Here is a 140,129-nt window from a genome sequence, read left to right on the forward strand (position 1 = left end):
GTAAAAGGACTTACTTGACCAGGGTAATAGAGCTAATAAGTATCTACGACCAGACATACTGGAGTGGTCTGCCATTTCCTTCTCCAGCTTATTTGACTGATGAGGAAACTGAGGCAAACAGGGTAAAAGGACTTGCCCAGGTAATACAGCTAATAAGTATCTATGAGACCAGAGATACTGGAGTGGTCTTCTATTTTCTTCTCCAGCTCATTTGACAGATGAGACAATTGAGGCAAACAGGGTGAAGGAACTTGCCCAGGGTAATAGAGCTAATAAGTATCTAAGACCAAAGATACTAGTGTGGTCTGCCATTTTCTTCTCCAGCTCATTTGACAGATGAGGCAATTGAGGCAAACAGGGTGAAGGGACTTACTTGACCAGGGTAATAGAGCTAATAAGTATCTAAGACCAGACATACTGGAGTGGTCTGCCATTTCCTTCTCCAGCTCATTTGACAGATGAGACAATTGAGGCAAACAGGGTGAAGGAACTTGCCCAGGGTAATAGAGCTAATAAGTATCTAAGACCAAAGATACTAGTGTGGTCTGCCATTTTCTTCTCCAGCTCATTTGACAGATGAGGCAATTGAGGCAAACAGGGTGAAGGAACTTGCCCAGGGTAATAGAGCTGATAAGTATCTAAGACCAGAGATACTAGTGTGGTCTGCCATTTTCTTCTCCAGCTCATTTGACAGATGAGGCAATTGAGGCAAACAGGGTGAAGGAACTTGCCCAGGGTAATAGAGCTGATAAGTATCTAAGACCAGAGATACTAGTGTGGTCTGCCATTTTCTTCTCCAGCTCATTTGACTGATGAGGAAACTGAGGCAAACAGGGTGAAGGGACCAGAGTCACCCAGCTAGTGTCTGAGGCCAGAACTGAGCTGAAGAAGAGGACTCTTCCTGACTGCAGACCCAGCACTCTAACCACTGTACTATGTGGCTGCCCCTTGGAGTCAAGAAGCCCTGGGCTTCCACCTTTGTAATCCTGGGCAAGTTTCTTAAGCTGTCATATGGAAAATTGGAGTAATCATACTTGCCTGGTATGGGTTTTAATGTCTATTAAGGACATGGTAGCTGGGAAGGACCCTCTGTCATTATGCATTATTGCTATAATTAATTCAGAAAAGAAAGAATTGGGTCTTGGACCTGAATCATTCGGTGCCCTCGGGTTCAGTCACTGCCCATCTAGGGATGGCCTCAGTTTCCTTAGCTGGACCTGATAAGGAAGACTCTCGCAAGTCTGAGGAACCATGGCCCAATACTTCCTCCCAGCTCCACATTCTACGCTCTATTCCAGGGGTTCTTAACCTCGGTGTGTGTGTGTGTGTATGTGTGTGATGCACTCCTTGGGCAGTCTGGTGAAGGCTATGGGCCCCTTGCCAAAGTCCTGTTCTTTGATGCAAAAAATAAGGTACCCAGGATTACAATGGAACTCAAATCTACTGAAATACAATTTCCAAAATATATTTTTTTAAAGTTCATTGACCCTCCAGTGCCATGAAGGGGCTGGAGAGGAACCGAGAGGCCATTTAATGTGACCCTTTCATTTTACAGAAAAGGAAACTAAGGTCCAGGGAGATGCACTAATTTTGTCCAAGTCATTCAGGTAGTAACAAGATGTGGGGCTCAAACTCTTGTCCAGCAGCTCCAGATGTAGGAATAACCCCCCAACTCCTTTTAGCCTCCAAAAATATACATCCTTTGGGCTGGGAGCTCCTCAAGGCTAGGGGCTGTTTTTGTCTCTTTTTATCCTTGGTGCTTAGCACTGTGCCGTATTCAGCCATTTTTCAGTCGTGTCTGAGTCTATGCCCCCATTTGGGGTTTTCTTGGTAAACATACTGGATGAATTTGCCTTTCTTCTCTAGCTCATTTTACAGATGAGGAAACTGAGGTGAATAGAGTGAAGTGACTTACCCAGGGTCACACAGCTATGAAGTATCTGAGACTGGATTTGGGAAGGTGAATTGACTTGTAAGTTCTAAGATTTCATCTAGTTCTGATGTTCTAGAAACCTACAAATACATTGGGAACGGTGGGTTTTCTGGTCACAGAAAGGGCTGAGGAACATGGAGAGAGACAATCTCCCAAGGAGACAGAGCTGCTTCCTCCCCGGCCCTCCCCCCAGCCCCAGTTAGCTATGGCCTGATTAACTGGGTTCTCCCCGTTTCAGTGAAAACAAGATTGGCTTCCTTCCTCTCCTGGGACCCATTCCAGAAAGAAGAAGGATTCAATTGTTGGCCTCTTTCCCCTTCTCTACTCTGTTCCCTTCTTGGCTGCTCTTAGAAACATTTCTGGCTATGGGTGACCCCTGGGCCATGTCCTCAGGGGTGGGAGTGGAGAGATGGGGCCATTTTATCTACCCAAAGTTCCTCATCTTGGCATTCGAGGCTTTCCACAGTCTTCCGTCTTTAATCAACTGTCTTCACCACCAGTCTGATCTGTGTCCTCATCTCCACCTTATACAGGCTCATACCAGAGGTTCTACCTGCTTTGCATGGATAATTCTGCCTCATCATTCAAGGCCTAGCTCAGCTTTTAAGCCCTCAGTTCTCAGGACCATCTCCTCTAGAAAGCCCTCCTAGATTGCTCCAGGACATCCTAACCTATCCTCCTGAACTCTCTGATTAGCTCTTAGGAGTAGCAGAATCTCAGCATGAAAAGGGACCTCAGATAGAACCCAGGCCAACTCTTAGCAAGTCAGGAGAGCCAGATCCAAGCTCTGCTTGGTTTAGTGTCTGGGTGTCCAGGGGCCAGAGACAGCAAAGAATAGTAAACTGGATTTGGACCAATGGACTTGGTTTCCAATCCTTCTCTCTTACTAACTAGGGTTGCCAGTAGAAGCCAGGTTGAAGTAATAAGTATTATCATTCTTGCTCAGTGGATAGTGTTGGGCTGGAGTCACAAAGATTTATTTTCTGAGTTCAAATCTAGCCTCAGATACTTCCTAGCTGTGTGACTCTGAGCAAGTCACTTAACCCTCTTAACCTCAATTTACTCATCTGTCAAATGAGCTAGAGAAGGAAATGGCTAATACTCCAGCATCTCTGCCAAGAAAGCCCCAAATGGAATCGTAGAGTCGGACAGGACTGAAAAGTGACTGAACAAGCACAGCAAAAAATGTACCAGTTACTGTGCTAAGCCTTCAGCAAAAAACAATCTTTGGTCTCTTTTGAATGGGGGAGACTGACATGCAAACCTTCTGTGACAATCAAGGTATAGATAGGAGAGACTGGAAATAATGGACAGAGGGAAGGTTCTGGCATTACATAGGACTGGGAAAGACTTCTGGCAGAAGGAGAGATTTTAGCTGAGCCTGGAAGAAGGTGCCATACTCCTCTTCTGTAAAATGGTTGACCTCCAAGATCATTCTCAACCCTAAATCCTGGGCTCCTTGGACCCTCAGTTTTCTTCTGGGCAAAATGAGGGTCAGCCTTGATCTCTCAGGTCCTCTTGTTCTCTGATATTCAAAAAGACAATTAATAGCTTGGGTGGATGTGAGGGATGTCAAGGAAGCCATGTGATTCGGGTGGTCTCCATCATCCCCCATGGATCACACATTCTACGGCTGGAGGATTTCCATCTCTGGCATTGTGTGTTCATAGAATCAGGGAAGCTCAGAACAGGGAAGGACCTAAATTGCTTTCATTCAATCCATCAAAGCCTGACTAAGAACTGACTCGATAAAGTGCCCAATCAATGAGCCTACTTCCCGTAGGACTCCCTCTGCCTCCTGACAAAACCCACTCCACTTCTGGTTAACTCTAGTTGTTAGGAAGTTTGTCCCATGTATCAAGGGAAGTTAGGTGGTACAGAGGATAGAGCACTGGGTCTTAGAGTCAGGAACACTCATCTTGAGTTCATATCCAGCCTCAGACACTTAATAGCTGTGTGACCCTGGGCAAGTCACTTCACCGTATTTGCCTCAGTTTCCTTATCTGGCAAATGAGCTGGAGAAGGAAAGAGCAAACCACTCCAGTTACTTTGCCAAGAAAACCCCAAATGGGGTCATGAAGAGTCAGACAGGACTGAACAACACTATATCAAGCTGAAATTGGCTTCTTGGCAACTTTCTTCCACTGTGGCTAGTTCCACATTGGGGGGACCAAGCATCCAGGACTAATCCTTCTTCTATTTGACAGACCTTCAGAGACTTTCAAACAGTTATTACAGAGGAGTGGCTTGCTGTAGTGGACAGAAAGCTGGACTTAAAGCCAGGAAGCCCAGAGTTCAAATTCTGCCTCTGTCACATACTGCTTTTGAGATTTGGGATAATTTCTCAGGACTCTAAGAAACTCTAAGACTCCAAGTTTCAGAGAAGGTGGCAATCTGCATTGGCAGAGGGAGTTTCCTCACCAGGGAGTTCCCTAGACTAAATTGGAGTGCTATCTTCTCCAGGCTAAACATCCCTAATTTCTTCAATTAATACTCATATGGAATGAATTTGAATCCATTTACTATCCTGGCTAGCTTCCAGTTAATCCATGCCCATATTTTAAAATGGGGTGCCCAGACCTGAATGGGGCATGTCAGATTGTGGTTTGGCTAGGGTGAAGTACAAGAGGGCTGCCACCTGCAAAGTCCTGGACATTATACCCCCTTCAAGCTTTCATTACCTTCTTGATTGTTCTATCATTCTGTTGTGTCATTGAGACTGTGGTCCACTTAGACCCCTAGATTTTTTCTTTTTCTTTTTTTAATTAAAAAAAAAGAAAACAACCCTTACTTTCTGTATTAGACAAATTTTTAAAAACCGAGTTTTGTCATTTAAATTTTTGTTCCCAAGCCCTAGGAATAGTCGGGTTTAGACACATTTTTTTTTCTTAGTTAGACAAACTTGCTCATTATATTACCTTAATTTCTGGTAAAAGGAAATGTGTCCTTTCAAAGCTAAAAGGCACAGCAAATGAGGTAAATGTGTGGGGAAAGAGCGAGGACAAGGGCAGGGAGTTGAGTGACTTGCCCAGGGTCACACAACTTTTCCAGTCAAATTGTTGGTTAGCAATACCTCTCATCTTGCCCTTGGCAATTAAAAAAAAATTTACATCTAAGATTTGATATTTAGTCCCATTCAGTTACATTAAGAAAATCTCTTGGCCAAGAGTAGTCAGTCTGCCATTTCCTTCTCCAGATCATTTTATAGTTGAGGAAACTGAGGCAAAGAAGGTTAAGTGACTTGCCCAGGATCATACAGCTAATACAAGTCTGAGGCCCCTTTTGAGCTCAGAAATATGAGTCTTCCTGACTCCAGACCCAGCACTCTATGCACTATGGTGCCATCTAGCTGCCCTAATTTCATCTCATCAGATTTGGTCCAACACGCTAGCCTGCCAAGGTCTTTTGGGATCCTGACTCTATAATCTATCTCTTCTGACTTTATGAAATTTTCACATCTGATAAAGATGCCTTCTAAGCCTTTATTCAAATCAGGGCTAAAGCAGTTAAGCCAAGAAGAATCATGGCATAGGAGATAGAGAGCCGACTTCAGTGTCAGAAAGACCTGAGTTCAAGTCCTGCTTATGACACATACTGACTGTAGGAGCCTAGGCAAATCCCACCATCATTCAGTGATCTATTTAACTTGCTAAAACTAAATAGCCGAGTAGGTGCCAACCTTCATGGGGATCAAGAGCTTCTTGCTCATTTTGTTGTTGTTGTCTGTGTGTGTTTTTAGTCATGTCTGACTCTTCCTGCCCTATTTGGGATTTTCTTGCCAGAGATATTAGCATGGTTTGCCATTTCCTTCTTCAGATCATTTGACAGATGAGGAAACTGAGCCAAACAGGATTAAATGAAACGACTTGCCCAGAGTTATGTAGCTAGGAAGTATCTGAGGTTGGATTTCCACTCAGGTCTTCCTGACTTCAGGCTTGGTACTTTATCTACTGTTTCACCTAGAGTTCAAATCTAACCTCAGACACTTATCAGCCTGGTGACCCTGGGTCAGGTGGCATAATTAGAATAATATTCGTGAAATGATAATTATAAAGTATTTAGCACATAGTGATATGTTAGCTGTTATTATTTTTACCTAATCTCTATCTGCCTCAGTTTACTCAACTATAAAATGGGAATGATAATAGCACCTGCCTCCCAAGGTTGTTGTAAGAGTCAAATGAGATAATTATTGTTCAGTGCTTAGTATAGTGCTTGGCACATTGTAGGTGCTTTATAAATGCTTAAGTTAAAAACAAAACAACCTTAAATTTTTTTTAACATGGTTCCTTATATCTGCACGTTATGACCAGTCTAGTAACCCTGGCACAGACAGGAAAGAGGTTAGTCTGGTTTGACTTGTTTCTCCTGAAAGCTACGAGGACTATTCATTATCATGGCTTCCTTTTCCAGGTGTTCTCACTGTCACTATGACTATATTGCAATCCCAAAGGGTTTGCCTTTGGAAATCACCTGTTTCCCTCTTCATTTTCCAATAGTCACTTAGGAAAGGCAGAGGCAGGGGACTGTGGTCTCAGCCACCCTCTCCCATCTTGAACTTGCAAAGCTGGTTTTTGAACACAAATCCAAGACTATCTATCCCCATTAATTTTCATCTTATCAGATTTGGCCCAGCCTTCTAGGCTGCCAGGACCTTTCAGGATCCTGTCTCTGGAGTCCAACTCTCTCTTTCCTCACTTTGTGCCATTTGCAAATTTGATAATCCTGTCCCTTAAACCTTTATCCAAATCTCAGATAACAGTTTTAAGCCCAGAGGCAGTGTGGTGTGTAGGGAGAGAGAAGTTGAGAAACAACAGTTCCAGTCCCACTTTGGATTCATGCTGTCTGTATGACCCTGGGAAAGTCACTTAACCTTGGACTCTTGGACACCTGACAGCATGCAGGATGTTCCAGTGGCTTTTGGAAGGCTACCTGGCAGAGATGCTGGAGGCCTGGTAGAGGAACTGCAAAATGATACCCAATCCCATTCCCTGGGGAAGATTTGGTTGACATGTCCATGGTTGACTTGCCAAGCTGGTGGCATGGAGGGGCATGGTAGCAGGGCAGTTTCTTTCTTCTTTTAGGATATTTTGAAAATAAAGTACTGGAGAGCGGTTCCCTCAAAAGGCAATTGGGAGGCCCCGGGTTCAAACATGGCCTCAGACACTTATTGGCTGTGTGACCCTGGGCAAGTCACTTAACCCTTATTGCTCTTCTGCCTGGGAACCAATACACACTATTGATTCTAAGGCAGAAAATAAGGGTTATTAAAAAAAAAGGCATTTGGGTGCCTCCCCAAAACCCCTGGCCTGAAGAATAAGTGCTGGGGAGACTGAGATTTCATATTTTACCAGGGCTGGCTGGGATGTTGCCCCCTGGAAGTATTAAAGGCAAGATTATTAGTTAGTTTCATTTTCTTCTGCAGGAAAATGGTCCCTTCAATTCACAGCAATCCTGTTGGATCCAGAGATGTTGGGGAGAGAATTTGGAATCTCGATGAGATAGAAGTGAACAGAAGTCAAATGCACTCTGGGAAAGTATTTATGCCCAAGAGACTAGGACAGAACTTGGACTGAAGCACTGAGAGTGGAAAAGGCAGGTCCTATGCAAAGAAAAGGGATCTGGGGACTGCCTGTGAAGTGCTACTCTGCTCACGGGGCGCTATCTGGTGGATTTTGTGGAGACTGCACCCAGAAGGACAGTAGGTCCATGAAGCATTCCTCGGGGATGTAGATGCTTTTCTCTTTGAAAAGAAAAGAAAGAATGAGATTTTCTTTCCTTCCTTCCTTCCTTCCTTCCTTCCTTCCTTCCTTCCTTCCTTCCTTCCTTCCTTCCTTCCTTCCTTCCTTCCTTCCTTCCTTCCTTCCTTTCTTTCTTTCTTTCTTTCTTTCTTTCTTTCTTTCTTTCTTTCTTTCTTTCTTTCTTTCTTTCTTTCTTTCTTTCTTTCTTTCTTTCTTTCTTTCTTTCTTTCTTTCTTTCTTTCTTTCTTTCTTTCTTTCTTTCTTTCTTTCTTTCCCCATACCTTCTTTTCCTTTCCCCTTACCTTCTTTCTTAGAATCAATACTAAGCATCCATTCTAAGACAGAATGGGGGCAAGGGCTAGACAATGGGGGTTAGGTCACAGGGTCACACAGCTGGGAAATGTCTGAGGTCAAATTTGAACCCAGAACCCCTCATTTCCAGACCTGGCTCCCTATGCACTGAGCCACCTAAATGCCCCACTTTTTTTTTTAGTGCCAATGTAAAGAGGTGCTTCTGTGGTTTGGTGTACCCTTCCACCATTACCATACCTTTCTTCACTTTACAAATCTAGTCTTTCCTTTCTGCACATCTCACCCATTGCTCTATCTCCTGACTGCACATTTTCTCTGGCTGTCTCTCATGTCTGGATTTCCCTCCCTCATCTCCCCCTCTTAGCTTTCCTGTCTTCCTTCAAGTCCCAGCTAAAATTCTACCTTCTACAGGAAGTCTTTATTGATCCTCCTTAATACTAGTGCCTTCCCTTTGTCCCCTGGTCAATTATTTCCAGTTTATCCTGTGAATAGCTTGTTTGTCCATAGTTGTCTACACATTGTCTCTCCCTGAATTTTTTTTTTTAACTTTTACCTTCTGTCTTAGAGTCAATACTGGGTACTGGTTCCAAGGCAGAAGAGTGGTCAGGGCTAAGCAATGGGGGTCAAGTGACTTGCCCAGGGTCACACAGCTAGGAAGGGTCTGAGGTCAAATTTGAACCCAGGACCTCCAATCTCTAGGCCTGGCTCTCCATTCACTGAGCTACCCAACTGCCCCATAGCGGGCTCTTTTTTTTAACCCATACCTTCTATTTTAGAATCAATACTGGGTATTGGTTCCAAGGCAGAAGAGTGGTAAAGGCTAGGCAATGGGGGTCAAATGACCTGCCCAGGGTCACACAGCTGGGAAGTGTCCGAGGCTAGATTTGAACCCAGGACCTCCCATCTTTGGGCTTGGTTCTCCATCCACTGAGCTACCCAGCTGTCCTCTCTCCCGGAGATTCTTAAGAGAAGGGGATGTCTTTTTCGTTGAGTCTTTAGCCCATAGTAGATGCTCAGCAAATACTTGTTGGTTGATTGCATTCCCGAATTTTTCCAGGAATAGAAATCCTGCTCCCCGGTGTGTCCTGGCAACCCCCTTCTCTTTTCTTCTCTTCTTCGGAAATCCAATGCGTTGGCTTTCCCTCAGGCCTTGGGAGTTTCCCCTTCGCCCCCGGGGTTTCAAAGGTCACCCTGCTGGGATGCACTTAATCTAAGCCGGGCGACATGACTTAGCCCAGGGCAGGCAGGTGCTCTCTTGCTGTGGCCCCATTTATCCCTGAGTCTCAGCTTCCCAGCAACGCTTTGGGTTCCCCCCTTCCCAGTCCAAAGACCATCCGTCGCCTTGGCAGAAAAAACAGAAGCGAAATAAAAGCGGGGTCCCTCCGCTTTCTTCCCGTCCTTCCTCCTCCTCCGCGGCCCTTCGGTCGCTCCCGGGGCGGGGGTGGGGGTGGGGGTGGGCTTCTTTTCCTCAGATAGGACAAGCACCTGTAGCCAGCCGCGGGGGTCTGGAAGACTACACTGACAAGCCTTCGAAGTGGGCACCAGGGCTGCAGCGCCACCTGGTGGCCAAGTGCTGTACTGGGCTTCCTGGCTGCTTGGGGAGGCAAATCAGGGGGAGATGAATGCGCCCCCCGGCCGCGCAGCTCCCGGGCCGGGGCAGTGCCGGTCCGGTCCTCGTCTTGACCTAGGAGGGCTCTGAGTCTTCCCTCCCAGTAAGACTGCGAGGCTGAATGGGAAGAATCACCGGGCTGGAAGTCTTTCCCAAGGAGGAACCCAAAGGGAGGCTTATTGTATTCCTGTCTGGATGCAAAATCTCGCCCCTCCCCCTCTTCTTCTTGTTTTTTCTTTTTCCTTTCTTTAACCCTCACCTTATGTCTTTTTTTTTTTTAATATATTTTATTTGATCATTTCCAAGCATTATTCGTTAAAGACATAGATCATTTTCTTTTCCTCCCCCCCCCCACCCCCCATAGCCGACGCGTAAGTCCACTGGGCATTAGATGTTTTCTTGATTTGAACCCATTGCTTTGTTGATAGTATTTGCATTAGAGTGTTCCTTTAGAGTCTCTCCTCTGTCATGTCCCCTCAACCTCTGTATTCAGGCAGTTGCTTTTCCTCGGTGTTTCCACTCCCATAGTTTATCCTTTGCTTATGAATGGTGTTTTTTTCTCCTGCATCCCTGCAAGTTGTTCAGGGACATTACACCGCCCCTAATGGAGAAGTCCATTACGTTCGATTATACCACAGTGTATTAGTCTCTGTGTACAATGTTCTCCTGGTTCTGCTCCTCTCGCTCTGCATCACTTCCTGGAGGTTGTTCCAGTCTCCATTCACCTTATGTCTTAGAATCAATACTGTGAATGGGCTCCAAAGCAGAAGGGAGCAGTAAGGGCTACGCAATGGGGGTTGAGTGACTTGCCCAAGGTCACACAGCTGGGAAGTGTCTGAGGCTAAATTTGAACCCAGGACCTCCTCTCTCTAGCCCTGGCTCTCAATCCACTGAGCCACCCAGCTGTCCCCTAACTATTAAAAAAAAAACCACCTTCTTTTCCATCTTAGAATCAGTACTGTATTGGTTCTAAGGCAGAAGAGTGGTAAGGGCTAGGCAATGGGGGTTAAGTGACTTATCCAGGGTCACACAGCTGGGAAGTATCTGAGGCTAAATCTGAACCCAGGACCTCCAATCTCTCTGCCTGACTCTCAATCCAGTGAGCCACCTCACTATCCTCAAAATAGACCGTTTTTGAAAAAAAAAACAAAACAAAAAAACTCTTACCTTCCATCTTTGAATCCATATTAAGTGTCAGTTAAGTATCAGTTATTGTTATGTATCAGATATTAATTTCCTAGACAGAAGAGCGGTGAGGTCTAGGCAATGGGGGTCAAGTGACTTGTCCAGGGTCACACAACTGGGAAGTGTCTGAGGCCAGATCTAAACCCAGGACTTCTTATCTCTAGCCCTGGCTCTCTATCCCCTGCATCACTCTGCTATGCCTCCCTCATCCCCTCAAAATCTTCTGATCTCCTCAACTACAAACTCTTGTCTTTGCCCTGTCTCCCCTCTTCCTTCTGCGATTCTCCTTTTCCCCTGATGTCTTCCTGTCTCACCTCCGCTTGTCTTGAACCTCAGTTCTCCTGGTTCTACTCTATGCATTCCTATTGGTCCTCCATCACCTGCCTGTGCAGATAAAAAATTTGCCACACCTGAGCTACCTTCCCAGCATCCTTTTAAGTTATGTCCTCGGGGGCAGCTGGGTAGCTTAGTGGATTGAGAACCAGGCCTAGAGATGGGAGGTCCTAGGTTCAAATCTGGCCTCAGACCCTTCCCAGCTGTGTGACCCTGGGCAAGTCACTTGACCCCCATTGCCTAGCCCTTACCACTTTTCTGCCTTGGAGCCAATACACAGTATTGACTCTAAGATGGAAAGGTAAGGGTTTAAAAAAAAAAGTTATGTCCTCATTTTACGTAAGGATGCTTAGGAGATAAATATATATTTTTTTCCCAGCTGGGTGACCCTGGGCAAGTCACTTAACCCCCATTGCCTAGCCTTTACCACTCTCCTGCCTTGGAACTGATAAACTGTATTGATTCTAAGATGGAAGGTTTAAGGATTAAAAATAAGTCGAAGCTGGTCAATGGTGCCCCCAAAGTCAGCTCTTGGGCAGCTAACTGCCCCTTTCTTCCTCTTCAGCTACTTTCCCTTCAGCGTTTCACTCTTCCCAGCGTCCCCTCTGACAGTGTCGAGTTCTCCTGTGGGGGGCTGAGGCCACGGGCTCCTGCGGGGACTTTCTACTCTTTGGGGCCCTTCCAGCCTTGACGTTCTGGCTGGGGGAGCCTCTGCCAGTGCTGGGAGCTTGCTTGACTTCCCGGGGCCTGGGATACTTGAGCTGCCTGACTTTGGAGGCGCCGAATCTGGCGTGACCCAGAAAACTGATCTGCTCCCCTCCCCCTTGGCTCTTTGCCCTCTATTCCTGGCCACACCTTCTGTCCTAATACCTGGAACAAGGGAAAATGGAAGGAGATCTGCCAACAGCCATGCCAAAGGCCTTTGGAAATGGCCCCGGGTCCCGTGGGTGAAGTTTCAGGGTATGGATCAGGCGATGTTTCCCAGAGAGGATCTTTGGACAGGAAAGTCGCCTGTCTTGTCAGTGGGATGGAGATAAAAGGGATCCTAGAAGTGGAGGCAGGGACCTGGGTTCTAGGGCCACTTCTGTGCCCCACCCTCTTCCTGTGTGACCTTGGACAAGTCCCTGCCCCTCTCTGAGGCCATCTAGAGCCTTGGGTTCCACATCTGAAAGATGAGAGATTTGGACCAACTGATATGTCAAATCTTTTCCAGCTTGGATAATTTGGGACCCTGGGAAATGGAGCATTGCATTGGAGAGCTCTTTGTAATACACTTGGTGGAGTGATTTTGTTTTTAAATTGTTTGCTTCTGTCTGAGAATCAATCCTGTGTATCAGCTCCAAGGCAGAAGACCAGTAAGGACTAGGCAATTGGGTCAAGTGACTTGCCCAGGGTCACACAGCTAGAAAGTATCTGAGGCCAGATTTGAATCCAAGACATCCATTCTCTGGGTCTAGTTCTCAGTCCTCTGTGGGTGGGGGGAATGAGTTTATTTTTTTAACCTTTACCATCTGTCTTGGAATCAATACTGTGTATTGGTTCCAAGGTAGAAGAATGGGAAAAGGCTACACAATGGAGCTAAGGGACTTGCCCAGGGTCACACAGCTGGGAAGTGTCTGAGGTCAAATTTGAACCCAGGACCTCCCATCTCTGGGTCTGGCTCTCCATCCACGGAGCCACCCAGATGCCCTGTTGGAGTGGTTTTTAAGGAATGGAAATCTTTACAAAGTTCTCCAGGGCTTCCCAAAGCTTTAAAACACTCTTCTGCCTCCTGAAACATGGGAAGTTGGGTGGCCCGATTGGTATCTTCTCTGAGCACCCTAAGGGAACTCATTAGGACCGCTAAGTGGCAGGTGCTGGTCCAGCTCAGTGGAGAAAAATTCACACTGGAGGCTCATTCCACACAGATGAAATCATAGAATCAGCCCCCCCCCCCCAAGCTCTGGGAGCCGTAGAATGTTTATGTGAAAGTCCAGCCTTGTAAAGTGCGCGAAAAGCCTCGATCCGCTTCTGGTCCTTGGCCTGGTGTAGGAGGGCATTCCCTCCTGTGGTGCCTCCTGCAGCCCTCGGAAAATTAGTGAAAATTGTAACAGGCAAAAGAACTCCTTGTCTCTCCAGGGCCGGGTGGGCTCTTCCGGCCTTGACTGGCTGGGGCCGTGGAAACCAGGCATGCAGGCCATCCCTGAACCCATCCTTGGAAACTTGCCACTCTTGGTAAGCCAGGCTCACCTGCCCTTCCCACAACGAGGCAGAAGAAGAGGACTCTAGTGCTGGGAAGTGTCAAAGCTCTGTGATTGTGTGAAAGTTTTGCAAACTGTAAAGTCCTTTCAGAAGCTTTGTGAATGGTTAGAAAGAGCTTGGCCAAACTGGTGAGTGCCCTATGAATGTGAAGGATCACTCATCCCTAATCAGACTGATATAAAAGCTCAGAGGGAGCCTTTTTCCCTCTCTGGGTTATTATTTCTGACCCACTCCCACTTTCCTTTGGGCTAAGGTTTGGGGGAAATGAAGTGCTTTGGATTGAAAGGCTGAGGGACAGAATGGGAGGGAGGAACAAGCATATGATGCTGGGTGACCAACCACCCATTCCATTTTGTGACTGTCACTTTGACGCAGAAGCAAAACCACGGATAATCCACTGTGCAGATAACTGAGATCAACTATATTTAAAAAATCCTAATTGGCCTGGCCAGAGTTAGCTCTAAAACTAGGGTGGAAGCACCAGGAGAGCAGGGGGATTCCAAAGGCCCGAAGCCCCACTGAGGGAGGCCCTGGCCCACCCTGCCCCTTTCCTGGACTGAGGGCCAGAGGGAGGCTGGGGATGCTGCTGCCGAGGATGGAGGAGCTGACTGAAGCCGTCTCTTTTTCTGCCTCCTCCGTCTCCACTGGGCGACTTATTCTTGGGTGGAATGAGGTGGGAGTGGGTGGGAGTGTAGGGGGAGGAAAAAGGGTGATCAGAGACACAGAGAGAGGGCCGCTTATCCAGCCTTGAGCTTCAGGCCTCCTCCCAAGCCCTCCCCACCCCACCCCCCAGCATTCCTTCCCACTTAAGTTTCATGTCTGAGTATTAGGGTCTGGGTGACTTAGAGGCAATGTGGTGTGCTGGAAGGGCTCTGGACGTGGAATCAGAGATCCTGGGTTCAAATCCTGACAGTTTTTTCCTAGCTGTGTGACCTCAGACTTTCCTCTTGCTGAGCCTCTGTCTCTCCACCTGTAAAATGAGGAGTCTGGACTGGACAAGTCACTTTCATTTCCAAGGGAACTCTCAGCTATATGCAAGAGGGTGACTCACAGATCTCCCTCCTTTGGTAACCCTAGTGAGATGGAGAGACATGGAACACATCTTTAAGGAACTCCTGGGTGGTTGGAGCTGATAGGAATCTCCCTCAGGGGAGAATCTGAGATCTGAGTTCAATTTGTCTTTGCTGCCTCCTAGCTTTGCAACCCTGGTCTAATACCTTCTCTCTGAGCCCTAGTTTCATGAAATCATAGATTTAGAGATGGAAAGGATGTTGGAGCCCCTTCAGTCCAGTCCTCATCACATTCTAGTTAGGTAGTTAGGTAGATTTTTCCAGTCACAGCTGGTTGTGTCTGAGGCAGGATTTGAACCCTGAACTTCCTGACTCCAAGTCCAGAGCTCTTACCCATTGTGCCACCTCACTGTGAAAATGCACATCTACCTACCTAGGGAGATGGGAAGAAAGTGTTTATAAACCTATAGCCCTAGAAAATTACGAGCAATTAGCAGCATTTATAATATAATTAAGGGTTATTATTCATATGAACTCAACAACATTAGTAATGTGATACCTCGATATTTCAGTGGATGCATGATTTGACTGGCTCATCTGATGGATTCCTTCCTTCCTTCCTTCCTTCTCCATCTATCATTTCTGTCTCCCTCTCTCTCTTCCCTTCTCTCTTTGTCTCTCCTTCTCTCCCTCTCTCTCTGTCTGTCTCTTCTCTGTCTCTCTCCCCTTCTCTGTCTCTCTCTCTCTCTCTCTCTCTCTCTCTCTCTCTCTCTCTCTCTCTCTCTCTGTCTATTCTCTCTCTCTCCCTCTCTCTCTCTCATTCTCTCCCTCTCTCCTCTCTCTCTCCCTCCCTCTCTCTCTCTCTCTCTCTCTCTCTCTCTGTCTCTTTTCTCTCTCTCTCTCTGTCTCTTTTCTCTCTCTCCCTCTCTCTCCCATTCTCTCCCTCTCTCCTTCTCTCCTTCTCTCTCTCTCTGCCTCTCCTTCTCTCCCTCCCTCTCCCTCCCTCTCTCTCCCTCTCTCTCCCTCTCTCTCCCTCTCTCTCCCTCTCTCTCCCTCTCTCTCTCTCTCTCTCTGTCTCTCTCTCTCTCTCTCTCTCCCTCTCTCTCTCTCTCTCTCTGTCTCTTTTCTCTCTCTCTCTCTCTCTCTCCCTCTTTCTCTCTCTCTCTCTGTCTCTTTTCTCTCTCTCCCTCTCTCTCCCATTCTATCCCTCTCTCTCTCTCTGCCTCTCCTTCTCTCCCTCCCTCCCTCCCCCCCCTCTCTCTCCCTCTCTCTCTCCCTCTCTCCTTCTCTCCTTCTCTCTCTCTGCCTCTCCTTCTGCCTCTCTCTATCTGTTTCTGTCTCTGTCTGTCTGTCTCTCTCATTTTTCCTCCCTCCCCCTCTTCTCTCCCCAACCTTGACTAGACCCGTCATTTAACTCCTTCTCCATGCCAGTTGGCTCACTATCTTTCCCTCTTAGAGAATTTTCTGGGGGCACCGAGAGGTTGACTTGCCCAGGGTCAGGTGGCAAGTGGATGTCAGAGAGAGACCGTGAACCTGTGTCTTCCTGATGCTGAGACTGGCTCTGACTCTGTCTGCTGTTTAGGACATTCCCTAAAGCCAGTGTCTTCCATTCTTCTCCTCTTTTCAGGTTATGATCCTCATTGTGTTTGTTGGCATGACCATTATCATGAAGGTGGACCGTGTGAGGGTGATAAGAGCTCTGGGCTTGGAGATCAGAACTTAACGTTTGCTCTATGACTGTGCAAGTCATCCAGCCTCAGTTTCCTCATCTCTAAGATGGGGCTAATCATACTTGCTCTAGCTGTGTTGAGGGGTAGTGTTGGCAGGGAAGTGCTTTGGGAATGCAAACGTTCTAGAGAAATGAGGGTAACAAAGGCAGCATGCTGAAGTGGACACACCAGTGATGATGATGATGATGAAGATGATGATGGTGATAGTAATGAGATATGGTACTAGAACAGAAGAAGGGAGACGGACCCCAAGAAAAGAGATGGAGGTCCAAGAATGTGTCCCAAAGCCTTGGGGGCATAACTGGTTTTGTCTCCCTAGTCCCCTCCAGTGGCAAGGGCAGTCAGATGTTTTTGGTCAGGCTGCTGGGTTCTAGGTTAGTCTTCTGGAGAGATGATTTATAAGCAGGGGATTCTACTGGCTCTGATTTATCCCTTTCTTCCTCCCCTCTCCCCCATCCCATGAGGGAAGCTATGGCTGCCAGTCTTGGGGATCCCTTAGTCTAAATAGGGGAGACCCAGTTCCCAACTTCAGGGAGCTCCTGCTCTAATGGAGGAGACACGGTTCCCATTTTTTTAGGGAGCTCCCTGGAGGATGGGGGTCTCTGACATCAGGGAGTGCCCAGTTATTCCTTGGTGAGTCTGATGAGGGGAGACACAGCCCTGATCTTCAGGGGGCTCTCAAATGGAGAAAGAAGGCATGATCCTCAGCCTCAGGGAGCTTCCTGTAGGATGGGGAGGACCCCCCAGTGTAGCAGGGGAGACACGGCCCCCTATCTTCAGGGTACTCCCGGACTGTTGGAGGAAACATGGTCTTCATCCCTTGGAGAGCCCCCAGTCTGATAGGGACGACACAGCCCTCATCTCTAGGGAGACCCAGTTCTTAGTCAGATGGGGGAGATGGTACAAATCTTCTGGGTACTCCTGTTGGGTTGGAACTGATTTGATTCTCCCCCACTGGAGCCTCCACTCTGAGGAGGGGAGACACGGTCCCCTTGGCCAGTGAGCTCCGTTCTGACAGGAGAAGACATGGTTCCCAGCCCTCCAGGAGTTCCCAGTTTGAGAGAGCAATGCTGTTCCTGCCCACTGGGAGCCTTCAGTCTGTCGGGGGAGAAATGGCACCCAACTCTGGGCATGTCGGAAACTGACGGAAACTCAGGATTATGAGTTTAATCAATAATGACTGAGTGATATGCCTCCCTTGGGCCAGGTCCAAGTCTGAAGGGGGAGACACGGTCCCACCCTCAGGAAATTTCAAATATGGAGAGAAATGAATTGTACCCTCAGGAAGCCCCTACTGTGAAGAAGGAGACAAGGGCCACCCTTGGGGAGCTCCTGATCTGAGGGGTGCTGACAGTCCCATTCCTCAGCACGAGGTCCCCATTGTGGAAGACAGGACAGACAGACAGACAGATACATGGAAGAACACCCACAGTGCACTTGGGAAGAACGAGGTGAGCAACTTACTTGAGACCTGCAATTGGACATCCAGTGTCTCCGTCTTGCCCTGCAGGGTGACGGTCTTCAGAGTGTAGCGGCCAGTGTCTGTGAGGTTTAACTTCTGGATGAGCAAGGAGCAATTGGCAAAACCCATCTCCCTCCCGGTGTGGGCTGGCCCTGCGATCCAGTTTCCCGAGGGCAGCTGGCTGAGGAGGCGGTTGGGCTCGGAGGCGGTCCCTCGGTACCAGGCGTAGACCAGAAGATCCTTGGGATAGCCTTGGACAGACAGGATGACGTCCTTCCCCTCGGTGGGCTTGGAAGGAACGGGCACTATCGTCATGGCCGAAGTGGCGACTGAAAAGAGAGAGGCATCGTCAGCATCATGAGGAGCAGAGATGTGGCTTCTCTGGTCTGTGTCGGCTGCGATGGAGCCCAGTGTGGGGCTGGGCGATGGGAGAAGCTTCGCAAAATTTTATGCAAGGGAGGAAAGAGACAAGAGGGAGAAAGGGGAAGAAGAAAAGGAAAGAAGAAAGGAAGAGATGCAGGAAGAATAGAAGGAATGAAAGAAAGAAAGGAGAGAAGAACGGGAGGAAGGAAGGAAAGAAGGAAGGAGAGAAGAGCTGAGAAAGGAAGATCTAACAGAAAAAAAGAACGATTGATTGACTGACTGACTGACTGTCAACCATGCTATTGCCACCTGGTCACTCTATCCATTTGCTGATGCCCTGGTCTGAGTGCCTGCCCCATGGATGGAGCCCTGCACTGGGCATGAGGAGGAGAAATGGAGGAAAGAGGAAACAGGTTGAGGAGGGGATGGTGGATCCCAAAGATGAGGACTGTGTCTTCCCGAAAGACTAGGGGCTTGCTGAGGATGGGGGCCGTGTCTCCCCCAGGTGTCCAGAGACAGAAGTCGAACCTGTCCCTTCAGTGTGGGAGCTTCTTGAAGACAGTGGGGGCATGTCTGTCTTCCAGTGGGAGCTCCCTGAGGATGGGGGCCGTGTCCCCCCTTCAATCTGGGAGCTCCTTGTGGGTGGGGGCTGTGTCTGTCCTGTCCTGTCACTCTGGGAGCTCCCTGAGGATGGGGGCCGTGTCCCCCCTTCAATCTGGGAGCTCCTTGTGGGTGGGGGCTGTGTCTGTCCTGTCCTGTCACTCTGGGAGCTCCCCGAGGATGGGGGCCGTGTCCCCCCTTCGGTCTGGAAGCTCCCTGTGCATGTGGGGCTATGTTTCTCTCATTGGTCTGAGGGCTTCTTGAGGATAGGGGCTGTGTCTCCCCCATCAGTCTGGGGGCTCCCTGAGGATGGGGGCCGTGCCTCCCCCATCGGTCTGGGAGCCCTCTGAGGATAGGGTCTGTGTCTCCCCTATGAGATTGGAGTCTTTTTGGAACGAGGAGACTGGGTCTCCCTCAATAGACTGAGGTCCCTCCGAGCCGGGGACCATTTCCTCTTTCCTCCATCTTTCCCCCTTGAACCCAGCACAAGGGGGTACTGAGGATTTAGGGGTAGGTGGGCAGCAGTAAATCTCACTAACTGGATGGCTTTCCATTTACCTTGAATTCAACCAGATGAGCTTTCCCCCATCTTTACCAAGTTCTGCCTTAGTCAGGAGGGGACCTTCTGAGGACATAGGATCACAGGATTTCAAGCTGGAAGGGACCTTAGAGATCATCTTGTCCAAGCCCCTCATTTGACTGAGGAGGAAACTGAGGCTGAGAGAGCTGAAGTGACTTGTCCAAGGTCACCCAAATAGTAGGAGTCAGGACTCAAACCCAAGCCGTCTGACTCCAAATCCAGTGCTTTTCTCAATCGTCACCATGTCCATGCCATTGCTTCCAGGCAAGTTGGCTACCAAGGGTGCATCTTTGGCTCTTTTCAGGACCACTTACCTCTGGGGACCCAGAACCCATGTCTGGGGAAACAGCATCCACCCTTTGGACAAGACCCACCAAATGCAATGGGATGATCCTGCCAGTTTTCTGCCCACGGTATTCTCCAACACTTCACCAGAGATGTTCTCTTGGGAAGGAACTGATGGTGAATGAATGAGGCCTGAAGGTACAAAACCACAGTCCCTGAGGGCCGACCCCCCTCCCAAAGGAGCCTGGGAGTCTCTGAACCATGGCCACTCAGTCTGCTCAGGTGCCCAAAGCCCCAGGAGCATCACAGCCAAAAGGATGCAGGCCAATAGCGAGAATCACTGCTTGACCGGCTTTTTCCCAAAGTCGCTGTCAGAGGTCTGGGAAACCTTCAATCTCATTCATTAACAGGGAATTACTGAGCTCAATCAGCCTCAGAACACAGAGCACGGGATGCCCAAGCTGGATGGGATCTCAGAACCATTGATCATGGGTACTGGAGGTAGAATGGGCCTTAGAACATAGGCTATTAAAGATGGAAGAAATCTTAGAACACTGGATGCCAGGGCTGAAAGAGACATTAAATGCCAGAACTAAAGGGAAGCTTAGAACCAAGAATTCTAGAGGAGGATGGGACCTTAGAACACTGAATGGAACGGGAACACAAAATGTTTGGAACTAGAGGTCATAGAATGTAAGAACCCAAAGGGATCTTCAGGGCCACTTGCTCACCTTTGGTCTTAGAATCAGTACTGTGGATTGGTTCCAGGACAGAAGGACGGTAAGGAGGAGGCAACACCCCCTTTATTTAGAGGAGAAAAGATGGGGTCCGGGGGTGGGGTCTTCTATCACCTCACTTACAGAGCCCCTTAATGGCAGGAATCTGTTTTCTGAGCTCCCATCTAATACTCTTCTGATGGCCCCAGACTCCCTGGCGACTCTTTGACTCAACTATTGACTGATAGAATTTATCCCGGCTCCTGTGGTCTGGACCAGACTGGAAAGGGCCAGGCAACTGGTTCTCGGGATCACAGGAAGGCTTCTTTGAGGCCATCAGGACTAAAGCCCTTGCTTTATGAGTCTGGTCCAAGTCTGAGTCGTCCAGACAACGGCAGCATCTTGTCCAACGCCATCTAGTCTAATCGCCTCATTTGAAAGGGAGGGAAACTGAGGTCTGCTTAGACTGGCCAGCTGGTTGACTGGCTTTCTCACTTTGTCAAGGCTCCTAGGTGGGAGCTATCCCTGCTGAGATCTCGAGTTCCCTCCGATTCTATGGTTTTGCCACCCTTTCGAGGGGCTGGGATCTCCCTGCTGTCAGCTACCCCAGTGGCCCAGTCAACGCCACCCCACCCCGTATTCTCTTACTTACCCATGGGGCAAACCTGTGCCTGAGAGATGAAGGGGGCACTGGGGCCAGGGTGACTCACCCAACATCTTGACCAAGACTGATGCCGAGCCTGTGAGCTCGGTTATGGGGTTTTTGGCAATGCAGGTATAGGTCCCTTCCTTGTCCTTTGTCATCCCCGTGATGTTGACAAAGCTGGTGGTGCTCTCGTGGGTCCGCCCATTGAAAGACCATATGTACTCTGGGTCTGGGCAGGACCTGGTCACGCACCAAAGTGTGAGAGACGCGTCCAATTCCACTTTCACCGTGCAGCCCGTCTGGGAGGCCGATTCCTGGATAATTGTTACCCGATCGGGGCCATCTTGGGAGAAAGCATAGAGAGAGGCCCGAAGGAAAGTAGTGGGGCTGGGGAGGGAGGGGAATCTAGGGCTGGCAGCTGGGCACAAGGGCTTAGCCGGGAAGTCTGGCCCCCATTTGGGATCAGCCACTGACTCCCTGTTGCTCCCTTGGGCACGAGACTTCTTCTCCTATCTATAAAATATATCTGACATGCTCTGTTCTAAGGACCCTTCTAGCTCTGCTGCCTTATGTGTTGACATCCCCTCTAACTCTGACATTCCCTGTTCTAAGCCCCCTCCAGCTCTGACATTCCCTGTTCTAAGCTCCCTCCAGCGCTGACATTTCCTGTTCTAAGCCTCCTCCAGCTCTGACATTCTGTGTTCTAAGCTCCCTCTAGCTCTGACATTCCCTGTTCTAAGGATCCCTCTGGCTCTGCTGACCTACTTTCTCAGGTCCTCTCTAACTCTGATATTCCCTGTTCTAAGTCTCTTCCTAGCTCTGACATTCCCTGTTCTAAGGACCCTTCTATCTCTTCTACCCTATGTGTTGAGATCCCCTCTAGCTCTGACATTCCCTGTTCTAAACCCCCTCCAGCTCTGACATTCCCTGTTATAAGCCACCTCCAGCTCTCACATTCCCTGTTCTAAGCCCCCTCTAGCTCTGACATTCCCTGTTCTAAGCTCCCTCCAGCTCTGACATTCCCTGTTCTAAGTCCCCTCCAGCTCTGGCATTGCCTGTCCTTAGTACTCTCCCAGCTCTGACATTCCCTGTTCTAAGCCCCCTCCAGCGCTGACATTCCCTGTTCTAAGCCCCCTCCAGCGCTGACATTCCCTGTTCTAAGCCCCCTCCAGCTCTCTGACATTCCCTGTTCTAAGTCCCCTCCAGCTCTGGCATTGCCTGTCCTTAGTACCCTCCCAACTCTGACATTCCCTGTTCTAAGCCCCCTCCAGCTCTGACATTCCCTGTTCTAAGCCCCCTCCAGCTCTGACATTCCCTGTTCTAAGTCCCCTCCAGCTCTGGCATTGCCTGTCCTTAGTACCCTCCCAGCTCTGACATTCCCTGTTCTAAGCCCCCTCCAGCTCTGACATTCCCTGTTCTAAGTCCCCTCCAGCTCTGGCATTGCCTGTCCTTAGTACCCTCCCAGCTCTGACATTCCCTGTTCTAAGCCCCCTCCAGCGCTGACATTCCCTGTTCTAAGCCCCCTCCAGCGCTGACATTCCCTGTTCTAAGCCCCCTCCAGCTCTCTGACATTCCCTGTTCTAAGCCCCCTCCAGCTCTCTGACATTCCCTGTTCTAAGTCCCCTCCAGCTCTGGCATTGCCTGTCCTTAGTACCCTCCCAGCTCTGACATTCCCTGTTCTAAGCCCCCTCCAGCGCTGACATTCCCTGTTCTAAGCCCCCTCCAGCGCTGACATTCCCTGTTCTAAGTCCCCTCCAGCTCTGGCATTGCCTGTCCTTAGTACCCTCCCAGCTCTGACATTCCCTGAGCCCATCATGATGGCTTTCTACATCCTTCTTTGGCAGCCTGGGTCTGGCAGGGGCAGAAGGCAGGCGGAGGGTCTCAGGGAGGGAGGACTCACAGTACACTGTTAGGTTGACGGGGTCACTGCGGCTGACACTGACAGGGTTCGAGATCTCACACTGGTAGGCCCCGGCCTCTTCTCTGCGGACATTGTGCCGAACCAGGATCCGGTTGTCCGGGGTCAGCCCCAGACGACTGCCGATGGGGAGCGCCTCCCCATTGAAGAACCAGCGGACGTCTCCCGTGCTGGGGGTGCTGCAGAGCAGGTGGATGGTGTCTCGGCGTTCTACCAGCTCGGTGCCATTGGCCAAAAGGAGAGGTGGGGACAGGATCTCTGTGGGGAGAGGCAGAGGGGGAGGGGACTGGACACCACCTAGCTGGTGCCCTGTCCCCTAGCCCCCGGCTGCATGACATGGTTAGAAATGGCAGGAGAGGAGGCTGGGAGAAATTCACATATGGCAAATCCAAACAAAACCTGGCTTCACGGAGAGAGCACTGGACCCGGAGTCAGAGAACCTGGGCTCAAATCCCAACTTAGCCACTTAGGACCTGTGTGGCCTTGGGCAAGTCACAACCTTTCTGGACCTCAGTTTTCTCACCTGTAACATGAAGGGGTTGGACTGGACAATCTCTAAGGCCCTGTCCAGCTCTAAAACACAGGATGCTAGTATCCCGAGGCAAGGGGTGCTGATGAAGAAAGAGAGGAGGAGGAGGAAGAAGAGAAGGAGGAGGAGGAGGAGGAAGAGGAGGAGGAGGAGGAGGAGGAGGAAGAAGAGAAGGAGGAGGAGGAGGAGGAAGAAGAGAAGCAGGAGGAGGAAGAGGAGGAGGAGGAGGAGGAAGAGGAGGAGGAGGAGGAGGAAGATGCCAGCAGAAGGCCTGGCCAGGGGGACACTCTCACCATGGACTAGGAGGTGGCCATAGGCAATGTCGGTCTGGAACTGCTTGTTCAGGGTCTGCAGGATGTAGCTGCCGGAGTCCTCAGGGACCACATCCCGGAGGTTCAGACTCCCGTCCGGGCGGACAGCTTCGCGGCCCGTGTAGGCTGGCCCAGGGGTCTCGTCAGCTGTACTGATGATATAGCTCAGGATGAGGTGGGCCTGGTTGAGGTTCGTCCCTCGGTACCAGTTGTAAGCCAGAAGCTCCCCTGGGAGGCCTCGCACCAACAGGGTGACGTTGTCGCCCTGGGCTGGTGGCTCCGGGATGACTAAGATGTTCAGCAGGGCTGGGGCTGGTGGGATCCAGGCCATTAGAAAGACAGCTGGGAGAAAGGGGAAGATGAGGGTGAGTGCCAAGAAATGACAAACTCCTGGTGGGCCTTGGGTAGGTCAAATCCTGTTTGAGCCTCAGTTTCCTTATCTGTCAAATGTCTTCAGTGCACTTTATGGCCTTTCCCAGCTCTGGTGATTCCCTGTTCTAAGACTCCTCCCAGAGCCACCATTTCATAAGGCTCTTTCCAGCAATGACACCCTCCGTTCTAATGTTCCTTCTGGATTGGGCATTCTGAATCAAATCCTAAGGTCCCTTTCCAATGCTGACAGCCCATGTTCTAAGGTCCCTCCTTGCTCTAAGGTTTCTCCCAGCTCTGACATTCTACGTCCTATCCACCCTCTCCTTCTCCATTCAGGGACAACAGTTCAAGATCCCTTCTAGTTCTGGTGTTCTGTGTTCTCATCTCTGATATTCCATGTTCTAAGGCTCCTTCATTCTCTGACAGAAATATGGAGATATCTGAGGTCACATAGTCAGTCCTCTCCTTTTGAATGAAGAAACTGAAACCCTTAATAGAGATCATTTCCCCCCAAAGTCACACTGGGAGTAAGTACTCTTCTATGTTCTAAGTTTTTTCCCAGTTCTCAATTCTGTGTTCTAAGATTCCTCCCAGTTCTGACATTATATGTTCTAAGATTTCTCCCAGTTCTGACATTCTGTGTTCCAAGATTCCCTCCCAGCTCTGACACTGTTCTAAAGTTCCTCTGACCTCTGAAATTCTGTGTTTTAAGGTTTCTCCCAGCTCTGACATTCTTGTTTTAAAGTCCCCTTTCAGTTATTACATTTAATGTTCTAAGATTCCCTTCCAAATTTGACATTCTGTGTTCTAAGATCCTTCCCAGATCCCAGTTCTATGTTCTACGGGATCTCCAAGCTTAGAATTCCTTTATTCTAGGATATCTCTTGGCTTACACATTCCATGTTCTAATTCTGATATTTTATCTCCTAAAGTCCCTCTCAGCTTTCATTTTCTAGGTTTGTTCTGTATCCTACTTTCCTTTTCAGCTCCAATACTCAATATTCTAAGGCTCCTCCTAGCTCTAACATTCCATCCTCTAAGATCTATCCTTAGTCTTATGTTCTAAGGCATCCCCCAGCTCTGACATTCTGTCTTCTAAGGCTCTTTTCAGCTCTAACACTGTATTCTAAGATGCTTCCCAGTTTTAGCATTCTATGTTCTAAGGTCCTTTCCAGCCCTGACATTCTGTGTTCTAAGACTCCTTCCAGCTCTAACATTCTATGTTCTTAGGTCCATTTTAGCTCTGAAATAGAGATGTTCCCTGTTTTAGAGTTCCTCCCAGATCTGACTTTCTATGTTCTAAGACCCCTTCCGGCAATGGCATTCTATGTTCTAAGATCCTTTCTAGATCTAAAATTCTCTGTTCTAAGGTCTCTCTCAGCTCTGATATTCTTGGTTCTAGAGATCCTTTCAGTTTTCACATTCTAGGTCCTAAGGCTCTTCCCAGGTTGGAAATTCCCAGTTCTAAGGGCCCTTCTAGCTGTGCCATTCTAGTCAGACATTCTAAGGGTTCTTTTGTGCTCAGCAATCTCTTCCAGCTCTGCCATTCTGACCACATTAGGGTCTCTGTTTGGAGGTTTGAGTGGTAGCTCTGGTCAGAAGAGTGAAGGAGAAGGATCAGTGGACAGAAAGATATGCTGGTGGCCTAGAATCAGAGAATGTAAGAGCTGAAAGAGCCCTTAGAGGCCACTGAGCCCCCACCTCAGGTTGGACAGGAAGGGATTTCCCTACTTTCCAAACAAGGGGATGTGACTCACCCAGGGTCACACAGCAAGTGAGCAGCAAAGGTAGGCCTGGGAGCTAGGCTTCTTGGTGCCCCCATTCTAATAAACTTTCCCTTCCTCTTCATTGTCTGCATTCCCCTTGCTATGAAAAGGGAAGGGGCAGTGGCTCCAGTCTGGACCTGGCTTGAGATGCCCTCTGCCTGGGTACCAAAGGCCCCTTTAAGACACAGCTGTGCCTTTCCTCCACTCCCCACCCTAAAACTTGCTATAGTCTTTGACTCATGCCTTTGCTGAGGATGTGGGAGCCCCCACCCCCTCTCAGCATCAGTGCCCCTCTCTTGGAGTGGGGAAGGACATGGAGGGGAAACTGAGGTCTCCTCTCTGGCCCTTTGGGGGCGTGTGTAGGCAGGTGCATGTGTGTGTGCTGGGGGGGTCAGCAGCGGGCTGCTGTGGTCTCTCACCTGTCAGAAGAAGCCCCTTCCAGGGCCCGGAGCCCTGTCGGTGGGGGTCCCAGCTGCCCCAGGGCAGTGCCATTTGTCACTCCCAAACGGAGACCTGGAAGCCTGGTGCTGGTGCCCGGGATCTTGTGGAGCCCCTGAGGTGAGCGCTGCTGGTCCTGACTCCTCTTGGGTCTGGGGCGGGATCTGGGAGGGAGTGGCCACTTGGAACGTGGGGGAGATCACCTGAATTTGGAGGGATCGAGTCACCAGAAATCTGGGTCTCGGCTAGGGCACCTGGCCTGTGCGTGCCAAGGGCGGCGAAGGGGCCCTGCCCTGCCCTGGTCCCTCGGGGGAGGGTGCCTGTGCCTTTCTCATTGTTTCTCAGGCACCAGAAGGACAAGCAGGCCAGAGGCCAGAGTGGATGGGGCAGGAGCAGGGGGCACAGAGGGGAGGATTTCAGGACAGCTCTTACTGAATTACCTGGCCTCTTCAACCAACCCCTTTATGTGCTTAGAGATCATTGGGGGACAAGAAACCAAAGACTGTTGTCCTAACTGGAAGAGGGAGGGAGGGAGGTATGGAGTGATGGAATGAACTTTGGACTGGGAGCCAGAAACTCTGGAGTCAGGAGACCCGGCTGCCAGCCCTGTTTCTGCCTCTGCCTCACCGAGTGACCTCAAGCCCTCTCTTTGCCTCAGTTTCCCTCCATGTAAAACGACGGGGCTGGGCTAGACGATCTCTCACGCCCATTGTAGCTCTCCTGTTCTGCCATTCTGTGACTCTGAGAGGCAGTTCGGGGGCCTGCTTTCTGCCCACCCACCCGAAAGTCTCTGTAGCTCTGGCTGCCATAGGATGGGACCAGACACATTTGGATCCAAGAAGGCTGTCCCCCACCTCTGTGTTGGCACCGTTTGTAAAGCAAAGGCTCATCTCCTCCATTCCCACCTCCCGCCCCATTTCCAGGCTTCTTATGCCCCCTCCCAATCCCTCTTACTCCATTTACTCCTCCAATCAGGGTCCCTGAAGACCCTCCATTCCCAGACTCCGGGCACTTCCCCTGCCTGGCAGGGCCTCCCTCCTCATGTCTGCCTCCCATCTTCCCTGGCTTCCTTCAAGTCCCAGATAAAATCCCACCTTCTCCAAGAGGCCTTTCCTAATGGCCCTTAATGCCCACACCTTCCCTCGTGGGTCTTCTCCAATTTATGTCTCCCCTGTTAGGCTTGATGCTCCTTGACTGCCCTTTGGACCCTGACTCTTAGCCCGATGCCTAGAACAAAGGGGGCAATTAAGGGATACCTATGGACTGACTGACAGATGTTCCCCAACATACATCCCAGGTCTGAAACTGTGGGATGTCAGGGCTGAGAGGGGTCTTAGAACAGGGAACATCAGGGCTGAGAGGAGTCTTAGAACAGAGAACATCAGGGCCAGGAGGAATCTTAGAACAAGGAATGTCAGGGCTGGGAGGGGTCTTAGAACAGGGAACATCAGGGCTGAGAGGAGTCTTAGAACAGAGAACATCAGGGCCAGGAGGAATCTTAGAACAAGGAATGTCAGGGCTGGGAGGGGTCTTAGAACAGGGAACATCAGGGCCAGGAGGGTCTTAGAACAGAGAACATCAGGGCCAGGAGGAATCTTAGAACAAGGAATGTCAGGGCTGGGAGGGGTCTTAGAACAGGGAACATCAGGGCCAGGAGGGTCTTAGAACAGAGAACATCAGGGCCAGGAGGAATCTTAGAACAAGGAATGTCAGGGCTGGGAGGGGTCTTAGAACAGGGAACATCAGGGCTGAGAGGAGTCTTAGAACAGAGAACATCAGGGCCAGGAGGAATCTTAGAACAAGGAATGTCAGGGCTGGGAGGGGTCTTAGAACAGGGAACATCAGGGCCAGGAGGGGTCTTAGAACAGAGAACATCAGGGCCAGGAGGGTCTTAGAACAGAGAACATCAGGGCCAGGAGGGGTCTTAGAACAGAGAACATCAGGGCCAGGAGGGGTCTTAGAACAGAGAACATCAGGGCCAGGAGGGGTCTTAGAACAGGGAACATCAGGGCCAGGAGGGGTCTTAGAACAGAGAACATCAGGGCCAGGAGGGGTCTTAGAACAGGGAACATCAGGGCCAGGAGGGTCTTAGAATGGAGAATATCAGGGCTGGGAGGGGTCTTAGAACAGGGAACATCAGGGCCAGGAGGGTCTTAGAACAGAGAACATCAAGACTGAGAGGGGTCTTAGAACAGAGAACATCAGGGCCAGGAGGGGTCTTAGAACAGGGAATTATAAAATCCCCAAATTTGAGAGCTCCGAGGGGCCTCCACATCTAAACTAACCCAAAGGAGTCTTGGCCAGCACATACCCTCGGACCGTGGGGGCAGCCCACAGCCTTTGAGGCCTCCCCTTCCACCCTGGGACAGCCTTGCTGACCTCGGCCCCAGTGTCCCTCTCCTTCTCTTCCCCTCCTCTGGCTCCTCCTCGCTCTGGCCCCTGGGGCCAACAAAACAAGCCTGATCCATCCTGCACATGACAGGCTGTCAAGTCCTTGAAGGCAGCTATCATGTTCCTCTTGAGTTTTCTCTTCTCCGACTCCTTCCCTCAGACCTCATATGACACGGACTCAGTGGGGATCCTTCCCCATTCTGGTTCTCTTCCCCTGGCCAATCTCCAGCTTTTGGCTTATCGACATCCTTCTTCTACTGGTGCCCAGAAGTGAACACAATCCTCCAGGCGAGGTCTGGTGAGGGCAGAGGACAGGGGGGCCGTCACCTCCCTCTTCCTGCAGCCCAAGATCCCATTGGCTGCTTCTTCCCACAGCTAACTTCTGTTGGGCTTGGAGTCCACTGAGACCCCCAGATCTTTTTCAGAATAACCACTGTCTAATCATGACAATCCTTATATTTGTTTGATTGATTTTCTTTTGTGCCCAAATGTAAGGCTTTGTATTTGTGCCCACTGCATAATTTCATCTTTTAAGACTCAATCTAAGGCTCTAGTTGATGGAGATCTTTTTTGGATCTTGATTCTATCATTCAGTGTGGGTGTTCCCTACCATCCTTGTGCCATCTGCAAAAGTGATCTAGGCCTTTATCCAAGATGTTGAAAAAAGGTAAAATGATCTGGAGCCCAGCGCAGACCCCAGGGGCACTTCTCTGCATACTGTCAGCTAGGCTGATCTTGAAATCTTGGACCCTAGCACATCCAAACACTTTTGGGTGCTCCTGATTGCATTATTGCCCAATCTGCATGGCTCCATCTTTTCCACAAGAATGGCAGGAGGTGAGTTTTGCTGAGAACCAGGGAGCTTAGAGCCACAACGTCCCCCTAATCTACCAGTTTAGCAGGGGAGGATGGGGAGAGCCACTGGACCCCTGGCCAAGTGACCTCCCCAAAAAGGAAACGCCTGCTGCCAGCCAGGGTGGCACCTTCTCTGAAGCTTAGTCTGGGACACTTGTTTGGAGCCCTGACCAGGGAGGGGATTTTCCCAGCATTCTATAGCCAGGATTTGAGGCTCAAGTCTTGGGGTGAGTTCCGTATGCATGGGTACTTTTTGGGTACTAGAGGTACGAGTTTAGTAAGCTCATCCACAAAGCAAGGGAGGCTGACTTGTCACCACTGCTGTCCTGTCTAGACTTTTACCAGTCATCTCTTTAATGATCCATTCTAGAATCTTCTCAGGAATAAATCCACTAGAACATCAGAGCTTAGAGGAAAAGTAGAACAGAGAATGCCAGAGCTGGGAGGACTCTTAGAACAGGGAATGCCAGAGCTGGAAGGACCCTTAGAACAGGGAATGCCAGAGCTGGGAAGGCTCTTAGAACAGAGAATACCAGAGCTGGAAGGACCCTTAGAATAGGGAATGCCAGAGCTGGGAAGGTTCTTAGAACAGGGAATGCCAGAGCTGGGAAGGTTCTTAGAACAGGGAATGCCAGAGCTGGGAAGGCTCTTAGAACAGGGAATGCCAGAGCTGGGAAGGTTCTTAGAACAGGGAATACCAGAGCTGGAAGGACCCTTAGAATAGGGAATGCCAGAGCTGGGAAGGTTCTTAGAACAGGGAATGCCAGAGCTGGGAAGGCTCTTAGAACAGGGAATGCCAGAGCTGGGAAGGTTCTTAGAATAGGGAATACCAGAGCTGGAAGGACCCTTAGAACAGGGAATGCCAGAGCTGGGAAGGTTCTTAGAACAGGGAATGCCAGAGCTGGGAAGGCTCTTAGAACAGGGAATGCCAGAACTGGGAGGACCCTTAGAATAGGGAATGCCAGAGCTGGGAAGGTTCTTAGAACAGGGAATGCCAGAGCTGGGAAGGCTCTTAGAACAGGGAATATCAGAGCTGGAAGGACCCTTAGAATAGGGAATGCCAGAGCTGGGAAGGTTCTTAGAACAGGGAATACCAGAGCTGGAAGGACCCTTAGAACAGGGAATGCCAGAGCTGGGAAGGTTCTTAGAACAGGGAATGCCAGAGCTGGGAAGGCTCTTAGAACAGGGAATGCCAGAACTGGGAGGACCCTTAGAATAGGGAATGCCAGAGCTGGGAAGGTTCTTAGAACAGGGAGTGCCAGAGTTGGGAAGGCTTTTAGAACAGAGAATTTCAGGGCTGGAAGGACCCTTAGAACAAGGAATGCCAGAGCTGGAAGGACCTTTAGAACAAGGAATGCCAGAGCTGGAAGGACCCTGAGAACAGGGAATTCCAGAGCTGGGAGGGGCCTTAGAGTGTCTAGTACAACCCCTGATTTTCCGGTACTGAGACTCCTCCGGATTACCCATTAATCAATGGCAGAGGTGGGGGGGGGTCTCTAGGTTCCTGGCTCCCTGGGCAAAGCTGCAAGAATGCCATTGGTGGGTTATTTTGACCACGACCATGCTAGAAGGCTAGAAAAGCCTTCATTTCCAATGTCTCCGGTTCTCCTCTTTCCCAGGGGTCTGTGACACAAAATTTCAAGATGGCTAAAAGAAAACTGAAGCAGTTAAAAAAAATCAAACCTTCAATGGAGGCTGACTGTGTATGCTATAGTGCACACCCATTGGCCCCTGCTACTGCAAAGAGGGCAGAGGGGCAGCTGGTGAAGGAGTGGATAGAATGCTAGGACAGGAGTCAGGAAGATCCGAGTTCAAGTCCTGCCTCACACACTTCCCAGGTCTGTGATCACAAGCAAGGTATTTCAACTGTCTCTGTCTCAGTTTGTTCACCTGTAAAATGGGGCTCCATCTCCTCTGAGGGTGGTTGTGAGGGTCAAATGAGATGATCTCTGTAAAGCACTTGGCATAGTGCTCAGCACCCAGGAAGTGATAGATTAGTTTTGTCTTGTCTTGGATGACACCCATGTAGTCATTATGATCACACTGGGGTCTTTTTTTCCTATTTACATTGTAACTATGTCAGAGCCACTGGATGGGGCAGCTAGGTGGTACAGTGGATAGAACATGGGCCTGGAGTCAGGAAGACCTGAGTTCAAATCTGACCTGGCTGAGTGATCCTGGGCAAGTCATTTTATCCTGTGTGCCTCGGTTTCCCCATCTGTCAAATGAGCTGGAAAAGGGAATGACAAACCACTCTAGGATCTTTGCCAAGAAAACCCCCAAAGGGGTCGCTATGAGTTTTTGGACACGACTGAAAAACAACGGGATGACAAGAACCATCCATGGGCATCGACGACTTTATTTCCGCCTCTTTGCTCCCAGGAGGAGGGCTGCTCTGGATAATGTGGTGTCTAGGAGGCCTCTCTCCCTCAATAACTTCCTTGTAGCCTGCTGGATGTCTGGTCTAAGGGGACGGGCGCTCTGGCCATTGCCAGCTGCTTTCACACAATGGACAGAAGGCAGAGGCCGCAGCTCTACTCACAGGGCATTCGTGTGCCCGTCAGACATGCCAAGGGAGCTTTGAATTGGAAACTGGAGGAAAAACTCGAACCCAAAGCCCAGCTAGCCCGAGGCAGCGGCCCGTGTAATGGTGCTGCTCCCCGGCGGACACTTGGCTCCCCAGGCCACGTTCAGCTCCCACAATGGCCCATTGTCCCAGCTGGGGACCTCAGCTGCCCCAGCGCTTGGGCCCTGCCTCGTGGTACACGTGAAGACAATGGGCCACCCCAGGACAGATCCCGGGCTTTCAGCAGGAGAGGAGACCAGTCAAACAGGATCCATAACCGCCTCTCCCTTGGGACGCCCCAGATCTGGTGACCGAAGGAGCCGGGTGGAACTTTTCTGCCCTGGGGCAGAGGACTGGACGATCTGACCCCCAGCCGAGGGCCAGAGCTGTTCCTGGGAATCTGGGGGCTTTTTGCAGTTGCTGAGGGGGTGGTGGGACACACAGCCTTACCTAGAGAGCAGTTGTGAGGGGAGGGACCCCTTAGAACCCTTAGAGAGCCCTTTCGTGGCTTCATAGGTCAGAGATTTCACACTGGAATTGAACTCGGGGACCATCTGGACTGAGTTGTATCATTTTACAGAGGAGAAAACTGAGGCCTTGGGAGGCCAATTGCCTAAAATCACACAAGTAGTTGGCATCAGAGGTAGGATTTGAATTCAGGACCTCTGATAGTTTTTCCACTGTTGCCTATTCTCTTTCCAGCAGGAAGGGATGACATTACCAGAGAGATGCCCCTCCTTTGGGACAACTAATAGGTGGTTAGTGGTTGGAGCTGGATCTGAAGTTAGGAAGACCCTGAGTTCAAATCCAGCCTCAGACACTTAGTAGCTGGGCAAGTCACTTAAAATCCCAATTTGAACTTCAGTGTGCCTCAGTTTCCTTGACTGTAAAATGAGGCTTCCAGGATCATTGTGGGGGTCAGGGGAGATAATATCTGCCAGTGTGCTAACACGGTGGCTGGCACACGTAGGCGTTTGATAAATGCTCATCTCCTTCCCCCAGAGGAGGAAGCGGAAGTCTTAAGGAATGTGGGACGTCAGGTGGAAAGCAGGAGGGTCGCAGCTTGCCATCCCAAGTCCCAAAGGTCAGGGCAGGGAAGGTCTGTTTGCCCCCTTGGCAGATGTCTGGCTTCCCTCTCCCAGCTTCCCTCTGGATTTCTCGTCCTCTGAGTCCGGACAGTCGGCCCCCAGGCCCCCGCCCTCTCAGCATCATCTCCGGGGACAAGCCAGAGGGTAGAGAAAGTCTTGTTTAATGAGGACTGAGACACAGGCAGGGGAGGAGTGGGTTGGTCCTTGGTCATGTCCTCCCTGCCTCCTCCCTGCCCAAGCTCCATTCTCTGCAGTAGAGCCAGACCTGGAGCTGTTTCTGGAAAGGCTCTTTCCCAGCAGTAGTCCTGGCTTTGGCCACTTCCTGGAGGTGGGGTTCTCAGGTCAGGCAGTGGGAGCAAGTTGGCAGTACGGAGCAGGGTCTGGGTCCTGGAGCTCCTGGGTAGAGAGCTAAAAAAGTGAGCTCGGCTAACATCTGGGGAGCGTGGGACACCCTGATTGAGGCAGGGAGGAGGTCAGGGAGAGACCGGCAGAGGGAGAGCAAGGAGGGGCAGAGGGAAGAGTCAGAAATGCAGGATGAAAGAGAGTCGGCTCTATGGCAGTTTGTCTGAAAAAAGATCTGGGGGTCTTAGTGGACTGGACTTATTAAGAGTCAGTAGTAGGTGCTATGAAAGCTCAGGTGGCATTAGGAGAGGGTTAAATGGGAGGAATGAGAAAGTTCTAGAGCCAGTGTCCTCTGCCTGCTCAGCCATTGTCTAGAGCTTTGTGGTCAGTTCTGGTTTCCAGTTTAAGAAGGATGTTGATGACCTGGGCAACCAAGAGGGTGAAGAGTCTTTGGTCCATATGCCATCTGAGGACCCACTGAAGGAAATCAGGATACTAAGCCTGGAGGACCGAAGAGTTGGCAGGGGACACAAGGGCTGCTTCAAGAGTTAGAAGGGTCGTCCCCTTGGAGACGGATTTGACTGTCTGACCCCCAAAGTAGAACCAGGAGGGGAGGAAGTCACAAGGAAGCCAATATGGACTTGTGGTCAGGAAAAGCTCCCTAATGATGAGGCTGTTCTAAAGTGAAGTGGGCTACCTGGGAAGGTAGTGATCTCCCCCTCCTTGGAAGTCTCCAAGAGAAGACCAGAGGACAAATTGACTGGCATGCTGGAGAGGGGATCCTTGTTCATGCAAAGGATGAACTAGATAGCCATGAAGACTCTTGCCTAGTTCTGAGATTTTAGGATTCTGATACCCTCAATTTGAGCCTCAGTTTCTTCCTCTGTAATATAACAGAATTGGACTGGATCATCAGAAAGATCCCTGATATTCCTTGTTTTAAGGTTCCTCTCAGCTCTGACATTGCCTGTTCTAAGATTTCTCCCAGCTCTGACATTCTTTGTTCTAAGGTTCCTCTCAGCTCTGACATTCACTGTTCTAAGGTTCCCCTGAGCTCTGACATTCTCTTTTCTAAGGCTGCTCTCATAACATTCTTTGTTCTAAGGGTTCTCTCAGCTGTGACATTGCCTGTTCTAAGATTCCCCCCAGCTCTCACATTCTCTGTTCTAAGGTTCCCCCCAGCTCTGACATTCTCTGTTCTAAGGTTCCCCCCAGCTCTGACATTCTCTGTTCTAAAGTTCCCCCCAGCTCTGACATTCTCTGTTCTAAGGTTCCCCTCAGCTCTGACATTCTCTGTTTCTAAGGTTCCTCTCAGCTCTCACATTCTCTGTTCTAAGGTTCCTCTCAGCTCTGACATTCTCTGTTCCATGGTTCCTCTCAGCTCTCTGACATTCTCTGTTCTAAGGTTCCTTCCTCTCAGCTCTCACATTCTCTGTTCTAAGGTTCCCCCAGCTGTTCCTCTCAGCTCTCACATTCTCTGTTGTAAGGTTCCTCTCAGCTCTGACATTCTCTGTTCTAAGATTCCCCCCAGCTCTGACATTCTCTGTTCTAAAGTTCTCCCCAGGTCTGACATTGCCTGTTCTAAGGTTCTCCCCAGCTCTGACATTCTCTGTTCTAAAGTTCCCCCCAGCTCTGACATTCTCTGTTCTAAGGTCCCCCCCAGCTCTGACATTCTCTGTTCTAAGGTTCCTCTCAGCTCTCACATTCTCTGTTGTAAGGTTCCTCTCAGCTCTCACATTCTCTGTTCTAAGGTTCCCCCAGATCTGACATTCTCTGTACTAAAGTTCCCCCCCAGCTCTGACATTGCCTGTTCTAAGGTTCCCCCCAGCTCTGACATTCTCTGTTCTAAGGTTCCTCTCAGCTCTCACATTCTCTGTTCTAAGGTTGCCCTCAGCTCTGACATTCTCTGTTCTAAGGTTCCCCTCAGATCTGACATTCTCTGTTCTAAGGTTCCCCTCAGCTCTCACATTCTCTGTTCTAAGGTTACTCTCAGCTCTGAATTCTCTGTTCTAAGGTTCCTCTCAGCTCTGACATTCTCTGTTCTAAGGTTCCTCTCATCTATGACATTGCCTGTTCTAAGGTTCCCCCAGCTCTGACATTCTCTGTTCTAAAGTTCCCCCCAGCTCTGACATTCTCTGTTCTAAGGATCCTCTCAGCTCTGACATTCTCTGTTCTAAAGTTCCACCCCCAGCTCTGACATTCTCTGTTCTAAGGTTCCTCCTAGTTCTGACATTCTCTCTTCCAAGGTTCCTCTCAGCTCTGAGACATTCTGTGTTCTAAGGTTCCCTCCAGCTCTGACATTCTCTGTTCTAAGGTTCCCCCCAGCTCTGACATTCTCTGTTCTAAGGTTCCTCTCAGCTCTGACATTCTCTGTTCTAAGGTTCCTCTCAGCTCTGACATTCTCTGTTCTAAAGTTCCCCCCAGCTCTGACATTCTCTCTTCCAAGGTTCCTCTCAGCTCTGAGACATTCTCTGTTCTAAGGTTCCCCCCAGCTCTGACATTCTCTGTTCTAAGGTTCCTCTCAGCTCTGACATTCTCTGTTCTAAGGTTCCTCTCAGCTCTGACATTCTCTGTTCTAAGGTTCCTCTCAGCTCTGACATTCTCTGTTCTAAGGTTCCTCTCAGCTCTGACATTCTCTGTTCTAAGGTTCCCCCCAGCTCTAACATTCTCTGTTCTAAAGTTCCCCCCAGCTCTGACATTCTCTGTTCTAAGGTTCCTCTCAGCTCTGACATTCTCTGTTCTAAGGTTCCCCCCAGCTCTAACATTCTCTGTTCTAAAGTTCCCCCCAGCTCTGACATTCTCTGTTCTAAGGATCCTCTCAGCTCTGAGACATTCTGTGTTCTAAGGTTCCCCCCAGCTCTGACATTCTCTGTTCTAAGGTTCCTCTCAGCTCTGACATTCTCTGTTCTAAGGTTCCTCTCAGCTCTGACATTCTCTGTTCTAAGGTTCCCCCCAGCTCTAACATTCTCTGTTCTAAAGTTCCCCCCAGCTCTGACATTCTCTGTTCTAAGGATCCTCTCAGCTCTGACATTCTCTGTTCTAAAGTCCCCCCCCCCAGCTCTGACATTCTCTGTTCTAAGGTTCCTCCTAGCTCTGACATTCTCTCTTCCAAGGTTCCTCTCAGCTCTGAGACATTCTGTGTTCTAAGGTTCCCCCCAGCTCTGACATTCTCTGTTCTAAGGTTCCTCTCAGCTCTGACATTCTCTGTTCTAAGGTTCCTCTCAGCTCTGACATTCTCTGTTCCAAGGTTCCTCTCATCTCTGACATTCTCTGTTCTAAGGTTCCATGTTCTGTATTAAAAAGCAAAACAAAGCTTTAGCTTCTGTCTTACTATAAGTTCTAAGACACAGGAGTGGCAAGGACCAGATAATGGGGGTTAAGTGACTTGTCTGGAGTCACACAGTTAGGATGTATCTGAGACCAGATGTGAACCCAGATCCTCCCAACTCCAGGCATGGGGCTCTAGCCACTGGACTACCGAGCTGCCCCTTCGTATTCTGTATTTTAAAACCCCTTAACTTCGCTCTGACGTGTTATGCTGTCTGGGCCCCTTCCACTGTTCACACTCTGTGAGGCTGAGAGATCTGGACAGGAGGAGATGGAGGGAGATTCAGAGCTAGAACGTAGAGGAACAGACCCAGAACCCCCTGCACTCCCAGAGTTCCTGTCCTCCTCCACGCGTCCCTCTCTCTTCCCTGCACTCTCCCTCCTGCCCAGCAGATCTTCCCGTCACCCCACCCTCCTCCGCCTCCGTCCCAATACCTGGTAGCGGTGACCTTCGGCCTCCTGGTTCCTGGTTTGGGGCTGGGCACGGATAGAGCACAGGTAACTATGGGGCATTCCACCCGCCCCCTAAACACACGGGCCCAAGCATTGATCTTTGGCCCCATCTCCCTGGTTACTACAATCCCAGCACTCGTGGGCAAACTCCCTGGGATGGTTTGTCTCTCCCCAGCTAAAACCTTTGACCCGTGGCCTCGCCCTCCTCTTTGATCTGTGACCTCCCATCCCTCCCCAATTTCCCCCGGAAGGACCTCAATGGCTTGATGAGAAGAGACCTGGCCTTGGCTGCGGCTTCCTAATCTTGCCTTTCACTGACTCCCTGACTCCAGCCTTGATTTTCCTCATCTGTAAAATGGGGATTATCAGTCATGCCCTGCCTCCCTGGCTGGATGCTAAGGTCTCATCCAGGAATGTGCTTGGGGAGTTACAAAGCTTTTATACTTTTTAAAACTCTTACTTATCATCTTAGAACTGATACTAAGTCTGTTCCAAGGCAGGAGAGTGGTAAGAGCTAGGCAACGGGGGTCAAGTGACTTGCCTAAGGTCACACAGCCAGGATGTGTCTGAGGCCTGATTTGAACCCAGGACCTCCTATACAAAGCTCTCTTCAGAGTGGGGTGAGTGTAGGGGAAGGTGCCTAGGAGACGAGGGGAGAGAGATACTCACTGAGTCTGGGGTCAGGTTTGGATTGATGATCCCTGTAACACTTGTCGGGGCTATCAGGATTCCTGGAGAATGAATCACCTCGTAGATGTTACTGCCATCTGGGGTGGGGGGAGACGTAGGGGGACTCGTTCACTCACTGCCTGTCCAATGGGGAGCTCAGAACCTCCGGGGACAAAGCTGCAAGGCGCCCCACCCCACCCCCACCCCCACTGGTCCCTGGCCTTACCAGCCCTGTGTTTCTGGCACCCGTCTCTTCCCGGTTCTGGTTTCACTGTTATGTTCCTGGAAGAAGATCAGAGGATTCCGGTTGTCTTGGGCTGGTCAGATCCTCTTCTAGGGTAACCAGTGAGGAATCTGGGGCCCAGTGAGGATAACAGACCCACCCAGGATTTCTCGGTGGCCCATGGAAGCCTGGGGCATGGGTGTGCCACCTGCCTCCCTGCCACCCTATGGGGAGGGTGAATTAGTGTCCTCAGCCCGAGCCAGAGAGGAAGGGGTCCGGGTGCGATAGAGGGGCCGGAGACCAGGGTGGCCGGGGAACAGCTGGAGGAAGAGGGCTGCAGACCGGAAGGGGGGACACGTGGGTGTGGGTGAGCCTCATGGTGGACTCTGAACCGGAGCAAGAACTGTGGAGGGCCGAAGCCTGGGTCTTAGGAGGAGGGACTAGCACCAGGGGACAGAGGAAGGGAAAGCTCCAGCTTCCCGGAGGGAGGTTTCCTCTCGATATGAGGAACAACTTTCTGGTGCCCCGCAATGGAACGGGCTGCCCCAGGACGTCGTGAGCTTCCTGTTAGTGACTGTTCAGGCGAAGCTTCCAAGCTCGCCTCTCCTGCATGGGGCAGAGGTTTCTGCTCTTGCGGGAGGTGAGCTCTAAGGACAATGTAAGATCCGTAGCCTCATCTAGAGCCGAGCAGACTCGGACGGGACTCTACCCGGGGCTCCGGATCCTCCAGCCTCTGGACACCATGAGATAGGCCAGGCCGCCGCCTACGATGAGGGCCCCAAGCCCCACGCAGCCGAGGACAATGGCGACCAGGGTCCCCGAGTTCACGGCGGAGGAGCTGTGCTTCCCCGACTGGTGTTTGTGAACAGGGCTGGCCTGGGCCCTGTCGTTCTCTGAAAAAGAGCGAGAAGATCTTGCTAGGCTTGGCAAGGGTGTCTGGTCAGCCCTCCCCAGGGCTGGACCGGACGCCTCTCTCCTCTGCTGATGGAAGTGGAAGTCTTTCCCCTTCCTTCAGCCTCAGTTTCCTCAACTGTAAAATGAGGGGGTTGGACTAGATGAGTCCTAAGTCCCTTCCACCCCAGCTATATTATTAATGACTTTTGGGAAGCTTATTATACATTTTCATATTGCTTTCAGAAGTAGAGGCGGCTAGGCGGAGAGAGTGCTGGGCCTGGGCTTAAATCCAGCCTTAGACGGATTATGAGTCACTTCATCTCTGCCTGACTCAGTTTTTTCAACTGTAAAATGGGATCGTATTAGAGCCTCTCTCCCAAACAAGATGTGATCTATCAAGTCCTTCGTCCAATGCCCAGCACACAGTAGGAGCTACATGAATCTGAGCTCTTCTCTTCACTACCAAGACTGTCTGTCTTGGCCAGGTTTCCTTCTGAACCTTCTTCTTGTTCTTTCCTAAGGCAACACAACCCCTGGCCCTTCTCCTCCCCCATGGCCCCCCATCTCCAGAGAAGAAAAGGGAAGGAAAAGCTCGGTGATCTTTGTAATGAATAAGCTGAGGCCAGGCTAAGTAAGTCAAATAAATCCAGATACTGTCCAGGTTGAAGAATTTGGCTCTCATTCTCTATCTCAGAGCCAGTAACTTTCTGTCAGGAGGTGACTGTAGCAGCTTCAGCAACCCTGACTTACAAAGTTCTAAGGCCCCTACAGCTCTGATATTCCCTGTTCTAGACCCCTCCTAGCCGGGACATTCCATGTTCTAGACTCTTCCAGGCTCTGACATTCCTATTCTAGGCCCCTCTTAGCTCTGATATTCCCTTTTCTAGACCCATCCTTGCCCTGACATTCCACATTCTAGGTTCTTCCAGGCTCTGATATTCCCTATTCTGAAGGCTCTTCAGGCTCTGATACTCCCTGTTCTAAGATTACTCCCATCCCTGACATTCCCTGTTCTAGACCCCTCCTAACCCTGACATTCCATGTTATAGGCTCCTCCAGGCTCTGATATTCCTATTCTAAAGGCCCTCTAGCCTCTGACATCCCCTGTTCTAGGCCCCTCCAGACTCTGACATTTTCTATTCTAAGGTCCCTTCCCAACCCTGACATTCTATGGTATCAGTTCTAAGGTTCTTCTCAGCTTTGAGATTCTATATTCTGCATTCTAAGATTTGGCTCAGAAGTGACATTTCCTTTCAGCATCCTGACCTGTGAGTCAGGGGCCTTGGCTGTAGGGGAATCACATCCTTCCTGTGCCTCAGTTTCCCCTGATATCAGATGGAGAAGGCAAGCTGAGAGTTTCTGGCATTCTAATTTAAAGTTGGACTTTCAGTTGCTGATTGGAGACCTTTACTTCTAGCTCTCTTCCTGAGGCTGTGCTTGGGGTCCAAGGGCAGGGCCATGTTTCTTTCCTTAGACCAGGGGCTCCTTGAGGTCTGATCTGTGTGCCCCCTCGACTCAATGGAAGGCTTGTGTCTTGCCCCTTGTCCCAAGCTGACCCACTCACCTATGACTTTGAGCTCAGTCTTGGCCCTCATGATCCAGGATGGGTTGAAGGTGATGCCCACTTGGTAGATGCCACTGTCTGTGAGCTGGACATGGCGGAGGAGGAAGGAACCATTAGGAAACCCAATGATGTTCCTTCCCTGTAGGGCATTCCCATTCCTCTGGGGCCTCGGGAGGCCTGGGAAGTAGGAGAAGATCATGGTGCTGCCATCAACCTCCTCTCCTTGGTACCAGTTGAAATCCTTGATGGCCGCTGGGACACCATGAACTGTTAGAAGGACATCTTGACCCTCCTGGGGTGTCTCGGGAATCTTCTCAATCAGGAGACCAGCCCAGGCCTGCTGGACAGTCCACCAGGCCAAGAGGGAAGCTGTAAGAGGGGCAGAGAAAAAGTTATGGAGGCCAAAGTCCCACCCTCCTGAAGTGGAGTGGAATGGATGCTGAGGACAGTCAGGGAGGTCTGGTCTCTGGGATGTGGGCCGATGGGTGGGAAATGGAGTAACAGCATCCTAAGCCTTGTGTTCCTGGGACCCTGGACCTATCTAGTTGGGCTGATCTTCTTCTTGTCCCTTAAAATTAGAGATTAATTAAAAGGCAGAGTAGGAAGAGCTCACAGGAGATGGGATGCCAGAGCCTGGAAGACTCTTAGAATAGGGGATGTCAGAGCTGAAAGGGTTTAGAACATAGAATGTTAGGAACAGAAAGGAACTTGCAATTTCCTGGAAGTCAACAAGTATTGATCTAGAGCTTGCTGAATAAGCCATTGTAGACACAAAGCTGAACAAGAAACCATCCCTGCCCTCATGGGGATTAGAATCTCCCAGGGGATGCCGCAGAGTGGTAGAGTGGGACAGAGTGAAAATGGCAAAAGAATTATTAAGAGAAGAGCTCAGCTGCCTCCCTGGGTTAAGAGGAGGAAACTGAGGCTCTGAGGGTTTGAGTTTGAGTGAGAGGAAGAGAGGGTAGCTGTCTGCCCGTCTCTTCCCTCTTTCTCTCTACTCTCAGGGTGTCTTGGCTCCACTGGGGGCTTTTCGGCCTCTCTCTGGGGTCCTATTTATATGACATGAGGATGAGTGTCCCAACCCTTGTTACTTCTAGTGTCCCACCCAACCAGCATAGATAGCCAAATTCATCACACGCGCACACACACACACACACACACACACACACACACACACACGTTGTCTCCTTCTCTCTGGGTCCTTGGATAATATGTCCCTTCCCCTCTCTGGGTCTCAGTTTATCCCTGTGCAAAATGAGGGAGTTGGGCTAGCTCCTTCTAGCCCAAAGTCTTTGGATCTGCCCTTCTCCCATCAGCCCTGGGGGACTCCCCTCTCACCTGTGAACATGAACTCCTTCCAGACCCAGCCTCCTCCGTGGAGCAGGACCATGGCTCTTCCTGACCCTCCAAGAGGCTGCTACTGCCCTGGGTGGCCAGTCTCTTCTAGAACGAGGGGAGGAAGACTTCCGCTGAGGTTCTGTTTCTCAGCTACCTCTCAGCCAGTCTAGGGCCAAAGGGAGATAATGGCCTCAGGGGAGGCACCACAGAGGGTCAAGGCCAGTAGGCTGTTGGGCCTCGTCCTGCCGCTGGTCCCTCTCAGTCCTCTCCTGTGGTCTTCCCACAAACAAGAAGGGGAGGGGACCAGGGAACCAGAGCCTCCACTCCCTAGGGCTGGTCTGGCTCCTCAGCTACCAGACTAACCTGTTCCCCGAGTCTGGTGGTGACTGGAGTGCCTAGGGAACTTTCTGGGGCTTCCCCAGGCCCTTCTAACCCAGATCTAGGTTCTGGGACTCCAAGCCTTCCCCCTTGAGGGATAGCCATCCTTATCTGGGGATTAAATTGAGAGCTGGGAAGGACCTTCCAGGATATCTAGTCCAACCCCTTCATTTTATAGAGGAGGAAACTGAGGCCCACCTAGCAGTTCAGTGACTTGCCCAAGGTCCCACAGCAAATACATACCAGAGTTGGAATATGAACCTGTGCCTTCTGGTTCCAAATGAGCCCTTTTCATGATTATTTCACTCTGTCAGCTGACATCTCCCTCCTGGCTTCAAATCCCTCCTCTGGATTCTAACCAGGCAAAAGTGAGGAGGAGGTGGCCTCCCAGATCTCTGGGTGGTGATTAGTCTGTGCTAATTCATGGATCATGGAATTGAGGCAACTCTGAGGAGCCCAACCCCAAAGATGCCTCCTCCCCAGGCTCTGAACTACTCTGGAACACTACAGCTTTTGTTCCTTCTATCAGAGGTGAGATAGATTCAAGTGCTGCTCTGCCTTCAGTGACTAACCATGGAGTGCCATGGAGCACAGTCATTTGTGTCATGGGAAGGGATCCTTCTTCCTTTCTCTAGGGCTTAGCACAGAGCCTCAGCACACAGTAGGTACTTAATATGGGCAGACTGCCTGGTGTCATTTCTTTTATAAACTGTGTCAGAGCCAGAGAGCAAGCTTTTAAACACATATGGCATTTAATAAGAACAGAGAAATCAGTAGGTGATTGAATGAATGGAAGGATGAATTAATGAATGATTAGATGAATGAATGGATGAATAAATAAATAAATAAATAAATAAATAATCAGATGAAGGAATGAATGATTAAATGAATGGATGAATAAATAATTAGATGAATGAATGAATGAATGAATGATTAAATGAATGGATGAATAAATAATCAGATGAAGGAATGAATGATTAAATGAATGGATGAATAAATAAGTAGATGAATGAATGAACGATTAAATGAATGGATGAATAAATAATTAGATGAATGAATGAATGATTAAATGAATGGATGAATAATTAGATTAATGGATGAATGATTAAATGAATGGATGAATAAATGAATCATTAAATAAATGAAAGGATTTCTCGATTGAAGCCACATATCTAGTAATCGAGGGAGATGACAATATTTAGAATCAACCTGATCTTGGTCAAGTAGGGGAGAGAAAAACTTAGTGAATCACTAAGGCTGGGAGGTGTAGGGGTGGCTCCCCTATGCTTCTTGGTAGAGCGAGCCCAAGACTTGGTGTTGAGGAGCATCTGAGGGTCAGGGGTGCTTGGGAGAGAATCCCAGGGATTGGCTCCATGGACTCTGGTAGGATGTTGGGAGACAGAAGAGAGGGAGAGTAGAATGGACCCTCCCCCTGAGGAGGGTAACTTGTGAGTGAGTCACATTCATGAGTTGGGAGGCATGTGCAGAAACATGTTATGTTTTGTGTGTGACAGGTGTATACTACTGTGGAATGCACACGTGTGTGTGCATGTGTGTATGTTGCTGGAGGATGAATCCTTGTGGGTAGATGCATCCCTGTGGCTTTGGGAGTTGAGAGGTAGTGAGCTCCTCCTCCTTGACCTAGGCACCAGGAGCTCGAGAAGAGGCCCAGTTAGCCCTGGAGAGGTGATGGTGTCTTCAGGTGAGAGATCTAGTCTTCGGAGTCCCAGGAGATGGAGGGAATCTGAGAAGAAATCTGAGATCATATCTCTCAGATGTGGAGGGGACCTGAAAGATAATAAATCATTCAACATAACTTCAAATATCATTTTACCAGTGGGGAAACTGAGGCACAGAGTGCTTAAACAACTTGTCCAAAGACCATACATATAGTAACCTAGGTAAAGCTAGAATTCAGATGTAGATCTTCTGTCTCTAAACCCAGGGGTTTTTATTCACCCAAGGGGTGGAAGTGGGGAGTTTACTTTAGGAAGGGTCGTGGTGGGAGAGGGATGGCAGTGAATGGTATAGCCACTGTCTTCCTCTGTTAATATGAATAACTCGATTTAACCCAATCATTTATTAAGCTCCTACTGGGTGCCAGGCATTGTTCTTGGTGCTGGAGATCCAAAGACAAGAGTGAATTGTCATCGCCTTCAGGGAATTTATATTCTATCCTGGGTAAACAATATGTGGGCTACTAAGGAAACACAGGATCTTTTAAGGAGAGAACACCACCACTTGGGGTATCAGGGAAGGCTTTTTTTTAAATTGAAAAATTTTATTTAGTTAATTAATTTAGTATAATTTTCCATGGTTACATGATTCATGCTCTTTCCCTCCAGTAGCCAACATGCCATTCCACTGGGTTTTACATGTGTCATTGATCAAGACCTATTTCCATATTATTAATATTTGCACGAAAGTGATCATTTGGAGTCTACATCACCAATCATGTCCCCATCGAACCATGTGATCAAGCAGTTGTTTTTCTTCTGTGTTTCCGCTCCCACGGTTCTATCTCTGGATGTGGATAGCTTCTTTCTCATAAGATCCTCTGGATTGTCCTGGGTCATTGCAATGCTGTTAGCAGAGAAGTCCATTACATTCTATTGTGCCACAGTGTTTCCATCTCTGTGTATAATGTTCACCTGGTTCTTCTCCTCTCACTGCATCACTTCCTGGAGGTCTCTCCAGTTCACATGGAATTCCTCCACTTTATTATTCCTTTGAGCACAATAGTATTACATCACCAACATATACCACAATTTGCTTAGTCAGTCCCCAATTGAAGGGCATCCCCTCATTTTCCAATATTTTGCCACCACAAAGAGCGCAGCTATGAATATTCTTGTACACGTCTTTTCCCCATTATCTCTTTGGGGTATAAACCCAGCAGTGGTATGGATGGATCAAAGTGCAGACAGTCTTTTAAAGCAGGGAAGACTTTCCGTAGAAAGTGGCACATGAGTTTGTGGCATTCTTTTAGCAGATATGGAGCAACCCATATTCAGGGATGTCATAGTGGGAATTCCCTTCATATAAGGACTGGACTAAGTGGCTGCCGAGGCCCCTAGAATCTCTCAGATTCTATGATTCTTTGAACTTTTGAAGGAAGCCAGGAATTCTAAAAAGAAGGCAGGACAAGGAAGGGGACAAAGGCAAGGAGGTGAGAGATATATTATACATCCTGTTTGGGGTACAGTAAATAGAGGGGTTTGCCAGTGTAGTATATATGAAGGGGAGCTATGAGAAATTAGCTTGGAAAGGTAGATGGGAGTCACAGGGTTGTTAGGAAGAGAGCATTTTGTAAATTTGAAAGCTCTGGAGAATAAGGATGTTATCAATAATGGGGATCACATGACTGCCCAGGCCCCAACACTCCATTCTTTCTCCATGAATAAGAAGAGAATATTAGTGCTGGAAGGAGGCTGAAAAGATTAGTCATTTGAAAAGAGAATGGGGGGCAGCTGGGTGGCTCAGTGGATGAAGAGCCAGTCCTAGAGAAGGGAGGTCCTGGGTTCAAATATGACCTCAGACACTTCCCATCTGTGTGATCCTGGGCAAGTCCCCTAACCCCCATTTGCCTAGCCCTCACCACTCTTCTGCCTTAGAACCAAGATGGAAGGTAAGAGTTTAAAAAAAGAGAGAGAAAAAAAGAAGAGAATGGGCCAACTCTAATCAACTTCCTCAGAAAGGAGGAAGGAAATAAACATGTGCTGAGTGCCTACTATGTGCCAGGTACAGCACTAAGTGCTTTATTACCTCGAAACCTCACAACAAGCCACTGAGGGCTTCATTTTTCAATTGAGGAAACTGAGGTAGACGGAGGTGAAGAGAGCTGCCCAGAGTTACACTAACAGTAAGTGCCAGAGGCTGAATTTGGGGTTTGGGCTACCTGACTGCCAGCCTAGCGCTCTGTGCACTTTGGCTCCATCTAGTGGCCTCCCTCTAGGGGTTTGGTCTGGTTCTGAGCTCTGACATCTCCAGTTCTTCCTTATCTAGCTCAAATTCTTAGTGTGTTAATGAAGAAAGTGAAACCTCAGAAGTGAAATCCCTCCCCTCGGGCCAGGGCCACAGACTGGCGGTGGGGACTCCTCGGCTCCTCTCCTCTCTGTCTCTTAAACAAACAAACACCCAAAAATAGCCCCAAGAAACCGGAGCACGTCTGAATTTCTGTGGATAAAAATGAGAGTGTTTGGGAGAGAGGTTCCAGGGCTGCCTTGGAGGCAGGAATCCCACCTCTGGCTTGTCCTTAACGTCTTGGTGCCCCCAGACACTTCTGTGAGACGGATAATAAATCAGGGCTGCCACTGGGCATTGGTGGAGGGAGTTTCCATATTGGAAGTCCCTTTTCTCCCCCCAACAAAATCTCAGAGTTAGATACTAAAGACCCGACCCCTCCCTCTGGGAATCCCAAAACACAACCGGAAATGAAAAGGAAGCAAGATTTGATCCTTGTAGAAATGAACAAGATTAAGCTGGTTTACTAAACAAGAGGAATAACAAAAGGACTTTTCAGCAATTTTTTTCTGGGATCCTCTTTGTATTTCAGCACCTACACCTTCATCCCATAATCAAGTTTCTTTTGAGAAAACAACAAGCAAACAAACAAAGAGGGACAGACAGAGAGGCACATTTCCTACCCAGTGAAATTTGTATTGCCTTAGGAAATGGATCTCATTACTCTAAAAAGTAACTGAGGGGGCAGCTGGGTGGCTCAGTGGATGGAGAGCCAGCCCTAGAGACGAGAGGTCCTAGGTTCAAATTTGACCTCAGCCACTTCCTAGCTGTGTGACCCTGGGCAAGTCACTTGACCCTCATTGCCTAGCCCTTACCACTCTTCTGCATTGGAACCAATACAGAGTATTGATTCCAAGATGGAACGTAAAGACACCCCCTACCCCATTCTGCAGTTGTAGCCCCACATTTCTTTATGGGGAGGAAGGAACTTATTTTTTTCAGCCGTCTATTCTCCAGGATCAAGGCTGCTCTAAAGGAATAAGTCTAATTTCAGCTGCCTCTTGGTACCATTTTTGCTGCCACTTTTTTTTAGTGATGGTGGATTGTTTTTTTTGGCCCAGCTGGTTTTGCTTTGCATCTATTTCTAAGCTGTTCCTAATTCCCCATATTCATTGTTTCTTATGGCCACAATCTGTGTAGCTATCCTGGAGTTCATGGGCACCTGCTTTGTTTATAGTTCTTGAATGAATACATGGAAAAACATTTATTAAGTGTTTATGATGTGGGGGCAGCTGGGTGCCTCAATGGCTAGAGAGCCAGGATCGGAGATGGGATTCTGGGTTCAAATCTGCCCTCAGACATTTCCTAGCTCTGTGACCCTGGGCAGGTCACCCCCATTGCCGAGCCCTTTCCGCTCTTCTGCCTTGGAATTGATACTAAGTATAAGTTTGTTTTGTTTTTGTTTTTAATACATAGTATAAGTTAAAAAAAAAGAAAGTGATGGAGAAAATGTTAAGAATGCAGATTAAATTTACAATGTGTCCTGGGCTCTGTTCCACCCCCACCTCGACTCCCAGAACTTTTTATTGCTAAACCATGGTCTGTTTCCCTGTCACAGAAGGCCTGGTTGACCCCAGCCAGCTCTTTCCTAAATTAGTGCCGCTGGTGAGATCGATGGAGGAGGGTTCCACAAGGCTGGTCAAGGACTGGGGCCTCCTCCTCGGGTGGATGGTCTGATGCACTGGCTCAGGCCCAGGATCACTTGGGAAAATATTTTCTGAATGGTTTCATTTCCCTCTATCAGTGCCCCCTCTATGCAAGGCTCTGGGCTCTGGGTTAGGGACGAAGCTCGGAAAAAGAAATAGTTCCTGCCCTCAAGCTGCTGCTGGAGAATGGGAAGGGCATCCTGCATGATGCAAAGTCTAATATTAATACGGGCAGGTAGGTGGTACAGCAGACAGAGCCCAGTCTGGAGTCATCCTGAGGTCAAATCCAGCCTCATACACTTCCTACCTGGGTGATCCTGGGCAAGTCATTTAACCTCACATTTCCTGAGTTTCCTCATCTGTAAAATGAGTGGAAGAAGGAAAGGGCAAACAACTCCAATGTCTCTGCCAAGAAAACCCCCAGTGGAGTCACAGATAGTCACACCACTGAAACAACCCAATAACAACAAATATAATAATGTAGCAGGGTGAGGGCAAAGGAGAGCCCCAGGGAAAGTGCCTTAGGAAATTCTGAGAATATTTCCAGCTGGGGGGATTACAGGGAGGGTCTGTGACCCAAGAGAGAGGCCCTGGAGAAGGAGGATTATGAAAACTGCAGGTCTGGACATCCACATGGAGGTGGGCTATGACAGAAAGGGTTTGGCAGATGGTAACTATCCCAGGTGGCTGGAATTTTGAGTGTGTGAATGGGAGGATGTGAAATGAGGCTGGGAAGGCAGGATGAAGTCAGATTGGGGAGGTTTGGAATGCCAGGCTGAGGGGTTGGGATGTCATCCTAGCAGTCTTCTCTCCTCTCCTCTCCTCTCCTCTCCTCTCCTCTCCTCTCCTCTCCTCTCCTCTCCTCTCCTCTCCTCTCCTCTCCTCTCCTTTCTTTTCCCTTCTTCTTCTTCCTTCCTCCCTCCCTCCCTCCCTCCCTCCCTCCCTTCCTTCCTTCCTTCCTTCCTTCCTTCCTTCCTTCCTTCCTTCCTTCCTTCCTTCTTCCTTCCTTCCTTCCTTCCTTCCTTCCTTCCTTCCTTCCTTCCTTCCTTCCTTCCTTCCTCTCCTCCCTCCCTCTCTCTTTCTTCTTTCTTCTTCTCTTTCTTTCTTCTTCTTCTTCTTTCTTTCTTTCTTTCTTCTCTTCTTTCTTTCTTCTTTCTTTCTTTCTTTCTTTCTTCTTTCTTTCTTTCTTTCTTTCTTTCTTTCTTTCTTTCTTTCTTTCTTTCTTTCTTTCTTTCTTTCTTTCTTTCTTTCTTTCTTTCTTTCTTTCTTCTTTCTTTCTTTCTTTCTTTCTTTCTTTCTTTCTTTCTTTCTTTCTTTCTTTCTTTCTTTCTTTTTCTTTCTTGTTAACTCTTACTTTCCATCTTAGATTCAATACTATGTGTTGGTTCCAAGGCAGAAGAGTGGTAAGGGCTAGGCAATGTGGGTAAGTGATTTTCCCAGGGTCACCCAGATAGGAAGTGTCTGAGGTCAGAGTTGAACCCAAGATCTCCTGTCTCTAGGCCTGGCTCTCAATCCACTGAGTTACCCAGCTGCACCCTCTTTTTTTTTAACCCTTACCTTCCATCTTAGAATCAAGTCTGAGTATTGGTTCCAAGACCAGGGATAGACAATGGGGGTAAGCACTTGCCCAGTCATTGTTCTTTTATACTTCATATTTTATGGATGATTTGTAGAATGGTATATGAACAGAAGTGCCTTTTGGAGTCGAATCAAGGGTTGAGGAGGGAGCTTAGTAGTGATCTCCTGGGCACAGCTTGGGCATCACTTCAGTAGGAGGCAGGCTTGGCTCTCTAGTCCCTGAGCCACCGAGCTGCCCCTCCCTGATGATGCTTTTAGCCTCTGTGCTCCTGGGAAGTTCCTGTGGTTATAATGATGCTCATGATGGCAATGATGATGACAGCAGCATTTGCAGAGCACCTCAAGGTTTGGAAAGCTTGTTACAAATATTTTACTTGATTCCAACAGCAGTCCTGGGAGGTAGATACTGTTATTATCTCTGTTATTCAGGTGAAGAAACTGAGGCTGACAAAGCAGTGTGATTTCCCCAGGACTCATGCCCAGTTCTCTATCCACTGCACCATCTAGCTGTTACCTATTTACCTTGCTCTCTTGTCACTTCCAAGGTGCCTCTCCAATGCCTTCTAGGTGATGTAGTAATTTCTTGGATGGACCTTGGAGTCGGAAAGATCTGGGTTCAACTCCTGCCTCCTAGGCATGCTAGTAGGGTGACTATTACCCTGGACAGTTCTCGAAGCCTTTACAGCGCAGACTTGTTTTTCAGTTGTGTCTGCTTTTTTGTGAGCCCATTTGTAGTTTTCTTGGCAGAGATACTGGACTGGTTTGCTATTTCCATCTCCAGCTCATTTTATAGATGAAAAAATGGAAGTAAACAGGGTGAAGTGACTTGCCCAAGGTCACACAGCTAGTAAGTGTCTGAGGCCAGATTTGAACTGATTCTTGATTCCAGGCTCTATCCACTGAGCCATTTAGCAGGCAGATGGCTGATTTGCTCGAAAAAGGAAGATTGGTAAAGGCTAAGCAATGGGGATTGTGACTTGCCCAGGGTCATCCAGCTAGGAAGTGTCTGAGGTCATATTTGAATCCAGGACCTCCCCCATCTTTAGGCCTGGCTCTCAATCTACTGAGTCCCTCAGCTGCCCCCAGGAACATTATTAAGAAAGCATCCTCAAACCCTTCTTAGCAGTCATGCTATAGAATGCTTTGTACTAATTGGCCAGAGGATTTTGTAATGATTAAGAACTGATTTTGGGGTAAGCATTTAAGTTTACTGGCTGTACCAGGTTTACTGGCTAGGGCAGCATCAGAACCAGTAAAGTGATAGACATCTCCAGGGTTGTCTCTCAGACACCAGGGACCATCTGTGCTGGATCAGGCAGACTGGGAGGATCATGACTGTCCCAAGACTCCTTTCATTGGTGAGAGCTAATTAGGAGGTGGTCCAGCAACCTATCCAGCCCTCCCCGGCCACCTACATCTTGGGGAACCCGGGAAAAGGAGCCTTGTCCCCTCAGATTACTAACCAAATTCTGTTAGAAGGAAGACTTTCCTTGGCATTCTCGAGGACAAGTAGCAGCCTCGATGGCATCTCTGAGCCAGATTCGAGCCAGGGGAATGCACAGTAACTCTCTCTAACATATAGGAGTTAATAGGGCTTATGAAAAATAGATTCCCACAGTTTAGGGCCGAGGGATGGGGTGGGGGAGGCATAGAGACTCTAGTGCCAGCCCCTCGTCTGAAAGATGAGGGAGACTGAAGGCTAGAGATGTTGTTTGGTTTTCCCACAATCACCCAGGGAGAAGGCACTCTCAGTGGACAGAGCGCTGAGCCTGATGTTAGGAGGATGGCTCAAATCCAGCCTTAGACACTTACTGGACAAGTCACTTAACCTCTGCCTGCCTCAGTTTCCTCATCTGTAAAATGAAATTATAATGGCAGGCTTATCTACCTCTCAGGGTTATTGTGGGCATCAAATGAGATGGTAATTGTAGAGTGGTTTACCAACTCGAAAATGCTATATAAATGTTGTTGTTGTTACTATCATCATCATCATCATCATCATCATCTTCCAGTGTACCCTGAGGGGATCAGGGAGGATAAACTGCATGATGGTGTGAGCCTCAGTGGGGTGAGGCTGGAAAAGCATCCTAGGGTCACCTGTAGAGGACATTGAATGCCAGGCTAGGGAACCTGGACTTTGGAGGCAGGCAAAGGGAAGGCACAGAAGGTATTTGAGCAGAGGAGGGGCATGAGAAGAGCTAGCCACTGAGAGAGAAACTTGGGGAGAGAGTAGGATAGATTAAAGCAGAGGAGAGCAGCCAGGAACTTGGGGGCTCATTCCTTTCCTCTGTCAAGGCTCCCAGCATCCTTTGTGGCCAGATTGGACATGCCACTTGACTTTTTTGCCCAATCTCTGGCTCTCTTGGCCCCTGAAGCACTGGGGACCAATTTCTTCCAGCCCTTCCAGTAGGAGAGAACCTGGCAATCCTCTCCCTGCAGGGCCTGACTTTCCCTCCTGCCTCAGAGAGCCAAGGTTTGTTCCAGCTATTGTATGGCAGTCAGCATGAAAGAACCTGTAGGGAGTGGCAGAAGTCCTCTTGTGATTCCCATGATTCCCTCTGAGAAAGGTAGCAGGGGAAGAAAGGGATGGACTGGTCATGAGTCTAGAAGAAGGGCTAAAAGACAGATGGCCTGGGAACTCAATGGTAGCCACACAAAGGCAGGAAACCCAAAGCCTCTGGGAGAAGGAGAAGATGTAGGTATGGGTTTCCGTCTAAACTCCTGGAGGAAACACCAGTTCAAGGAGGTATTTGCCAGGAGTGGAGACAGAGCTCAGGAAGGGAAGTTGGGGCTTGGACACTGGGAGGCATCAAGGCAGTAGGGTGGAGGCTCCAGTTAAATGGGGGCTTAGAAGTTGTGGCCCTGTAACCCTAGAATCACTGACCTACTCATCTGCCTCTGGAGAGGTCTCAGCATCCCTCATTTAACAATTTGGCATTACGCCTACAGAATCAAGGCTGGAAGGGACCTTGGAGGCCACCCAGGCCAACCCCTTCATTTTTAAAAAACCCTTGCCTTCCTCTTGGAGTCAATACTATGTATTGGTTCCAAGGCAGAAGAATGGTAAGGGCTAGGCAATGAGGGGTTAAGTGACTTGCCCAGGGTCACACAGCTGGGGAAGTGTCTGAGGCAATATTTGAACCCAGGACCTCCCCATCTCTAGGACTGGCTCTCCATCTGATGAGCCACCCAGCTGCCCTCACCCCTTCAATTTTTCAGGTATGGTGTCCATTGATGTACAGTGACCCTGCCCAAGGTCACAAAAGTAATAAGTGTGTGAGCTGGTGAGATCTGAAACCCAGATGCTCTGACTCCTCACTCAGGTCTCACTCCAACATCATGCTTCAAGGAGCATGGAGCAGAGTCTGGGTGGTTTCTCCCCCCCACTCTTTGCCTTTTCCCCTCCAGGGTGAAGGCTGCCTCCCTCCTCCCCTCTGCCTCCAGTCCTCCATACCAGAGACCCTGATGGATTGTAGGAAGATTTTAATAATAAATTAAATCACAAATTATTATTTATAATTACAAAAATAAAAATACTCAAAGGTCTAGAGCAGTGGTTCTCAGCCTTTCGAATGCCGTGACCCCAAAATACAGTTCCTCATGTTGGGGTGACCCCAAACCAAAAAATGATTTTGGTGGCTACTTCCAAACTGTCGTTTTTGCTACAGTCATGATTCGGAATGTATGCATTCTGTATTCTCATTGCTACAAATTGAGAGGTTGAGAACCGCTGGGCTAGATGTAAGAAGAGTCAGGATGTGGGGGAACCCCAAATCTTCCTCCTCCGGGGCAAGCACCCTTTTAACCATATCATGTTGCCTATCCATTTTGGAGAAAAGGGCAAAGAATGCTTTTTTTTTTTTTTTAGGGTTGGGAAGGATCTTATAGAGGCAGCAGCACCTAGTGCATACAACAGGAGCTAAATAAAATGCATGTGGACTGGTAGTTGAGGCCCTTCTTTCTTTTGGATGGGGAAGTTGAGGCCAAGAGAGGAAGGGCCTTGAGCACGATCATGTAGTCCCTCAGAGGGTGTGTGGGGACAGGGTCTTGATGCTGATGTCCCAACAAGTTGTCCTTCCCCATGGCATCAGTTAGGGGGCCCCGAAGCACAAAGATCCTTGTCTGGTCTGGGTAATTCCAGGATCCTGGGAGGGATCCATCCCTCTAGAAGTAGTACCTGCTGGCCATTTTGACTGAGGTCATCTGCCATTCTCTATTGGGTTAGTCTGGGGTGAACTGGTAGTGCAGGCCACTGAGGTATAGGAGATTTCCTGCAAAGACCAATATGGTGTCACTGATGGGGCTCCTGGCCCTGTCCCCCTTGCTTCCCACCAATGGAGATTTTGGGGGTTCCATAGACCAGGGAGTAGCAAGGGAACCCCCAGAGATCACATCCCTTCCTTCTCAACATTCCCTGTCCCCAACATTCACACCCATGCCCACACCCACACCCCACACACTCACATAAGCCTTTGGCTGGGCAGTGAAGGTGAGTTATGAGAGAATGTCTTTTTCTTTCTTTCTTTCTTTCTTTCATTTCTTTCTTTTCTTTCTTTCTTTCTTTCTTTCTTCTTCTTTCTTTCTTTCTTTCTTTCTTTCTTTCTTTCTTCTTTCTTCTTTCCTTTCTTTCTTTCTTTCTTTCTTTCTTTCTTTTCTTTCTTTCTTTCTTTCTTTCTTTCTTTCTTTCTTTCTTTCTTTCTTTTTCTTTTCTCTTTCTTTCTTTCTTTCTTTTCTTCTTTCCTTCTTCCTTCCTTCCTTCCTTCCTTCTTCCTTCCTTCCTTCCTTCCTTCCTTCCTTCCTTCCTTCTTTCTTTCTTCTTCTTTCTTTTTCCTTCTTTTTCTTTTCTTTCTTTCTTTCTCTTTCCTTTCTTTCTTCTTTGCTTTCTTTCTTTTCTTTCTTTCTTTCTTTCTTTCTTTCTTTTCTTTCTTTCTTTCCTTTCCTTCCTCCTTCCTTCCTTCCTTCCTCCTTCCTTCCTTCCTTCCTTCCTTCCTTCCTTCCTTCCTTCCTTCTCCTTCCTTTCTTCTTTCTTTCTTCTTTCTTTCTTTCTTTCTTTTCTTTCTTTCTTTCTTTCTTTCTTTCTTTCTTTCTTTCTTTCTTTCTTCTTTCTTTCTTTCTTTCTTTCTTTCTTCTTTCTTTCTTTCTTTCTTTCTTTCTTTCTTTCTTTCTTTCTTTCTTTCTTTCTTTCTTCTTCCTTCCTTCCTTCCTTCCCTTCCTTCCTTCCTTCCTTCCTTCTTCCTTCCTTCCTTCCTTCCTTCCTTCCTTCTTTCCTCTTTTGTCTTAGACTCAATACTGTGAATGGGTTCCAAGGCAAAAAAGTGGTAAGGGCTGGGTAATGGGGGCCCAGGGTCACACAGCCAGGAAGTGTCTAAGGCATATAGCTTCCCTCCATAATTGCTTTCTATATTTTATATATGAACACCCCTTGGCTTGGTCTTCTCTTTCCCTGAACCTCTCAACTGCTATCTTCCCTGCACTGGACCTAGGGCTGCAGCCAGAGCCTCTACAGAGTCCCTCAGCCCACTTCCTGCACCAAAGGAGAAGAGGCAGCCCCTTCTTACCTGGGTAGCTGAACGGTCCTGGTGGCCTGGACCTGGAGAAGCAGAGGCAGTCATGAGTATATGGCAGTTTAGCCTAGAGAGCAGAACATTGGCTTGGGAGGCTGGACACCTGCCTCACCTCTCCCGCTGGCTCTGCTCCTGGCAAATGCCATCCTGGAGGGGGGGGTTGAGTTGGTGACCTTTGAGGCTTCTCTCTCTGCCATCCTCTGTTCTAAGACCCTTCCCAGCCCTGATATTCCCTGTTCTAGGTATCCTTTTATCTCTGTCACTCCATGAGTGTCCTCAGAACTTAGGCAGTCTGAACTTCTGTTGGGTGTAATGGGATGAGTGAACACAGCCCTCAGGAGATCCCAGATCAAATCCCAGTCCTGTCACTTCCTAACTGAGTGACTTAAGGTGTCACTCAAACTCTCCTGCACCTCAGTTTCTTCATCTGTAAAATGAGGAACTTGGTGTCTAAGAGTCCTTGTGACTTTCAGTCCTACCAACATCTCATGTCCCAGGATTAGGACTGTGAGTCCAATCTGGCACCTCTCTGGACCTCAGTTTCCACCTCTGTAAAATGGGGGAGAAAAATCCCAATCTCAGAGGGTTCTGAAAGGAGAAGGTGTCTTCTCCCTTTCAGCTCTAGGGAAGGTGAGTTCCGGCCTGGGGTGTTTGTTTACTGTGACTTCACCTGGCATTTTAGGGCGTGATGCCTCTATCCCAGGACTGCTGACTTCCTCCTTAGGTCACCTTCCCACATCCCAAACATCTGATCTCATCCAAGTTTATCTGATAATCTAGGCCCCCCTCTTGTACCTGCAGCCAGCCCCTCCCCTCCAGTTGCATCCGGCTTGATTTCCTGGCTGTTTCTGACCTCCTGTCACTCCCTTCCTCAGTGTCTAGAGGATCTCCAGGCCTGCCCCAGCCAATCTCTTGACTTCTGTTCTTGGGCGCCAGCTGTCCTTGTCCCATCCTCCTTGGGGCTTTGGTTTCAGGAACCATGAGTAATCAGGCTGACCCCTGGGAAGGGCTCTTATGGGGAAGAGCTGAGTGACTCACACAGGGACTTTCTTTTCCACAGGAAAACCCCCAGGATGGAGAGGACCGAGATCACTCCTACCACAATGGCCACCACTTGTCCTGTGGACAATGAAGCTGCTGAGGATTCCTTGGCGGATGACGTCTCTGTAAGAAAAGGAAGGGGTGGGAGAGTGTCAGTCCCTCAGCTTTCCTCCTCTATAAAATGAAGGGGCCAGATGGGATGACTTCTGAGGACTCTTCCAGCTTGGGGCTAGGCACTGGGGGCCAGCCTCTGAAGTCCCTCTGAGACTCAAGATTACTTCTGTAAAATGGGAGAGTCACCTGTTGGGAAGGGAACGTGCTAGGCAGGTCTGGGTCCACAGCTTCCCCAGAATGCCAGATGTGGGGCCCAGCAATGCCCTCTGGTCTCTGAGAGTCATCCAGGTCTCCTCCCTCCTCCCACACACTTCCCTGGACCTTCACCTTTGACATGGATGGTTCGATTGGCCCATCCTGTGCCCAGAGCGTTAGTGACTTGGCAGATGAACGTGGTATTGACTGACCAGTCCACAGGGTGGAAGATGAGCATGGCGCCTTGGGATACAGCTGTTGAAGGGAGAGAGCCAGAGATCCTGGGGGAGAGAAAGGCAGGTGAAGCATCTCCCCTCTCCTCTTCCTTCAGAACCATGATGTAGACCTTCCATCACTCCCTGTAGACCGCAGACACCCAGGAATGGAGCCCCTAGCTTCTATTTCCTTTGGAGAGCCAACTGTTATGCTACCCCAGCCCAGCAGGGTGAGAAGAGTCTTGTGTCTGGGCTTGGAGAGTTGACTGATATCTCCTCTATGGCTACTTGCTATTTTTCTGACCTTGGGCAAGTCATTATATTGTCCAGGCCTCGGTTTCCTCATCCATCAAGTGGGTGAGTAGGGTCACAGATATGTAGCTGGATGTAATCATAGGGGTCACTGAGGCCAACTCCATCCTCTCCCAGATGAGAAAAATGTCAAGCCCAGAGAGGTTGAGGGACTTCCATGAGCCATGAAGAAAAGTAAAAACACTGAACTAGGATTTGAACTCAGTGTCTCAGATTCCCAATCCATTGCCCACCTTGGGTCTCCCTAAGATCTTTCCTTTTCAGGTCTAAATTCCATAACCTTTGTTCTTCTCCTTAGGGACCCAAGTGTCCCCTGAGGGGCTCAGACAGTTGAGCCCCCCCAACTCATGCCATGATATATCTGTGATAACGAGAAACAGTGGCGCAAAAGGGCAGAGCTTCATCTGGTTATTGCCAATGGTTCCTCAGTAACCAAAGACCCCAACCTCAGTCAGGGCAGCATTTTTATTAAGTTGTAATACTGATTGTTATTAAGTGCTTGCTGAAGGTCCAGAGACACCCCTTAATGAAGATTGTGATTGGTTCTTTATTATGCCTCCGACTATCCATCATGGCAGCCCCAAACCTAGTCTGGCCAACATCCTCTTGGAAGACCTCATGACAGCTAATCCTGCAGGACTCTTCCAGACTAGGATCTCCCAGAGTGCATGCTGTTATGGGGGGGGCAACAATTTCTGGAAGGTTCCTTGTGCACCCCAGCCTGTAACAATGGAGTTCAGCCCCAGGAAAGCAGCTTGAGATCAGATGAAATCATATTTCATCCATCTTTCTTCTCTACCTCAACTGGCATCTCGTTGTGCTCCATAATGGGGAGCTGGACAGTACCCCACACTAAAGGGAATACCTTTAGGTCTTAAAGCCTTACAACCTGGTCAGGACGGCTACTAGGATGATGAAGGCAACTCTTTGCTATGACTCAATAAGCAGTCACCAGCCTCAAACCCACTCTGGGGTTCAGCTATACCCCACCCCCCGGACTCACGTGCTCCAGTTATAGGATGTGGGCTCAGGGTTGCTTTGGGCATCGCAGTTCAAGGACGCTTCTGTTCGTCCAACATACCAGTCATCATCGTGGCTTGAGATGGAGACCTCGGGGCAGTCTAAGGGAGAGGAGAAGGGAAGTCAGGGAGATGGGAGGGGCAGGAAGTTGTGGTTCTATAACCTTAGAGACATAAGAACACAGATCTGGACTCCAAAAGGGATCTCAGAGTTCAGACTGCCCAATTTCTTCATTTTGCAGATGGGGAAACTGAGGCTAACATGATCACTATTAAGTGACTTGCTCATGACTTGAATCCAGGTCCCTAGACTCCAAATGCAGAGAACCTCTCTGGTTCCCCTATAAAAACATATAACAATTTTGGGGTCATTCAATCATTTTGGTTGTGTTTGATCCTTCATGACCCCATTTGGCAAAGATCTTGGAGTGGTTTGCCATTTTCTTCTCCAAGTTACTTGACAGGTGAGGAAACTGAGGCTTGCTTGACCACTGTTAGGGGACTTGCTCATGACTTGAATCCAGGTCCCTTGACTCCAAATGCAGAGAACCTCTCTGGTTCCCCTATAAAAACATATAACAATTTTGGGGTCATTCAATCATTTTGGTTGTGTTTGATCCTTCATGACCCCATTTGGCAAAGATCTCGGAATGGTTTGCCATTTCCTTCTCCAAGTTACTTGACAGATGAAGAAACCAAGGCAAACAGGGTCCAATGACTTGCCCAGGGTCACACAATTAGTATGTGTCTGAGACTGGATTTGAACTCAGTTCTTCCTGACTCCAAGGTCCAGTGCTCTATCCACTTTGTCACCTTGCTGCCTTCTGTTACCATATAAGGATTGCTGACATTTACTTGCATTTCAAGGGTTTGTTGGGCCCTTGACATCCCTTTTACCATTTGATTTTCTCAGCAACCCTGGAACGCCAGGTCCATGGGTCCCCCTGTCATGCTCTAACTGCCCTGTGACCTCATCCTTTCAGATGAATAATTATAACAACAAAAGTAGTAGTAATAGCTAATGTTTGTATAGGGCTTTAAAAATAGTAGGATACTAACAGATAGGATGTCCAAAACAACCCTATGAGATGGTTATTGTGATTATCTCTATTTTACAGATGGGAAAACCGAGGATGGGAGATGGTAAAGTATAGAGAGTCACAGGAAGTGTTCGAGGCAGGATTCGATCACAGATCTGGCATGACTCCATGTCTAAAATGATTTTAGCCCATTCAGAATCCCCATCCTGTGACTTTCTCATCAGTGTCTTCCATTGAATTCTGCTGCAGGGGAGTCACCTAAGATGTCTGGGGTCCTTGCTTTCCTTCTCTGACATGGTACATTATGGCTGGGTGGTCCACCATTTAGCCCTTCACCTTATTACATGACCAGATACCTGGTATTCTTGGCCCCGTATTACCTTCTGTCTTAGAAATGATCTTAAGTATTGGTTCCAAAGAAGAAAGTGGCAAGGGATAGGCAATGGGAGTTAAGTGACTTGTCCAGGGTCACACAGCTAGGAAGTATCTGAAATCACATCTGAAACCAGGACTTCTCATCTCTAGGCCAGGCACTCTATCCACCGAGCCAGCTGGCTACCCTCCTAAGCCCCATTTTATAGACAAAGAAGCAGAAATGACTTTTGTTCAAGAGAGTCCCAGAACTGATAATTGAGTTCAATATACTTCCCACCAGCCCCTCAGTTTACCAATAAAGCACAGTAAGGGGGGGGAAGGGTTTTTCTAGTTTCAGGGCTGGACTTTTCTTTGCTTATCATTCTGAGGCACGCAGTCTGCCAGGGAGGGCACTTACCTCATTCTGGCTTTTTTCTTTCTGGCCCAGGTTCAAGGTCTGCCAGGAAGTTCCCAGGGGAATGTGGGAAACCATAGAAATGATGCTTCTGAAAACCCATGCCTGACCCTTTAGAGAACCTGAGGATACTTAGAGGTTTTGAGTCACTTCTTACAAATTTCCCAATCTCTTTCTGAGATGAAGTTGTTTCAAAATTCGATTTCCTTTTCTGTTAATCTGGACAATTTATGGATTTTTACTTATTTGTTTATTATCACTTATGTATTTAATTTTATTTTTCAAACCCTCACTTTTTATCTTGGACTCACTGCTAAGTATTGGTTCCAAGGCAGAAGAACAATAAGGACTAAGCAATGGGAGTTCAGTGACTTGCCCAGAGTCACACAGCTAGGAAGTGTCTGAGGTCACATTTGAACCCAGTACTTCCTGCTTCCAGGTCTGACTCTCAATCCACTGAGCCACCTAACTGTCTCCCAATTTACATATTTAAAAATATTCATCTATTTTTTCACTTAGACTGTTAGGCTTATTGGCATATAATTAGGTAAAATAACTGATAATAATTGCCTTAATTTCTTCTTCCTTTGTTGTGTTCTCTCCCTTTTTATTTTTGATACTGGTAATTTGGTTTTCTTTCTTTTTTTAAAACTAGATTCACCTATGGTTTATTTATTTTGTTGTCCCCCCCCCAAAAAAAAAACCCCGAAACAACTAGCTCCTTGTCTTATTTATTTGTTCAATGGTTTTCCCATTTTAAATTTTATCAGTCTCTCCTTTGACTTTCAGGATTTCCAATTTGTTTTTTAATTGGGGATTTTAAATGTGCTCTCTTTCTAGTTTGTCTTTTTTTGGCTTGTATATTCAATCTACCCTTTCTCTAAATGTACACATTTAGAAATCTAAAATTTCCCCTAAGTACTCCTTTGTCTATATCCCCCAAATTTTGGTATGTTGTATCTTTGTTATTCTCTTTAATGAAATTGCTGATGGTTTCTGTAATTCGTTCTTTGACCTATTTGTCATTTAAGATAAGATTATTTAGTTTCCAATCAATTTTTAGTCTTTCTGCATCTCTTTGTTGAGTTTAATTTTTATAGTATTATCATCTGAAAAGGATGTATTTTTCTGCTTTTCTGCATTTGATTGTGAGGCTTTTACACTGTTATACAGTCAATTGTTTTGAAGGCACTACCCCAGTTTCATTCAGGTATGGATTGGGCTAGACCAGTGGTTCTCAATATTCTGAGATATGAATAAGGCACCTATTTCATCTAGTCCTTTAAGGAAAGGCAGCTTCCATAATGGATAGGGTGCTGACCCTGGAGTCAAGAAGACCTGAGTTCAAAATCTGGCTTCAGAGACTTACCAGTTGTGTGACCCTTTGCAAATCTCTTAACCTCCTTTGCCTCAGTTTTATCATCTATACAATAAGGTGGAGAAGGAAATGGAGAATCACTCCAGTATGCCAAGAAAACCCTGAATGGGGTTATGAAGAGTCAGACAACTAAAAAACAACCATAGCAACAGCAACCTCTACAGAAAACCTTTAGTGACTCACACTACCCACTAAGGCAGCCCATTTCTCCTCTAGTCATTGTAGTGGGAAACCTGTCTGTCTTTTGGTAACACAGAATGTCAGGGTGGCCTCGGGGATTAGCTGGTCTAACTCATACATAAAAGGAATCTTCACGTGTCCATCCTTGGCTGGAGGACCCTTTATTCAGCCTCTTCCTCTTAGGAACAGTCATTTTTGACCAGTTTAGAAGCTGTTTCCTGACATCTAGCCTAAAGGAGAGAGTGATGTTCTGCCCTTTGGGGCCAAGCAGAAAAAGCTAACCCCTTCTCCATAGCACAACTCTTAAAATGCTTAACGATGGGCAGCTAGGTGGTGTGGTAGAGACTTGAAGAGAGAGAGGTTTTGCAGGACAAGCCGAGATGCAAGAACCAAGGCTGGGGACCTGCCTGGCAATCCAGGAGAAGGTTCCAAACAGAATGTTCCCAGGAGAGGCAGTAGAAGAGGGGAGAAGAAACAGGATCTTAAAAACCTTCTGACTGTCTCTGGCCCTGGCAGTTGAGCCTGACTGAAGGGGGAGGAAGCTGAGATCTGATCCCTCTTAGCTTCTGACCTTATAGGGCTGCCTTGGCTTTGGGCTCTCTGACCAAGGGAGAAACCTCTGCTCTGTCTCTCTCTCTGAGATTTGACTGACCAAGAGATGGAGGAAAGCCAGGCTGAAGGAGAGACTTTTCTTCATGGAGAAGAAAGAAGATTTTAATCATTGTCCTCCATCTCTCTAACTGTCTTAGAGTCACAGTTGTGACTGGACTACTTTCCAAAGCCCTCCTAAATTCTCCTTATAGTTTAGGGACACCCTCATCCCTTTTACCTCAGTTTCCCATCCCGTTATCCCAATAAACCCCCTGATTTGAAAAGGAAAAGAAAAGAGTATCTTTATAGTTCACTCAGGGGGGGAGGGAAGAAGCCGAAGACTTCAAGAAGAACTGGGAGGTGAGGGGGGCAGGGAAGAGAGGGTGAAGGAGGGAGGGAGTGAAAGGGAGGAGGAGATTAGGAGAAATATTGATCCACTAGTCATCAGTAGAAATCAGTAGGCAGACCCCAGAGCATTCCCCTGTACCAGCAGTGCCTCTCATCTCTCCACCATTGCAACATAGGCAGGTGTGTCCCCATATTTAGTAGCAGCTCTCTAGTAAGCCAGAGCATTTAGTCATTGCAACAAATAGAAATAGTTTCCACAGATTACCATTTCTATTTCAGTGGTTTAGTGGACAGAGAGCCAAGATTGAAAACAGGAAGTCCTAGGTACAAATCTGGCCTCAGATACTTCCTAGCTGTGTGCCCTGGGCAAGTCACTTACCCCCATTGCCTAGCCCTTACTACTCTTCTTAGAGACAATACAGAGTATTGATTCCAAGGTTTTGTTTCTTTGTTTTTTTAAAGAACCTCTGGGAGACTAGATTGTTCTTTCCCCAGCTGTGAGAAGGAAGAAAAGAAACGAGAATCTACAATGTGCCAATTACTGTGTTAAGCACTTCACCATTATTATCTCATTTGATCCTTACAACAATCCCGGGAGGTAGGGGCTATTATAATCTCAATTTGATCTATTGGGAAACTGAGGCAGATAGTGGTAAAGTGACACTCCCAGGGTTTATACAGCTAGGAAAGGTCTGATTCTGGATCTGAACTCAGATCTTTCTAATTCTAGGTCCAACTCTCTAACTACCCAGCTGAACCTAATTGTCCAGAGGTGATGGGAAATTTGCTTCCATGCTCTGGGTTCTGCCCTCTGGAGCCAAATGGAGCATGGCCAATCCTTCTTCCTGTGATGTCCCTTCATATACTTGCTGACAGTTTTCATGGTCCCCTGGACATTCTCTTGTCCAGGTGAATCATCACAGCTTCCTCTTGGTGATCCTCCTGTGTCATAATCTCTGGTCCTATTGTTAACCATCGTCCTCTTCTGGGCATTGTCCCTACAATCTGCCCTGAACATGGTACTTTGGATGGACTCCACAGTGTGTGCCCATTGTTCCTATATGAGTGGATAAGGAGCTGGACTTGGATTTGAGTCCAAATTCAACCCCAGCTGTATTATCCTGGACAAGTCACTTAACCCATTTGCCTCAGTTTCCTCATCTACAAAATTGGGATAATAATAGTACCTCACTTTCTGGTTGTTGGGAGCATCAAGTGAAATTAAAACAAAATCTACCACCTTTGCAGCATTTCCAGAAACCTCTGCTGGGGGAAGTAGGGTATGTAGGTAGAAAGAGACTATGCAGAAGAGGGGGATGTGCAGGAATTTTGGGAACAGCTGTATTCATTTGCTCAAAGGGTTGGGTCTAGGGTTTGGTATGGATAGTTCTTGGGGTCAAAAGGGAATCAGTATAGATGACTTACTAGAGAAATATGTTTCATTTGGTGTAGAAATGTTTAGGAGCATTGGGCTGGTCTTGAAGTTAGGAAGACTTGGGTTCAAATCCTGCCCCCTCCCTCTTTCCTTTTCTCTCTCTCCCTTCCTCCTCTCTCTCTCTCTCTCCCCCCTCCCTTGTTGTTGTTGTTATTGTTGTTGTTGTTGTTGTTCTCTCTCTCTCTCTCTCTCACCTTTACCTTCTGTCTTAGAATTGACACTAAGCATTGAAGGTTCCAAGGAAGAAGAGCAGTAAGGGCTAAGCAACAGGGGTTAAATGACTTGCCCAGGGACACACAGTTAGGAATTATCTGAAGTCAAATTTGAACCCAGAACCTTCTGATTCCAGGCCTGCCTTCCTATCCACTGAACCACCTAGTTGCCCCCTAATTTTGTCTCTAATGCTGATAGACCATGTGACAACGAATAAGTCATTTCATTTGTTTCCTCATTTGGTGCTTTGTAAACCTTAAAGAGGGGTAGCTAGGTGGATAAAGTGGATAGAACACTGGACTTGAAGTCAAGAAGACTCATGTTTCCAAGTTTAAATCTGGCCTCAGACACTTAACTAGCTATGTGACCCTGGGCAAGTCACTTCACTATATTTGCCTCAGTTTCCTCATCTGTAAAATGGACTGGAGAAGGAATTGGCCAACTGCTCCAGTATGACTTCAGCAATGCGACAACTACCAATCTCCAAGGATTATATGTTTATCAGTTATCATGAGGAGGAGCATTATGGGGGAGAGTATCCAGGCAGATCATTGTAGACGGTGTCTACATTTTAACTTGGGGTCCCTGAGCTTAGAACAATTTGAGAATTAGGTCTCACTAGAATTGGTTTCCTTTGGAATCCTTCATTAAGCACTGAAGCGTTATTCTGAGGAGAGTCCACCCACTTCACTGGCCTGACAAGACAGCCAAAGGACAGAGAAGCTCTGGTCTAGGGGGAGCTGAGGTAGATGGGGAGCTGGTGGGGGCGTGTCACTGATTGCAATAAGATTTTTAGGGGAGGATCAGGTCCTGGGGGGAGTTGATATAGACAGACACTGACCTGGAGATGGTCATTGAAAATCTAGGCATAGATGGGAGGTCCTGGGTTCAAATATGACTTTAGACACTTCCCAGTTGTGTGGCCCTGGACAAGTCACTTAACTCCCATTGCCTAGCCCTTACCACTCTTCTCCCTTGGAACTGATACACAGTGTTGATTCCAAGATGGAAGGTTAGGGTTAAAAATAAAAAAGAAAGTCTAGGGAGCTGAAGCATATGGTATTTAGCATGTGAGCCAGTGTAGATGGTGCCCAGAGGCAGTGAGGATAGATTGTGTTCAAGGGGAGGAAGTCAGTATAGACAATGGTCATGAGGGAGCTGGTACAGAATGTGTGTGGATCAGTGTAGATGCTGCCTGGGAGATGTCTAGGGGAAGCTCAGTGTGGACCACCGAGGGAGGACCGGATAGACAGCACCCTTGGAGGTGCCCGTTGGAGGAGTCAGGGCAGGCACATATATGCCATCCCCAGGGGTGCTGGCACAGATAGTCTTGGGGCTCACAATTCACACAGTGTCTGTGGGAGGAGGGGGTCACTCACATCTCACGGCCAAGGTGACGGAGAGCAGGGCAGGCTCCCTGAGGGTCTCGTGCTCCACCTTACAGATGGCCTTCTCCCCATTGGCTCGGGCCATCGGAACCTGGGTTAGGTGACTGGTGACGGTGAAGGTGTCAGACCCTGGCTCTGCGGTCCTGGTCTCATGGCTCTGTCCAGCCAGCGGAAAAGACCAGGAGATGCGAGCGGGTGGGCGGCCCCCACTGGAGACACAGCTGGCCATGGTCACGGGATCGGGGCCTGAGGCCACCTCATAGGACTCTGCGTGGCTCTTAGGTTCAGCTGGGGCAGAGATGAGAAGTCAAATCAACCAAGTGATATTGGGGGGGTTGGGAGGGCTTAGTTTCCTCCCCCCAAAATGTGAAGGTGGGACTAGTGCTTTTCTAACCCTGATTCAGTATTCCTAACCTACATTTGAAGGTTCTAGTTAATCTTTACAGCCTGTGTTCTATGTTCTAACATTCTAAGCTCTAAGGGCCCTTGTCTGTCCCAGTTATGCTGTCCCAATGTTCTATGTTCTAAGATTCCCCCCCAGCTTAGAAGATTCCGTGTTTTAAGGTTCCTCCCAGTACTGACATTTTGCATTCTACCCTATCAAGTACCTTCTAACTCTGACAGTCTGTGTTCTATGTTCTAAGTTCCCATCTAGTTCTGACAAAAGTAAAAGGAGGAGGTTGGATTCGATGACTTCTAAGTTCCCTGGCAGTTCTCAGGTTGTGACCGTAGGGTATCCTTAGAGCATACAAACTGTCCTGAGAGGTCAATGGGAAAGATCTCTGGGGTGGGAGGGGGTCAGGGAATTCCTTCAACCTCTCCTCTCCTCCCAGGCATCCTGGTGACTGCTTTTTGGGTGCTCTTGGGCCCTCCTCTTCTCTCCTCCCTCCTTTCCTAGTGTTCTTACTTACCTAGCACTCTAAGCAATGTGGTGCCCTTGCCATTCCCTCCAGGGAAGGTGGCAAATTCGCAGGTATAATTGGCTTCATCTTCACCCCTCAGGTCCCGAATGAGTAGGGTGGCATTGTGGAACTCTGAGCCTGGATCCTGGCTTTGGGAGACAAATGCCAGGCGCTCCACACCAGGCCCTGTGCTGGGGAAACCAACACCATGGGTTGGGTGGTAGACAGCTATGCTCATGGTGCCACTTGTCTGGTTTTGGCGTAGCCATGTCACCTGGGACACCTGGACTTCCACTCCCTTAGGCACCAGGTGACAAGGGAGTTGTACATCTTTCCCCAGGAGGCCATGGACCACTGCAGGCATCTTCACATGTATACTTTGAGGAGCTGAGCATGAAGTGGGAGGGGTAGGGGAGAAGAGAGAGGAGAAGTAGGTTAGAGGCTCAGACTGGCACTTGTCAGGGCAGAGGGCTGGGGGTGGAGGGTAGAGGGGCCAGGAACCAAAGTGGTAGAGAGAAGAGGCAACTCTGAAATTCAAAGCTGGCCCATATATTCCATGTTTTAAGCATCTTCCCAACACAGCCAGTCTATGTTCTAAGGACTCTCAGCTCCAATGTTCCATATTCTAATGTCCTTCCTTCTTGACCTTCCATGTTCTAAGTTTTCTCCCAACACAGCCACTCTATGTTCTAAGGATCCTCTCAGCTCCAATGTTCCATATTCTAATGTCCTTCCTACTTCACCTTCCACGTTCTAAGCTTTCTCCCAACACAGCCACTCTATGTTCTAAGGATCCTCTCAGCTCCAATGTTCCATATTCTAATGTCCTTCCTACTTCACCTTCCACGTTCTAAGCTTTCTCCCAACACAGCCACTCTATGTTCTAAGGATCCTCTCAGCTCCAATGTTCCATATTCTAATGTCCTTCCTACTTCACCTTCCATGTTCTAAGCTTTCTCCCAACACAGCCACTCTATGTTCTAAGGACTCTCAGCTCCAATGTTCCATATTCTAATGTCCTTCCTTCTTGACCTTCCATATTCTAAATTTTCTCCCAACACAGCCACTCTATGTTCTAAGGATCCTCTCAGCTCTAATGTTCCATATTCTAATGTCCTTCCTTCTTGACCTTCCATGTTCTAAGTTTTCTCCAAACACAGCCACTCTATGTTCTAAGGACTCTCAGCTCCAATGTTCCATATTCTAATGTCCTTCCTTCTTGACCTTCCATGTTCTAAGTTTTCTCCCAATACACCCACTCTATGTTCTAAGGACTCTCAGCTCTAATGTTCCATATTCTAATGTCCTTCCTTCTTGACCTCTCATGTTCTAAGTTTTCTCCCAACACACCCACTCTATGTTCTAAGGACTCTCAGCTCCAATGTTCCATATTCTAATGTCCTTCCTTCTTGACCTCCCATGTTCTAAGTTTTCTCCCAACACACCCACTCTATGTTCTAAGGATCCTCTCAGCTCCAATGTTCCATATTCTAATGTCCTTCCTTCTTGACCTTCCATGTTCTAAGTTTTCTCCAAACACAGCCACTCTATGTTCTAAGGATCCTCTTAGTTCTAAGGTCCATCCTGATGGTTTACATTCTAAGGTTCCTCCCAATACTAACCACCTCATTCTGACATTCTATGTTTTAAGCTTTAAGGTTCCTCTTAGTTCTGATGTCTGGAGTTCCAGAGTCTCTTCCAGTTTTGTCATTCTCTCTTCTATGTTCTGATGACCCTGATTCTAAGGTAATTAAGGGCAGGGACTGACAGAGACAGATCAAGTTTGGGGCCCAAGAAATTAGGCAAAGGGCCAGACTTTGGCAATAATATTCCAGGTCTAAGGTCAAAGATCGGAATGTGAACATCTCCCCTAATCCAGTAGACTAAAATATCTTAGGAAGTGGCACAGATGGTGGAAAAACAATCTTGAGAAAGAATATGTTCTTGTACCCATTTAACCATGAACTTGCTGAACCCACATAGGCTTGTGCTCCCCCTCACCCCTTCACTCCTGTGGTTTTTTCTGCCCTGCCCCTACTCAAGAAACTTGGCTGGCATTAGCTATCAGCTGGGCAGCCCTTCTGACCCCAAAGATTCCAATCTCTTTGGCCCTTATTTCACTCTCCTGCCTAAGGGCCCCTGGGCCCCTCCTCTGAGCCTTTGGTAAGGGCTAGGCAATGGGGTTTAAATGACTTGCCCAGGGTCTCAAAGCTGGGAAGTGGCTGAGGACAGGTTTGAACCGAGGACCTATTGTCTCTAGGTCTGGCTCTCAATCCACTGAACTACCCAGCTGCCCCCTCCTCCTGCCCTTTAAGTGTATGGCCAGGTGGGGAGAGCAGACTTTCAGCCCCTGGTGGGATAGGGGCAGGGGGAGGGGAGGGCAGGGGAAGGGAGGTGAGGCTCTCGGAGTGTCAGGGGTGGGGCTAGATGACCTGAGAGGCTCCCAGGATTTTTGGACTTACTGGCTCCTAAGCATGGAGACAGCGGCAGCAGTAGCAGGAGCAGGGAGAAGGGCAGGGAGCTGGCTAGGTCCATCCGGGGTCTCTTCCGACCCCCTGATTGGTCAATCACTGTCCCAGGCTGGAGTTCTGACTTGGATTCAAGTCCCAGTTCTTCTTCCTTGGGTGCTGCTCACTTTCCCTGGACTTTGGGCTCCACCGAAGCTCCTTCCTTTCCTCAAGTCTCAAGTTCAGGTTGTTCCGGTAAATCTGCCTTCAGCACGGCTTCAGGGTCTGTCTCTCTGCCTCCCTCCCTTGCTCCCTCCCTTTCTCCTCTCTCTCCTTCCCTCTCTCCCCCCCTCTCCTCTCTCCTTTTCTCTCTCTCCCTTTCTTCCTCCTTCCCTGTCTCCCCCTCGATCTCTCTGTCTCTCTCTGTGTCTCTGTCTGTCTGTCTGTCTGTCTCCCTCCCTCCCTTCTCTCTGTCTGTCTCTGCCTCTCTGTCTCCGGATCAGCCAGGTTCCTGCGGAATGTAGCGGGTGGCGGGGAGCTCACGGCCTCCCAAGGTTCCCTGTTTCACTTTTGAACAGCTCTGTTAGAAAATGTCCCTTCTATTGAGCGAGGAAACTCCGGGCCGGTTTCTAAGCTCTTTGGTCCGAGTTATTCCCCACTGGGTCCCCGGTGTCAGCGTTCGGGACCCCAGTGAACCGCGGAGCTGGGGTTTCCCCTCTGGGATCCCACGCGTGGGTGGGGCCACGAAGAGGAAAAGTTTTCGCCTTTATTCATTGAGATCTCAGCCAGCGGAACCAGGAACAATGAGGGGACGTTGCCAGGAGGCAAATTTAATATTTGTATGAAGAAAGACTCCACCAACACGATACTATTCATATAAAATAATCACTTCACCCTCTGTGAAGCCACAGTCACTCCGGAAATCCTAGGAGCCTCACAGGTCATCTAGCCCCACCCCCAGCCCCATTTTGATAACACTTGAAGCTTTGCAAAATGCCTGTGAGGCAGGTATTATTTTACTCCCATTTTACAGATAAGGAAACTGAGGTTGAGAGAGGTTAAGTGATTTACTCAAGGTGATACAGCCAAGAACAAGTCATATTTCCATAGCGCTCTAAGGTCTGAGAAATATTTTCTTTCCAACCCTTTTGTAAATCCCCTAGAGCAAGCGTTGCCACCCCCACTTTAAAGGTGAGGAAAAGGAGGTTTGAAGGCTAAGTGACTTGACCAGGGTCACACAGCTAATAAGGGCTTTGTGGAGGTGAATTTGAACTGAAGGCTCCTGGCTCCACAAGTCTAATACCATCTCTTCTGTGTTTAAGCCCTATGGTGAGGGGGGAAAAAGACCTGGTCCTGAAGTCAGGGGATGTGGGTTTGAATTGTACCTCCATTGCCTGTGTATTAGAGAAAAAAAATCACTCAATGCCCTTAGGCTCAGATTCCTTAGCTTTTTAAACGAGAGAGTTAGATTTTATGGCTTTTGAGGAAGATAGAGAGCTGGACACAGAATCAAGAAGACCCAAGTTCAAATCCAGCTTCAGAATTTTCTAGCTGTGTGACCTTGAATAAGTCATTTCACCTCTGTTTGCCTCAGTTTCTTCAACTATAAAATGGGGGCAATAAGAGCACTTTTCTCCCAGGAGATTATTGTGAGGATCAAATGAGGTAACCTTTTTAATACACTTAGCACAGTGTACTTAATAAAAAGCTTATTGCTCTTTTTCTTCCTTTTCCCTTCCAGCTCTCAATCTATGCTGCTGTTGACTGTTCATTCCTAGCAATGTGAGTTGCTCCAAAGTAGAAAATCCTGCCTCCAGAGGTAGAGAGCTCCCCATCACTGGAGGTCTTCAAAGGGAGAGTCTGGATAATTGCCAGAAGGAGACATCTTAGAGGGGACTAATAATAATAGTAATAATAATAATAAGAATCATGATAGCTGATGCACACGATGCTCCAAAATTTGCCAAGTACTTTACACACATTAATTCACTTGGGCATCATAAGAGCCCCATGGCTTCCCAGGTTTGATTGTCCCTCTTTATTTTGCCAGATGAGGAAACTGAGGCCCAGAGGTGGAGTGACTTGCCCAAGGTTATACAGACAGTAAGTGTCAGAGGCAGGATCTGAATCCATATCTCACTGACTCCAAGGATATCCTCGGATAGGTGGGACCAGCAGACCACTAAGATCCTTTCCAGTTCAGAGATTTTAGGATTCTGTGAGTCCCTCTCAGGTGCCTCACTGTGCTATGGGAGGGTTTCTGGGCTCTCAGAAGACTGAGTCTAAGCTCTAGCAGGTGCTACCAACATATAAAGGCTTTTGGGACAATCCAGGCAGCTAGATGGTACGGTGGGTAGAGCTCTGGGTTTGGAATCAGGAAGACTTGAGTTCAAATGCTGCCTCAGACATTTACTAGTTGACTATGATCCTGGGCAAGTCACTTAACTTCTGTTCCTTCTTTTGAATTCTGGGTTCAATTCATTTTTTTTTTAACCTTTACGTTCCAATTTAGGATTAATACTGTGTATTGGTTCTAAGGCAGAAGAGTGGTAAGGGCTAGGCAATGGGGGTTAAGTGATTCACCTAGGGTCACACAGCTAGCAAGTGTCTGAGGTCATATTTGAACCCAGAACCTCTCATCTCTAAGCTTGGTTCTCAGTCCACTGAACTACCTAGCTACTATCCCTGCAGTTCATTGTTTATTGGTAATGTCTGTCTCAGGTATAGATACTCATAGACAAGTGTGTTCTGATGACATATGATGGAATTCTAACCTGAACAACAGACATTTTTGATCTACTTTTTTGTTTTAATTTAATTTTTAATTTTTTAATTATGTAAAATAGTTTTTAACATTTGTTTTTAAACATTTTGTGTTCCTGTGCTCAATCAGGCTGTGTCCCAAAGAGATCAATGAAAAGTGTGAAGATTGGATTTAGCTGCTATCCCCTGATTGTAACAATGAAGGTACTTAGCTCTTCCTTTATTGTGAATATTAAATTGTAATTCCTGGTCTGTTTTTAGATCTTAATACCCAAAGTGTTAACTTAGTATTTAAAGTAGATCTACCCATTTTAACTACAAAAGGTGTTAACTAATCAAAAAGGTGTTAACTAACCACAAAAGGTGTGAACACCTATTTCATACATTGAGTGGACAGTCCTGGAGAGGAGCATCTGCTGTGATTGGTAGACGTAAAATTTAGGGGAGGTGACACAAGAGAAAAAGGTCTTTAAATAGAGGAAACAAAGGCACACAAGGATGAATCAATCAATCAAGATTCAGTCACTTGGAGTTGGACTGGAATCAAGATCAGTCACTTGGGCTTGGAGTGAAGAAGAGTCACTCAGAGGAGAGCCTGGAAGACAGATACTTGAGGAGAGACTGGAAGACAAACACTCAGACTTGGAGTGAAGACACTTGGCTGTGGAACTGGACCCATGGAGGAGGTCGTGCAGGAGACCTTAGACTGCTTTCCTTTTAGACGGTCACTGTGGTGAGTGAAAGGCTGACTTAGTTTCCTTGCCTTTCTGAAGGTGTGAACCTCCAGAATTTCTACCTGGCTTAGAGGAAGCCAGAGCTTTCTCTCTCCCCCTTTCTCTCTTTCTTAATATCTTCCCTCTATTGTAAATAACTACCAGTAATTTCATTTACTTTAGTAATTCATTTTGGGATTTAGAAATTAAATCCCTGGTGACCACCTATTAAATATTTCAGTCCAACAATAAAATCTAACAAAAAGGAAGAAGGCTTGTTTGTACAAAAATATTTATTCCAGCAATTTTTTTGTGGCAGCAAAGAATGGGAAATTGAGGAGCTGTCCACCAAGTGGGGAATGGCTAAACAAACTGTGGTATGTGAGAGTGACAGAACACTATTGTTCTCCAAGAAATGACAGGCAGGAGGACTTCAGAAAAATCTGGGAAGACTTACATGAACTGATACCGTGGAAAGGAAAACTAAAATAAGTTCTTGGCCTTACAGATCTAACTGTTTCCCTTAAGTCCTTTTGTTGATGACATGATCACAGGAATCCAGGGAGAGTACACAGTTGGGAAAATCCACAATACAAAGGGAAGAGAGCAGAACCAGGAGAACATTGTACCCAGGAGTAGCAATATTTCTTGTTGAACAACTGTGAGTGTCCTGGCTATTCTCAGCAAGGTAGTGATCCAAGACGATCCTGGAGACTCATGATGAAAAATACCATCTGCCCTCCAAGAAAGAACTGAAGGAGTCTGAATGCAGATTGAAACATATTACCTTTCATTTCCCTTCTTCTTCCTCTTCCACAAAATGAACAATATGGAAAGATGCTTTACCCAATTACACATTTCCTTCCATTATTAAAAAAATATTTTGAAAAAGGGTCTAAGGCAATTTAGAGGATTACATGACATAAAAAAAGGTGAAGAAGCCTATATCTGAGGTAGTTACTAAATTGAGTTATTTTAGTTATTTAAAAATTTTATTTTTGAGTTTAGCAAATGCTTGGATTTTAAAACATCAACAAATAATAAATACAGTAGGATCTTACTTTCATCAGATATTTCAGTCAGTCGTATTATTATAAAAACATGGTCCACTGTGGAAGTTGTTTATGAAAGCTGGGCTGTTCTCTACTAATGACCTCAATGAGTATGCTTTCAGTGCGTGGGTAGTTGATTGCCATAAAAATTTTATATGGATGGCAAGGTAGGCATTAGGTTCATAGTTCCCGATATTTTCCCAGTTGACTTTCTTGTGGAGTCTGAAATATTTCTTCTCATGCCTTTGGCATGTTTCCCCCTCTGCCTTCAAACACTTTGTGGATCTTTTAAAGCCTGTACAGTCATCATCTACTGAATAGAACTTTTTCATGCACAGTTGGCCCAATCCAACTGCTTTCTCCATCCTTTCTCTCTTTAATATAATTTCTACCCTTCTCTGTAGGCCTAGCCATCAATGAGATCCAAGTGTGGACGCTGCACTGCCCTTGATGGTTAACCAAGGTTTGTTGTAACAAGGTTTGTAGATTTTTTTTCAGTTTTTCTTCTGTTTGTCCCCCACCCCCCTTTCATCTATAAATGTTCTCAGTTTGACTGCTTAATTTGTTTAGTTTTCTATCAAGCTTTCTTTAAGCTGTTCTTGTCACCTCTACTGCTTTTTTCTTTTTAAAGAAGTGATAGTGGTCATATATTTGAAATGAGTATTGCCTTTGAATATTGTCTCTCTCCAAGACAAGTTAGTCAAATGCTTAAGATGCTTTTTAGACTTTTCTGGACTCTTTTTTATGGAAATTTATTCATATAAATTAAACCTCCATATGAAATTGTTATGGCCTGTGTTTATGTCCTTTCTTTTGTCCAAATCCCATTCTTCAGCATTACAAACTGTTTGAATATGTCAGAATTGAGATATTTTGATTGTATACCGTGTTCCATGTTATGAGATCACTGTATGTTGAGTGTTTGAGTTTTGTGAATGTGAGAAGTCATGACCATAGATTAGAGAGCCTATGGAGTTCTAGAGCTATATGTTTTGTAATATGAACATTCCATTTCATCCTTTTGATTAAATTCTGAGCCCAGATGGTACTCTGGATTGAAATGGAAGCCCTGATATCCATGAAGGAATGAGCAGCAGGGACAGTCTTGGCATCTTCAGGTTAAGCATCCTCTGATATAGATTAAGAATTCTTTTTTTTTTTTAAATTTAAAAATTATATTATATTTATTTAATTTATTTTTTGTTACATTTTGAGTTCTGAGTTGTTTTCTTCCCTCCATCCCAACCCTACATTAAAGAAGTTCAACATTTGATATAGACATGTATGTGGAATCATACAACACATCCTTCCATATATCAATTCTTTCTCTAGAAGTTGATAGCATCTTCCTTCTGATTCTTATCAGTTTAACTTAATTCTCTAAATATTGGAGATATGAAGCCTTTATCTCAAAAAATATCTATAAAAACCCTTGTCCCCACTTTCTGTTTTCCTTCTAATCTTGGCTACACTGATTTTATTTGTATATCCCCTTTCTAATTTAATGAAAACAAAATTATCTATTTTACATCCCACAATGCTCTCTATCTCTGTTTACTCATAAATTCTTCTCCTATCCATTAATCTGATAGGTAATATGTTTCATGCTCTCCTAATTTACTGATATTTCTTTTTATGCGTAGGTCATGTATCCATATTGACTTTATCTTGATAAATAATATAAGATATTAGCCTATATCTTGTCTCTGCCAGGCTGCTTTTCAGTTTTCCCAGCATTTTGTTTCATCATATTATGAGCTCTTATTCCAAAGCTTAGATCTTTATGTTTATCAAACATGAGATTATCATCATAATTTACTATTGTGTATTGTATATCTACTTTATTCTACCAATCCACCATTCTATTTCTTATCATATACCAAGTAGTTCCTTACTTTCTGTTCTAGTAACAACTCTTAAGACATAAGGGTAAGGGCTAAGTAGATGGGGTTATAGAACTTGCCCAGGACACATAGCTAGGAAATGTCTGAGGCCAAATTTGAACCTAGACCTTCCTGATTCCAGGCTTGGTGCTCTATCCACCCTCACCTAATTGCCCCTCCAGATAGTTTTGATAATTATCACATTATAATGTAGTTTAAGACCTAGCACTAATAGACTTCCTTACATTATTTTCATTAATTCTTTTTATATTCTTGACCTTTTGTTCTTCCAAATGAATGTTGTTATTATTTTTTCCAGCTTAATAAAATATTTTTTGGTACTTTATTTGGATGAAAGCAAATAAGTTGATTAGTTAAATAAAATTGTCATTTTTATTATATTGACTTGACCCAACCATGAACAACTAATACTTTCCCAATTATTTAAATTTGACTTTATTCATATAAGAAGTGTTTTTATAATTATGACCATATAGTTCCTGAATTTTCCTTGGCAGGTAGACTCTAAGGTATTCTATATTGTCTACAGTTATTTCAAATGAAATTATCTCTTACTCTTTTTTCTTGCAAGGCAGGTTTTCTTAATCTGAGCTCTGTAAACTTGGAGAGGACCATGGGTAGATTTCAGGGGTGATCCATGAATTTAGATGGGAAAGATAATGTCTTTGTTTTCACTAACCTTCAACTAGAAATTTTACATTTCTTTCTATCATTAAAAAAAATTCCAAAAAAGGGTCTAGATGATTTAGAGGAGTACATGACACTGTGGCATTTAAAAGAGTGGATGCCATAAACTGTAAGAGTTAAAATGGTTGAGGGTCATAAATTGTAGTAGTTAAAAGAGTTAAGGGTATAAACTGTAGTGAGTTAGAATGGTGGAAGATATAAATTATGATAGATATAAGAGTGGGTGAGTAAATTTGACCGCAGAAAATATGTTCACTACAGTGTCTTGGTTTTAAATCAAAATATAAGGTGGTCGCCAGGGAAATATTCCCAATTATTCAATATACCCAAGTCAACTGGGTTTTATAGAGATTTTAATTAATAATACAATAAGTAGTTAAAGGAAAGAGAGAAAAAGGAAATAAGTATGAAGGGCCTTAGGCCAACATGGCCTAGACCTGAATCTTAAGAGAGAGATCAGTCAGTCAGTCTTTTATTACTCACCACAAGATTTGTCTTAAGCAAGGATGTCTGGGGAACAGAGTCTCCCCAGAGGGAGTTCCAGCCAGAGTCAGCCTCCCAAGGGATTTCTTCTCAAGAGATCTTCAAAGGGCCTCCTCCAAAAGGATCTATCTGCATGGATCTCCAAGCCTCCTTTGCTCAAGAGATACCTTTTCTTATATAGGGTTTTTTTTCCTCTATGTCACCTCCCCTAAGTTCTTCCATCTACCAATCACCGTAGATGTTTCCTAAAGGACAGCCCATCTGAATTCCTGCTAAGTCGACTAATCTCCTCAGTAAGTCTGAACCAGAGAAAACACAGCTGAGTCGACTAATCTCATTAAGAGAAAACTTGCCCGACCCTTTTAGGTACCTAGCATCCCATTGTATCAATTCTAAAAAACAGGCATGGCTCAAAGAACTCCTTGCCTTATTATAAACATGGGTCCAAGTACTTTCATTGTTTAGCAAGGATTTTTCTCCCCTAAAGCAGTCTTAAGTATGGGTGGAGTAGAGGTCCTCCCATTTCTGATCCTGGCGAGTTCTCACATCAAAATGGGGAATGTTTCCCAGTAGGGAATTTGTTCCAATGGAGGATTCCTCAATGTGGAAATGTTTAACATTCACAAGTCTGAGAAATTTCAATATTTACAACACAAAAAAAGTGAAGAAGCCTACATCTGAGGTAGTTACTAAATCAACAGTGAAGGAACATGCCACGTGATGGCCAACTCAACCATTGCAACCCTCTTTAAGATGGTGAATTTCTGTGGGCTGGAGGCTTAAGGATGGTAGCTAATTTGGTCTAGAAGTACTGTTGCTTGCTACAGGGCTATAAGGACCCATTCTGGCCCCTCTTTCCTTCCTTTGCACTATTTCTCTTGGTGATCTTTTCAGTTCCTATTGACTTAGTGACTATTTCTATGCTGATGATTCTCAATCTACATATCCTGCCCCAAACTCTGCCAGACTCTAGTCTTGCATCTCCAACTGACTTTCAGGCATCTGATACCAGATGCCCCAAGGACATCTTAAACTCCATAGACCCAAAATGGAATTAATTGTCTTTCCCCTTACCCTCCCTCTTCTATCTTACTTATTACTATAGAGGACAATCATTTACACTTTTTGTCTTTCAGGCTCACAGCCCAGGAGTCATTCTGGATTCCTCACTCTATCATCTCCCCTCCCCATCCAATCTCTAGCCAAGTATTGTCAGTTTTATCTTTGCAATATCTCTTGAATATGTACCTTTTTTTCCTCTGATTTTGCCTCCACTCAGATTCAGGCTCTCATCAATCCATACCTGGGCTATTGCAATAGCCTATAGGTGGGATCAGCCTGTCTCAAGTCTCTGCCTACTTCAATCCATCCTCCATTCATCAACTAAAGTTATTTTCCCAAAACAGTTCAGATCCAGCCATTCTCCAACTCAATAAACAAACCCTATTGCCTCTGGGAGCAAATACAAAATACTCTGGCATTCAAAGCCCTTTATTACCTGTCCCACCCCTACCTTTCCAGTCTTCTCCTCTTAGACCCAGTTATACTGGCCTCCTGGCTGTTCCATGGACAAGACATTACCTCCCCCAATTCTGTGTCTTTTCAATGGCTCTCCTTGAAACCTGGAATAATTTTCCCTTCTCACTTTGTAACCATGAAAATGTGGTTTGCCAAGACTGTGAATTTCCAAAACTGTAAAGGTTTTGGTCAAACTGGTAAAGATAATTTTTAGTGTCTTGACTTAAAATCTAAGATAAGTGGTCACCATGGGAAAATTCCCAAATATGAAAATACCCAAGTCAGCTGGGTTTTATGGAGATTTTAATTAATACAAATGAAGGAATTAAGGGAAGGAGAGAGAGAGAAAGAGAAAATAGTAGAAAGGGCCTAGGGAGCCTAAGGGAGAGTGAGTCAGTCTTTATCACTCACCACAAGAATGTCTCAAGCAAGCTCCAGTCCTCCACTGAACTCCTGAACTCCTCCTCCAATTCAACTTCCAAACTGAACTCATTCCAAACTGAACTGAATTCTCCTTTTAAAGAAATTTTCTCTTATGTCACCTCCCTTAAATTTTCACATCTACCAATAAAAGTAGACACTTTTCCCCAGGACTGCCCATTCTTAGTTCTCACCACTCTTTAGTTCTCACCTTCTCTGGGTAGATTATATCTTCTTTTGTGAAGCTTGCCTTTTGTAAGTTGCTTGACCTTTTAGTGATTAATTTAACCTTTATAGGTAGTTAGCACCTTTTTGTATTAGATCTAAAAATAGACCTAGCTTAAGGTTCTAGCTTCACTATAAGTATGAGTTGGGGACTTTCATTGTTCTATCAGGAGTTTACAACTTTATCTTTCCCTAAGGCACTGTCTGAGTAGGGTGGAGTAATTTGAAAAGTTCTCAATACATTCCTGACCAAGTACCTCCATTGTTAAAAATGGGGAATAGCTTAATCAAATCTTCTGAAGAAGAGTCTGAGCAGTTTTAAGATTCACAACTTCTGCCTCCTAGCTTCCTTCAAGACTAAGGTCAATGCTTTTCCTACTTTACTTTCCCTATTGCCAGTGCCTTCCTAATTATTTTCCTTTAGGAAAGTCCCCCTAGTGGCTGAAAGGAGGATGGGTTGTATTGAGGAGAGATTGGAGGTTGGGAGACCCACCAGCAGCTATTTCAATAGTCCAGGGGTGAGATAATGAGGACTTGCACCAGAGTGGTGGCCACGTCAGAGAAGAGAGAGGGGTTAACAGTGGACCATTTAAACTAAAAAGGCCAATGTGGGTTTCAGCTATCTTAAGAGGTATTTGTGCCTTGTTCCTGTAGCTCTGCATTAGGTTCAGTGCCAGGTTTTCCTATGGGAACATAAGAAGTTGTCTCATGATTAGATTTCCATCTACAAATATAAAAGGGTCATTTGCTCACATACAAGCACTCAAGCTAAGGAAATGTAGGTTAGGCTTTATTAAACTTAATAAAAATATACAAAATACACCATAAATCATAAAAACCAGCTCTGTTTGGCTTTCTGTTTTTACTGAACTTCCCTAGGGATCTTCATGAACTTCCAGACTTATAATGCTACCTAAGGAGGGCCTTTGTCTATAAAGAAAGGGACTGTGGGAATCATTATGGCACCATGGAATGATCACTGGTTTTGGAGTTTGAGGAGATGGGCTCAAATCCTGCCTCTGACATTTACTAGCTGTGTAACGTTGGGCAAGTCTCTTGATATCTCTGAGCTTCAACGTCCTCAACTCCAAGATGAGGGGGGTGGACCAGATGGCCTCTGAGGCCTCTTGTAGGTCTAGATCTACGATCCCTTGATGCCCTCTTCCCTGTGAGTCTCTATTCCCAAAGGACCTTCTCACATATAGATATATGTTGCCTTTCCCCATTGGAATGTAGGTTCCTTGAAGGCAAGAGCTGTCTTTCTGCTTGTGTTTGTATTCTAAGCACTAAATAGTATCTGGAATATAGCAAATGCTTAATGAATGTTTGGTGACTTGATTAGAGTTGGCTTGACTTTCTCCTCTCTTGTGTGGCAACTTGGTTCTGGGGAAGGACTGGAATTAGAGCTATGGGCCTCCTTGCAGGGAACTGAGAACTTGCCTCAGTTCTCAGCTCTCTCTTCTCTCTGTACAAGCTGTTTCCAAGTCTCCAGTCTCTGGACTTCGGTAAATTGAACGTTAAAGACCAAGCTGAAGGGATAGGAATTAACTTTGAATTTTATCATCAGTTTGGTGTCAATGCTGTGAACGGGGCCTGTGGCCTGTGAGCTCCTGTCTGATCAGAGTTGTGCAGGGAATTGGACAGGAAGGCTTTTCGGATAAATTAGAAACAATTTGGGAAATCTCACCAAGTTCTGCCCTGGTAAGACTTTGTCTGGGGTATTATTTATTAGTTCTGGGCACCATAGTTTAAAAAAAACAACAACAGATCCTTTATAGACTTAGTATCAATCAAATAAAGGGCAGAAAAGTGGCAAAGGCTAGGCAGTTGGTGTTAGGTGACTTACCCAGGGTCATACTGCTAGAAAGTATCTGAGGCCAGATTTATTTATTTATATATATATTTTAAATTAAAAAAATTAATTAATTTAGAATATTTTCCATGATTCCATGATTCATGTTCTTTCCCTCCCCTCCTCCTTGCCCCTATCTGATGTGCAATTCCACTGGGTTTTACTTGTGTCATTGATCAAGACCTATTTCCATATTATTGATAACTGCACTAGGGTGATGATTTACAGTCTACATCCCCAATCATATCCCCATCAATCCATGTGATCAAGCAGTTGTTTTTCTTCTGTGTTTCTGTTCCCACAGTTCTTTCTCTGGGTGTGGATAGCGTTCTTTCTCATAAGATCCTCTGGATTGTCCTAGGTCATTGTATTGCTGCTAGTAGAGAAGTCCATTACATTCGATTGTGCCACAGTAACAACATTCTCTTGGTTCTGTTTCTTTCACTCTGCATCAGTTCCTCAAGGTTGTCCCAGTTCACATGGAATCCCTCCAGTTCATTATTCCTTTGAGCACAATAGTATTCCATCAGCATCATATACCACAATGTGTTCAGCCATTCCCCAATTGAAGGGCATTCCCTCATTTTCCAGTCTTTTGCTGAGGCCACATTTGAACCCAGGTCTTCCCCACTCCAGGTCTGGTGCTACCTGCTTGTCTTTTGGACACGACATTTTAAGAATCTTTAACTTAGTCATTTTTCAGATGTGTCTGTCTCTTTGTGATCCCCAGTTGGGGTTTTCTTGGCAAAGATAGTAGAGTGGTTTGTCATTTCCTTCTCCAGGTCATTTTATAGATGAGGAAATGGAGGCAATCAGGATTAAGTGACTTGCCCCAGATCACACAGCTAGTGAATGTCTGAGGCCAGATTTGAACTCAGGAAGATGAGTCTTGTTAATTTCAGGTCTGGTACTCTACTCACTGTGCCAGCGAACTGCCCAGAATTTTGAAAAAGACATTAGAAAATTGGCTAGTGGTGAGCCATTGCTGAAAGACCTTGAGTCTATCTCATATTGTCTTTTTTTTTCATGTGAAATATTAATAATTAGGCATCAGTCTAGTGAAAAGAAGACTTAGGAAATCATAGTAGTTATGTTAAGTTAGGCAGTCAACAATCATTAAAGAAAAAAGTCAACCCTTCCCTTCCCTCTTAGAATGAATACTGTGTATTGATTCCAAGGCAGAAGAGCAGTAAGGACTAGACAGTGGGGGTTAAGTGACTTGTCCAGAGTCACACAGCTAGGAAGTGTCTGAGGTCAGATTTGAACCAGAACCTACCATCTCTGGGTCTGGCTCTCAATCCACTAAGGCACCCAGTTGCCCCCAATAATAATTTTTTTTGTATTATTCAGCCAGGTAGCAGGAGAACCAGGAGAGAGCAGAATTACAGAAACCCAGAAAGAGAGAATATCCAGGAAGACTGGAGAATTGACAGTGTCAAAAGTTAGTCCTCAAGAAAGATGAGTATGGAGAAGAGGCCACTAGATTTGGCACTCAAGATCTTATTGGTAACTCTGGGAACAGACCTCTCAACTGAATGATGAACTCTGAAGGTTTAGAAGAGAGCAAGAGAAGAAGAGAAAGCGCTGAGAACTGATGTTCTCCAGTGGTTTAGCCCCAAAGGAGAGAAGACATAAGAGGAAGATAGCTAGCAGGGATGGATGGAGCAAATGAGGGTTTTTTAAGGATGGAAAGACATGGACATATTTCTAGACAGCAGGGAAGGAGTCAGTACATTAGGTGAGATGGAAGAAGATTAGAGAGGGGCGATAGTGAGGCCAATTTGCAGGAGAAATTGGGTCACCCAAATCAAAGGTTTTCTGTGGCAAGGAGACATCCTTCCAAGAGAGAGAGGAGAGATCAGGGTGTGCCTGACTCAGGTTTATTGCCTCTTAGCCCTTATCTGCTGCTGGGACAGAAGGAAGCACTCACAGGTCATTCAACAGTTAACAAAAGCTTTACTTCCTCATAGCATAGAAAGAATATTCACCAAAGCTACTTCAGCACTTCTCCGGTGGACTGCGACCCCCTTATCTTCAAATGGAAACAAGCATATCTGGCCATCAGGGCAGGGTGTGGCCTTCTGCCCAATCTGAAGGGCCCCAAACCAATAATGGATGGACTTTTTTAGGCTCTTAGGGAACCACAAAGCCACACTCTTGACTGGAGACTACTAGCAAATTGTATCAAGGGAAATGCACTTCCAGGCCAGCCAAGTCCTTGAGATAGATTTATTTATTGCCTTTTAGGGAAAAAAATAGCTCAGTGGTGGGAGGGGCAGGAGGGAACTGTGGTACAGACAGTTCCTGTATTAGGGTGAAGGAAGAGCTTGTGGGAGTGACATGAGATGAGGGAAAAACAAGAAGAAAGACTTCTCAGAGAATGGCTTCAGTGTGCTGGTTTTTTTTTTTTCTTTTCAGTGCCATATGAAGCAAGGTCCTCCACTGAGAGTGGGAGGAAATGGGAAATAGTAGGAAACTTGAGATGAGATGAGGTTTGGAAAAGCCATTGTAGAGACTTAATTAGGGAGGAATAGAATGTTTGGCTTGCCAGGGGAGGGGTCCAGTTGAGATGAAATGACATCAATATATGGTGGGCCCATTGAGTACGGTTTTGTGATTTCCTCTAGCCCATTCAGCAGAGTATGAATTGGGATGCAGATGGTGGGACTAATCCAGCATTAGGGCTTGGAGAGGCTTGGCTGGTAATAGAACAAAGGGACAAGGGATCCAGTCGATTCACCAAGGGGTTCAGATAGGGAAAGGAAGAAAGTGTAGACAGTGCAAGAATGAGAGCCTGAGAAAGAACTGATGGAAGGAGGAAATAGAGGTCATGAAGAAGACAGAGAATGAGGAGAGGATGTAAAACAGAAAGATGGAATGAAAAAAGATTCAAGGAATTCAGAGTTAATGAAGGAAGAAATAGGGTACTTGTGGGTGATGGATGGTAAGATCAAAGCCACATCTCTCTATAGGTGAGTAGGGGGTAGAGGAGGGAAGGCATGGGGATAGATTAAGGAACTGGGGATGTTTGTTATTTAGCCATTTCAGTCAGGTCTGACTCTTCATGACTCCATTTGGGATTTTCTTGGCAAAGATCATGGAGTGGTTTGCTACTTCTTTCTCCAGGTCATTTTACAGGTGAAGAAATTGAGGCAAATAAGGTTAAGTAACTTTCCCAGAGTCACATAGCTAGAAAGTGTCAGAACAGGATGCTTGAGAGGGTCTCAATATGATGTTTGATCCTGGGCAAGACATTTAACCTTTATCTGCCTCAGTTTCTTTTGTTGCAAAATGGGGACAATAACAGCATCTACCTCCCAGGTTTGTTGTGATGATTAAATGAGATAATAATTGTAAAGTGCCTGGCATATAGGAGGTGTTTAATAAATACTTATTTCCTTCTGTTTTTACCTTCCTTACATCTTACCTGGACTATTTATTTATTTTAATAAACCCTTACCTTCCGTCTTGGAATCAATATTGTGTATTGGTTCCAATGCAGAAGAGTGGTAAGGGCTAGGCAATGGGGGTCAAGTGACTTGCCCAGGGTCACACAGCTGGAAGTCTATGAGGCCAGATTTGAACCTAGACCTCCTGTCTCTAGGACTGGCTCTCCATCTGATGAGCTACCCAGCTGCCCTCTTACCTGGACTATTGTAATGGTCTTCTAACTGATTTTCTTGTTTCCAGTCTATACTCCTTCTCATCCATCCTTCATATAGCTGCCAGAATGATTTTTCCTGAAGATCAGACCTGACCACATCACTCCTCTGCTCAATAAGCTCTGGGGGCAGCTCTTTGTCTGGTATTTAAAGCCCTTTACACTTGGTCCCAGCTCACATAAGTTTCCAGGCGTATTATACATTGCTTCCCTCCTCACATATTAGTCTAGCCAAACAGGCTTTCTTCCTGTTCTCCACATGGGACAATCAATCTCCCACCTCTGTGCATTTGTTCTAGTTGTCCCCTAAGCCCAGAATTCCTTCTATCCTCATCTCCATCTCTTGGAATCCCTCATTTCCTTCAAAACTCAACTCAGGGACCATCTTCTGTATGAAGATGCTCCTTTCCTGTTCCTCAGTTGCTAATGCTGCCCTAGGGTTTATTTCACTACCAGTATCATTTATTCTATGTATACTTATATAGGTATATGTTGTTTCCCCAGGAGAATAAAAGCTTTTGGGGTCAGGGACTATTTTGTTTTCATTTTTTATGTTTGTAGACCTTATGCCTACTACATATTAGGTGCTTAATAATGCTTGCTGCTTCTTTTTGTAGCAGCAAAGAGCTGGAAACTGAAGGGAAGTGCATCAGTTGGGGAATGGAGGAACAAAGTGTGGTATATGATGGTGATGGAGTACTCCTGTGCTATAAGAAATGAGAAGCAAGAAGATGTCAGAAAAAGCTTGAAAGAACTGCAGGAACTGATGCAGAGTGAAATGAACAGAACCAAGAGAACATTGTCAGTAACAGCAGCATTGTACAATGATCAACTGGGAAAACTTGGCGACTCTTAGCAGTGTGATGATCTGGGACAATTCTGAAAGATGTGATGGCGAATGTAGACTCTCTTCCACATCAGAGCACTTATGTTTCTATTTTACAGTTTTGGATACTATGAGTGTGCTTTTACAACAGTGACCTATATGGAAATAGGTTTTGCATGATAATAAAAATTAGAAAAAAATCCTTACTGCTCCATTGAAATGAGTGGGTATACATATGTATGCTTCCGCCATATTCTTCCACTGGAAATCCATCAATGATTTGACCTCCGCTGAACTCCTTGGAGGTAGCCTCCATTATTAGAAGCCAATGGGGAGGGTGCAACTGGGTGGTTCAGTGGATTGAGAGTCAGGCCCAGAGACAGGAGGTCTTGGATTCAAATCTGGACTTAGACACTTCCCAGCTGTGTGACCCTGGGCAAGTCACTTAACCCCCATTGCCTAGCCTTTACCACTCTTCTGCCTTAGAACTGATATTCAGTATTGATTCTAAGACGGAAGGTAAGGGTTTAAAAGGTTTTAAAAAAAAGAAAAAAAGAAACCAATGGAGGAGGAAATGGAATTGGTCAAGTATTTTTCTCTTGATCTAAATGAACATATCCCCATGGAATATGGACCTGTCCACTGGTCCCTTCATTAGAGGACAATAGACCACTCTTGATTGGTGACTGGAGGACTATAACATTTTGAGAAAAGCTAAAAAAAGGCTGCTTATTGGAGAGGGGGAAAAAGAAGGGACTAGTCTTTCTGTCTTATAATTGATTAAAACATCAGTTCCAATACTCATATTGGATGCAACTTATATGAGTATTGGTTCTGAGGTAGAAGAGTGATAAGGTCTAGGCAATTGGGGTTAAATGACTTGCCCAGGGTCACACAGCTAGGAAGTATCTAAAATGAGATTGGAACTCTGGTCCTTCTGACTCCAGATCTGGCACTCTATCCACTGTGCTACATAGCTGTCCTGAGAAGGGACTTGTCTTGAGGAGAAAAAGAAAAAAGTTATTTTAATGAGACTTGAATCATGGTTCATCTTGTCTGTTTCCAGACAAGTGAAAAGGAGTCATCTCCTGACATATTAAGAGTCAAGGTGACTCGGACTGTGACACTGGCCTTAGCCAAAGTATTAGAGATGGTTTTATAGACCTACGTTTATCATATGTCCATTTGTTAAAATCTGGTATACGTGGGGGCAGCTGGGTGGCTCAGTGGATTGGGAGCCAGGTCTAGAGAAGGGATGTCCTGGGTTCAAATGTGGCCTCAGACACTTCCCAGCTGTGTGACCCTGGGCAAGTCACTTGACCCCCATTGCCTAACCCTTACCACTCTTCTGCCTTGGAGCCAATACACAGTATTGATTCTAAGACAGAAGGTGAGGGTTTACAAAAAATCGTAATTTTAATGTTTGCTTAAATATAGAAAGATAGGAGTGATTTCTGTTAGGAAAGGAGGCTCTCAAATTCATTAAATAACTCATTCATAATGAATTGAAATGGGGGCTTGGACTGATTAATTATCTATGAGAAAGAGAGAGGAAGTTATTAAGGAGAAGTAAATTATCCAACTAAGACCCCAAAGTTCTGTAAGCTCAGGAAGATAAAAAGCAAATACTTATCAGTAAGCCAGATAGCAGCTGAATTCCTCCAAGTGAGGAAGGATGCTCAGACCACAGACCCTTTAACTTTATTACACATGGAGTTGTGTGCATCGTCTCTCCAACCTGCTACAAGGAGGAAGTCATCCTCATGTTCCTCATTTAGATGTCTGTGGCAATAGTATCACATACTTAGAATCAGAAGGGAACTTAAAGAGCATTTTGTGAAATTCTTAGTTTTACAAATAAGGAAACTGAGGAACAGATAATTTATGTGACTTTCTAGGTGGCACAGTGATTAGAGTGATGGATTTGCAGTCATCTTTTTGAGTTCAAATCCATCCTTAGGCACTTACTAGATGTGTGACCCGGGGCAAATCACTTCACCCTGTTGGCCTTAGTTTCCTCATCTGTAAAATGAGCTGGAAAAGGAAATGGAAAACCACTCCAGTATCTTTGCCAAGAATGGGGTCCAGAAGAGTCAGACATGACAGAAAATGACTGAACAATGAACAACGAAGCTCACACAGATAATAAATCAATAGAACTAGGATGAGGATCCAGTCCCATCGATTCCAGATGTAGGGCTCTTTCCATCATTTTATGGGACATTTGGAGACCTGAGTCCTATGCTCTGGTCCTTCCACTCCCCAGATGTGTTATTTGGAATGAGGCATTTGATGTGTCTGGGTCTTGGTTTCCTTCTCTCTACAATGAGAACATGAGACCCTGTGATGTTTAAGGCCCCTTTCAACTCTATGATCTGTGAGAGAAAGTGAAGGGCATAGAATGAAAATAACCTTAGCAATGACAAAATGGCAGCATCTTAGAGTTAGGAATCCTTCTGCCCCAAGGGGTAATCCCATCTACAGGATTCCAATGTAATAATGAAAAATAATAATATCTCTACCCACATATATTTTTATAAAGTTTATTAGGAAGGGTAGACAATCATTTCTAAGTCAATTATTATACAAACAAGTAATCTATGTTCTCCTCGAAGACCTTAATCAACAGGAACTCTTGTTCCTCTTGAGGTGGCCCATTCTACTTTAGGAAAATTCTCATAAGGGAATTTCCCCTTAAACTGAGCCCCAGTTTCCCCCTTCCACCCATGTTGCCAAGCCCTTCAAATATTTGATGATAGCTTCCACAGGTTCTCCAAGTCTTCTGTTCTCTGGGCTAAAAATTCCCGATTCCTTCGGTTAAAACGTTCATGGCACTCTTTATCATCTTGTTTGCCTCTCTCTGGACACTCTAATAAATATTCTTCCTAATATATAGGGTCTGGATTTGAACACAATCATTTAAATATTATCTAACAACATCAGAGGCAGTCAGGTGGCACTGCGGATGGAGCACTTGACTTTGAATCAGCAAGACTTGTATTAAAATTCAGACTCAGATACTGATTAGCTGTGAGCCCCATGGTAAGTTGCTTAACCTGTATCTGCCTCAGTTTCCTCATATGTAAAATGGGGATAATAATAGCACCTATCTCCCAGGATTGCTGTGAGGACCAAATGAGATCACTACTGTAAGGTGGTTTGCAAATCTTAAAAGTGTTAAATAAATGCTAGTTATTGTAATCAATTATGGATATCTGTTAATGAAGAATAACCAGCAATCCATTGCTAATTTGGTATTGTTAATAACAACAGTCAGAACAACAATAATAACCAGGAGGGAGGACAGTATACTATCTCATTTCTTGTGCTGAGCCCTATAATGTGTATATAATTAGCCTTTTAGTTATCATCTGGCTGTTGACTCATGTTAAATATAAGAGGGATCTCTAGCAGGTCAAGTAATAAACAACAGTCATGTGGTAGTAACTTGAGGAGTTGGCTCATATTGGCTACAAGAGAGGTCAAAATCCAGTCCAGGGGTTTGAATGATCTCAGGTGCAATATCTGAATTAGCCACTAGGAAGTGCCCTTTTAAAAGAGGTTGCCATACCTCTACTGGCCACTAGAGGGAACTCAAGCTTGAAAACACCTGGGCTGCTTTCTTCCCCACTAATAATAGTGGTCTATTCTGCCCTTGGCATAGAAGTAGCTTTTAAATCCCCATAGTCCCAAGTCTAGCCTAAGAGATGAAATATGTAAAAATATGGAATTTAGTACACGCAGGCTTTGGTTCTGCCTTTCCTTCCCCTCCCTCCAGCCTCCCTTTTGGGGGTATTCTTGACTCTCTGCATTCTTCCCTCAGGATTCAAGGTTTAGACACTCAGAGAGTGATCATGTGGCTTATTACACATTGTATAAAAGAAAAAAGGAAAACAGGCAAAGGTCTCCTTGGCCCACATGGAAACCCGGTGCCTGCTACCCTCCCAGATCTTTGATAAGGACAAGAGAAGTCTCCATCCCCACAGCCTACAGGAAGGACATTCACTCTTCCATCTTGGGCTCACAGACTACAGCAAATCAGGGAAATGGGGCTTTTGCCCAGTTCACCAAACAGTGAATAAGGATCTTAGTCGCTGCAGTAATCAGCTAGTTCTGGAAGATGCTGTAGTGGCCATGGCATCTGCTCCCGACTGCCAGGATGAGTCCCAGTGGCTTGGCTCTCAATCTCCTGGACCTTCCAGCAGAAGTTTGAATGGGAAAGAGAGAGGATAGACACAGACAGTGTCTCCCTCTCTCATCCTGTATTGGAGTTTCCAATCCCATGATGGGAAAGATCTCAGAATTTTCTTTGCCAATCTCCTTTTTGTAAATCATTTCTTGAGCCCAAAGAGGTAGTTAAACACTCTAAATTCTACCAGGTAATAATCTCTCTCCCCCTTCCACCCATTATAGTCATTTTTTAAAATAAAAAAATGTTTTTAGAAACTGTTGTCTATTCTAAATTAACTAATTTAATAAAAAAAAGAAACGGTTGTCTAGCCATTTCTTCCATCTTGTATTTGTGAAATTGATATTTTTGAACCCAGGGGTAGGGTTTTGCATTTAGTGTCTTTATATTTAGTTGTCTTAGATCTGGCCTAATGGTCTAGTCCCATGGTAGTGAACCTATGGCACGTGTGCCAGAGGGGGCACTCAGAGTCCTCTCTGTGGGCACACATGCCATTGCCTCAGCACAGAGTTCTCTGGATTTCATTACTAGAAAGCCAGAGGGATGTGGGGCCAGGCTGCTCCTTTCCCCTCTCCATGTGCACCTGAGGACACCCCTCTAAAAGGTTTGCCATCACTCTTCTAACCTGATATGATCTTTTTGGATTCTGTCTCTGCTATACAACTTATTAAGGATACCTCCCAGCTCCATACTGTTTGGTAATTGGATGAGTCTGTTCTGTAAGTGATCACTGATAAAAAATGTTGCTTGATGCAGGACTGAGGACAGCTACTGGAGAAGTCCCTACAGATCAGCCTCAACCCATCATTCTCCATTCTTTGGGTCTCCTGATTACCATTGGCTGTGGCCATTTCCGGCTCTTTCTGTTCAGGCATTTGTTTTTCAGCTCATAGGTTCATCTTGTATTGGGAAGAGATGTTAAAAGCCCTCATTTTATATCGTGGAAATTGAACAACACTCTCAGCCAGTGTCACCCTAGTAGTACGGAGCTGAGTCAGAATTCAAGTCCAGGTTCTCCAAATCCTGTCCTGAAGAATCCGAGCTCTGTAGGCACAGCCGCTGCTTTATTTTGTTTTCCAAAATAATTGGTCCAAGGCAAATACTACCCACACTGCCTGGGGACTCATCTACCCTCCCTTTGGTCTTCCCCATAGAAATGAGCTGGACAGTGGGAGCTAGAACCAATGGCTTGCTGGTGGGGTAAGGCTTATCTGGGGAGCTGAACTCTGAAACAATGCTGTGTTGTGTGCCTAGAGTGACTCATCCATTTATGGTATGGGCTCTTATCAGATCTGGTGCTGCAGTAAAGGCCTTTGCTTCACATTCAGGGGGAACCAGTCCAAGAGTGTGTGATTATGGAAGGATGACAGAGACAAGAAGGGGGAAGGGAACTCTGTGTGTGTGTGTGTGTGCAGGGGGATGAACCCATTTCTGCAGGGGGAAACCAAACCTTAAGGCACTACCAGATGGAATCTATTTGTTTATTTATGTATTCATTTATTTATTTTTTTAAACCCCTACTTTCTGTCTTGGAACCAATATTGGTTCCAAGGCATAAGAGTGGTAAGGGCTAGGGTGGGGTTCAGTGACTTGCCCAGGGTCACACAGCTGGGAAGTGTCTGAGGCCAGATTTGAACCCAGGTCTCCGGGCCTGACTCAATCCACTGAACTACTCAGCTGCCTCTCAGACTGAATCTATTTAGAACTGACTGGGTCCCCAGGGAGTGTTGAGTAGAATCCTCTTATTTTACAGATGAGGAAACTGAGGTTCAGAGAAATAGACTGATTTTTTTCAAGGTTATATAGCAAAGTAGGAGAGTTGGAATGTTGGTTGGTTCATTGCTTTTTATTGAGGGTCCCCCCAAGCGGGCTGATGTGCTCCTCCTTTGCCTTCTGGAATTCAGTTGGCCCAGATCTGCAGGGACAAAGGAGGGCTGGTGTTAGTATCTCATCAGGAAGGAGTAGGGAAAATGAGAGAAATGCCCTGCTTACAACCACAGTCTGTCCCTGCCTCCCCATTTCCCCATCAGCCCGATGCCTCATTCTCTCAGAGGAGCCTAGAACTGAAGGATGTTCCTCAGCCTGGTATTCAGGAACCTTCATTATCTGGTGCCATGCTCTTCTCCCGTCCTTATCACATATGCTCAATATTCTGAAAGACTTTAGACTCGTGTTGGTGAAGGTATGGCAAGTGTGCCCAGGTGAGCCACAGAGGGCTGCTCCATTCCCCCTCTCCACTGTACCTGAGAACAATTTTCGCATTTCCCACCCCTCTGTTCAGCTGCCCAAAGGGAGCACTTTCTCCCTCCATTGTCTGGGGTAATGCAGGAGTCTCATAGGCAGCTTGAAGGTGCAGTTTGGGCATACAATCTCTGAAAGGTTCGCCAATGCTGCTCCAGACCTTTAACAGGGCCTTATTTATTTTGTATTTTTAAATATTTCCCCCTGTTTCCATGATTCATTTTCTGTCCCTCCCCTCTTCCTTCCTCCTCCCAGAGCTGACAAGCAGTTCCATGTGGTTGTGCAAATGTTGTCACTTGATACCTATTTTCCTATTATTCATTTTTGCTATAGAACGATCTTTTAAAACCTAACCCCCAAATCACATACCCATATAGACAAGCAATAAGTGATGTTATATGTTTTACTTCAAAGTGTATTTTAGCTTAGCCTGAGCTTAACCTCAGTTTACCCTTCATCCTCCTCTCTGTGATGTGGCCCATTCTTTTCTGGTCATCCCCATCACTTCCCTTCCCATCTGGGTGGCTACCTCCTGGCCTGGAGGGAAGAAACGGAGATGGCCACATCCAGACATTTAAAGGCAGCCAGTCCTTCTGGGGAGGAAGCCAATATCGGACAGTCTACTGCTTCTGGCTGGGACTAGGGCTCCTTCTTTAATATGAGGGGGCTCAAGTTCCTTTTAGTTCTGCCATTCTGTTCTCAAGTTCCCTCCCAGTTCTGACATTCCCTGTTCTAGGTCCCTCTAAGCTCTGACATCCCCTGTTTTAAGCCCCCTTCCAGTTCTGACATTCCCTGTCCTAACGTCCTTCTAGCTCTGACATTCTTTTAGATCCCTGCAAGTCCTGGCCATCCGGGGTGTAATATTCTCCCCAACCAGGATGTTGGATGTTCACTTTTTTTTTCAGTCTTCTTCCAGGCCTCCTTTCCCTTCAGCCTCTGCTTTTACCTCTTGGGCTGAAGGGATGGGTCTTCCAGGCTTAGATACACCCACATTCTTGGCTCTTTCCTTTCCTGCAAAGGAGAGAAGAGGGAAGTCAGAGAATGGAGAAATGGGCCCCCTTCTCAGTGTCTAATGGAGCTTGAGCAAGGGGAAGGGCTGTTTTGGGCCCAAGAGGAGGTGGGGAATCCTTGTCTTTTTCACGGCAGGAGAGAGGACTAACTTTTTGGTGGAAGACCTGGGGATGGTCTGGACCAATGACATCTGTAGACAGTGCATTGTGCTAACTAGGCACTTAGAGATGGAACCAGGATGCAGCAATGGCCCCAAGGGAGCACCATTCAGAGAGGCTGGTCTATGACAGTGACCTTGAGCCTTAAGGACAATCCCCAGCAGGGATGGCTCTAGAATTTCCCATGGAACACCTGGCCCCACAGTGCTCCTTTGGCATGCCCCAAGAATGCCCACCATTTGCCAAAGGAAGGGGAGGTCTTCCTTACCTCACTGATTTCCTGTTGAGCACAGAGTATGTCATGCCCCCAATGAAAAAGATTATCCCTGCAATTCCTGCGACAGTCAGGCAGATGGCAGGAGCTCCAGAGAGGGAGTAGATGGGGTCGGGTTCGATGGGCTCTATGTCACTGTTGTCCTCTGAAGGAAACGAGGAGTCCAACAGAGTGAGTGGCCAGGCTCCCCGCCCACCTCCCTCACCAGCCACAAAGTGGACAAAGGGCCTGAACTCTTAACTGCCTGGGGGAGATTTGACACAGGCCCCTTCCCTTTAGTTACTCCTTCATCAGTAACAGTTCAACTCCATTCAACCCAAAAGCATTTATTGAGAGCCTACTAGGGTGCTTGGGAGGCTAGGTGATGCAGTGGATGGAGCACAAATCAAGCCTCAACTACTTCCTAGCTGTGTGGCCCTAGGCAAGTCACTTCATCCTGCTTGCCTCAGTTTCTTCATCTATAAAATGAACTAGAGAAGGAAAAGGCAAATCACTCTGGTGTCTTTGCCCAGAAAAACTCACATGGGGGTCACAAAGAATCATATGTGACTGAAATGACTGAACAACAACACTAGTGTAATAATGAAAGTAAAATTATTAAATGTAATATTAATAAAAATCGTGGTCGCCATCTATAAAATTTACTCTCAAGTCATGAGTCTGTTAGTCGCTCTTAACAATTACTTTTTAATCAAAATGGAGATAAAGTAAAAAGAGGGCAATGTAGGAAGCAGACAGAAAATATCACCTAGGAGTAGGTGTGTAGGAGGTCTTTTTGGAGAGAGTGGATGACTACTTAATGAGGATGTTGCAGAGGATGGATCTTTGTTTATTTGTGAGTAGGATGTTAACAGTTTCTGAGGTCTCTTCCAACTAGATTTTTTATCCTGGCATTTGAAGCCCTCCACCATCTGACTTCATGTTCTATTTCCAATCCTCCCCCCCCCCCCCCCCATACCTGTCCCCTGCGCATCCTTTTAGCTATAGCCAAATTGAACAAATTGTGCCATGCTATTCTCATCCTGCTCTCTTCTTCTGAGCATTTAGTCAAGCTGAATCCCCCTGTTCTGTCATCCCTGGAATGCAATCCCTCCTCATCAATGCCTTGGAAATGCTGGTTCTTCAAGGTCCCAGCTCAGGGGCTGCCTCCTGCAAGAAGCCTTCCAAGCCTGTCTCCTGGAGGTGATTGCTCTCTCCCTGAGCTCTTGCCTCTCTGAGCTTTCCTGCTCATTCTTATACTCATTTGTGCTCAGGTCTCCTTCAACCCATCCTTCTTCTCCCTCCAAAGCAGGACTTTGCCCATCTTTGTATTCCTTCTGTCCATGTTGGGATCGGCTCACAGGGCCAGGGTCAGAAGGGACCTTAGAGACCCTAGTCCAACCCCTTCACCTTATAGATGAGAAAACTGACCCTCTCCTACCCCTTCTTGCCACTCAAGGAAGAACCATCCTGCTCTAGAACCTCAGACCTCTTGCCTAGATTACTGAAAGAGCCCCCTAATTGGTCTCTGCCTCCTGACTCTCTCCTCTTTAACCCAACCTGCATGTGACCCACAAAGTGACATTTCCAGAGCACGGGTTGGACAGTGGTGCTCCTTTGCTCAAGAATTTTCTGTGGGGACTCCCCATGGCCCTTGGGAGAAATGTAAGGTCCTCATTTTTACATTTAAAGTCCTCACAATGACTCCAAGTTGTCTTCTCAGGCTGATTACTCCTCCTTGCTACTGAACTTTGGTCTCTGGACAAACTAATTTACTTGCCAGTTCCCAAATATGACATTCCATTTCCAGCCTCCTTGCCTTTGCATAGACTGTGCCCCCTTCCCACATGTGGCCTGGAATGCTCTCTCTCCATTTCTTGAAATCCTTGTTCCTCAAAGGGCTCAGCTCAAGTGCTGCCTCCTACAGGTGGCCTTTCCAGACTCCTCTTAGTTTTTAGTGCCCTCCTCAAGTCACCTTGTATTCCTTTTGGATATGTTCCATATTTGCTGATTTGCAACCATCTTGCATGTATTGTTGGGCATTGTCGCTTTATACAAAGAATGCTTGGCATTGACTTCAAAGCCCAGCTCTCCTGCTAATTTATTCTCTGTGTGACATTGGGCAGCCCACTTAACCACACTGACCTCAGGTTCCCCATCTGTGAAATGAGGGGATCAGTCTTTGATTAAGGAATCACCCTTGATAATCTCTGAATCCTAACAGCATGTAGGAGCATAGAAGAGGGTCTCTAAGGTCACCTCATCTATCCTCTTCACTTAAAAATTATAAAACTCTTATCTATTGTGTTAGTATCAGTTCTAAGACAGAATTGCAGCAAGGGCTGGGCAGTTGGGGTTAAGTGACTTGCCCAGGGCCACATGTATAATTGAAAATCTGTTACCCTAAAAAAGGACTACATTTCCCAGGATCCCACCAACTTCCTGTCATTATGTACATCCTGTATACAGGGGATAAATATTGAGTGGGTGGTCCTGCTGGGCCTCTTTGGCTTCCTGTCAACATGGTGATGGTGGAAAGGTGGGGATTTTGAAATGACTAATCAGCCATGGGCACATGGTCTTTTATTTTTGTATCCTCTTTATTCCTTGATTTCTAATGATCATTAATGAATCTCCTAAAATAGAATATTTTATTATTTGAGATTTAATTTTAATTTTTACACACCTAGCTAGGACGTATCTGAGCCCAGATCGGAACCCAGGTCCTCCTGACTCTGGGTCTGGTGTTCTATCCATTTCTATCCATTGTGCTGTCTAGTTGCCTTTATTCCCTTCATTTAAAAAAAAAACACAACAAAACTCTTACCTTCCACCTTAGAATCAATATTGTGTATGGCTTCCAAGGCAGAAGAGTAGTAATAGGCAATGGCAATGGGGGTGAAGTGACTTGCCCAGGGTCACCCAGCTAGATTGGAATTCAGGACCTCCCATCTCTAGACCTGGCTCTCAATCCACTGAGCTCCTGCCCCATTTTTATAGAGGAGAGAAGTGAGGCCCAGCAAGATCAAGGGATGAATTCCAGGCCACATGGATACTAAAGATGATTCACAAATCCAATGGTCTTTCCACTCTACCACAAAACTCCCTCTCCACTGAAGTCTCATGGCTCTCATTGCTTAGACTAATCAATCTCTTGGCACTGGGTCTAGACCTCCCTGGTATGGCTAATGACATTGCTCAGGGCAAGAATTACACTGCTTTTACAGGTGAGGAAACTGAGGCCCAAAGAAGTTAATTGACTCGTCCATGGTCACTCAGCCAAAACAAAGACAAAGGCAAGATTGGAACCCTGTTCTTGTGATGCCAAGTCCAGCAGATTTCCCATGACCCTATTGTCCCATGCACCGTATGCGTGGGGCATCTAAGTTGGAGACAGAGAATCACATCTTGATGTGACACCAGATGGATTTCCTCAACTCTGATTCACTGACTGGGGCTTGGGACTATCAATGGGGAACTCACGAGGCAGCCGCACTTGGATGGAAGGGGAGGTTTGCTGGCCCACGCTGTTCCGAGCCATGCAGAAGTAATTGCCCAGGTCCTTCGGGCTCAGTCTCTGAATGACGTACACGGATCTGTTCCAACACTCAGTCCCATTAAAGAACCAGAAGACCAGGGGGCTGGGGCTTCCACTAACTTCACAGTTCAAGACCACGGAGTAGTTGAGGTCACTTGTGATAACATTTTCATAACTTCGTGTTGGATGGGTAAACAAAAATATCTGGGAAGGGCTATCTGTGAGGGGAAGAGGAGGGGATCACAGTGAGGGGGGCATTTTGGGAGAGAAAGGGTTCTTTTGGCCTTAGAATCAATACTAAATATAGGTTCCAAAGCAGAAGAGTGGTAAGGTTTAGGCAATTGGGGTTACATGACTTACCCAAGGTCATACAGTTAGGAATTGTCTGAGGTCAGATTTGAATTCAGGACTCCCCCCCCCCATCTCCAGGTCTGGCTCTCTATCCACTGAGCCACCTAGTTGCCCCTCAGATTTATCTTTTGTAAAATGAGAGAGTTAAAGAGGTGACCTTCAGAGGCAGAGCAGTTTAGAGGATTCAGACATAGAACTTGGGCTTGAATTCTGTCTCTCTTACTTAACTGAGTAACCTTGGCCAAGTCATGTGAGTTCTGCTGCCTTCATTTCTCCTTCAGTAAAATGGGAGGGATTCCTTGAGGATGGCTGTGTGCCTGGCAGAGGATTTCTGCCCCAAGTGAGAGATCAGATCAGGCTTTTCCTCTGCCCCTAAATCTGACAGCCTTGGTACCTGCGCCCACATGGGCAGCTGGATGAGGTGTTCTTTACTTACAGTTCACAGTCAGTTGGATGGTATCACTTGTGGCGCTGGTGAGGTTGTTCTCCACCCTACAGTAGTACAGCCCCTGGTCTCCTAGGGTCACCCTCAAGATGGTCAGAGTCCTGTTGTCGCTGGACAGCTCCAGGCGCTCTCCACCTGACAGCAGCACACCACCATTGAACCAGAGGATCTTGACGTTGGTTGCGTTGGTGTGACAGGTGAAGACCACTGAATCGATCTCCGCCACAGGAACAGTCGTGTTGGCTGAGATTTTGGGCTTTGAAATGGAGTCTAGGGAGGACAAGGGGATGAAAGAGTGAGGTATGGAACAGGAACATGGGGTGGAAGTTGTGGACCCCAGGTTCAAATTCCATCTCTGTCACTACACACGTGATTTTGGGCAAGTCACTTGGGCCTTAGTTTCCTCATCTACAAAATGGGATGGGAGGTTGGATTAGGCTTTTTCCTACTTTCTAGATCCATTATCCTACATACAACCCTGCCCATCTATATTTCTCCAATTTGGGCCTCCTCCTAGATGCCCTACCTGAATGCTTCATATCCAGGCTCTCCTCTCCTTCCTTTGAGACCCTAGCATACTTAACTTCATCTGTGCACAAATTCTCCTCTGTGTCTTTGACTTTTCTGGGTATGTTCCCATTCCCTCTAGGAGGAGGTGGGGCTACATGCATAGCAGCCCACTCTGGAGGGGGTTGTCCCTTGTCTCACTTTCCTTCTTATCTCCTGGGATAAGAAAGAGGGATCATGTGAGACTGGATATAAGGAGGCTTTGAATATCACTGAGTCCTTCCCATTTTACAGAGAAGAAAACTGAGACTGTGTGAATCTTAAAACTTCTCACTCTACCTTGGAATATTTGGTTAAGGCTATTCCCATCTAAACAATGGAGGTACTTGATCAGGAATGTATGTGAGAACTTTAAAATTACTCCACCCATACTTAGTCATACTTTAGGGGAAGATAAAGTTGTAAAACTCCTTACTGAACAATGAAAAAGTACTTAACTTATAACTTATAGTGAGGCAAAAGCCCTTAAGCTAGGTCTATTTTTAGATCTAATACAAAAAGGGTGCTAAGTACCTATGAAGGTCAAATTAATCACTAAAAGGGCAAGCTTAGCAAAGAGATGCGAATTACTCAGAAGTTTTAGTCTACCCAGAGAAGGTGATAACAAGATGTGAATTAAGAATGGTCAGTCCTTTGGAAAATGTCTACTGTGATTGGTAGACGTAAATATTTAGGGGAGGTGACACAAGAGAAAATTTTCTTTAAAAGGAAGGAGCTGGAGGGCTCTGGAATCAGTTCAACTTTGGTAGCTGAGTTGGAGCTTGGACTAGTTGGAGTAGCTGGGTCTCTCTGAACACTAGAGTTTTGCCTGGGACAAAATCTTGTGGTGAGTGATGAAAGACTGACTTAGTTTTCTCTCTTAAGGAGCCTAGGCGCCCCATTTCCTCTCTCTCTCTCTCTCTCTCTCTCTCTCTCTCTCTCTCTCTCTCTCTCTCTCTCTCTCTCTCTCTCTCTCTCCCTTCCCTTAATTCCTTAATTTGTATTAATTAAAATCTCCATAAAACCCAGCTGACTTGGGTATTTCATGTTTGGGAATTTTTCCCATGGCGACCACTTCATTTTTAATATAAAATCAAGACACTAAAAAATTATCTTTATGCTTTTGGCAATTCAAAGTCTTAAACCCATATTTTCGCGGTCACAGTTTATGGCAACCACTCTTTTAACTGTAACAGTTTATAGCAACCACTCTTTTGTCTGTAACAACGGAGAGAAAGGAAGTGATTCATCTAAAGTTATAGGGCTATACACATCAGAGCAGGATTAGAACCATTGTTCCTCTGAACATAATTCATCAACAATCAAGGAAGTCCTACCATATGCCAGACATTGTACTAGGTGTGGGAAATAAAAAATGTAATGTTTCTTGCCTCCAGGACTTTTCATTCTCTGAAGGCAACAGAGGCTCCAGGGACTTCCCTGCCTTAGGGACTATGGGCAGGTGTTATCTGTGAAGATTGAATTTAGTTCTCCCCTGATTGTAAAAATGAAGGCACTTAGCTCTTCCTTTATTGTGAAGACTAAATTGTAATCCACAATCTATTTTTAGATTTTAATCTATAAAAAGGTGGTAACTTAGTATTTTAAGTATGTCTACCCATTTTAACTACAAAAGGTGTTAAGTATCTACAAAAGGTGAACTAACCAAAAAAGGTGTTAAGTGACCCAAAAGATATAATCTAACCAGAGAAGGTGAGAACTAAAGAGTGGGCAGTCCTGGAGAAAAGCGTCTTCTGTGATTGGTAGATATGAAATTTAGGGGAGGTGACACAATAGAAAAAGATCTTTAAAAAGAGAACCAGAGGTCAGAAGAAGATATTTGATTCAGTTCAAGGAGATCAAGGAGATCTCTGACTCGGAGTTGGACTGGAGGAACTGGACCCCTGGAGGAACTTGTGCAGGAGACCTCAGACAGCTTTTCCATTTTAGACAGTCACCATTGGTGAGTGAAAGGTTGACTTAATGACCCTGGCTTTTCTGGAGGTGTAAACCTCCAAGAAAGGCCCATCATCTTGAGACTTTTCCCCTGATTAGGGCCTTAGAATTTCTACCTGGCTCTGAGGAAGCCAGAACTCTCTCTCCTTCTCTACCCTTTTCTCACTTCCTTCATATCTAACCTCTATTGTAAATAAACTACAATAAATTCCATTTACTTTAGTAATTCATTTTGGGATTTAGAAATGAAATCCCTGGTGACCACCTATATAAATATTCAGAGTCCAACCACAATTAAAATTGAGCATATCCTTAATGGGCACAGCAGATTTTGCTTACCATCTGCTTGCTTCACTTTGATGTAGGTAGATGCATTCCTTGGTCCTGACTCAGTGTCCAGTAGCAAGGAGTAGAAACCAGTGTCAGAGAGAGTGAGGTTTCTGATTTCCAAGATGTTCCAGTGTGTCAGAATCTTTCTCGTGGTGTGGGCAGGACTGAAGACTTGGGCACAGGGGCCTGTCCTGTTAGTGGGGATGCAACTGACGATCATGGCAGGATACCAGGGCCGGAACCAAGAATACCAGGTGGCATTGAGGATATCATCTGGAGTGTTCAAGGCAATCAAAAGCATGTTGCCTCCTTCCATAGGTTGGGTTGGGACTGTGTTGATGAAGATCTCAGCAAATCCTGGGTGAGTCCAGAAGCTCAGCAGGATAGCTTGGAGAAGGACCAGAAAAGAGGTTGGGTGGGATGGGGGTGGGGTGGGAAAAGCAACTTTATGAGGGACTGAATGCCACACTGGGAGCAGGTTAGTGGTACCTTCCCCCAGATGACTGGTGTCCCTTCCTTGTCTAGTGGGTGGCAGCCTAAATATAATTTCTACACATCCAAGCCAGATGCTAGGAAGCATATCCTCCATTATCCATCCTCCAGTTGATGTCATGAGATAGAGCTCCTTTGTCAAACAAGGAGAGAGCTACTTTGCACTACCCCTGCAAGGCTGTGTTTGGAGAAAAGGTGTAGAATATAGGCTAGTAAAGATGTTAATTCTAATTGATAAATGAAGTCATGCATTTGGGTTAAGAAATCATCTCAAGCACAAGATGAAAAAAGTTGGGATGAGTAACTAGTCACCACCTGCAAAAACTACAAATGTTCATGTTGCAAGATGGCGACCACAAAAACTGGGATCCTTGACAGCATTGTGAGAGAGAAAATGTTTCCAAGAATAAAGAGGGTTGTGGTCAGTTTTGGGAGGCCATGGGTTATATAGGCTAGGGATTAGCTAGGGAGTTGCTAGAGGAAGGCAGTCTGGATGGTGAGGGGCTCTGAGATGATGGAATAGCCAAGATTACTTGGAGCAACTGGCCATGTGCAGCCTGAACAACGTGAGACTTAGGAGAGTGGTAGGGCAGCTATCTTCATGTAGGACTACTAGCTGAAGGGTTATTATGTGGAAAAGTGTTAGGCTTGGTCTGCCTAGCTTCTGAGGGCCGACTTGGAAGCAAAAGTTGTAAAGAGAAAAGAGTATACTTTGGTCTCAGTATATGAACAAGTAAGCCTCCCAATGGTTAGAGCCATCACCAAATGTAATGGTAAATGGTTCATCTCTCCTTTAGGCTGTCTAGATGGCTTCTTCTAATGTGGGAATTTGGTGAATCTGTGATGCTATAGCTAGGGATGAGGAGGGGAAACTTCATGGAAAAAGCATTGGAGGGATTAGGACTACAGCCAAGGGTTTATGGATGAGGACATGGTCTGGGAGCACATACCTCCCCCTGATCCTCATGTGTGGACCCTTTCCTATGACCCAGTACACCTTCATCCTCAACCTGGACAAAGTGGGGTACTCTAAGGACCTGTGCTTCTCCTTTTGGGGGGTCAGTGACCTGGGGGAGGCTGGTAGGGCAGGGAGCTGGTTGTCAGGAACAAGGTCACGTATATACACATAGACACCTACAAACACACACACACATATACCCCTGGACATATGTCGGGGCTGGGGCAGCACCCAACCATAGGTCTCTAGACTGGCAGCCCTTCCCACCTCGTAAAGCAGGTGGGCTTGTCTCCCCTCCTGTGCTGACTCAGGTCAGCATTTCTGACCAAGATGACCATTTATTGAGGGGTGAGGTGGTCATTCCTGCCACTCCCTGGCACTATGACCATTTTCTTTCGGTCCCACATTACCAAAAAAGTCAGGAATTGTTTTCTCCCAGACTTAGGAAGTTTTTTTTTAAATTTTCCATTTTATTTTTTCTTCTTTAATAAATCCTGCTCCCATGGAAAAAAAATCAAAACAAACAAACAAAAGGTAGTTCAGTGAATAGATAACCAGACCTGGATATGGGAGGTCCTGGGTTCAAATCTGGCCTCAGATACTTCCTAGCTATGTGACCTTGGGCAAGTCACTTGATCCTAATTCCCTAGCCCTTACTGCTCTTCTGCTTAGCAACCAGTACTTAATATTGATCTGAAGGCAGAAGGTAAGGGTTGACAAACAAAAAGAAAGACCACTGGAGATTTGGGGTTCTGTTCCTCACACTGCAACACAGTAACTTTGAAATCTGGGATAATTCAGCTTTGCCTTGTGGGGCTCAGTTTCCCCATATATGAAATGAAAGAGCTATACTAGATGTTTGAAAAAATATTCCTTTATGACTCTGACATTCAAAGTGCTGTATTCTAAGGACTCTGAGGTCTCTGCTATTCTATGTTCTGAAGTTCCTTCTGCCTCTAGCATTCTGTGTTCTAAGGCCCCTTTCAGCCTGACATTCTACACTGTATCCTCTAAGGGCCCCCTAATTTTCTAAGTCCAATAAAACTCCCAGCTCAGACATCCTAGCATTCATTCTCCACGTATGCTTGCGTGTGTGTCAGGGTACACGTGTGTTTCTCTTTCCTGCCCAGAGAAGGCGAGCCTGCCCCCTTTGTAAGGTCTGGGCTTGGGTTGTTTCGAGTTTGCGCTTGGGGCTTCCCCCAGGACTGTTCCCTCCCTCAGTGGTTAGGGCGTGAGCTTGGTTCTCCACTTACCTATGAGCAGGAACCTTTTCCAGGGGCTGCCGCAGCCATGCTGATGGTCTCTGGACAGCTCCATGACTCTGCCCCTACAGGGGACTTGTGCCCTGATCACAATTCCTGCCTCTCCTTCCTGAGCAGAATCCTTTTCTCAACCAGTGGATCCAGGACAAGGCTGGCCTCTGCCACTGGCTTTGCCCTACATGCCTTGCCTTGCCCAGGATCACGTGGTCTGCCTTTCTGAGCAGGGACTTTGCCCTTGAATCTCCCCTCCCTAAGCAATAGCATCCCCAGGTGAGCCAGGTGAGCCATTCCTGGACCCGGATGCCTCCTGCTAATCATTCCTCCAGGGACCTCCGGCATCCCATCAGTTCTCTCTCCACATTCCAACCACCTGACTCCCCATTTGAGGGAGACTTTGGGGCAGAAGAATGGCGGCTCACATTCAAGGAGAGCTTTGGGCTCATGATAATCCAGTGGGTGGTCACTCAGCCAGCAGGGGGCTTCGGCAAGATTCATTTTTTAAGGTCTTCACACTTTCCACTTGTCCTCTGGGAAGCCGGCTCCTTGGCCGTCTCGTCCCCAGGGAGAGAAGAGAAGAGGGGCCCGAGCTAGGCTTATCTCTCTCTCCCTGCCAGAGCTCAGCCTAGAGAAGAATGGCCTGCGAGGAGTCTCTGTCACACACTGGGCTGGGAGCCAGTAATGGCAGCTGCTGATGCCCTACCTGGATAGTTGCTCAGTCCCATGGCCTCCGGTTAAAGGTCGGAGGTTCCCATTCCTTCCTCTCGGGCCTCTTACGTCCCCGCCAATTATGACCTGTCCCAAGCTCCTCCTTGCCCCTCCTGGACAAAGGTTCTCAATGACCAGGAACAGCAGTCCAACAAGACCAGTGCCTATGACTGGCTTCTTTTAGTGGTCTAAAATTAGCAGGCTAAATGTGTTCATTGTCTAACTGACTGAGTCATGAGATCGGGCAGAGATAGGGGGATCCCTCCTCCCTAGCTTTCTTCCTGCTCTCTCTCCACTCTTTGATCTCTGGGCCACAGGGTGTAACTGGGATGGAAGACACTAGGTTCTAGATTTGGTTCTGACAATTGTGGTGCTGGAAAAGCCAAGAGATGCTTGGACAGCAAGGAGATCAATACTATTTTTTTTTTAACCCTCACCTTCCGTCTTGGAGTCAATACTGTGTATTGGCTCCAAGGCAGAAGAGTGGTCAGGGCTAGGCAATGGGGGTCAAGTGACTTGCCCAGGGTCATACAGCTGGGAAGTGTCTGAGGACAGATTTGAACCCAGGACCTCCCGTCTCTAGGCCTGGCTCTCAATCCACTAAGCTACCCTGCTGCCCCCTAGATCAATACTATTGACTGGCTATTAAACCCTTTCTCTTTTTGGGTCTCAGTTTCCTTACTGATAAAATAAAATGTATCCTCCTCTCCTTTCTTCTGGTTCTGGCACTATGATTGAATTGGCTCTGCTGCTGTTCCTGGAAGGGATGTGTTTATCCCTGTGGCCCTGTTTGCCAGCCCTGAAACTCTCTGGACCAAGGTGCTCTTCTTCCCTGGCTACCACTTCCCTAAGTGAGTCATTTCTCCCTATTATGCTTCTTGAAGACAGGGATGGATTTGTGTTTATATTTGTATCCCCAGTAATTAGCATAGCACATGGAACATTTTGTTGTTGCTTATTCAGTTGTGTCCAACTCTTCATGACTCTATAGACTGGTACAGTGATGGCAAACCTATGGCACAGGTGCCAAAGATGGTCTGCAGAACGTTCTCTGTGGGTACTTGGTCACCCTCCTTCCCCACTCCTCACCTCCTCACCTCCAGAGTTTGTTTCTAGAAAAGTAGAAGGACTTGAGCATAGATGATCTCTTCTCCCTTCCACCTTGCCTGATGACAGTTTTTCACTCCCCTGCCCCTCTGCCCAGCAGTCCAATGTGAACACACTGGAGTTAAGATGGGTGACTCATAGACAGCAGAGCTGGTGGGGAGTAGAGCACTCAGGTCACTCCCCTCCCCCTTTCTATCCTTGCTGAGGATATTCCTCATTTCACCAAGTCCTCTGGCCAGCAGCCCAATGGGAACGCTTTCTCCCTGCCCTGTGTGGAGTAATGGGTGGGGGCACATCTAGTATAAAGTGAGGTCATGGCATGCAGTCTGGGGGCGGGGAGCAGGCACAGCACTCGGTCTGGGGGGTGGGGGTAAGGTCCGGCACTCCATCTCTAAAAGCTTCACCATCACTGGACTAGTACAGCTTCAGGCTCTTCTATCCTCCACTATCCCCAAAAGTGTGTCCAAGACCATGCTCATTGCTTCCATGACACTATCTATCCATTTCATCCTCTACCATCTTCTTCTACCTTCAATCTTTCCAGACAGCAAGCAGTCCTGTCTTCCCATTCTGTGGCCAAAGTATTCCAGCTTCAGCTTCCATATTTGTTTTTCCAATGAAGAGGCTGAGTTAATTTCTTTAAGGATTGACTGATTTGATCTTGCTATCCAAGAGACTTCCCATGATTGGAAAGCTCGATACTGCAGTGCTGAGCTTTCCTTACGGTCCAACTCTCACAGCCATCCTTTGCTACTGGAAAAACCATCGCTTTGACTCTGCAGACCTTTGGTGCTGTGTCTGTTTTTTAGTGTGCTGCCCAGATTTGCCATCCTTTTGTTTCCAAGGAGCAACATCTTTTAATTTCATGGCTGTAATCACCATCTGTAGTGATCTTTGAGCCCGAGGATATAAAATCGGACACCATTTCCATTTCTGCTCCATCTGTTTGCCAGGAAGTGATGGGACCGCTTGCCAAGACCTTAGGGGCTTTTTTTTTTTTTTTATGTGAAGCTTCAAGGCAGCTTTCACACTCTCCTCTTTCACCCAGACATGACACTCGATGTTCTGGGTTCTAGGACTCCTTTCCTCTCTGACACTCTGGTTCCAGGCTTTTGTGTTCCTTCCTCCTTTAATAATCTATATTATTATGCACATTCAAGCTTTGGTACTAGGTTCTTTGTGTTCTAAGTTTTGTTCTCAGTTTTTAATAATCTTTATTTTTTAAAATAATAATCTTTTTTTTAATAATGTATATTATTATGCACATTCAAGCTTTGGTACTAGGTTCTTGGTGTTCTAAGTTTTGTTCTCAGTTTTTAATAATCTTTATTTTTTAAAATAATAATCTTTTTTTAATAATCTATATTATTATGTACATTCAAGCTTTGGTACTAGGTTCTTGGTGTTCTAAGTTTTGTTCTCAGTTTTTAATAATCTTTATTTTTTAAAATAATAATCTTTTTAAAAATAATCTATATTATTATGCACATTCAAGCTTTGGTACTAGGTTCTTGGTGTTCTAAGTTTTGTTCTCAGTTTTTAATAATCTTTATTTTTTAAAATAATAATCTTTTTAAAAATAATCTATATTATTATGCACATTCAAGCTTTGGTACTAGGTTCTTGGTGTTCTAAGTTTTGTTCTCAGTTTTTAATAATCTTTATTTTTTAAAATAATAATCTTTTTAAAATAATCTATATTATTATGCACATTTAAGCTTTGGTACTAGGTTCTTTGTGTTCTAAGTTTTGTTCTCAGTTTTTAATAATCTTTATTTTTTAAAATAATAATCTTTTTTTAATAATGTATATTATTATGCACATTCAAGCTTTGGTACTAGGTTCTTGGTGTTCTAAGTTTTGTTCTCAGTTTTTAATAATCTTTATTTTTTAAAATAATAATCTTTTTTTAATAATCTATATTATTATGTACATTTAAGCTTTGGTACTAGGTTCTTTGTGTTCTAAGTTTTGTTCTCAGTTTTTAATAATCTTTATTTTTTAAAATAATAATCTTTTTTTAATAATCTATATTATTATGTACATTCAAGCTTTGGTACTAGGTTCTTTGTGTTCTAAGTTTTGTTCTCAGTTTTTAATAATCTTTATTTTTTAAAATAATAATCTTTTTAAAAATAATCTATATTATTATGCACATTCAAGCTTTGGTACTAGGTTCTTGGTGTTCTAAGTTTTGTTCTCAGTTTTTAATAATCTTTATTTTTTAAAATAATAATCTTTTTTAAATAATCTATATTATTATGTACATTTAAGCTTTGGTACTAGGTTCTTTGTGTTCTAAGTTTTGTTCTCAGTTTTTAATAATCTTTATTTTTTAAAATAATAATCTTTTTTTTAATAATGTATATTATTATGCACATTCAAGCTTTGGTACTAGGTTCTTGGTGTTCTAAGTTTTGTTCTCAGTTTTTAATAATCTTTATTTTTTAAAATAATAATCTTTTTAAAAATAATCTATATTATTATGCACATTCAAGCTTTGGTACTAGGTTCTTTGTGTTCTAAGTTTTGTTCTCAGTTTCTAATAATCTTTATTTTTTAAAATAATAATCTTTTTTTAATAATGTATATTATTATGCACATTCAAGCTTTGGTACTAGGTTCTTGGTGTTCTAAGTTTTGTTCTCAATTTTTAATAATCTTTATTTTTTAAAATAATAATCTTTTTTTTAATAATGTATATTATTATGCACATTCAAGCTTTGGTACTAGGTTCTTGGTGTTCTAAGTTTTGTTCTCAATTTTTAATAATCTTTATTTTTTAAAATAATAATCTTTTTTTAATAATCTATATTATTATGCACATTCAAGCTTTGGTACTAGGTTCTTTGTGTTCTAAGTTTTGTTCTCAGTTTTTCTCAGTCCACATTTTAAGGTAATGCTCTTCTCTGACACTGTATGCCCAGTGTTCTAAGGTCTCTTCTCACATTCTGTGTTCTAAGGTGATTGACATTTGCTTCAGGTTCTATTTTATTTTACTTATTTGTTTACTTTAAACCCTTAACTTCCACCTTAGAACCAATACTGTGTATTGGCTCCAAGGCAGAAGAGTGGTCAGGGCTAGGCAATGAGGGTCAAGTGACTTGCCCAGGGTCACCCAGCTGGGAAGTGGCTGAGGCCATCTCTAGTCCTGGTTCTCTATCCCCTGAGCCACCTAGTTGCCCGCCATGTTCTTTTTCAGAAGGGCCTTTCAGTCACATTGTGTGTTCCAAGATTCCTCCCAGCTCTGAAATGGAAGGTTCTAAAACTCCTCCCGTTTGTGACATTCCTGTCTCTGACACGTTCTGAGGCTCATCCCAGCTCTGGCAGGCCAGGACGCCAGCCTGCTCAGCTCCCCAGAGAAACCAGTCCAGACCAAAGGGGTGGCATCATGAGTGTTTATTGAGCCAGTAGCCCAGTTCGCCTCCGCCCCCACCGCTGGCTGGGCTTCTTTCGTTGGCCGCAGGGCCTTGGAGTCACCTGTGGAGGAAGAATGCATGAAGAGGCTGGCATGCGCCCGAGGCCCAGTGGCAGGATGCCCGCCCTCCCCTCCCACTCTGGTGCCACACAAGCTCCAATCCGCCTTCCGCGTCATCGCCAAAGCCCTCTCCGGCGGCGTTGGGCTCCTTGTCTCGCCTCTGGGCACGGCTGCCGTGCCACCCCTCCCTGCGCCCCTCCCGTCAGTGCCCGTTCCTCGCTCCAGGTCTCCGGCTCCCCCCAGCATTCCCCTCTGGAAGGGGCCCCTCCAGCTTCACTTTCCCCGGGAGGCCTCTCTCGGCCTCCTCCCACCCCTTCACTCGCATTCACCTTGCCAATATTTTGCAATCTAACCGTACAAGTTCATGTTATTTCTCCCGCAAGAGTGGAAGCTGCTTGAGGCCGAGCTGTGGGCCTTGAGTCCTGTCTGGCTGGGGCCCAGCACGGGCCCAGGGTCTGCTAGGGAAGGTTGATGGGCTTTGGAGTCGGTACTGAGTTGGATTTCAGCCCAGGGAGGGATGGCACGGGGGAGGAGGAGGGCAGGCCCGTAGAAGGGCAGACGGGCACCCGGGTGCCACCCAGGGGGGAGGCCGTGGGGCGCGGGTGGGCAGGGCGGGGGGGCCAGGAGTCTCTCTGCGTCTGCCACTGGGGCTGGATGTCCAGGAGGAGGGAACCCCTGCCCAGCCTCCTTCCTCCTTCTGCCTCCCTCGACCCACGTGACGCCTACCGCTTGGAGACCAGGTAGAAGATGAGGCCTCCGATGAGGTACAGCAGGCCCAGGCCGACGCCGATGCTGAGCAAGATGACGCTCCCTTGGTAGAGGGTGTAGCTGTATTGGCCGATCATAAACTCTTCTGTGGACCGAGGGAGGAGGGGAGAAGGCGGGCGCTTGTCTCCGAAGCCTTCCCTGGGCCTCCCCGCCCGTGGGGCCCTTCCTGCCTGGACGGGTGCCCTTGGCTGGGAGGGAGCTCTCTGGGGGCCCCCGGCTGGACTGCCCCATCCCGGGGGGCTCCACGGAGCCGGCTCTGACTGCCGAAAGTGGGATCTTTCTGCCCTTTCTTCCTCGTTCTTCCATGGAACGGAATGTGCCTGCTGCGTCTGTCCCCCAGGAAGACGGGGATTTTGGCTGAATACCTCCATGGACAGGGCACATAAATGGGCACTTAATACGGGCTCCAGCGCGGAGTTGGACAGATAGTAGGGGCAGAGACAACCCCAGGGAGGACTATAGAGGTCTAAAAGTCCTCTTTTAGGGAGCAATGAGGTGGCTCAATGGATGGAGAGCCAGGCCTGGAGATGGGAGGTCCTGGGTTCAAATCTGGCCTCAACCATGTGACGGTGGACTAGTTGGTGAACTCTGGCTGCCTAGCCCTTAATGCTTTTCCACTTTGGAACCAATATTGGGTATTGATTCTAAGATGGAAGGTTTAAAGAAGTCAAGAAATGTCAGAGCTGGGGGAAGCCTTAGAACAGGGAACATGGGAGCTCAGAGGGCCTTTAGAACAAGCAATGTCATGGTCCAGGGTGACAAGGCTGTCTTCAGATCTCTTGGGTTCCACTAGGGGTGCCTCATTTTGCTTTCCCCCAACCCAACACTTCCTTTACTACCTTGTGGGATTCGGGCATCCTTCTTCACTTTTTCCCTTTCTCTCTGGCTCAGCTGGATTCAGGGGAGCAAGTGGAGGGAACCTCCAGATGATTGCGGGAAATGCAGCCCTTCCTTTCCATGAATGAACTGGAAGGCCCCAAAGCCAAGATCTTCTTCCTCACGTCCCTCCCATCCTCAGGGCAGAAGAGGGATGACACGTCCCGAAGACTTACCAGCAACTTTAAGGATGAAGGTGTCGTAGAGAACCACCTGCGTCCCAGGGTTCTCTGCAATGCATCTGTAGGTGCCCACATCGCTCCAGGACAGGTTCTTGATGCTGATGTTGCTGTTGTTGGTGGTCAGGGCAGTACCATTGAGATGCCATTGATAGCGGCAGCTGGGCATTGATGTGGTTCTGCATTCCAAATTCACCCTTGATCCCAGTTTGGCCTCAACGGTGTCCCGAAAATAAGTAGGTGAGGAACTCTTGGATATTGAATTTGGCCCATCTGTGGGGACAGAGAGGAAGGATGCTGGCCTCTGGCTCTCCACTGGTCCTTGAAGGTCTAGATCAACTTCTTTATTCATTCATTTGTCACTCATTCACACGTTCATTCATTCATTCATACATTCTTGCAGTGATTCATTTGTGCACTTGTGTGTTCATTCATTCATTCATTCATTCATTCATTCACTCATTCACTCATGTATTCATTACCCCATGCATGCATCCATTCATGCACTCATTGGTTCACTTATCCATGTATGCATTTATTCAACATGCATTCATTGTGATGTTTAACCTCTCCATCTTATTAAGCGACGGGTACTAAGGCTACAAAGGGACCAGTGAAGTCAACCTTGGACTACAGGAGTTCATGTGGGTGTATCCAATCTGTCCATAGATGGATAAATGAGAGAAATATGATTTTGGCTTGGAGCTGTCATTTCCTTGGTGGAGGGAACTCCTGAGGAAGAAATTTCCTCCACCAATGTAGATCAGCACTTGCATTGCCCTAAGACCCTGAGAGGTCAAGGAACTTGCCCAGGGCTCATGGGATGGAGATAGGACTTGTTTCTAGTTCTTCTTGACTCCAGGGTTGATTCTCTTTTTGTCAGACCATGCTACCTAGCAGATGCAAAACTTGAAAACATCTGCGATCAATAATGTAATAGAAATCTGCATATTATATGAAAGATACCATCTGTGGGCGCCATGTTGTAGAATCTGCACGGTCTGGAGATCACAAAAAACGAAACAGGAATCAATAATGTAATTATATAAAGCATCTGTTTTAGGAAAGCTGCTACGAAGGAATTTTTTGGCAGGCAGGACAGTATGGGCGGTGGGGCCCAGCTAAGGACTTTTGCAGGAAGTGAACTCTGAACCTGAGACTTGGGCTTCCAAGACATGGAGGTTCGGAGGGAGTGTACTGGGGCATGGAGGATCACCTGAATAAGGCATAGAGGTAGCAGGGAGAAAATTGGGCAGTATGGTGGGGAATTAGGATATGCAGTTGGGATGAAGCGAGGCTAGAAAGGAGGGTTGGAGCTAGAATGGAAAGGGTCTGAAAGATCAAAGAGAGCACTTTGTCCTTTAACCTGGAGGAAATAGGGATCCATTGAAACTCTTTGAGCAAGGGAGTGACACAGCTAGGTTTGTGCTTGACACTTAGCACAAAACCTGGCACACAGACAGTGTTTAATAGATGTTTGTTGACTGCCTGTGCTCTTAGCAACCTTGGTTTGGTAGCTCTGTAATTGGGAGGCAATTGCAAATGGCCCATGGGAGAGGTTACAAGGGCCTGGGCTAGAGTGGTGGTCATGCACAGGGAGAGAAGGGGAGCTCTCAGTGGTAGAACTGGTGGGACTTGGCAACGAATTGAGGAGTATGGGAAGGGATGGCTTGGTAGTCAAGGCTACTGTTGTTCAAGTATTGCCTCTAATGTATTCTGCCTGGGGAATTCTGGGAACCTTGGAGACTAAGCCCACTCAGGTCTCTGGGCAACTCTCCATGCTTGTGGTTCACAACCTTTTTGGTCTCAGGAGACCTTTTCATTCTTAAAAGTGACTGAAGACAGGGGCAGCTGAGTAGGTCAGTGGATTGAGTCAGGCCCAGAGACAGGAGGTCCTGGGTTCAAATCTGGCCTCAGACACTTCCTGGCTGTATGACCCTGGGCAAGTCACTTAACCCTCATTGCCTAGCCCTTACCACTCTTCTGCTTTGAAACCAATACCCAGTATTGATTCCAAGAAGGAAGGTAAAGGTTTTAGAAAAAAAAAAGACTGAGGACTCTCCCTAGAATGCTTTTATACATGTTGATAAGGCCCAGTGAATAGAGTCAGGAAGATCTGAGTTCAAATTCAATCAGATACTTCCTGGCAGTGTGACCCTGGGCAAGTCACTTTCCCTTGGCCTGCCTCAGTTTCTTCAATTGTAAAATGGGAATCCTAATAGTTCCTCTCTCCCAGGGTTGTTGGGAACTATCATACAAGCTATGTGGAACCCCTGTCCCCAAATCCATTGGTATGGGATTTTCCTTATTGGGGAGATAAAGACTCTTTCCTCTGAGAGGGACAGGACTGAGTTGGTGAAAGGTGAGAGAGCTCAGGCTTTTGGAGTCCCCCCTTTGGGGCTCGCTCCCAGAGAGTCTTCTTCCAGCATCAAGGGAAGATGGACGATTCCAACCCAACTCCAGGTCACTGGAGGGTAACTTGAAAGAAGCCAGCTTGAGGGGAGAGGGCAGTCTCCCTCGTGGCCCTCTCCCCAGCTCACTACACGGGAGACTTAGGGGAGTTTCTCCTTGGGTGAGTTCAAAGACTCTTACATGAACCGAGGTGCCTCACTCCCAATGGGAGAGCCCTTTCCCTCTGTATTGTCTGCTTTACATTCTTCTCTGGAGACTTTCTCTGGTTCTTTCAGTGAGCTATTGGGCAGATGCTGGGTGGTTCCATGTTAGGCATGTTGTGGAGGGGATTTGTGTTTAGGGGCAGCTAGGCAGGATGGTGGATAGAGTGCTGGGAGACTCATCTTTCTGAGTTTAGATTTGGCCTCAGACATTTCCTAGCTGTGTGACCTTGGTCAAGTCACTTAACCCCATTTGCCTTCTCATCTGTGATATGAGCTGGAGAAGGAAATGGCCAACTACTCCAGTGTCTCTGCCAAGAAAACCCCAGATGGGTTCATGAAGAATCGGACATGGCTGAAAAAGGACTGAAGACCAACATGAACACGAGTTAGATTAAATGGAATCTGAGGTCCTTCCTGACTTCGAGACTTTGGATCCTTGGCTTGGAGAGGATATTAGAGACTAGAGAATACAAAGCCCAAAGTGTGCATGTGAGGAGTCTGAGGCTTAGAAAGGGAAGAGACTTGCCCAAGGTCACACGGTGATTTAGCAAGCCAGTACTAGAGTCTGGATCAGTTCAATCCTGAAATTCCCCCTCAGCTCTGATGGTCTGTGTTCTATGTTCTAAGGTCTCTAACTCTGACATTCCTCCTAAGATAGAATGTGGCCAAGGGCTTGCCTCACTCTTGTGTTTGTATTTCCCCCATACAGTAGGTGCTTAACAATTATTTGTGGCTCAGTTGATATTTTAAGACCTTTTCCAGTCCTGCCATTCTCTCTTCTAAGGGTCCTTGCAGCTCTGACATTCCTCATTCTGAGGCTTCTTCCAGCTCTGCCATTCCCCGTTCTAGGATCCTTCTGAGCTCTGCCATTCCCTGTTCTAAGGTCCTTCCTACCTCTTATATTCCTCATTCCCTCTTCTCTTTTGTTTAACCCCCACCTTCCATCTCATATCAATACTGGGTATTGGTTCCAAGGCAGAAGAGTGGTAAGGGCTAGGCAATGGGGATGAAGTGACTTGTCCAGGGTCACACAGCTGGGAAGTGTCTGAGGTCAGATTTGAACCCAGGACCCCCTGTCTCTGGTTCTGACTCTCCATCCATTGAGCCACCTAACTTCCCCCACCCCAGCCCTGAATTCCCTGTTCTAAGAGTCCTCTTGACTTTGCCATTGCTGGATCAGTCTCTCGATGGCCCACCTGCATCTTGCACCTCGCCAGGCTCTTGGCCCAGGACTGGGGAGGCTCTGGGTGAGTGCCTGGCGCACCCCATTACTGAGGAGTGGGGGCCTCTGGTTACTCACAGTACACGTTCAGCCACATCGATTCACTTGACTCCCAGGAGACCAGGCTTGACAGTGAACACCGGTAGGGCCCGGTCTGGAATGGAAAGACCCAGCCGGTGATGGTCCTGTTGTCCGAGGATACTTTCCACTGGCCGGTCTTGATCCCTGTGAGAAAGATGCCGTGCCATTCGATCTGGAAGTCGCCGGTGTTGTTGGGGTGGCAGGTGAACGTCACTTCATCCATGTACGCCTGTACGTTGACTTTGCTCACCGTGAGGTTGGGCGTGAGCAGCCGTTCTGGGGAAACAGGACAGAGGGGGAGGGTGAGACGGACGGCAGGCCTCTCTGGACCCAGGCCAAAGGAAGGCGAGGGAGAGGCCCCCGAGCCAGACCAGATGACCATTCCTGGAAAGAACTAGGAAGAGCATCACCGACGAAAACCAGGGTCTGCCTGCCCTCCAGTCGCTTACGTTCTAGCAGGAAATCCAACATTCACATCCTTAGGAAACCTAAGGACATTCTAGGAGGGTGAAGGCACCACAACCAGGGAGTCCAGGAAGGTTTCCTGCCTCGTCCTTCCTCCTGGTCCAACTCTCTCTGGCTAAGCACGAGTGGGGCTCCTCTAGCTCCCAAGGGATAGTGGAGGATAGAAGAGTCTGAAGACATAAGTCCAGTGATGGCGAAGCTTTTAGAGATGGAGTGCCGGGTCTCACCCACCCCCACCCCCATACCAGGGTTTCACCTTGTCCTCACTCAGTATGATCTGGGCTCTCCAGCTCTCTCCATCCTTTTCTTAGCTCCTTCTCTTATAGAGAGCACTGCGAAGTGGGAAGGCAGAGTGACCCTTCCTTTTTGACTTCCACTGACACCACTAATCATTTGTTCCAAGGAGGTCTGATTACTCCAAACCAACCCTCTTCCCTCCCTCAACCAGATTCTTGGAGGCCCAGACTTGAGCCTACAAACCACAACAGTGAGATAAGCTTCTTAGAGAGGTAGTGAGATCCCCATTCCTGGAGGCATCCAAATAGAAGCTGTAAATGCCTTGCCAGGCATGGGATATCAGAGGCATGAGATAGTCTTTCTAACTCTAGGATGCTGTGACTGTCCCTTGGTAGGGAGATGGAGGAAGAACCTGGCTTACTTACCCCAGATCTGTATCTGTCCAGTGGCCACTTGATAGTCCCCAGGACTGGTCACCCCCAGTGTATAGATCCCAGAGTCATTGAATTGTAATTTTGTGATCGTCAGGAAGCCTTTGTCAGTCACATTCTCCCGGCCTGTGTTTTCAGGGCCACAGATCCTGCTTTGAGAGGAGGAGTTGTAGGAGATAAGCATGTTTTCTTCGAGGGATCCATTCCCCCGGTACCAGGTATAGTTGACATCACCGGTGGGGGCTCCTTGGATCCTCCAGATGAGTGAACCGTCCTTCTCCTCATCAAGGTGTTCTGGGTTGAGAGTCAATTCAGCAGCTACAGTGGAGGCCAGCAGGACCACTAGAAGAGAAGAGAGAGGAGACACCGGCCAGTAACTTCCAGCCCTTGGGCTCGGATGAACTGCTGGACAGCTGTTTTGGGGCAAGTCTAGAACTGTATGCTTGTACCATTCATGTGCCACCTTGGTGTTTGCCATTGTTGGCAGCCCCTTCTGACTGTTCATGACTCCAGGTGGGGTTTTGTTGACTAAAATCTCAGAATCTTTTACCCTTTCCTTCTCAAGCTTGCTTTAGAGATGAGGAAACTGAGGCAAACAAGATTAAGTGACTTGCCCAGGGCCACACAGCTAGAATGTGTCAGGGACCAGGTTTGAATTCAGGAGGATGACTCCAGGCTCAGCGCTCTATCCAGTGTACCACCCAGCTGTCACCCCTCCTGGTATGGTGAGTGGAAAGAATCTGGACCTGGTGTTGCTTTGATGACCCTGGGCTCTTCCCATCCCTCTCCTGAGCTCAGTTTCCTTGCCTCCCAAACCAGAGACACCAGCTGAATTCTTTTCCATCTCACACATTATACCTGTCCCAAGTTCTAAGTCCCTTCCAGTTGTGACATTCTATGTTCTAAGTCCTTTCCAGTTGTGTCATTCTATGTTCTAAATCCCTTCCAGTTGTGACATTCCATGTTCTAAGTCCCTTCCAGGTCTGACATTCCATGTTCTAAGTCCCTTCCAGTTGTGACATTCTATGTTCTAAGTCCCTTCCAGGTCTGACATTCCATGTTCTAAGTCCCTTCCACTTCTGACATTCTGTGTTCTAATCTCTTCCACTTCTGGCACTCTATGTTCTAAGTCCCTTCCAGTTCTGACATTCTATGTTCTAATATTCCTTCCATTTCTGACATTCCATGTTCTAAGTCCCTTCCAGTTGTGACATTCTGTGTTCTAATCTCTTCCACTTTTGACATCCTATGTTCTAAGTCCCTTCCAGTTGTGACATTCCATGTTCTAAGTCCCTTCCAGTTGTGACATTCCATGTTCTAAGTCCCTTCCAGTTGTGACATTCTATGTTCTAAGTCCCTTCCAGTTCTGACATTCCATGTTCTAAGTCCCTTCCAGTTGTGACATTCTGTGTTCTAATCTCTTCCACTTTTGACGTTCTATGTTCTAAGTCCCTTCCAGTTCTGACATTCCATGTTCTAAGTCCCTTCCAGTTGTGACATTCTATGTTCTAAGTCCCTTCCAGTTCTGACATTCTGTGTTCTAAGATTCCTTCCAGTTCTGACATTCCATGTTCTAAGTCCCTTCCAGTTGTGACATTCTGTGTTCTAATCTCTTCCACTTCTGACATTCTATGTTCTAAGTCCCTTCCAGTTGTGACATTCCATGTTCTAAGTCCCTTCCAGTTGTGACATTCCATGTTCTAAGTCCCTTCCACTTCTGACATTCTATGTTCTAATATTCCTTCCATTTCTGACATTCCATGTTCTAAATCCCTTCCACTTCTGACATTCTGTGTTCTAATCTCTTCCACTTCTGACATTCTATGTTCTAAGTCCCTTCCAGTTCTGTTTCCATGCCCTTTAAGCTCTGAAATTCTCTTCCTGACTGGTTATTATTTTTTGTATTTACATATGGGTCTGAACCTCAGCCAGCTCTGACAGAGGACACCTGGGTTCAAATCTCACCTCTGATGTATGTACTGGCTAGATGACCCTAGATAGGCCATTTCACCATTGTAGCATTCTTTGTAACCTTGTCAGATCTCAAACAGAAGAGGAATTGCTGGTCTCTATTGGCAGGGACAGTTCCTCACTGGCTGAGACCAAGCAAATGAATGTCCCTGTGCTTTGTGGGGAACCAGGCAGAGAAGGCTCTCCAGGCTCTGCATTATGGTCTCTTCTTCTCTTGTGAATTTTAACGAACCCCCAACCTTCCAATTTAGTATCAAATGCTGTGGATCGGTTCTAAGGCAGAATAGTGGTCAGGGCTCGGCAATGGGGGTTAAGTGACTTGTCCAGGGTCACACAGCTGGGAAGTGTCTGAGGCCAGACAAGACCTCCTGTTCCTAGGTGTGGCTCTCTATACACTGAGCTGTGTAGTTGCCCCCCTTATGGACTCTTCTTGCCCAGCCTGGGATCTCCAGCATAAACAGGAACGCTTTTGCCGCTTCCTCTTCCCCTTCTCCACACGCCCGCTAATCCTCTCACCTGTGAGAAGGAGCCTCTTGAAGAGGAGAGGTTCTGGGGGAAGTTCCATGCGGGCCCCTCCTTGGAGAAACCTGGTCCTGAGTCCGCCTTCCCAGAGGAGTCTCTCTCTGTCTTCCCGTCTTTCTCTGCCTTTTGCTCTTCTGTTTCTGTCTCTCCACTCCTTCTCCCCCGCCTAAAAAAACTGAATTCCCTCACCACCTCGAATGCCATTCGGTTGCTTGGATCACGTGAGTGGTCAGGGACTTTGGCCCAGGCAGGGAGAGGCCGGAACCCTTCCCAAGTGATGCGGGTGTTTTCCTAGATCGCCAGAACATTTGTTTCTCTAGTGAACAGACATTTCCAAAACTCTTCTTAGAATACTCTTGGGAAGAGCCAAGTGAAAACATCATCATCATCCCCATTTCATAGATGAGCAAATTGAGGCTCACTTGCTGTGTTGAAAAAAAAGTTAATTGTGAATTGATACTCAGACATAGAGACAAGTCACTTAATACCCATTGCTTAACCCTTACCACTCTTCTGCCTTGGAACCAATACCCAGTACTGATTCTAAGATGGAAGGCGAGGGGTAAAAAAATCAAATTTCACAAGGACTGAAAGAGGGAGTCATGGCAAGACTGAAGTTTCTTGAAGAGCCACAAAAACAATTGGAGTTACTAGAGTGATATAAGTGGTCAGAGAAAGGAATGGGTTGTATTAGAAGGGTCCTAGTTCCTGGGAATAGGAAGGTGCAGTCCTACTGTGTGCTGCCCTCTTTAGACATCCTTCAGAGTACTGTGTCTAGTTCTGGGCATCACAGTTTAAGAAGGATATGGATGGGGCATCTGGGTAGCTCAATGGATTTAGAGCCAGGACTGGAGATGGGAGGTCCTGGGTTCAAATCTAGCCTCAGTCACTTCCTAGCTGGGTGACCCTGGGCAAATCACTTCACCCTCATTGTCTAGTCTTTAGCACTCTTCTGCCTTGGAGCCAATACACAGTATTGATTCTGAGATGGAAGGTGAGGGTTGAAAAAAGAAGGACATGGACACATTGGAGAACATCCAGAGGAGGGAGACCAGGAGAAGAATCCTTGGATGAGGGTGAATGAAGGAACTGGGCATGCTCAGCCTGGGGAGGGGAAGACTCTGGGTAGTGAGGCATGATTATTTCCTTCCAGTTTGTGAAGGGCTATACGAAAGAGAGGTTAGATTTATTGGTGCAGCCAGGTAGTTCAGTGGCTAGAATACCAGACTCAAAATGAGGAAAATCCAAGTTCAAATTGCCTTGGACAGCTGTGTAACCCTGGACAAGTCACTCAACCTCTGCCTGCCTCAGTTTCCTAATTTCCCATAAAACGGCAATGATAAGGTTGTTGTGAGAGTCAAATGACATCATAATTGTAAAGACTTAGGAGTGCCTGGAATAGAGTAAGCATAGCTAGCTGTTTAGAAAAACTTATTTGTTGGTGGCAGTTAGGTGACTCAGTGGATTGAGAGTCACGTCTAGAAATGGCAAGTCCTGAGTTCGAACCTGACCTCAGCTACTTCCTAGCTGTGTGACCCTGGTCAAGTCACTTATCCCCAATTGCTTAGTCAATACATAGTGTTGATTTTAAGATGGAAGGCAGGGCTTAAATTTTTTTTATTTGCTATTTTTGACCATAGGGGCTGACCCAGGAGCCAGGGATACTGGTCTTAGCCTGAGTTAGGCTTGAAATCAAGAAGAGCTTCCCAAGGGACCAAGCCATCCAAGAATGGTGGGGTCATCCTCCTTGAAGCCCCACTAGCTGAGGCCAGACATATTAGAGTTGGGGTTCTTTCATGTCCAGCTCAGCCTGACAGCAGACACTTATTTTCCCAGTTGCATGTAGTAACAATTTTCCAGCTGAGTTTTCTGAAGCAATAAGATCCATAATGCTTCCCTCCCTCCCTCCCTCACCTCCCCCTTCCAGAGATAGTAAGCAATTTGATCTGGGTTATACCTGTATGATCACAGCAAACATTGGTTTGGCTCTTACTTTGGGCCAGGTTCTAGCGAAGTCAAGGATGCAAGGAAAGGCTTGCCCTAGAAGGTTCTCGAAGTGGTTTCCAACTCTCAAATTCTATGACTGTGATTATGGAGAAAGAAGGAAGCTACTTCAGAACTGGAGAAGGAGAAATATTATCCATGTTTTCAAAGAAGAGAGAGAATAGAACCTACAAATAAGCCAGGAGCTTGATGATGAGTTTTGGCAAAAATCTAGAATAGTGATGGTGAACCCTTTAGAGATGAAGTGCCGGGTCCCGCCCCCATCCCAATCCCCAGACCAATTACTGGGCCTTCCCCTCCACCATATCCTGGGTATGTGCTGCCTAAACCTCTTCCCCCTTACTCCACACAGAGGAATGAGAAAGTGCTCCCATTGGACTGTTGGACAGAGGGCTGGATGAAGTGAGGAATGTCCTCAGGGAATGTAGAGAGGGGGAGAGGAGTGGCCTGAGCACTCTACTCCCCTCCAGCTCTGCTGCCTGTGAGCTTCCCATCTTCTCCCCTGTGCATCCCATTGGGCTGCTGGGTAGAGGGGCAGGGATGTGAAAAAATATCATCAGGCACAGTGGAGAGGAGGAGGGGAGCAGCTCCACCTGAATCCCTGTGCCTTTTTAACAAACTCTAGGGGTGGAGGGTGGGGAGGGAGGCTGACTGAGTGTACACAAAGAATGATCTGTGTGCCATCTCTGGCACCTGTGCCATAGGTTTGCAATCATGGCTCTAGAATATCTTACTAAATGGCTATTTCTCCCTTGCTATTTCCAGAGCATAGGATGGAGCTAGAGCACAGTAGGTGCTCAATAAATGTTTGCTGATTTTGGATGGGTTCTGTTTTGACCACCTTGAGGCTGAGATGCCTAAAGTATATCGAGGAAAAAATGTCCAACAGGTTGTTGATAACGAGAGACTGGAGCTCAGGAGAGAGACTAGGGCTGAGTTTAGAGACCAGGGAGGCAGGGGACCAACATGGAAAGAAGCTCCATTTGGCATCAGAAAACATAAAGTAAAAAACTGTAGCTTAGACTTTCCATGTGACTCTCTCCTACCCTGGACCTCAGTTTCTCCATGTTGATGATGACAGAGTTAAACTTGATGATTCCTGAGATCCCTCCCAGCTGATTCTAGGATTCAAATGGCCTCAGTTTCCCCATAAATAAAATAAAAGAGTTGGCCTCTGAGGTCTCTTCTGGCTTTGGATCTGGGCTCCCTGGATCCCTCCTTCCTCTAATCTTCTACAGCTCGCAGGATGGTGTAGTTTAACTATCTTCTCACAAACCAAAGACATTTCTGACTTTTCTTTCCTCCCAGTCTCAGCTTCTAACAATGTAAAAATGAGGGATTTGGGTTCACATTATGGAGGAGCTTGAAGACCTTGTCCAGCAGCTTGAGTGAACTTTTAAAATATTACATTACTATTAATTTAATTAACCTAGCAATTTTATAGTTAATTAATTTAGTAATATAATTTAACAATTCATATAATTTAATAATTAGATTATTGCAATGGTCTAAGTGAGAGGTTATAGGGGGCAAAACAGGGAAGATTGTGGTGTGTGGATTAAGGGGACAGAAGTTGAGGAAATAGAATTGACAACTGGGGTAGGTTGAGTCACTCTAATAAAAATGACAATTATACCTAAATTACTCTACTTATTCAATACTATCCTGATGAAATTGACTTCTTTAATGCTGTACAATCAAACTACTAAGGGATAATTTTACAGGACTAGGAAAAATAACAGCATTCATTTGGAGGAACAAAAGGTCAAGAACCTGCAGAGAAATAATGACTCTAAGTGGGTAACTAAAGGAGTCTTGCAGTACCGGATCTCAAGCAATAATTCTCAAAGCAATTTGTTACTGGCTAGAAACAGAGAAGTCGACCCACAGGACAGATTAGGTACAAATTGCATAGCCTCAAATGAATCTAATAGTTTAGCAATCCATAAATCCAAAGGCCTCAGCCCCTGGGGCAAGTCCATTTGACAAAAAAGGTTGGGAAAGCTGATAAATAATCAGGCAAAGCCAGTTACAGAATGATAATATCTAGCATTTATTTTTAGATAGCTTTAGGATTCACAACGTCTTTTACAAACATCTCATTGTTTCCTCACAAATATCCTGGGAGGTAGGTGCTGTTATTATCCCCCTTTTAGAAGTGAGGAAATGGAGGCAGACAGAGGTAAAGTGACTTGTCCAGGGTCACACAGTTTTTAAATACCTGAGACATCTTCCTGATCTCGTGTCCAGCCTTCCATTTTTGGCTTATCTAGCTACTTAGGGCAACATCTCATGTTATATAACAAGATGAGTTATGAATGAATTCATGACTCAGAGATAATAGATTACACCAATAAACAAATTAGAGGCACAAGGTAGAAATGACCTGTGTGATCTTTGGAGAGGGAAGGAATTCATGAACAAAAAGGGATAGGACATACATAGATTATGAAATAGATAAAATTGATTACATGAATTAAATAGCATTTTTGCATAAGCAAAACCAATGCAGCTAAAATTAGAGGAGAAACAAGTAATTGGGAAAAATAAAACAACTCCTGTGCCAAGTTTCACTGATGTGACTGAGTTCTGTTGCTCTGGTGGCTTTGATATGCACACACAGTTGGTCAAGGGATTTGGGTGAGTGAGTTCTCCTCCTGGGTCAGTAAAGTCTGAGAGGTCCCAGCTGGGATGACCATGCACATGGCTGAGCTCCAAGGACCAGGCTTCCATTGCAGTTTGCCCATCTCTCTGCTTTGGCTCCAGGGAGGGGCATGAGATCTGTGGAAATGGGTGAGGGAAAGGTAGGGTGGGTGTGTCAATCTCTGAGGTCTTCATCCTTCTCCAGGTGGGCTTCCTTAGGGCCAATCTGTCCATAAACATCCACTGATGCAGAGGTCAGTTCCTGGGGATGAAAGAGGTGGAATTAAGACTGTTCAAGCCCTGAGAGAGGGGAGGTGGAGACTAGCTTAGGTCCTTCTCCTCCTCCTCCTCCTCCTCAGAAAGTCCTTTTTAAAAAAAAAATTATCAATGCTTTTGTTTTTGACAACACTGACATTTCTCAACAAGTTCTACTTTCCTTCCATAGAATTCTCCCTTATAATAACTAAATCCAGGAAAGCAAAATCTGTCGTCAGAAGGATGACCTCTGTGATCTTTTGGATGTCTGACTTCTCTCCTGGCCCTCATTAGGACCTCTCCGGGCTTTTGTGAGATTCTCCTAGCAAGTTTTCCACCCCCTTCCACTCCATAGAACCTTGTGTATTGGATCACGTCTCTGCTCTGCTCAAAGATTTTTGATAGTTTCAGATTTCTCATTGAGTGAGAACTCCTTTACCTGGAATTCAAGGATCTCTATAATCTGACTCCCATCATCTTCCCTAAAGTCATGATTTTCCTCCAGAGGAATAGATCAATATGCATTTTTAAACACCTCCTGTCCCCCCGAGTACTCTGCAAAGCACAGAAGCTACAGGGAAATGCAAATAAAAGTCCTTGCTGTATAAATGGAGATTTTGGACCTTTGGACTTCATCCCCCAGAAGTCCCTTAGTATTTCCCCAAATTCCCTTTTCCTACATCCCCACATTTTGTGTGATTGTATTTAAGTGGCTGTAACTCCCCCCTCTTCTTCTCTTGGACTGGGCAACTTGGACTACAACTGAGCAGTTTTTTGCATTAGTTATTATTAATAAAACTTTATAAAATATAATATTTTGTTATTGATTATTAATTAAAAAGCCACATATTGGCAACCACGAAGGGATGAATCTCCATTTATACATTACCCTCAAGAAGCCTACAGTTGACACTCCAGTCCAAATGTCAGACTACTTTCTGAACATGTGCTTTTCTCCCTCCATTGCTTTTGCTCAGAGAATGCACATCCTCATACTTGGAAGGGCCACTGCTCTCTTCCTTATTTTTGAATTTGTGAGCACTCACTCAAATGGTGTCTCTTCCAGGAAGCCTTCCCTGGTTTCCCCATTGGCAACTATTTACCCCTCAGGTCTCACATGACTTTGTATTTCTTCAAGCTAATCATGTAATATTGTAGATTGTAATTTCCCTCATGAGTCTTATTCTTCAGATAGGCAGTAAACTCCCTGAAGGAAAGGATTTGGTTTTCTTTAAACCATGCATCTTCTCTAGCCCTGAGCTCTGCACACACTACTAGTTCAAGGGAAATCAATGAGGACTTACTAAGTGTCTGCTATGCACCACCCAGGAGTTCAAGCTCAGAGCATCCCAGCTGCTGGTGCCTCTTCCCTCCAAATTCCCTTTAGATGGCTCATAATTGCCAATATAGATGGCTCTTGTGTCATCTGCAGCCACTGGACCCCTGGAGGTCAGGGGCAGATCCACTTTTGCCTTTCTATTACCAATGCCTGGAAGATAGGAGGCTCCTAAGAACTGCTGGCTGATTGATCTGAATGGAAGTATGACAAGCCTTTATTAAGCACTTGCTGTATGTCAGGTATTATATACTAAGCAGTGGAAACAAGAGACTTGGGCTTTATAGTATGCAAAGATCCCTCTTTCTGAGGAGGCTGAGAAAGAGATTGTCTTATTTGGACAGCTCCCGGCCAGACTACCAATTGGAAAGAGCACAGGGAGGGCGCTTTCCTGGTTCACAAAATCATCGAATTTAAAGATTGGAAGGAGTCTCGGGGGCTCTCCGGTTTGATCCATGCACCCAAGGAAGGCCCACTACGCCATCCCCTCTGAACCAAGGGTTAGGAAATTGAATGATAATGAATAAGGATGAGGGGCAGCTGGTTAGCTCAGTGGATGGAGAGTCAGGCCTATAAATGAGAGGTCCTGGGTTCAAATCTAGCCTCAGCCACTTCCCAGCTATGTGACCCTGGGCAAGTCACTTAACCCCTATTGCCTAGCCCTTACCACTCTTCTGCCTTGGAACCAGTACACAATATTGACTCTAAGATGGAAGGTCAGGGTTTAAAAAAAATAAGGATGAATAACCAATAGGAAGAAATCACTGCTGTTCTTCTAGCCTGGAGGAAGCCAGGGGCTTGGTTGGTTCTCAGGGGCCATGGATAGCAATGGGAGAAGGCAATAAGAGTCTAACCCAGGAGATGGCAGCAGGAACATAGCTGAGCTCAGCCACCTGCCAGGGCTTCCCTTTGGCAGACAGGAGAACTGCTGATCAGGGCAGTCTGCTGGCCAGAGCTGAGAGGGTGGGCTGGAAGGAAGGTGAAGTAGTCTGAAATCAGCTAAGCTCAAGCTGTAGGACAAACACCCTGGATGGAAACAGGAAGCCTGGATTCTAGTCCTGACTCAGTCTCTGACTCTCTGTGGGACCTTAGACAAATTCATTTTCCCATCTGTAGAATGGGGAAGAGTTTTACTAAATGGTCTCTAAGTTCCCTTCTAACTCTGACATTCTTTGTTCTAAGGCTTCTCCCAACTCTGAAATTCCCTGTTCTAAGCTCCCTCCCAGCCCTGACATTCCCTGTTCTAAGCTCCCTCCCAGCCCTGACATTCCCTGTTCTAAGCTCCCTCCCAGCCCTGACATTCCCTGTTCTAAGCTCCCTCCCAGCCCTGACTTCCCTGTTCTAAGCTCCCTCCCAGCCTTGACATTTCCTGTTCTAAGAACTTTCTAGCTCTGTCACTCCCTATTCGAAGACCCCTCTTAGCTCTATGGTTCTGTTCTAAGATCCTTTCAGTTCTAAAATTTCCAAGTCTCCTCCCAGAGCTTCCATTCCCTGTTCTAAGATCCCTCTCAGTTCTGAATTGATACTGAGAGTGAATGATGGTGGATACCTGGTAGGGATTCTCGAGAGAGTCTGGAGATAGGATGGCCACATCTTGTGGAGGCTTTAACATCTGTTAATAGAGGTTTCATAAAGAGGTTAGTGGTTGCTTTGGCCTGGATGACCTCTCCCCTCCCTCTCCCTTCGTGGGAGAAAATAGCCAACTAGTGGTCCAGTATCTCAGAATAGGAAGACTTTCAGGCTGTCTTTTTCCCCAACCCCACACCAGTTGTCAAGTCTTTATTGTTGGGCTTCATTTCTCCATCTGTAGAATGGGGAGGAGCTTTACTAAATGGTCTCTTTCCTTCTAATTCTGACACTCAGATATTCTAAGATACTCCCCAGCTCTGCTGTTCTCTGTTCTAAGATCTTTCCCAATGCTAACACTCCCAATTTTAAGGTCCTTCTCAATCCTGATTTTCCCTGTTCTAAGACCCATCCCAGATCTAATATTCCCTGTTCTAAGATACCTTCCAGCCCTGACATTCCCTGTTCTAAGCTCCCTCCTAGCTCTGACATTTCCTGTTCTAAGACCCATCCCAGATCTAATATTCCCTGTCCTAAGATACCTTCCAGCCCTGACATTCCCTGTTATAAGCTCCCTCCTAGCTCTGACATTTTCTGTTCTAAGACCCATCCCAGATCTAATATTCCCTGTTCTAAGATCCCTCCCAGCGCTGACATTCCCTGTTCTAAGCTCCCCCCTAGCTCTGACATTTCCTGTTCTAAGACCCATCCCAGATCTAATATTCCCTGTTCTAAGATCCCTCCCAGTGCTGACATTCTCTGTTCTAAGCTCCCTCCCAGTGCTGACATTCCCTGTTCTAAGCTCCCTCTTAGCTCTGACATTTCCTGTTCTAAGACCCATCCCAGATCTAATATTCCCTGTTCTAAGCTCCCTCCTAGCTCTGACATTTCCTGTTCTAAGACCCATCCCAGATCTAATATTCCCTGTTCTAAGACCCCTCCCAGCCCTGATATTCCCTGTTCTAAGCTCCCTCCTAGCTCTGACATTTCCTATTCTAAGACTCATCCCAGATCTAATATTCCCTGTTCTAAGATCCCTCCCAGCGCTGACATTCCCTGTTCTAAGCTCCCTCCTAGCTCTGTCATTTCCTGTTCTAAGACCCATCCCAGATCTAATATTCCCTGTTCTAAGACCCTCTGTCATTCCCTATTTTAAGGGTCCTCTCTGCTCTGATATTCTCTGCCTAAAGCCCCCTTTCAGCTCTATGATTTGTTCTAAGATCCTTTCAGTTCTAAAATTTCTAAGGCCCCTCCCAGCTCTGCCATTCCCTGTTCTATGTTCTAAGGCTCTTCTTAGGCCTGCCATTCTGTGATTCTGAGAGTAAGTTAGTGAGAGATGGTGCAGACCTGGTAGGAATTCTTGCTCAGGTTTGGAGAGGAGATGTAGTAGGGGTCCACATCTTGTGTAGAGGCCACCATCTGTCAATGAGGTTTCATAGAGAGGTTAATGGAAGGAGTCACCTGCTTGTCCTCTGCCTGGGTGTTCCCTGATGGGGAGAAGGGTATCCCTAAATCTGAAGGTTTTCAGGGGTTCTTTTTCTCCAAGCTGAGGCTAGTTTTCAATGGAACTTCTCCCACAGGTTTGAGAGAGGGAGGTGCAGGTGTTGTCTGGTGTGTGTTTGTGGGTGTGTGACATGGGAATATAGATCCTGCCTTCACTTCCTGCTAGTTTCTCTAGGGGAGCAGTATAGATCCTGCTTATTAGGAATTTTCTTGGCCAGAGATGGGAAAATTCTGAGTTCCTCAGTCTATCAGTGGATAGAATGTAGGGCCGGGAGTCAGGAAGATGTGAGTTCAAATCCAGCCTCAGACATGTCCTAGCTGTGTGACCCTGGGCAAGTCACTTAATGCTGTTTGCCTTAGTTCTCTCATCTGTAAAATGAGCTGTAGAAGGAAATGACAAACTGCTCTAATATCTTTGCCAAGAAAACCCCAAATGGGGTAAAAAAAGAGTCAGATGTGTGTGAAATACCTGAATAATAACTTCCAGACTCTGAGTCCAGTGTTCTGGGCTCTGTGGCACCCCTAGGTGCCTCAAAGTCATTATCTCCTTGTTTTTCCATCCATCACTTCCACATTAGCTGGACCAGGTCACAAGTTTTACAGAATACTTTCTTTGGGGCAGCTTGGTGGTTCAGTGGATAGAATGCCATAATTGGAGTCCAGAGGTTCTGGGATCAAATCTGACCTCAGGCACTTCCTATCTGTGTGATCCTGGGATAGTCACTTAGTTCTAATTGCCTAGCCCTTACCACTTTTCTATCTTAGAACCAATGCCTAGAATTATTTCTAAGACAGAATGTAAAACAAACAAAATTAGAGCACTTTTTTTCATGGTAGTTCGATGAAGCAGGTAATACAAACATTATTGCCCCTTTTTATGTATCAGGGAGTTTAAAGCCAGAGAAGTGATGTGATGTTGTGGACATTGACTTTGGAGTCATAGGACCCAAGTTCTTATCCTGTGATTTGGTCTTTTGCAAACTGAGTAATCCTGGGCAAGTCTCTGTCTCTCTCTGACCCTCAGTCTCCTCCTCTATAAAGTAAGATAAGGCTAGATGATCTCTAAGGCTCCTTTCCTATCTGAGTCTATGACCCTATGACCATATGACCTCTAAGGACCCTTCCAATTCTACATATGTGACCTTGTGAACTGCCCTGGACAAAATGACATAAGCAGTAAATGGTTTATTCCTGCACATTGGTATAATCTTCACTAACAAATGAAGGGGAACCTTTAGAAGTCGCCCCTCATGGGGTCCACAGGGGAGGTCTTACCTGTTCATCTGGGGTCTGGCTTTCATGTTGCAGACCATTTTCATATATGGCAGTATCACCTGAAGAAGTGAGAAACACTGATGGGGGCTCCAAGCCTCAGTCTCCTTGCTGGAGACAGAGGCCATATTACCCAAAGTGGGGAAAGGAGGATGTCAGAGACTGCAGAAGGATGAGGAGTATCAGGCATACACATTGACTGTGGGATTCTAGAAGAGTCACCTAAGATGTTCTCTAGGCATCTCTCTAAAAACATACATTTCAGAGGTACGTTGTGAGAGGAAGTAAGGGGACCCCTTCCCTTCTTCCTGCCCAGGCTTAGGAGAGGGTGGATACACTGTCCTAGAAAAGGAAATAAAGGTGAGTTCTTGGGGCCCTACCAGCTTGGGGGCAAGGAGGGATCTTAGGGGTTGCAGCCAGGAGGGGCAGGGTAGGGAGATTTGCAGCCATTTATACTCACTGTATTTCATGGATGACAGGTTCTTCTCTTTTCCACCTGGTCTTACTAATACTTCCCGTGAATACCTGAGAAGGTCAGATGGGCACAAGGGTTGGACAAAGCTTGGGGGCAGGTGTGAGAGGGCTGGTCAGTGATCCTGGGTTTGCTATGTTTTAAGGGGCCCAGACCAGGAGAGGGAGGCTGCTAGAATTCAGCCTGGCTGGGAGTCAGAATGAGGATAAATGACATTTAGACAATACTCCAAGGTTTGTGAAGTGCTTTACAAAGTTTCTCTCATTCTATCTGCTCAGCAGCCCTGGGAGGTCTATACTCTGTACCTGAATGCCCCATATTAAGGCAAGTTCCTTTCAGAGGAGTGTATCATTTCCCATCTTTAATTTTTTTTAAATTTGTAAAATTTCATTTAATTAATTAATTTAGAATATTTTCCCATGGCTACAAGATTCACCTTTTTTTCCTCCTCTCCCCCCGACCCTCTCATAGCTGATACACAATTCCACTGGGTTTTACATGTATCACTTCTCATCTTAAGGATGAAGGGATAGGCTCATTTAGGGATGGGAAATAGACCATCAAGTTCCTCAGTACCTGAACAGAGGACATTCCTTCTGTTGGCACCTTCTTTGTAACCTATAGTCTTAGAAAGGTATCTAGAACATAGATAGGTGAAAGAATTTATCTAGATCACACAGCAAAAAAAAAAAAAAAGCTTGGGAGGTGGGATTTGAACCCAGGTCTTCTGGCTTCCACTATACTCCACTTCCTTAATTAAAAACAAATAATTCTTACTTCTGTCTTAGAATCTATACTCTGTGTTGGCTTTCGGGCAGAAAAGCATTAAGGACTAGGCAATGGGAGTTAAGTGACTTGCTCAGGGTTGTACAGCTAGGAAGTATCTGAGGCCAAATTTGATCCCAGGACCGCCTGTCTCCAGGTCTGACTCTGCGGGCTCCTGCCTTTTGAGGGTATTTTCCACCAAGGAATAAAGTTGTTATTGAGTTGTTTCCTTCGATTTTGAAGAGGACCATGTTGGGGGGAAAGAGTGGATGACAGATAGGTGATGTCTTGACGCATGTGTGACTTGGATTGCAGTGGGGCAGAGTTGCACAAAGTCATCAGCCTCACTCTCTCTGCCAGAGACATCCAAGGCCAGTGGCAGGACAAGAGCCAAGGTGCCTAGGGATAGCCTGGCATTCGGTGGATGGACCTTGGTGTTTTTGATGTCTGGCTGAGCTCTAAGGGCTCCACAGTGCCCGCATCCCTGACTTCATGGTGATTGGAACAAATTGTTTCATCTGCCTCTTCCACTGGGCTACAATCTCACCTAAATCTGAGCAGCTCATTTGCAGAGGATTTGAATTGCCTGCAGAGACACTGAATTTGCCCCCAGGTCCAGATGGCTTCTGTAGGGCTGGCAGAATAGAGGAGCTCCAGCTCTGGTATGCTCTGGGCTATTTGAGCTCCCCCCTAGCTCCAGTCTAGGCTTCTGAAGTCTTTGTGACAATAAGCCTTGCTGGTCCAGACCTGGCTCTGCTCATCTAGGTCAATCCCAATTGGAGTCATGGCTGCAAGGGCTTGGAGTCCACATGTCCAACCTAGTCCCTTGAGGCTGCTCTGACTGCTGTCCCCCCTCCTCTTCAATCTCTCTGGATTTGGAGAATCACAGACCCTCAGAGCTAGGAGGGCGTCTTGTCCAAGATGTGCCCCAGCAGATTTTTTTTTTTTTAACCTCTTAGCCTAGGGTTCTTCCTGCCCCTTCTTTAAGGCAGCTCACCACCTGGAGTTCATTCCATTGCTGGACAGTGCCTATTGTTAAGAGTTCCCTTTTTCTGGTTAGGATCTGCCTTCCTGAAATTTGCCCTCATTGGTCCTAGTCCTGACCAATCAGAATTCCTCCACTCCCTCTTCTTCAGGGAAAGCTCTGTAGGTAAGCTCTTTAGATTCTCTAAACAATTATGGTGAACTCTTGTCTCTTCTCTTTTAAGCCAAACCTTCTCAGGTCCACTAAAGAATCTTTATATGACATGGTCTCCTTTCTTCTAGAAATTTGCCAATATACTTCTGAAAAACATGGCGGACAGAACTGGGATTGTCCCCCTGTGTGGTAGAAGGAGCATTGCCTTTAGAGTCAGGAGCCTTGGGTTCAAATTTTCACACATCCACTTATGTGTGACTGCGGGCAAGTCACCTAATCATTTTCAGACTCAGTTTCTTCCTCTGTAAAGTGAGGGAGTTGGACTAGAAGCCTCTGATGTCTCCTTCAGCTCTTTCTCTATGATTCCATGAACATAAAACATCAGTTGTAACCAGACAAAATGGGACTATATACCCCACCTCTTGCTTTAGTCTTGGTGCCTCAGTTTCCTTACCTGTAAAATGGGGATAATAATACTTTTTATGAGAATCCATTGAGATCATATATGTAAAGTGCTTTGGAAAATTTAAAGTCTCCTCTAAGTGCTAGTGATCATCGTTATTTTCCCCTATTAAGTTTCATCTTAGATTCAACTCAGAGTTTCATAATCACTGCTCCTTTTCCCTCAGTGCTTTTTAGGATGACCAAAGTCTTTCTTCCTATTCAACTAGTAAGTTAACTTGTGCCAATATCATTATTCCCATTTTACATATGAGAAGACCGAGGCCCAGAGGTCAAGTATGATCTGAGCTCACACAACTATTAAGCAAGATGTTGCTTGGCAGAGAGGTTTTTAGTGTTAGAGTCTCGGAGATCTGAGTACAAAACCTTTCTTTGACCCTTACCAGCTGTGTGATCATTGAAAAACCACTTACTGTCTCTGAGCTTCAGTCTTCTCATCCATAAAATGGGGATGTAGTAACTATTCCTTTTACAGGGTGTTCATAGGATGCCTTTATAGAAGGCATCAGTTGGCCCAGCTTAAGTATGAGCCAGGAAGTGGATCCTCTCTTACACCATCTTGCCTGGTGAAGCTCTTTCTTTGGACCTGGTGCCTCTCATCCAACCTGCTATTTAGCCCTCTCAGCTTTGTAGCTGGGCCTCTCCAAGAAGTCAAAGCAACCCTCCCAACTGGCTATCATGAGGGATGGCGACAGCATTTCAAGCAGGGAGGCTCTCTGTTATTGGGATGACATTACCCTCTTGCCTTTTTGAACCGGAAGTAGCCCAGGACACTGAGCAAAGTCACCACAGCCAGGATTCCCGCCACGATGACGCCAAGGATGAGGAAGGAGTGAAATGAGACAGAGTAAATTAAGTCTGGAGAGAGAGAGAGAGAGAGAGAGAGAGAGAGAGAGAGAGAGAGAGAGAGAGAGAGAGAGAGAGAGAGAGTGAGTCAGATGGTCTGGGGCTGGAGGAACTGACCCATGGTAACTCCCTTAGTTTCTCTCAGCCTCAGTTTCCTTATCTGTCAAATGAGGATAATACTAGCACCTACATACATCACAGGGCTGTTATAAGCATGAACTGATAGAACTTGCCAACCTTAAAGCACTCTATAAATGCTAACAATTACTATTATTGTTATTGTTATTATTACTTTAACATATGCAAGCCAAATACTCACCTGTTGCTTTTACCTTTCCAAGCACATTCTCTTTCCTGGGAGAGACAAATTCCTGGGGGATGCCTAATAGCTAACTAATTGACTCTCAGATCTTATTTCCATGTGTGACTCACTTCCAATCAAGCTCCTCTGCAAATGCGACATGCCATCTTCTGGTTCTGTGATTTTCCCCAAGGTGATCTTCTATGCTTGTGACTCTCTCCCTCTTCGTCTCTGCCTTTTGGAATCTCTAGCATCCTTTAAGACTCAGGTCAGATGTCATTTCTTCTGATCCAACCCAGAGTCATTTATTTATTTATTTATTTATTCATTCATTCATTCATTTATTTATTTATTTATTTATTTAATTATTCATTCATTTATTTATTTATTTATTCATTCATTCATTCATTCATTTATTTATTTATTTATTTATTTATTTATTCATTCATTCATTCATTTATTTATCTATTCATTCATTCATTCATCTATCTATCTATCTATCTATTTATTTATTTATTCATTCATTCATTCATTCATTTATTTATTTATTCATTTATTCATTCATCCATTTATTTATTTATTTATTTATCTGTTTATTCATTCATTCATTCATTCATTTATTTATTTATCTATCTATTCATTCATTTATTTATTTATTCATTCATTCATTTATTCATTCATTCATTCATTTATTCATTCATTCATTCATTTATTTATTTATTCATTCATTCATTCATTAATTTATTCATTCATTCATTTATTTATTTATTTGTTTGTTTATCTATCTATCTATCTATCTATTTATTTATTTATTCATTTATTTATTTATTTATTTCAACTCTTACCTTCTGTCTTAGTATCACTTCTAAGACAGAAGAGAGGTAAGGGCTAGGCAACTGGGATTAAGTGACTTGTCCAGGGTCACACAGCTTAGAAGTGTAAGACCTGATTTGAGCTGTGAGCAGTTATTTTTCATATATTGTATTAAATCCTACACAGTAGAGAGAATTGCTGTGGATGAATCTGGGTCAGAGATACCAGCGAGGCTGCTGCTTTTTGCATTTTTTTGTCCTTGGGAATCCCAAGGAACATCTTCCTTTTAAACAGAATTTGGCTAATAATTGAAGGGGACAAGGCTCCTTTTCCTGTGTTCCCCATGATGTAGGTGGATGGGGAGGGCTGGATAGGTTGATGGACCACCTCTTATTATTATTTTATTTTTTAAACCCTTACTTTCTGTCTTAGAATCAAGACTGTGTATTGGTTCCAAGGCAGAATTGTGGTAAGAGCTAGGCAATGGGAGTTAAGTGATTTGCCCAGGGTCACACAGCTAGGAAGTGTCTGGGTCCAGATTTGAACCCAGAACCTCCCATCTCTGGGCCTGACTCTCAATCCACTAAGCCACCCAGCTGCCCCCCACCCACCCCCATGGACCACCTCTTAATTAGCTATTCAGCAATTAAAGATGTCTTAGGATGGCCAAGGGAAGAGCTGAATAATGAGTTCCTAAAATTCATTTATTAGGCTGCCTGATCCAGCTGAGGTGGTTCCTGGTCCAGGAGAGCCATGGAGACCTCTGTCACTTTATCAGTTATCATGCTGTTTGAACCAATAAACCTGCCATTCTCAATAAGCTTATAGTTTTACCCCAAAATCAGTCTCTCAAGATAATTTAAATCAGAACAGAGCCCAGGTCCTTTCACTTCCAGGTGTGGCTCTCTACCCACTGGGCTACCTCATTGTACTCTCCCCACCCCACGCCCCCAGCTCTTAGCATTCTCTCCCTTCTGAAATGACTCTATTTATTTAGCCATTCGCATTAAGCAGGTATATTTCAGCACCCTTCTCGGTGATCAGGGACCCAGCCAGACATAGCCTATCCTTTGTGTTCCTGGTATTTCCCAGAATTCCTTTCCTCTCCTGCCCCCGTGCTGCGTCCTCACGTTTGGTTTATAAGTTGGCTGTAACCCCACCTTTTCTCTCTCTTCTCTCGTGACCGTGGCTGGGTTCGCTCTCTCTTTACTCTAGCTTTTTATTTTCCTTTGCTTCAAGTTGTTATTAATACATCTTATCAAATATGATGCTTGGAGAGATTGTATATTAATTTTCAAGCTCACCCCTTCCATCAATCTCCCTTGGGTGAAGAGGGAGTGCTGGGCTCTGCTTTCTTTTCTTAATGATAAGGTGGCCATACTCACCAGAGGACCATCCATTCAGAGACTATTTGCTGCTATATGATGGAGAATGGATAGGAGAAACAGATCTCCTCTAGCCTCTGGAATCAGACCTCTGAACCTAGAACTTTTGTTGGTTCTTCGATGGAGGGGTTAGAGATGGGCGAAGAGACATAGATACACCCAGTATTTTCAGATTGAGAGGCAGTTGGAAAGACCCTGGATTGGGGTCAGAACCCTGGGTTCAAATTTGACCCTGGAAACTTGCTACCTGTATGACCTTGGCCAAGTCACTTTCCTTTTTGTGCCTCAGTTTCCTCATCTGTAAAATTAAGGGGTTGAACTAGATGATCACCAAGGTCCCTTCTAGTTTTGGTTCTCTGTTCTATGAGTAACTCCAAAAGTTAGAGGGAGCTTATGGAACAATTCCTATTTTTCTTTCTTCCCCTCTGCTCCACAAACTCTTACCTTCTGTCTCATTTTTTTTAAAAACCCTGACCTTTCATCTTAGAATTAATACTGGGTATTGGTTCCAATGCAGAAGAGCAATAAGGACTGGGCAATGGGGAGGGGGGCAAGTGACTTGCCCAGGGTCACCCAGCTAAGAAGTGTCTGAGGTCCCATTTGAACCCAGGACCTCCTGTCTCTAGGCCTGGCTCTCAATCCACTGAGCCACCCAGCTGCCCCAATACTATCATTCTAAGACAGAAGAATAGAAAGGCCTAGGCAGTTAGGGTTTAATGATTTGCCCAGGGTCACACACCTAGGAAGTACCTGAGGTCAGATTTGAACCTGGTTCTCTTGACCCCAAGCCCGGTGTTTTATCCAATGCCCTTTGTGGAACAATTTGTAATCTAAACCTGACCTCTCATCCTCCCCAAACCCAGCATCTGGAATGTTGCCTGGGTTGGACTCTTCCTCTGCGAGGAGACTCCCCAGACTCACCAGGGTCGGGAAGGGGCTCTATGTAGACAGAGGTAGCTGCAGAACGCTTTGTCAAGTTGTTCCATGCCATGCAAGTGTACTTCCTTGGAACCAGGGATCCCCCCTGGAGCCTGAGGTAGCTCCCGTTTCTCACCAGCGCGGAGTCATTCAAGAGCCACTTGTACTGGGCCAGTGGGTGAGACTTAGCCTGACACCTTAACATCAGGGTAGAGTTGGCGTTGACGCTGATGGTGTGGACCAGCTGAGCTCCAGGCTCCCGAGTGATGTTCACGTCATCAGGCCCATCTGTGAAGGCAGGGAGCACCTAAGCATCCAAGAAAGAGCCCGGGGAACAACACCCCGAAGCTTCTCCTCGCTCATTCTGTAGTCTGGGGTGGGGGCAATGGGACGTACCCATAAAGAAGTCAACCCGAAGTCATATTTGGGGACAATGGGATCATGAGCCAATAAGGGGCTGTGGAAAGACCTCACGTACCTGCACGAACCTCCAAGGGAGTGGGGATTTGTGGGAAGGGAAGATAAGAAGGGAGAGTGCTGGGAGAAATCTGAGCAAAGGCTTGGAGGGGAGAGATGGAAGGTGGAGTCTAGGGAACAGCTATTAGGCTAGTTTAGCTGAAGGACTGAGGGAAGTAACATGATATGAAGGCTGGGGAGAGTCTGATGAGGAAAGACTGGTACAGCTTTACCAGGCTGAGGGATTTTGATTTTGTCCTCCAGGGAATAGGGATCTAGGGAAGCTTCTTGAGTAGGGGAATGATGCGGACCTGCCTGCCCTTTAAGAAAGTTTGGCAGCTGGGTAGAGTATGAGTTAGAGACAATAATAATAGCAACTAATATTTATATGGCACTTAATATGTGCCCGGTGCTAAGTACTATGCAAAGTAATTTACAATGATTTTCTCGTTGGATCCTCACAACAACCCTGGGAGGTAGGTGCTATTATGAGTCCCATTTTATAGATGAGGAACCTGAGGCAGGCAGAGGTTAAGGGACTTGCCTGGGGTCACTCAGCTAGTCAGCAGTTGAGGCCAGATTTAAATTCAAGTCTTCTTAAGTCCAGACTTACTCAAGTACTGACTAGAGGAGGGGTTCAAATCTGGCCTCAGATAATTTCCAGCTGTATGACTTTGGGCAAGTCATTTCACCCCCATTGCCTAGCCCTTACTGCTCTTCTGCCTTAGAAACAATATGTAGTATTGATTCTAAGAGAGAAGGTAAGGATTTAAAGAAATAGTCAAAGTGAGAATTGATGACCTGGAGTCAGGAAGCCCCATTAGAGGGAGGATATCAGGGGAGGAACTCACAGTAGATGGTTAGAGTAATGTGGTCGCTGCTCTGGGCGCCGAGCTGGTTCCAGACTTCACACTGGTACTGTCCAGCATCTTCTCTCCTGGTCTCCAGTAGAGTCAGTGTCTTGTTATCATTGGATAGTAATAACCTCTTACTCTGTGGAATTGCCTGGTTGTTCAAGAACCACAGGATGGTGATGCCTTTATCTTTGGTGAGGCACCTGAAGGCCACTGAACCTTTGGCCTCTGTGATACTGGTTGTGTTGGCTGTGATGCGAGGTTTGGATACCATCTCTGGACAGACACAGGGAGAGAAGGCCAGTCAAGGGCAACACCTATTTATCTTTGGAGGGACCTCACTAGAGTGGGTCTGAAATTGTGAGCCCTTCCGATTTCAGGCAAGTCATTTCCTCATCTCTAGTCCTCAGTTTCCCCATTTGGAAAATGAAAGGTTTGGACTAGATGGCTTCTAAGGTCTCTTCCAGAGGGAAAGTCTCTGATTTATTCTTATAGACAGGAAGAAGAGCCCAGGATGGGGTTGGTCAATCCAAGGGTTCTTATCAATGGAGGCCACTTGTGGGGATGCCATCACTGCTTTGGGTTATGGCAACTGACATCAACAGAGCACCTTAGACCTACTGTCTCATTCTTACAACCACTCTTGGAGGTGAGTGGGTAGAGCAGGTATTAGAGGAAGTGGGGCACGAATCAATCTACAAATAAGCATTTATTAAGCACCTATTATGGGCCAGGCACTGGGGATACAAAACCCCCCAAAAAAGAAAAGAAAAAGAAGTGTCCATCTGTCTGTCTATCTATCTATCTATCTATCTATCTATCTATCTATCTATCTATCTATCTATCTATCTATCCATCCATCATATCTATCTATCCATCCATCATATCTATCTATCTATCTATCTATCTATCTATCTATCTATCTATCTATCCATCCATCCATCTCTCTCTCTCTCTCTCTCTCTCTCTATCTATCTCTCTATCTCTCTATCTATCCATCCATCCATCCATCCATCTCTCTCTCTCTCTCTCTCTCTCTCTCTCTCTCTCTCTCTCTATCTATTGATGTACTGATGCATCTATGTCTTTCTCTTTACCTCTGTCTCTCTCTGTATCCATTTATGTAACTATCTATTTCTGTTTCTCTATGTATTTATCTCTCTATGTGTCTCTGTATCAATTAATTTATCTATGTATCTATCTGTCTATGTATATATGTATGTAACCACCCATCCATCCATCTATCTAGGATCCATGGGGAGCCACTGCTCTGTGGTGGGACAGGGCTTAACCCAGCCAAATGAAGAATCAAGTCTATTCAGGCTGATCTCACCCTAAAGGAAAATCTCTCTCTCTCTCTCTCTCTCTCTCTCTCTCTCTCTCTCTCTCTCTCTCTCTCTCTCTCTCTCCTTCCTTTCTCTCCATCTTCTTTTCTCCCTCTCTCCCTCTCTCTCTTCCTCCTCCTCCTCTCTTTCTCTCTCCTCCTCTTCTCTCTGTTTCTCTCTTCCTCTCCTCTCCCTCCCTCCTTCCCTCCCTTCCTCTCTCTTTCTGTCTTTCTCTCTTTTCCCTCCTCTCCTCTCTTCTCTCCCTCGCTCTCCTCCTTTCTTTCTCTCACTCTCTCTTCCTCCTCTTCTCTGTTTCTTTCTCTTCCTCTCCTCTTCCTTTCCATCCCTCCCTCCTTCCTTCCCTCCCTTCCTTTCTCTCTCCCTCTCTCCCCTGTCTGTCTGTCTGTCTGTCTGTCTCTTTCTCCTCTCTCTTCCTCCCCTCTCCATCTCTCCTTCCCACCCCCCTCCCTCCCTCCCTCTTCCTCTCCTCTCACCCCCACCCTCTCTCTTCTAGGTACCTGCCTGGGTGCTGGGGATACAAATGCAAAGCCAAGACAGCCCCTGTCCTGGAGGAGCTTGTGCTCTGATATAAACAGAAACGGGATGGTGCGGCAGAAAGCACAGAATCCGAGTTCCAATTCCATTTTGGCTTCTATTTATTACCTGTGTAACTTGGTCCAAGCCACAGCTATACAGTTGGACTTGGTGACTTGAGGCAAGATTTGAACCCAGCACTTTTGGACCCTGTTTAGCGCTCAAGAGCCTGAAAAGTCAGGTAGCTCAGCCTGTTCATTTCACAAAAAGGGCAGACAAAGCCCGGAGGAGGGGATGCCTCTCCCCAGGGAGCTGAGAGAATCCTCAAGGGGCCTTTAGACATCACTTAGTCCAAGGTCCTTCTCAGTGGAAGATGCCTCTCTGAAGCTCTCAGTCCTAGAGCCAGAAGGGTCCTGAGGGATCATTGAGTCCAAATGGGCCATTTTACATTTGAGGTTAACTGGGCAACCTGGGTTTGGGACCTGGATTTGATCTTCCTGTGAAGGCTGTGGCTAAGCCCATCGTCATCCTCAAGCATCTCTGGGCCTGAGTACACAGAGCTCTAGACAGAGCTGCTAGGTGGATAGGAGTCAGGAAGAACTGAGGGCAAATCTGGCCTCGGACACTTACTAGCTATGTGACCCTGGGCAAGTCACTTCACCCTGTCTGCCTCAGTTTCCTCATCTGTAAAATAAGCAAGAGAAGGAAATGGCAGGCTGCTCCAGCATTTTTACCAGGAAAGCCCCAAATGGGGCCATGAAGAGTGGGACATGACCAAAATGAGGAGACCAGTCACATGTGGCCTGTGGCTGCTCTGGGTTCAGTCGCCACTCAGTGCTGAGGCTGTAAAGGTGGGGAGGATGGGGTAGCCATCTCTCTGCAAGGAGCTTTGAGGGAGAGGGGTGGCAGGGCTGAGAGCAGATCTGAGCATGAGAAAGGCCAAGTCCAAGGTCTTACCACCCTGGCAGCCATGAATGCAGAGAAGGATATGGGTTTGGCTTGCAGTCCACTAAGACCTTCCAGATCTTTTTTAGAACATCTCTATTCCAACCAGATCTATCTGGTCTTGTACTAGTGAAGCTGGTTTTTATGCCCAAGTCAAAGACTTCACATTTATCCCCATTGAATTTCATCTGATGAGATCTAGATCAATACTGCAGGATCCTTTTATGGTAATTTTCTCATCCCATCCCCATCCTCGAGCAGTGCCATTTGCACACATGATGAGTCCGTCCCCTCGTGCCTCTACTGGAACCTCTGAGAAGAATGGTCCCCGGGGCACTCTATTGGAAACCTCCATGTGGTTATTGATGTCCAATTTTGCCTGGCACATAATAGTACATGCTAGGCTGTGGACTGTATAGAGCACCAGGCCTGGAGGCAGGAAAACCCGAGTTCAAAACCTGCCTCAGACTCATGCTATCTGTATGACCTTGGGAAAGTCATGAGCTCACCTCTGGCCTTGGAGCCAAGAAACTGCATCTGGAACCTCCCTTGAACTCACACTAGCTCATGGCCTTGAGGAAGTGACTTCACCAATCTGTGCCTCAGTTTTCTCATCTGTAAAACTTGGGGGGCAGGAGAGAAGAGAGATGGGCCTGGTGACCTCAAAGGCTTCTTGAGCTGTAAGGCTATGATCTCATGAAACCCAGCTAAATAGTATGTGCAGGAGCAGATGGGTAGCTCAGTGGATGGAGAGCCAGGCCTAGAGATGGGAGGTCCTGGGTTCAAATCCGGCCTCAGCCACTTCCTAGCTGTGTGACCCTGGGCAAGTCACTTGACCCCCATTGCCCAGCACTTACCACTCTTCTGTCTTGGAGCCAACACACAGGATTGACTCTAAGCTGGAAGGTCTGGGTTTAAAATCTACACACTGTGTACAGCTGTGGGTTCAGTGCTGAAGATTTGGGGTTTAAAAAGTGGCGCAGTGCCGGCCCTCAAGGATCATGCAGCCTCCTGGAGGGAATGTCCCTTCTACAGATAAGGCCAGTGGTGGAGCTAGAAGAGCCAACGGTTTTCTGTGGTACTTTCAGGCTGGCAAAGCACTTTATTTATATTGTTTTATTGGATACGCAGATTGAAGGATCCCTGCTGGAACAACCCCGAGAGGTAGGTGCTATTATCCCCATTTTACAGTTGGAAAAACTGAGGCAAACAGAGGTTAAATGACTTTCCCAAGGTCATACAGATAGCATGAGTCTGAGGCAGGTTTTGAACCTTCAAG

At 46.3% G+C, this 140,129-nt stretch overlaps 5 protein-coding genes and 1 long non-coding RNA gene across 14 annotated transcripts; 1 reads left to right on the forward strand and 5 right to left on the reverse strand.

The window, feature by feature from the left end:
* Nucleotides 1-17,400: 17,400 nt before the first annotated feature.
* Nucleotides 17,401-20,717, reverse strand: LOC130453957 (carcinoembryonic antigen-related cell adhesion molecule 16-like). Its single transcript, XM_056796372.1, has one exon. The coding sequence runs from the start codon at nt 17,869-17,871 to the stop codon at nt 17,458-17,460; it is 414 nt and encodes a 137-aa protein (XP_056652350.1). The 5' UTR covers nt 17,872-20,717; the 3' UTR covers nt 17,401-17,457.
* LOC100023563 (CEA cell adhesion molecule 16, tectorial membrane component) lies at nt 19,818-43,003 on the reverse strand. The gene is made up of 11 exons (XM_056826215.1): nt 41,791-43,003; nt 40,453-40,821; nt 38,704-38,887; nt 37,998-38,053; nt 37,772-37,869; nt 37,085-37,126; nt 33,346-33,376; nt 23,470-23,846; nt 22,647-22,980; nt 20,811-21,089; nt 19,818-19,879 (listed from the first exon to the last, which is right to left on the reverse strand). The coding sequence occupies exons 1-11, from the start codon at nt 41,840-41,842 to the stop codon at nt 19,818-19,820; spliced, it is 1,884 nt and encodes a 627-aa protein (XP_056682193.1). The 5' UTR covers nt 41,843-43,003.
* Nucleotides 43,004-43,087: 84 nt separating this feature from the next.
* On the reverse strand, nt 43,088-68,710 carry LOC103098385 (nectin-2-like). Of its 4 annotated transcripts, XR_008911634.1 has the most exons (10): nt 68,582-68,710; nt 66,129-66,506; nt 65,209-65,505; nt 57,860-57,977; nt 56,462-56,610; nt 56,018-56,143; nt 54,974-55,005; nt 53,593-53,686; nt 44,638-44,751; nt 43,088-43,956 (listed from the first exon to the last, which is right to left on the reverse strand). XR_008911634.1 is itself a non-coding variant. In XM_007491559.2 (9 exons), exons 1-8 carry the CDS (start codon nt 68,652-68,654, stop codon nt 53,615-53,617), a joined length of 1,245 nt encoding a protein of 414 aa, XP_007491621.2. In that variant the 5' UTR covers nt 68,655-68,710; the 3' UTR covers nt 44,026-45,295; nt 53,593-53,614. The 4 variants fall into 4 exon arrangements, 3 of the variants coding, with proteins under 3 accessions (XP_007491621.2, XP_007491623.2, XP_007491622.2); XM_007491559.2 differs by lacking the exon at nt 43,088-43,956 and having other exon boundaries at nt 44,026-45,295; XM_007491561.3 differs by lacking the exon at nt 43,088-43,956 and having other exon boundaries at nt 44,031-44,895.
* LOC130453958 (uncharacterized) lies at nt 56,057-86,091 on the forward strand. Of its 5 annotated transcripts, none has more exons than XR_008911641.1 (5): nt 56,057-56,145; nt 70,308-70,348; nt 71,460-71,533; nt 73,499-73,572; nt 84,462-86,089. It is a non-coding gene; the product is annotated as an uncharacterized LOC130453958 (long non-coding RNA). The 5 variants fall into 5 exon arrangements; XR_008911639.1 differs by lacking the exons at nt 56,057-56,145; nt 71,460-71,533 and adding exons at nt 68,684-68,821; nt 81,534-81,624 and having other exon boundaries at nt 84,462-86,091; XR_008911640.1 differs by lacking the exon at nt 56,057-56,145 and adding an exon at nt 68,684-68,821.
* A 4,399-nt stretch (nt 86,092-90,490) lies between these two features.
* IGSF23 (immunoglobulin superfamily member 23) lies at nt 90,491-103,278 on the reverse strand. 2 transcript variants are annotated; one of them, XM_007491563.3, is made up of 7 exons: nt 103,101-103,278; nt 99,698-100,075; nt 96,848-97,126; nt 96,006-96,278; nt 92,538-92,688; nt 92,047-92,111; nt 90,491-90,774 (listed from the first exon to the last, which is right to left on the reverse strand). In XM_007491563.3, the coding sequence occupies exons 1-6, from the start codon at nt 103,120-103,122 to the stop codon at nt 92,078-92,080; spliced, it is 1,137 nt and encodes a 378-aa protein (XP_007491625.2). In that variant the 5' UTR covers nt 103,123-103,278; the 3' UTR covers nt 90,491-90,774; nt 92,047-92,077. The 2 variants fall into 2 exon arrangements, with proteins under 2 accessions (XP_007491625.2, XP_007491624.2); XM_007491562.3 differs by lacking the exon at nt 103,101-103,278 and adding an exon at nt 102,392-102,738.
* Nucleotides 103,279-113,420: 10,142 nt separating this feature from the next.
* On the reverse strand, nt 113,421-117,100 carry LOC130459012 (carcinoembryonic antigen-related cell adhesion molecule 18-like). The gene is made up of 3 exons (XM_056826216.1): nt 117,052-117,100; nt 114,559-114,906; nt 113,421-113,707 (listed from the first exon to the last, which is right to left on the reverse strand). The coding sequence occupies exons 1-3, from the start codon at nt 117,098-117,100 to the stop codon at nt 113,421-113,423; spliced, it is 684 nt and encodes a 227-aa protein (XP_056682194.1).
* Between the last annotated feature and the right edge of the window lie 23,029 nt (nt 117,101-140,129).

Source organism: Monodelphis domestica, chromosome 4 (genome assembly GCF_027887165.1).
Source record: "Monodelphis domestica isolate mMonDom1 chromosome 4, mMonDom1.pri, whole genome shotgun sequence".
Taxonomy (NCBI): Eukaryota; Metazoa; Chordata; class Mammalia; order Didelphimorphia; family Didelphidae; genus Monodelphis; species Monodelphis domestica.

Coding starts and splice junctions, on each gene's coding strand:
- LOC103098385 (XM_007491559.2), bottom strand. CDS start 68,654: ATGGACCTAGCCAGCTCCCTGCCCTTCTCCCTGCTCCTGCTACTGCTG. Junction 57,978..65,208: donor CGTCACCTTGGCCGTGAGAT/GTGAGTGACCCC, acceptor CCTCTCCCTTAG/ACTGCCCCGAGGTCTCCATC. Junction 56,611..57,859: donor ACATCCTATAACTGGAGCAC/GTGAGTCCGGGG, acceptor TCTCTCCCCCAG/GATCTCTGGCTCTCTCCCTT.
- LOC130453957 (XM_056796372.1), bottom strand. CDS start 17,871: ATGACGATAGTGCCCGTTCCTTCCAAGCCCACCGAGGGGAAGGACGTC.
- LOC130459012 (XM_056826216.1), bottom strand. CDS start 117,100: ATGGAACTTCCCCCAGAACCTCTCCTCTTCAAGAGGCTCCTTCTCACA. Junction 114,907..117,051: donor CAAGAGGCTCCTTCTCACAG/GTGAGAGGATTA, acceptor CTTCTCTTCTAG/TGGTCCTGCTGGCCTCCACT. Junction 113,708..114,558: donor TGGACAGATACAGATCTGGG/GTAAGTAAGCCA, acceptor CTGTTTCCCCAG/AACGGCTGCTCACGCCCAAC.
- LOC100023563 (XM_056826215.1), bottom strand. CDS start 41,842: ATGGTCCTGCTCCACGGAGGAGGCTGGGTCTGGAAGGAGTTCATGTTC. Junction 38,888..40,452: donor GACTGAGCTCAAAGTCATAG/GTGAGTGGGTCA, acceptor GCTCTTTTTCAG/AGAACGACAGGGCCCAGGCC. Junction 37,870..37,997: donor GTGCCAGAAACACAGGGCTG/GTAAGGCCAGGG, acceptor CCCCCACCCCAG/ATGGCAGTAACATCTACGAG.
- IGSF23 (XM_007491562.3), bottom strand. CDS start 102,455: ATGGAGCTGTCCAGAGACCATCAGCATGGCTGCGGCAGCCCCTGGAAA. Junction 100,076..102,391: donor GAAAAGGTTCCTGCTCATAG/GTAAGTGGAGAA, acceptor TCCTTCTCCAAG/CTATCCTGCTGAGCTTCTGG. Junction 92,112..92,537: donor CTCAACAGGAAATCAGTGAG/GTAAGGAAGACC, acceptor TCTCCTTTGCAG/GAAAGGAAAGAGCCAAGAAT.